This window comes from Ranitomeya variabilis, chromosome 4 (assembly GCF_051348905.1).
Source record: "Ranitomeya variabilis isolate aRanVar5 chromosome 4, aRanVar5.hap1, whole genome shotgun sequence".
In the NCBI taxonomy this organism is placed as follows: domain Eukaryota; kingdom Metazoa; phylum Chordata; class Amphibia; order Anura; family Dendrobatidae; genus Ranitomeya; species Ranitomeya variabilis.
The window spans coordinates 688,751,073-688,881,881 of record NC_135235.1 but is presented as its reverse complement, the minus strand read 5'-3'; the positions used below and the strand labels follow the sequence as shown (position 1 = coordinate 688,881,881).

The 130,809-nt window shown below is 46.2% G+C and overlaps 1 protein-coding gene across 1 annotated transcript; it reads right to left on the bottom strand.

Annotated features, from left to right (window-relative positions):
- Positions 1–14,109: 14,109 nt before the first annotated feature.
- LOC143767633 (uncharacterized) lies at positions 14,110–121,819 on the bottom strand. The gene is made up of 8 exons (XM_077256074.1): positions 121,754–121,819; positions 66,986–67,174; positions 66,677–66,856; positions 66,475–66,598; positions 66,294–66,391; positions 63,580–63,670; positions 43,809–47,203; positions 14,110–14,691 (listed from the first exon to the last, which is right to left on the bottom strand). The coding sequence occupies exons 2-7, from the start codon at positions 67,061–67,063 to the stop codon at positions 44,826–44,828; spliced, it is 2,949 nt and encodes a 982-aa protein (XP_077112189.1). The 5' UTR covers positions 67,064–67,174; positions 121,754–121,819; the 3' UTR covers positions 14,110–14,691; positions 43,809–44,825.
- Between the last annotated feature and the right edge of the window lie 8,990 nt (positions 121,820–130,809).

Below are 130,809 nucleotides of genomic sequence, written 5' to 3'. Positions count from 1 at the left end.
ACAGCCCCACTATATAATGACACGCACAGCCCCACTGTATAATGACAGGCACAGCCCCACTGTATAGTGACAGGCACAGCCCCACTGTATGACAGGCACAGCCCCACTGTATAATGACAGGCACAGCCCCACTGTATAATGACACGCACAGCCTCACTGTATAATGACACGCACAGCCCCACTATATAATGACACGCACAGCCCCACTGTATAATGACAGGCACAGCCCCACTGTATAATGACAGGCACAGCCCCACTGTATAATGACAGGCACAGCCCCACTGTATAATGACAGGCACAGCCCCACTGTATAATGACACGCACAGCCCCACTGTATAATGACACGCACAGCCCCACTGTATAATGACACGCACAGCCCCACTGTATAATGACAGGCACAGCCCCACTGTATAATGACACGCACAGCCCCACTGTATAATGACACGCACAGCCCCACTGTATAATGACACGCACAGCCCCACTGTATAATGACACACACAGCCTCACTGTATAATCTCACGCACACACTGTATAATCACACACACAGGGCCGGACTGGGACAAAAAAAAAACAGCCCTGCCACACAAACCCCACCAGCCCACATACTATAACACTCCCCATCCCGATCAGTGAATTTTGCTATACTTTGTCCTGCCCTTCAACACTCCTCTTAAAGGCGTTATTTGAAGAGCCACATGTGAATGGCGCCGCAGTGCGCATGATCGAACACAGGTCCATTTACATGGTGCTCTTTACACCGCAGGCAGGCATCAGGGACACCCTGGGGATGAGGAGAGCCCAGAGGATGGCAGAGGACTGAGGAGCACAGCGTCCAGTGACTGCTCTGCAGAGGACTCACAGCAGAGGTGCCATCTCCCTCACAGGGGACCAGCGCTCCTCCTGCCGCCCAGCAGTATCTGCTCCGGAGCCAGGCGCCTCCTCCTCTCCTTCATTAGTGCCCCCGGCGCCTGCGTTGTAAGTTGGAAGGGCAGCGCAAGCCCGAAAAAAAACTTACAGCGCAGGCGCTGGAGACGCTAATGAAGGAAGAGGAGGTGGCGCCTGGCACACAGAGTACTGAGGGAGGCGTTTGTGTCAGGGGGGAAAATACATGCCCCCCTGACAAACTACAGGTATGACAGGCAAATTCTAAAAACGATTACTTCAGCGTTGGAAGGGACCAGAACTAAAAGAGCCACCTTCACAGAATGCAGCATTAGAGCTGCACAAGGCTTTTTTAGTTAAAAACGCCGGGGGGGGGGGGGGGGGGGGGGTGACAGGTTCCCTTTAATACAGGTGCTCATTAGGGTGGAATAACACTAGCATATGGCATTGGATGTGATCTGCCAATGATACTTGGCTCTTGCTCTGCTGTGAGCATGATCCGAGTGTCCGTGCTCCAATGCTCTCGCAGCACAAGTGTGGAGGAGACGGAGAAAATAATTTCTCCATCTTCTCAATGGTCTGACTCGCCGTGTATCAGACTGCAACATCTGCTGAGAAAAAAAAAAATGACTGCACACGGACAGCAAGTGAGAAGAGAATCGTACCACTTTTGTGGAAGAAAATGGAACCGATTTTTTTTTTATACTCTTTATTAGTCCATGTGGCAACATTTCACTTCCATATCAGAGAAATGTGCAGTTATGGATCCGAAACGTTGCCACATGGGCCAATAAGGAGTACGCTACTTTTCTCACAATTAATCAGAGTGATAGATAGACAGATACACACACATACATAATAAGAATAGATACTGAGAATTACACCATTTATGCAGGACAGTAGAAGTATACACAGCTCCACAATATACCGTATATACTTGAGTATATGTCGACCCAAGTATATGCCGAGGCACCTAATTTTGCCAGAAAAAAAACTGGGAGAGCTTATTGAGTCGAGTATAAGCCAGGTATGCATTGTCCCCACATCCCCGTCCTTGTATGCATGGCTCCCCTGTCCCTGTATGCATGGCTCCTTATCCCCGTCCTTGTATGCATAGCTCCTCATCCCTGTCCTTGTATGCATGGTCCCCCCATCCCTGTCCTTGTATGCATTGCTCCTTATCCCAGTCCTTGTATGCATGGCTCCTCATCCCCATCCTTGTCTGCATGGCTCCCCCGTCCCCGTCCGCATGGCTCCTCATCCCCGTCTTTGTATGCATGGCTCCTTATCCCCATCCTTGTCTGCATGAGCTCCTTATCCCAGTCCTTGTATGCATGGCTCCTTATCCCCGTCCTTGTATGCATGGCTCCTTATCCCCATCCTTGTCTGCATGGGCTCCTTAGCTCCTTATCCCCATCCTTGTATGCATAACTCCTTATCCCCGTCCTTGTATGCATGGGCCTCTTACTCCCATTTTTGTATGCATGGCTCCTTATCCTCGTCCTTGTATGCATGGCTCCTTATCCCCGTCCTTTTATGCATGGCTCCTTCCTTGTTCATGTATGCATGGTTCCGATAAAAAAAAAAAAAAAACACATCCTACTTACCTTCCCTGCATGCCCTCGCAGCATCTCGTTTTGGTGCCAGCAGCTCCTGTGGCTGGGTGATCACGTGTCCCCCACTCATTAAGATAATGAATATTTACCCACGCCTATGGGAGTGGAGAGGGGTGAATACTCATTACCTTAATGAGAGGCAGACACATGATCGCTCGGCCTGAAGAGCTGCTGGCGCCAGAACAAGATGCAGGGAGGGAGCGCAGGGAAGGTAAGTAGGATGTGTGCTGGAAGCCGGCGGCTGTGGCTGTGAACCCTATAAGAGAAATGAATATTCACGGCACTGGAATATTTTGTGACTCGCTGCTCCCCCTCCGTTTTTTTGGGACAATGACTCGTGTATAAGCCGAGGGGGGTGTTTTCAGGACAAAAAAAATATGCTGAAAAACTCGGCTTATACATGAGTTTATACGATATACTACAATCTATTATATACACAGAGGCATATTATATACCGTGTTAAGGAATATAGAGCGGTGTATATATTATATTAGATGGTGGCCCGATTCTAACGCATCGGGTATTCTAGAATATGCATGTCCACGTAGTATATTGCCCAGCCACGTAGTATATTGCCCAGTGACATAGTATATTGCCCAGCCACGTAGTATATTGCCCAGCCACGTAGTATATTGCCCAGCCACGTAGTATATTGCCCAGCCACGTAGTATACAGCACAGAGCCACGTAGTATATTGCACAGCGATGTAGTTTACAGCACAGAGCCACGTAGTATATTGCACAGCGATGTAGTATACAGCACAGAGCCACGCAGTATATTGCCCAGCCACGTAGTATATTGGCCAGTCACGTAGTATATTGCCCAGCTACGTAGTATATTGCCCAGCTACGTAGTATATTGCCCAGCCACGTAGTATACAGCACAGAGCCACGTAGTATATTGCACAGCGATGTAGTATACAGCACAGAGCCACATAGTATATTGCACAGCGATGTAGTATACAGCACAGAGCCACGTAGTATATTGCCCAGCCACGTAGTATATTGCCCAGTTATGTAGTATACAGCACAGAGCCACATAGTATATTGCCCAGCCACGTAGTATATTGCCCAGCCACGTAGTATATTGCCCAGCCACGTAGCATATTGCCCAGCCACGTAGCATATTGCCCAGCCACGTAGCATATTGCCCAGTGACGTAGTATATTGCCCAGTGACGTAGTATATTGCCCAGTGATGTAGTATTCAGCACAGAGCCACGTAGTATATTGCACAGCGACGTAGTATACACCACAGAGCCATGTAGTATATTGCCCAGCTATGTAGTATATTGCCCAGCCATGTATGTCACAGGTTAAAAAATAAACATATACTCACCTTTACGAGGGGTCCCTTGTAGTTCTGTCGCCTGTGTGCCATGCAGGAGGCAGCTTCCGGTCCCAGGGTGTGATGACGTCGCAGTCACTTGACCGTGACATCACGGCAGGTCCTTCTCGCAGACCATCCTTGCCAACGGAACCTGCCGCTTGCATGGACCGGTCACCGGAGCGTCGCGAGGAGTGGGAAAGGCGGCGGAAGGTGAGTATATAATGATTTTTTATTTTTTCAAAATTATTTTTAACATTAGATCTTTCTACTATTGACGCTGCATAGGCAGCATCAATAGTAAAAACTTGGTCACACAGGGTTAATAGAGGCGGTAGCGGAGTGAGTTACCCGCGGCATAACGTGGTCCGTTACCGCTGGCATTAACCCTGTGTGCGGTGACTGCGGGGAATAAGGAGCGGGCGCCGGGCATTGACTGCAGGGGAGTAGGGAGGGACTAATCGGACTGTGCCCGTCGCTGATTGGTCGCGGCAGCCATGACAGACAGCTGGCGAGACCAATCAGCGACTTGGATTCCATGACAGACAGAGGCCGCAACCAATGAATATCCGTGACAGACAGACGGAAGTGACCCTTAGACAATTATATAGTAGATAGTGTAGAGATGTGGCAGCAGTGTATATATAGTGTGTGTACATCAGTCACAGTATCACATACAATATATAGGTGATACTACAACTATACACATCAGTCGCAGTGTCAACTATATATTGTATATATATACATAGCGCCATACTATACAAACATCTCTACACTCTCTCTCTATGTAATATATATATATATTCAAAAAATATATACACACACACACATCTCTACAATATACGGTAATTAGGACAGAATTATACTATGTTATGATGCATACATCACGTAGGAGACACAGAGGCTGATGTACATAGGAGACACCGCGACTGCTGAATATATATCACATTGAAGCTACTGTATATACAATATATAGTTGACACTGCGACTGATGTGTATAGTTGTAGTATCACCTATATATTGTATGTGATAGTGTGACTGGTGTACACAAATTATATAGATGAAACTGATAAAATAAAATAATATATATATATATATATATATATATATTAGACACAGATAGATAGTGCTGCTATACACAGCAGTATCACCTATACAACGTATATGCAGTAGTCTATACATTATACAGGTGATACTGCAAATGTTGGATACACGATATATAGGCGATACTGCTACTGCTGTATATAATGATAGTATCACCTATATATCATGTATACAGCAGTCTATATACATTATATAGGCAATACTGCTACTGATGTGTATATATGTTATATATAGGTGATACTGTTGTGTATATATGTACGTGTGTGTGTGTGTGTATACACACACACCAGTATCGCCTATATAACAACATATATACACAGCAGTATCACCTATATACACATCAGTAGCGGTATTGCCTATATAATGTGTATAGACTACTAAATATACATTATATAGGTGATACTGATGTATATAATCACTATACTACCTATATAATGTATGTATAGCAGTCTACATCTTATATAGGTAACACTGCTACTTATGTGTATATACTTTATATAGGTGGTACTGCTGTGTATACATGTACATATATGTGTATACATACATGTGTGTGTACAGTATACTGTATATACAGTATGTACACACACACACTGCAGTGTCACCTATATAAGGTATATACGCATCAGTAGCAGTGTCACCTATATAAGATATAGGCTGCTATACATACATTTTAGTGGTATAGTGATTATATACAGCAGTATCACCTACATAACGTATATATAGCAGTCTATACACATTATATAGGTGCAACTGCTGTATATAAATTAAAAAATCATCTTGGGACTCACCCAGGTCCCTGAGATTGGAGGGGGGAGGTCGGGAGGATGAAGGGCTGAGGTGTGTCGGGTCCTCTCCAGCGTCGGTGGTGAAGAGGATCCCAGGCATTGGTGAGCAGTCTTCTCTGACGCTGGTACAGGCCGGCCAGCGTCAGACACACTCAGGTGGAGGCGTCCTATGCGCGCCGGCCTTTTCAAATGTGAGCGCGTGGTCTCCTGCTTGCCCGCGCTGACACGGGCAGCAGACGATCACGCGCAGGAACTAGGACCGCGGCCGTGCTCGCGCACTAGCGTGAGCCGCCGCGGCACTTATCAGCGCGGGCAACGCGCGCACACAGGACCTGGCTTAGTTTTAAAGGGCCGGCTGGAGGGATGCGGCGCGCTATGTATTAAAATCGCTGCCGGTCCTCCAGCGGCCCTGTGCAGCTGCTCAGGCACCGGCCCGGGGGGCATATGCACTCCTGCCACCTGGCCCAGTCCGCCCCTGACGACATGTACTGAGCAGAGTTGTGTGTGTACAACGTGTATGTAGAGGACCTGTGTATGTGTATGGAGCCGAGCTTTGTTCATTTATTAACCCCTTCCCGACCCATGACGCCACGTAGGCGTCATGAAAACCCGTGCCAATCTGACCCATGACGCCTATGTGGCGTCATGGAATGATCGCGTCGCTGCAGAGCGGGTGAAAGGGTTAACTCCGATTTCACCCGTTCACCCCCCCCCCCCCCCCCCGTGGCTACGATCGCTCTGATTGGCTGTTGAAAGTGAAACTGCCAATCAGAGCGATTTGTAATATTTCACCTAAAAAACTGGTGAAATATTACAATCCAGCCATGGCCGATGCTGCAATATCATCGGCCATGGCTGGAAATACTGAAGTGACCCACCCCCACCCCACCGATCGCCCCCCCAAGCCACCGATCTGTCCCGTAGTCCCCTCCGTCCTGTGCTCCGCTCCCCCGTCCTCCTGTCCGCTCCCCCCATGCTCCTATGTCACCCCCCCGTGCTCCGACGCCCCCCCGTGCCCCGATCTCCCCCCCCTTATACTTACCGAAGCTCCCGGTGCCCGTCTGCCTCCTCCATGGGCGCCGCCATCTTCCAAAATGGCGGGCGCATGCTCAGTGCGCCCGCCGAATCTGCCGGCCGGCAGATTCATTACAAAGTACATTTTGATCGCTGTGGTAGGTTCTATCACAGCGATCAAAATAAAAAAAATAATAAATAAACCCCCTCCTTTATCACCCCCATAGGTAGGGACAATAATAAAATAAAGAAAATATTTTTTTTTCTTTTTCCACTAGGGTTAGGGTTAGAACTAGGGTTAGAACTAGGGGTAGGGTTAGGGGTAGGGTTAGGGTTACTTGTAGGGTTAGGGTTATGGCATGTGCACACAGTGCGGATTTGGCTGCGGATCCGCAGCGGATTGGCCGCGGATCCGCAGCGGATTGGCCGCGGATCCGCAGCGGATTGGCCGCTGCAAATTCGTAGCAGTTTTTCATCAGGTTTACAGTACCATGTACACCTATGGAAAACCAAATCCGCTGTGCCCATGGTGCGGAAAATTCCGTGCAGAAACGCTGCGTTGTATTTTCCGCAGCATGTCAATTCTTTGTGCGGATTCCGCAGCGTTTTACACCTGTTCCTCAATAGGAATCCGCAGGTGAAATCCGCACAAAAAAACACTGTAAATCTGCTGTAAATCCGCAGGTAAAACGCAGTGCCTTTTACCTGCAGATTTTTCAAAAATCGTGCGGAAAAATCTCACACGAATCCGCAACGTGGGCACATAGCCTTAGGGTTAGGGTTGGAATTAGAGTTAGGGTTGGAATTAGGGCTAGGGTTGGAAATAGGGTTAAGATTAGGCTTGTGGTTAGGGTTACGGATAGGGTTAGGGGTGCGTTGGGGTTACAGTTGTGGTTAGGGTTGGGATTAGGGTTAGGGTTGGGATTATGGTTAGGATTAGGGTTGGAATTAGGGTTACGGGTGTGTTGCGGTTAGGGTTGTGGTTAGGGGTGTGTTGGGGTTAGGGTTGTGATTAGGGTTATGGCTACAGTTGGGATTAGGATTAGGGGTGTGTTGGGGTTAGTGTTGAAGTTAGAATTGAGGGGTTTCCACTGTTTAGGCACATCAGGGGTCTCCAAACGCAACATGGCGCCACCATTGATTCCAGCCAATCTTGCGTTCAAAAAGTCAAATGGTGCTCCCTCCCTTCCAAGCCCCGACGTGCGCCCAAACAGTGGTTTACCCCCACATTTGGGGTACCAGCGTACTCAGGACAAACTGGGCAACAACTGTTGGGGTCCAATTTCTCCTGTTACCCTTGCAAAAATAAAAAATTACTTGCTAAAACATAATTTGAGGAAAGAACAATTATTTTTTATTTTTACGGCTCTGCGTTATAAACTTCTGTGAAGCACTTGGGGGTTGAAAGTGCTCACCACACATCTAGATAAGTTCCTTCGGGGGTCTAGTTTCCAAAATGGGGTCACTTGTGGGGTGTTTCTACTGTTTAGGCACATCAGGGGCTCTGCAAATGCAACGTGATGCCCGCAGACCATTCCATCAAAGTCTGCATATCAAATGTCACTACTTCCCTTCCGAGCCCTGACGTGTGCCCAAACAGTGGTTTACCCCCACATATGGGGTATCAGCGTACTCACAACAAACTGGGCAACAAATATTGGGGCCCAATTTCTCCTGTTACCCTTGTGAAAATAAAAAATTGCTTGCTAAAACATCTTTTTTGAGGAAAGAAAAATGATTTTTTATTTTCACGGCTCTGCGTTGTAAACTTCTGTGAAGCACTTGGGGGTTGAACGTGGTCACCACACATCTAGATAAGTTCCTTGGGGGGTCTAGTTTCCAAAATGGGGTCACTTGTGGGGGGTTTCTACTGTTTAGGCATATCAGGGGCTCTGCAAACGTAACATGATGCCCGCAGACCATTCCATCAAAGTCTGCATTCCAAAACGTCACTACTTCCCTTCCGAGCCCCGGCATGTGCCCAAACAATGGTTTACCCCCATATATGGGGTATCAGCGTACTCAGGAGAAACTGGACAACAACTTTTGGGTCCAATTTCTCCTGTTACTCTTGCAAAAATAAAAAATTCTGGGCTAAAAAAATATTTTTGAGGAAAGGAAACACATTTATTATTTTCACGGCTCTGCGTTATAAACTTCTGTGAAGCACTTGGGGGTTCAAAGTGCTCACCACACATCTAGATAAGTTCCCTTGGGGGTCTAGTTTCCAAAATGGAGTCACTTGTGGGGAGTTCCTACTGTTTAGGCACATCAGGGGCTCTGCAAAAGCAACCTGACGCCCGCAGAGCATTCCATCAAAGTCTGCATTTCAAAACGTCACTACTTCCCTTCCGAACCCCGACGTGTGCCAAAACAGTGGTTTACCCCCACATATGGGGTATCGGCGTACTCAGGAGAAACTGGACAACAACTTTTGGGGTCCAATTTCTCCGGTTACCCTTGGGAAAATAAAAAATTGTGGGATAAAAAATCATTTTTGAGAAAAGAAAAATTATTTTTTATTTTCATGGCTCTGCGTTATAAACTTCTGTGAAGCACTTGGGGGTTCAAAGTGCTAACCACACATCTAGGTTAGTTCCTTGGGAGGTCTAGTTTCCAAAATGGGGTCACTTGTGCGGGAGCTCCAATGTTTAGGCACACAGGGGCTCTCCAAACGCGACATGGTGTCCGCTAATGATTGGAGCTAATTTCCATTCAAAAAGCCAAATGGCGTGCCTTCCCTTCCGAGCCCTGCCGTGCGCCCAAACAGTGGTTTACCCCCACATATGGGGTATCATCGTACTCAGGACAAACTGGACAACAACATTTGGGGTCCAATTTCTCCTATTACCCTTGGGAAAATAAAAAATTCTGGGCTAAAAATCATTTTTGAGGAAAGAAAAATTATTTTTTATTTTCACGGCTCTGCGTTATAAACTTCTGTGAAGCACCTGGGGGTTATAAGTGCTCACTATGCATCTAGATAAGTTCCTTGGGGGGTCTAGTTTCCAAAATGGGGTCACTTGTGGGGGAGCTCCAATGTTTAGGCACACAGGGGCTCTCCAAACGCGACATGGTGTCCGCTAACGATTGGAGCTAATTTTCCATTCAAAAAGTCAAATGGCACGCCTCCCCTTCCGAGCCTTGCCGTGCACCCAAACAGTGGTTTACCCCCACATATGAGGTATCGGCGTACTCAGGAGAAATTGCCCAACAAATTTTAGGATCCATTTTATCCTGTTGCTCATGTGAAAATGAAAGAATTGAGGCTAAAAGAAATTTTGTGTGAAAAAAAAGTACTTTTTCATTTTTGCGGATCAATTTGTGAAGCACCTGGGGGTTTAAAGTGCTCACTATGCCTCTAGATAAGTTCCTTGGGGGGTCTGGTTTCCAAAATGGGGTCACTTGTGGAGGAGCTCCAATGTTTAGGCACACAGGGGCATTCCAAAAGCGACATGGTGTCCGCTAACGATGGAGATAATTTTTCATTCAAAAAGTCAAATGGCGCTCCTTCCCTTCCGAGCCTTACCATGTGCCCAAACAGTGGTTTACCCCCACATGTGAGGTATCGGTGTACTCAGGAGAAATTGCCCAACAAAATTTAGGATCCATTTTATCCTGTTGCCCATGTGAAAATGAAAAAATTGAGGCTAAAATAATTTTTTGGGGAAAAAAAAGTACTTTTTCATTTTTACGGATCAATTTGTGAAGCACCTGGGGGTTTAAAGTGCTCACTATGCCTCTAGATAAGTTCCTTGGGGGGTCTAGTTTCCAAAATGGGGTCACTTGTGGGGGAGCTCCAATGTTTAGGCACACGGGGGCTCTCCAAACGCGACATGGTGTCCGCTAAAGATTGGAGCCAATTTTTCATTCAAAAAGTCAAATGGCGCTCCTTCCCTTCCGAGCCCTGCCGTGCGCCCAAACAGTGGTTTACCCCCACATATGAGGTATCAGCGTACTCAGGACAAATTGGACAACAACGTCACTGGTCAAATTTTAACCCTTATAACTTCCTAGCAAAAAAAAAATTTGTTTCCAAAATTGTGCTGATGTAAAGTAGACATGTGGGAAACGTTATTTATTAACTATTTTGTGTCACATAACTCTCTGGTTTAACAGAATAAAAATTCAAAATGTGAAAATTGCGAAATTTTCAAATTTTTCGCCAAATTTCCGTTTTTTTCACAAATAAACTCAAAAATTATCGACCTAAATTTACCACTAACATGAAGCCCAATATGTCACGAAAAAAACAATCTCAGAATCGCTAGGATCCGTTGAAGCGTTCCTGAGTTATTACCTCATAAAGGGACACTGGTCAGAATTGCAAAAAACGGCAAGGTCATTAAGGCCAAAATAGGCTGGGTCATGAAGGGGTTAAGTACATTTTTTTATAAAACAATGACTGGATCCATCTCAATATTACATGTATTGTTCTCCAATATTTCCTCTCTATTATTCCTATCTGTGTATTATCGTCTTGTGTCTTTTTCCTTCTTCCTAATATTATTCTGTGTTCCGCAGCTGAAGGAGAAAATGGTGAAAGTAATGACTATCATGAAGGAGAATCTTCTCCAGGCACAGGCAAGGTTCTATGACCAAACAGCGATACTGAGGCAGTTCCAGCCCGGGAACCCCATGCTAGAGCTTTCACAAGTAAAGCGCCATGGAATAAATGGCGCTAAAAAAATGTATAATAATAATAAAATAATAATAGTGCTTATTAAGTTCCAAGCTCCGTAGAATGTTATTCCACAAGGACAGGGTCCTCTCCCCTCTGTACCAGTCTGTCATTGTAAATTTGTTTACTGTAAATTATATATTTAACCCTTTTCTGATGTACAGCACCATGGAATTAATGGTGCTATATAAAAAATAATAATAATAATTCACAGGTGGTAGAGAATGACATAACAGAACCGCATGTCAGGGTGAACCTCAAGCCCTATAGAATTCCGGAAGCACGTCAGGAGTTGATTTCAAATGAGGTGAAGAGGAAAATAGATCTCAGGGTGATAGAGTCGAAAAGTGGATGATCCGAGTCCAGTCGTCCTCGTGCCAAAGCCTCATGGTTCTGCAATGACTACCGCAAGCTGAATGAAGTCTAAAGATTTGATGCATACCCGATGCCTTATGTGGACCAGCTCATTGAGAGACTTGGTCCTGCAAGGTACATTACAACCCTAGACCTGACAAAGGGCTATTGGCAAATCCCCATGTCCCATAGTGTCAAGGAGAATATGGCCTTCTTGATGCCTGATGGGTGTTCTCAATACACCAGAATGCCCTTCGGTCTGCAGGGGGCCCCGGTAACCTTCCAGAGGGCGATGGATCAGATCCTGACTCCGCATAAAAAGTATGCCGCCGCGTACATCGATGGCATTGATGTCTTTAGCCCTGACTGGGCTAGTCATCTGCTAAAAGTACAGACGGTTCTGAATGCTTTAAGAAATGCGGGGTTCAGCATAATTCCGAAAAATATGCCAAATACCTAGACTATGTTGTAGGGAGCTGTGAAATTAAGCTACAAATAAACAAGATCAAGGTGATTTAAGAGTGGCTGCAACCACTTCCCAAGAAGCAAGTGAGGGTGTTTCTTGGAATTGTGGGGTACTATCGGCTATTCATTCTGAGTTTCGCTATAATAGCCGCGCCATTGATAGATCTTTCTATAATAGCTGCGCCATTGATAGATCTTCTTAAAGGCACCTGTTAGAAAAAATAACACTTTCTTACTTTTTTAAGTAAGAGCACTGTGAGGTTAGAAATAAAAACAATATTGAATTGTGTGGATAAAACAAATCTTGTTTAAAGTTCATTCAAAAAATTGATTAGAAAAATGAAGAAAAGTAAGTACATAGCATACAAAAATAAGTATTAGATTATAGAAGAGAAAACAAGCATTCATTGGTTCTTACATATGGTCTTGAGGTTGATGTGGTCTGGGTTGGAGACTCTCAAGGTATGAGAGATCTGTCTGAACAGGAGTTAGGTCGGCTTATGTACTATTTTGACCCATAGACTTACATTGGTTTCTATTTTTCCTGTCTCATAACATATGGTGATCTACCGCTATGTTCTTAGTCTCTACCATATTAGAACAACACTAGTAACTCATGAAATATGCTTATTAGTTATTTGTACATTACCTCATTTTGAAATACTTAAGCCTATGACCTTTGGGAACCATTCACTGTCTCCAAATAGCTACATATTGACAGTTCTGACAAAAGCCCTATAGTTCTGACAGAGAACAGATGTGTCTATGAAAATCCTCAGAATAACTCAGTCACTCACTAACCAGAGTATCTGCTCATATGTTAAGTAATTTATAGTTTTTATTATTGAAATATTAATATTTTGCAGTCCACCCTGATTATGATTTGAGAAATATTATAATCAATCATAAACTCATTCTCTCGGGGGGCGTGGCTTCGGTCTCAGAGCATGTAAGACACATTTTCCAGGAGCTCGTGGGGTTTTACCTCAAATCAAACTATTAACTCAACCTATTTAAGCCATCCGCTTGAGCTAATCCTATAGACTAACTCTACCTTTACCCAGGCCTCTCTGGGAACCTTTATTTTACAATTTTGCCCACTTTTGAGGAGATTTGGGCTTACTGAGAGACTGAGGCCAACTGAGGCCTGCCAAGGCCTGAGGCCTACTCACTGTGCTTGAAGTCTTCTTACCTCCAGCCTACCTCCTCAGCTTAAACTAGGACGGTCATAAAGGAGAAGCCTGGAGTAGCTGATAGCAAGACCCACAGCCATCCCGGATTCTTCTGCTCTCCACTCGCAGGCTGTTAAGAAAAGCGCACCAAAGCATCAACGGATGGGCGACTTCTGCGTGCACCAGGTGAGAGCAACAGAGTCTGAGGCACATTGCATCCCTGGAACTCGTGGCTTACTATCACCTGCAGTCACTTGGCTCTGGATTTCCCACCGGCATTGAGAAGAGGGTGTCCGTGACCGGCTGCTTCTCCAGGACCTGCAGCTGACGGATACGTTGGTGAAGATCGGTGCGCCCGTCCCCGGGTCCTGCAGTGCAGGCTGGGAACAGTGGCCTGTCGCCAGGAGTCGGCACCTCAAGAAAGCAACGCAGCGCCTGGGGAATACTTGCCGCACCCTCTGGTCTCCGGGTATCCACAATCCTGCTACCGGGCTCTACATCACACGCAGGGGCTGTGGCAGGACTTCGGGGAGCTGTGCGGCGCAGATACTTCCTGCCTTCGGGCGTCCCGGAGCCTCGGGGGGATCTTTCGAAGCCGCGGCTTCGCTCCACTGCCGGACCTGGTTTCGCCAACTGCACGCAGAGGAGACCCTTCCCACTTTCCCACCGCATCGCCAGCTCCCAGGACTTCATCCTCTCTCTGGGGCCTGCGTTGGAGTGACACGCAGGGGATGACAGCAGCTCCAGAGACGGTAAGAGCAGCATCTCCAGTCCTTCCCTCACACCTTCCTGGAGCTGTAGAAGATCATCATATATATTCCCCTCTGTGCCCCTAGCTCCTAATATAGGAGTAGAATCAACACTAATCTGTGAGATATAGAGGGAGGAGAGCTACTATATATTTACAGCAACACCTGAGGTATGCTGTGACCTTTGCTCCTCCTAGTAATCTACTCTCTACCACTAAGCAGAACTAAAACAGAGGAGAAGCTGCTTATTGAGCCAACTAGCAGGCTTTGAAAACAGTCATAAGTGGACATACGCTGGCTGACAACTGCTGAACTCTTTGGGCAACAGCTTAAAATTACATCTGAGTAGGGGGGCGTGGCCTGACTGCTCTGGGGAGGGGACGTGGCCGACAGGAGCTCCTGCAGCAACATAGAAAATAATAGATTATAAAAGTCCATAATCAAACATTTCAGCCGCATAGCAGACTGTGCTGGAGACAAGCGGTGGAGTCTGGGCGGGAGGAGGACGAACCACGCTCCTCAGGCTTCTTCAAAAACCATATACCTGGAACACAATATAAGCCACATAATTCTTGGAGATAAGGACAATAGAGAAATCTAGTGGCCAATTTGAGAATTACACATCGAAATAATATTCTCTAACCAACTGAAACATTAGCTACACACTATCTAGCGCTACTGGAAACCTCCTAAATTACAAAATTACCCTAAAAATCCCATCTGCAAAGACTCTTCTTAACAACTTATATGTCTTCTCACAGCACTTATAAAAATATCTATATGCTGAACTGAGCCCCCCCCCCCTCAGAATATTAACAAGGAGGGCACGGGCAGCCTTGGTGAAATATCAAAATGGCACACTAGGGCTTGCACCAAGGGCACTAACATGCACTCATAAGTTTCGTCAACCTCCGCGACCAGAGATGTAAGATATACCAAGTCTTGAAATGATGCACCCTAAAAAATCTACAGTGCCTGAAATCAACACCAGGTCAATAACTCAGTTGCTATCTCAACGTGCAAAGTCTACAAGTCGTAACATGTCAGTCTCACAATCACCCTCGGCAAATTCTAACAGTCCTCCCCAGAAGTCTCAGCAGAATGATGCTGCAACATTAGCCAACCTGATTCCTATGACAATGGAGGAACTTTTAATTAAGCCCCGAGGGTGGTTTGCACGTTAATGACCAGGCCAATTTTTACAATTCTGACCACTGTCCCTTTATGAGGTTATAACTCTGGAATGCTTCAACAGATCTTGGCGATTCTGACATTGTTTTCTCGTGAGATATTGTACTTCATGTTAGTGGTAAAATTTATTCGATATAACTTGCGTTTATTTGAGAAAAAAATGGAAATTTGGCGAAAATTTAGAAAATTTCACAATTTTCCAAATTTGAATTTTTATGCCCTTAAATCACAGAGATATGTGGAGCGCCCCCACACCGCCGCAGGGCCGAGGGGTACCCGGAGCCGGGCCTCTAGGTCTCAGTCCTGGGGTTGTCACGGTGGCTAGACCCGGTCTGTGGCCCTGTCTGTCAGTGGGGGACGTCCGGTGCAAATAAGTGATGTTATAACGGTGGTGTAGCGGTGCAGTGGTGGGGTGCAGGTCGCGGTAAATAACGAGGACACCAGGTTGCAGTCTCTTTACCTCTTTACTGGAGATCTCTCGGTCCTCAGCCCAGAATCCGGTTCACCAGGCTGCGCAAGTCCAGCCGGTCCAATGGCACCTCCAGAGTTCTCCTCACAGGTGGAAATCAGTGCCTTCCTTCTTAGCGCTATGTGTTGTAGTCCTTCCCTGCTGTGCTCACGGAAAGTACCCCACAACGGTTGTGTCTGTTTCTTAAGTTCCCTCACAACTCGATTAATTGATGTTCTTCTCGTATTCCGTCCCTCCCTGTTATTCAGGTTGGAACGGCACCCGTTTGTCAGGTAGGCCTGGAGTTCTTCCGGGACCCTAGAGACGCCCCTCTCCCGCAATTGCCCCCCAAGACTTCATAGGTGATATGTGGTAGACAGCCCGCCTTAAACTGACTGCCCTGCCGCTGTTTGGAGTATGGCTTGAAGCTGTATGCTATTCCACTCCCTCGGCGTTCCGGCCACCGGTAATGCGCCTCAGTAGGATGTTGCTCCGGTCCTACAGCATGACCCCTACTGGTATTCTCCTTTTGCTTGATCTCGTTTCTCACTCAGCACAATCTATCTCGCTTCTAGTCCTTTCTTAGGGCACCGCCGCTATGCTGAGCAGGCACGGTCCCGTTACGTTCTTTCCAATGCCAAGCCTCTGCCAGGATCCCACCCCTGACAGAGGCCCTACTGTCTCTTCCTCCACAACACCCTCTGCCACAAGGTGTTGCTTCGTTCAATCCAGTCAGCTTTCTCTTCTAACTTCCTGCCTGACCCCCAGTTTACCCACTATGGTGGGGAGTGGCCTAATGAATAGCACCCTTAGCTCCCCCCGGAGGCCCTGCTGTGAAACATATTGGTGTCTGTGATACCTGTTCAGAGGAACTCCTTCAGTGCCATCGAACGCACCATGGCTCCCCGTAGTGGCGGATCCACAGTACTGCAACGACCAGGACTCTGGGGCGCTGCACTCCCCCCTGGTTAAACACAGTACTCCGGGACTGGGAAGAAAACAACAATACAGGTTAGCAAAAAGACATACAATTTTGTTGAGTGCAAAACAATAAGTATACTTGAACAGGCTTCCCTTTATGGGAGGTGAGGACACTAACGTTACAAACATAATTAAACATCATAGCAACAGGCTACCATCAACTCTCATTACCCAACCGGGTATTCTACTAAGTGCAATTTAATGAACAATAATTTAACATTGCCTTCAAGGAACATACACTCCTAGCTCGCTAAAGGCCTTCCCATAATCACATTACAGGGCAAGTTAACTGTTTCATTCTCCTACTTTGAACCTGCAGGACCGCCTGTCCCTATGGCACCAGACCTACTGCCTCTCCTTTCTTTTACAGGACCGCCCCGTTCAGCCAGGGCCTACTGCCTTTCGCTACTATACATGGTATAGACATAACATTCCTTTCAATTAGAGAACATGGAGCCGGCTCTACTTGGCTCCTATTAGGACTCACTTCTTAACCCCTACGGGTTCACTCTCTGTCCTTAGTAACGAACTAACTTTCTATGGGGACTCAGGGTTTACCTTCTATCCTCACCTTCATTATTACTTTCTTACTTTCAACTAAGCAGAACTCTAAATCTACCCCTACGGGCTTTCTGCATCTTTCTTTTCAAAGAACATTATCTAGGTTTCACATTTTAAACAAATTAAACACACATAACTTTCCTATATGCAAAACAGTTACATTTCTTCCAGAGCATCATCATCAGTATTCCTTCACATTTAACTAGTTAAAACACATACAACTTTTTTTTTTTTTTTTTTGTTCAAACATTATCATTGCATTACTGTTCTAAAACAGTATCTCTCATAAGTACGCTGTTGGACATCCCCTTTAAAAGAGGATCAAGTCTGAGGTAGTTCGTCTTCTCAGCCTACCAGTCCATGCTCAGCAAAGGTTCCAGAACGGTATCTTCACAAAGAGTCTTTAAATAAAACCAGTAGGAAGCGCCTTTAATAAGGTGCAAACTATTTACAAGAAAGTTTGGATCATGCACTGTTCATGATTTCTCAGTTTGTAAAACTTGTGCAAAACTGTAGAAAAACAAACAATAAGGATCCCGGGTCAACTAAGGGATCCATAGAGAGTTAACCCTGGACGGGTTTAGCAGCAAACAATCAGGAACAGTAACTATTTACATTTTTGAAGCATTCAATTTCAGAATCCCCCACGAGGCGCCACCTGGCGGGTGAACCCCTGCTGTACGGGCAGTTCGGATTCCAGGTTCACTCCCGCGGCCAGGTACACCCCATGGGTGCGGGTCTGTTGCACAACCAGATCGTGTGCGGTGATGAGGGTCTGCGTTCCCACTTCTTTCTGCGCTGGTACATCAGGAACATCGGTTACTTGAAAAGGCACTTCCTTGGCCACTACGGTGGTTGCGGGGGTCATGCGGCAGATCGCAGGTTCTGTGATCAGACAGGTGGGGGCGACCAGGGTGGTTACAGATCGGTCACACGGTGGCACTTTGGCTACAGGGGCTGGTTTCTCTTTCTTGTAGACGTTCAGAGCAAACCACCCCTTTTCCCCAAAATGCCGGGTGTAAGTAACGCTGTCCCCCGGGTAGAGGTCCCGATCGGGGTGGCCCTCTCTAAGGTGCGACTCGACATCCCGTCGGTTGACAAAGATCTCCGCGTATAGCCCCGGTTCCTTAATAAAGCCCCAGCCTCCTCGGAGTTTAAAGGTAGTGACGATGCCCTGCCGGCGCGGGGCCTGGTGAGTGGTGGGGTCCTTACGGGCCCGATCCTTGACCGCCAAATCCTTTTGATGGTGGGCCTCCCGCCCAGCCTGATGTATTTTCTCCTCCTCTCGCCACCGGTGTTCTAGCTGGATTCGGTATTCCTCCCAGCTTAGGGCCTGTACCATCTCCCCCTTCTGGGTCTCCACCCCGGGGAACCCCATAAGATTGGATCCGGGGTTCACCCAGCGGCACACCGTGCGCTCCGCGTGGACCTCACACAGCAAGGGAGTAGGGGTGATTGGGGCTCGCATACGGTGTTCCATGCCCGTGGCTTCCTCCCATGGTAGCAGGCGCTGGAGTCTATGGGTTCCCGGGAGAGGTGGTGCCGCTATGGGACCCACTAACACACCCTCGGCTGGCGGGGCAGGATCGGCGGACTCACCAACTGGTACAAGTTCACTTTCCGCAGCAGGTCCCGCTGGTTCTTCCGATGAGGACTCCGATGTCCGGGAACCCTCTACCGGCTCCACCGGGTGCGGAGCCTGGACTCTCACATTCAGTTGGAGGAGCTGGTTATATAAGTCCTCCATCTCGGCTCTCAGGAATCTGGTGTTATCCACGGAGGACGGGCTGCTGGGCTCATCCGGGTAGTCGGGGGAGACTTCCACTTCAACCCCACTGTCGGGTTCGGAGCTGCTGGCCATAGCGTCCTCCACGCGGGTCACTTCCTGGTCTTTTTCCCGCTCTCTCCTTCGGGAGCGGTTTCGTTTTCTCTGCCTCCGCCCCCCATTAAGGATTAGGAGGCGGATCTCTGCTGCTGACGGACACGTCCTCACCGTGCAGAAATATTTAGACTGGGCGGCCATTACTGTTCGCGCTCTCCAGCTTGCCTACGCCCACTTCACGCCCCTCTTCTCTTCCTGCGCTCTCCTCAGCGCTACAATGGCGGCGGATTTTGGCGGCAAATGGCACAACACACAGTCCTCTCAATAAAGTACAGTCCAAGCACAATAAATCACAGTCTCTAGGCACACATGACCTGATTCTTCAGGCTTAAGTAGATCCTGTTCGTGACGCCAAGATTTGGAGCGCCCCCACACCGCCGCAGGGCCGAGGGGTACCCGGAGCCGGGCCTCTAGGTCTCAGTCCTGGGGTTGTCACGGTGGCTAGACCCGGTCCGTGGCCCTGTCTGTCAGTGGGGGACGTCCGGTGCAAATAAGTGATGTTATAACGGTGGTGTAGCGGTGCAGTGGTGGGGTGCAGGTCGCGGTAAATAACGAGGACACCAGGTTGCAGTCTCTTTACCTCTTTACTGGAGATCTCTCGGTCCTCAGCCCAGAATCCGGTTCACCAGGCTGCGCAAGTCCGGCCGGTCCAATGGCACCTCCAGAGTTCTCCTCACAGGTGGAAATCAGTGCCTTCCTTCTTAGCGCTATGTGTTGTAGTCCTTCCCTGCTGTGCTCACGGAAAGTACCCCACAACGGTTGTGTCTGTTTCTTAAGTTCCCTCACAACTCGATTAATTGATGTTCTTCTCGTATTCCGTCCCTCCCTGTTATTCAGGTTGGAACGGCACCCGTTTGTCAGGTAGGCCTGGAGTTCTTCCGGGACCCTAGAGACGCCCCTCTCCCGCAATTGCCCCCCAAGACTTCATAGGTGATATGTGGTAGACAGCCCGCCTTAAACTGACTGCCCTGCCGCTGTTTGGAGTATGGCTTGAAGCTGTATGCTATTCCACTCCCTCGGCGTTCCGGCCACCGGTAATGCGCCTCAGTAGGATGTTGCTCCGGTCCTACAGCATGACCCCTACTGGTATTCTCCTTTTGCTTGATCTCGTTTCTCACTCAGCACAATCTATCTCGCTTCTAGTCCTTTCTTAGGGCACCGCCGCTATGCTGAGCAGGCACGGTCCCGTTACGTTCTTTCCAATGCCAAGCCTCTGCCAGGATCCCACCCCTGACAGAGGCCCTACTGTCTCTTCCTCCACAACACCCTCTGCCACAAGGTGTTGCTTCGTTCAATCCAGTCAGCTTTCTCTTCTAACTTCCTGCCTGACCCCCAGTTTACCCACTATGGTGGGGAGTGGCCTAATGAATAGAACCCTTAGCTCCCCCCGGAGGCCCTGCTGTGAAACATATTGGTGTCTGTGATACCTGTTCAGAGGAACTCCTTCAGTGCCATCGAACGCACCATGGCTCCCCGTAGTGGCGGATCCACAGTACTGCAACGTCCAGGACTCTGGGGCGCTGCATATGTCATGCAAAATACTTAATAAGTAACATTTCCCATATGTCTACTTTACATCAGCACAATTTTGGAACCAAAATTTTTTTTTGTTAGGGAGTTATAAGGGTTAAAAGTTGACCAGCGATTTCTCATTTTTACAACACCATTTTTTTTTAGGGACCACATCTCATTTGAAGTCATTTTGAGAGGTCTATATGATAGAAAATACCCAAGTGTGACACCATTCTAAAAACTGCACCCCTCAAGGTGCTCAAAACCACATTCAAGAAGTTTATTAACCCTTCAGGTGTTTCACAGGAATTTTTGGAATGTTTAAATAAAAATGAACATTTCACTTTTTTTCACACAAAATTTATTTCAGCTCCAATTTGTTTTATTTTACCAAGGGTAACAGGAGAAAATGGACCCCCAAAGTTGTTGTACAATTTGTCCTGAGTACGCTGATACCCCATATGTGGGGGTAAACCACTGTTTGGGCGCATGGAAGAGCTCGGAAGGAAGGAGCGCCATTTGACTTTTCAATGCAAAATTGACTGGAATTAAGATGGGACGCCATGTTGCGTTTGGAGAGCCCCTGATGTGCCTCAACATTGAAACCCCCACAAGTGACACCATTTTGGAAAGTAGACCCCTTAAGGAACTTATCTAGATGTGTGGTGAGCACTTTGACCCAACAAGTGCTTCACAGAAGTTTATAGTGCAGAGCCGTAAAAATAAAAAATCATATTTTTTTCACAAAAATGATCTTTTCGCCCCCAATTTTTTGTTTTCCTAGGGGTAAGAGAAGAAATTAGACCACAAAAGTTTTTGTGAAATTTGTCCTGAGTATGACGATACCCCATATGTGGGGGTAAACCACTGTTTGGGCGCATAGCAGTGCACGGAAGTGAAGGAGCGCCATTTTACTTTTCAATGCAAAATTGACTGGAATTAAGATGGGACGCCATGTTGCGTTTGGAGAGCCCCTGATGTGCCTAAACATTAAAACCCCCCACAAGTGACACCATTTTGGAAAGTAGACCCCCTAAGGAACTGATCTAGATGTGTTTTGAGAGCTTTGAACCCCCAAGTGTTTCACTACAATTTAGAACGCAGAACCGTGAAAATAATTTTTTTTTTTGTTTTCACAAAAATGATTTTTTAGCCCCCAGTTTTGTATTTTCACAAGGGTAACAGGATAAATTGGACCCCAAAAGTTGTTGTCCAATTTGTCCTGAGTACGCTGATACCCCATGTTGGGGTAAACTCCTGTTTAGGCGCACGGGAGAGCTCGGAAGGCAAGGAGCACTGTTTTATTTTTTCAACGCAGAATTGGCTGGAATTGAGATCGGACGCCATGTCACGTTTGGAGAGCCCCTGATGTGCCTGAACAGTGGAAACTCCCCAATTCTACCTGAAACCCTAATCCAACAACACCCCTAACCCTAATCCCAACGGTAACCCTAACCACACCCCTAACCCTGACACACCCCTAATTCTAATCCCAACCGTAAATGTAATCCAAACCCTAACTTTAGGCCCAACCCTAACCCTAACTTTAGCCCCAACCCTAACCCTAACTTTAGCTCCAACCTAGCCCCAACTCTAACCCTAGCCCCAACCCTAACCCTAGTCCTAACCCTAGCCCTAACCCTAGCGGGAAAATAGAAATAAATACATTTTTTTAATTTTATTATTTTTCCCTAACTAAGGGGGTGATGAAGGGGGGTTTGATTTACTTTTATAGCGTTTTTTATATCGGATTTTTATTATTGGCAGCTGTCACACACTTAAAGACGCTTTTTTATAGCAAAAAAGTTTTTGCGTCTCCACATTTTGAGACCTATAATTTTTCAATATTTTGGTCCACAGAGTCATGTGAGGTCTTGTTTTTTGCGGGACGAGTTGACGTTTTTACTGGTAACATTTTCGGACACGTGACAGTTTTTGATCACTTTTTATTCCAATTTTTGTGAGGCAGAATTACCAAAAACCAGCTATTCATGAATTTCTTTTGGGGGAGGCGTTTATACCGTTCCGCGTTTTGTAAAATTGATAAAGCAGTTTTATTCGTTGGGTCAGTACGATTACAGTGATATCTCATTTATATCATTTTTTTATGTTTTGGCGCTTTTATACGATAAAAGCTATTTTATAGAAAAAATAATTATTTTGGCATCGCTTTATTCTGAGGACTATAACTTTTTTATTTTTTTGCTTATGATGCTGTATGGTGGCTCGTTTTTTGCAGGACAAGATGACGTTTTCAGCGGTATCGCGTGTTATTCCACTTTTTGTTCGGCGGTATGATAATAAAGCGTTGTTTCTTGCCTCGTTTTTTTCTTTTTCTTACGGAGTTCACTGAAGGGGTTAACTAGTGGGACAGTTTTATAGGTTGGGTCGTTACGGACGTGGCGATACTAAATATGTGTACTTTTATTGTTTTGGTTTTTTTAATTTAGATAAAGAAATGTATTTATGGGAATAATATTTTTTTTTCTTTATTTAGGATTTTTTTTTTTTTTTACACATGTGGAATTTTTTTTTTTTACTTTGTCCCGGGGGGACATCACAGATTGCTGATCTGACAGTTTGCACAGCACTCTGTCAGATCAGCGATCTGACTTACAGCGCTGCAGCGCTCCAGAGCACCTGCTCTGGACCCGGAAGTAGTCCCTGCAGGACCCGGATGCAGCCCCGCGGCCATTTTGGATCTGGGGCCTGCAGGGATAGGAGGTAAGAGACCCTCGCAGCAACGCGATCACATCGCGTTGCTCTGAGGGTCTCAGGGAAGCACGCAGGGAGCCCCCTCCCTGCGCGATGCTTCCCTATACCGCCGGAACACTGCGATCATGTTTGATCTCAGTGTGCTGGGGGTTAATGTGCCGGGGGCGGTCCGTGACTGCTCCTGGCACATAGTGCAGGATGTCAGCTGCGATAGTCAGCTGACACCCGGCCGCAATCGGCCACGCTCCCCCCGTGAGGGCAGCCGATCGCGCTGGACGTACTATCCCGTCGGTGGTCATACGGGCCCACCCCACCTAGAGGGGATAGTACGTCCGATGTCAGAAAGGGGTTAAGGTTAGGGGTGTGATTATGGTTATGGTTAGTGTAACGGGGTCTACTGTGCTGTAGTACCTCTTTAGGTACCACCCCGTGTTTCAGGAGGTCCACTCTGCCTTGGCTGGATTCTGAATGAAGGACACTGGCTGGAATTCCTTGGTTACATGGGTGCATATAAAATCTCACTGCTTCTCCACATATTCCCAGTCTAACAACACTTAATTCACAGCACACAGAATATATAACACAGATACAGAGGGCAGGCCAATAGAAAAACAGCAGGCCAGACATACATTACAATAGCCGCAGGTGGCCGGAGCCTGCTGATATTTACTGTGGGAATTACAAAGGTGGGGGAGGTCAGAAGAATATCTTGTCCAGGGGCGCAGCCTGTGGACTGATGCATTTCACATGGAACCTATTATACATACATATACTGCATAACATATTCTTGGTGCTGGGGGGTTCTGTAACACGGCTCCCCTTTTCAGCGACGCGATCGGCATACACAGTCTGATCCTTAACGAATCGGTTTGGGGATGACCGAAGTTTATGGTGTTGGTACTAGTTCCGTTTGTTGACTAAGTCCATCGGCGTTACCATTTTATTTGCTGGGTCTGTAGTGGATGGTGAAGTCCAGAGGTTGTAGGGCTAAACTCCACCACAGTAATCTGGCGTTGTCTCCGGAGACCTGATTAAGCCAGACTAGGGGATCATGGTCCGTTAGGAGGGAAAACTGTCATCCATACAAATATGGTTGTAACTTTTTGAGTGCCCATACTATTTCCAGGCACTCCTCGATGGCCGCATAGCTCACTTCACGGGGCAGTAGTTTCCGACTCGGGTAAGCTACCGGGTGTTCTTGGCTGTCCGGCCTGACTTGGCTTAGTACTGCCCCCAATCCAAACATAGAAGCGTCCGTGTGAACAAGGAATTATTTAGTTGGATCGGGTGCAGCCAATACAAGGGTATTGGTGAGGGCGTCCTTTATCTGGCGGAAGGCTTCCTCACACTCTGGGGTCCAGGTTACCTGGCGGGGTTGGTTCTTACGGGTCAGATCAGTGAGGGGCTTGGCTATGCTGCTGTAATTGGGAACGAATTTCCTGTAATACCCCGCTGTCCCTAGAAACACCATGACCTGGGTTTTAGTGCGTGGGGTGGGCCATTTGGCTATGGCCTCGATCTTGGCTGGTTCTGGTCTCTGTTTCCCACTTCCCACCCAATGCCCTAAATACTGAACCTCTGCTTTGCCCACGTGACACTTGTTTGGGTTCAGGGTGATTCCGGCCTTGTGGATCCTGTCTAATACTGTCTCTAGGTGATTTAGATGCTCTTCCCATGTCGAGCTGTAGATGGCGATGTCATCCAGGTAGGCACACGCATAGTCCTGGAGACCATCCAGAAGCCGGTCAGCCAGCCTCTGGAAGGTCGCCGGGGCAGTCTTCATCCCGAATGGCATAACTCGAAACTGGAATAAGCTGAATGGGGTGACAAATGCAGATTTGGGAATAGCGTCAGGACTAGGGGGAATCTGCCAGTAGCCTTTGCATAGATCGATGGTGGTCAAATACTTTGCCCCTGCCAGCCGGTCTAACAACTCATCCACATGCGGCATGGGATACGCATCAGTCACTGTTTTCTCATTGAGCTTACGATAGTCTACACAAAACCGTGTAGTCCCATCCTTCTTGGGCACTAACACTACGGGGGATGCCCAGGGACTATCTGACTCTTCAATGACCCCTAAACGCAACATCTCTTGTATCTCTTGTCTCATCCCTTCTCGTACAGACTCAGGGACGCGGAAGGGGGTTGTCGCAGGGGGGTCTGATCCTGGGTCTCAACCTTGTGTTGTGCCAGGAGAGTGTACCCTGGTCTCCCTGAAAACATCCCCTGTCGCTGCCTCAACAATGCCTCCGCCTGCTGTCTCTCCCGGGGACTTAGGTCTTCACCCAAGTGTACCTGTTCCCATGTTTTAGACTGAGTCCTTTCCCCTAAAACATCAGGCAAGGGAAGCCCGGCTAAACCCTCTGCTTCAGGTGCACAGATGGCCACTACCTTTGAGATCCATGCTGTTCGACTTTACGTCCCCTTCTCCATGCGAGTGGTGGTGGTGTATCGTCCTCCCGGCCCCTCTCATCAGTTCCTGGATCATTTTGCCACCTGGCTTCCACACTTTCTCTCCTCTGACACCCCCACCCTTATCATGGGTGATTTCAACATCCCCATTGCTTCTCCTCTCTCCCCATCTGCTTCTCACCTTTTATCTCTAACCTCCTCTTTCGGCCTCTCGCAGCATACTAACTCTCCAATGCATGAAGAAGGAAACTCCCTTGACTTGGTCTTCTCCCGGCTTTGCTCAGTGGATGATTTCACAAACTCCCCTCTCCCGCTCTCTGACCACAACCTTCTTTCATTCTCTATCAAGAACTGCCATCCCACTCAGGTCACCCCCACTTTCCACACTTATAGAAACATACAGGCCATTAGCACCCAGAAACTTATGAAGAGTTTGCAGTCCTCATTGGCCCCAATCTTCTCCATCTCATGTCCTGAATCTGCTCTGAAGCATTACAATGAAACCCTGCAAAGTGCCCTGGATGAAGCTGCACCTCCTATACATAGAACAACTCAGCACAGACTGCGACAACCGTGGCACACGCTGCAAACACGTTTCCTGCAGCAGTGCTTCAGGTGCGCCGAACGTCTGTGGAGAAAATCTGATCTACCCGAAGATTTCATCCATTATAAGTTCATGCTAAAAACATACAACTCTGCCCTTCATCTCTCCAAACAAACCTATTTCAACACCCTCATCACCTCACTGTCAAATAACCCTAAACGTCTCTTTGACACTTTCCAGTCCCTACTCAACCCCAGAGAGCAGGCCCCAACCACAGATCTCCGCGCTGACGATCTGGCCAATTATTTCAAAGAAAAAATTGACCACATTCGACAGGAAATCATCTCCCAATCTCTTCATACCATGCACTGTCCTCCCTCCCCCACTGCATCTAGTTCACTCTCTGACTTTGAACCAGTTACAGAAGAAGAAGTAAGCAGGCTCCTTGCATCTTCTCACCCGACCACTTGCACCAGTGACCCCATTCCATCACATCTCCTCCAGTCCCTTTCCCCGGCTGTCACCTCTCACCTAACAAAAATATTCAACCTTTCCCTCACTTCCAGTATTTTTCCCTCCTCATTTAAGCATGCCATCATACATCCATTACTTAAAAAACCATCCCTCGACCAAAATTGTGCCGCTAATTATAGACCTGTCTCTAATCTTCCCTTCATCTCTAAACTCCTCGAACGCCTGGTCCACTCCCGTCTTACCCGCTATCTCTCAGATAACGCTCTTCTTGACCCTCTTCAATCTGGCTTCCGCTCTTTACACTCTACTGAAAGTGCCCTCACTAAAGTCTCTAATGACCTACTAACAGCTAAATTTAATGGTCACTACTCCATTCTAATTCTCTTGGATCTCTCTGCAGCATTCGACACTGTGGATCATCAGCTCCTCCTCACTATGCTCCGCTCCATCGGCCTCAAGGACACCGTTCTCTCCTGGTTCTCCTCCTATCTCTCTGAACGCTCCTTCACTGTATGTTTTGCTGGTTCCTCCTCCTCTCACCTTCCCCATACTGTTGGGGTTCCTCAAGGATCAGTCCTAGGCCCCCTCCTCTTCTCTTTGTGCACTGCCCCTATTGGACAAACAATCAGTAGATTTGGTTTCCAGTACCATCTCTATGCTGACGACACCCAATTATACACTTCTCCTGTTATCACGCCGACCTTTTTAGAAAACACCAGTGATTGTCTTACCGCTGTCTCTAACATCATGTCCTCCCTCTATCTGAAACTGAACCTGTCAAAAACTGATCTCCTCATGTTCTCTCCCTCTACTAACCTACCTTTGCCTGACATTGCCATCTCCGTGTGCGGTTCCACCATTACTCCAAAGCAACATGCCCGCTGCCTTGGGGTCATCCTTGATTCCGAGCTTTCATTCACCCCCCACATCCGATCACTGGCTCGCTCTTCTTATCTGCATCTCAAAAACATTTCTAGAATTCGCCCTTTTCTTACTTTCGACTCTGCAAAAACTCTTACTGTCTCACTTATTCATTCTCGTCTGGACTATTGTAACTCTCTACTAATCGGCCTCCCTCTTGCCAAACTCTCCCCGCTCCAATCTGTCCTGAATGCTGCAGCCAAGATCATATTCCTCACCAACCGTTACACCGATGCCTCTACCTTGTGCCAGTCATTACACTGGCTACCCATCCACTCCAGAATCCAGTACAAAACTACTACCCTCATCCACAAAGCACTCCATGGCTCAGCACCACCCTACATCTCCTCTCTGGTCTCAGTCTACCACCCTACCCGTGCCCTCCGCTCCAATAATGACCTCAGGCTAGCATCCTCAATAATCAGAACCTCCCACTCCCGTCTCCAAGACTTTACACGTGCTGCGCCGATTCTTTGGAATGCACTACCTAGGTTAATACGATTAATCCCCAATCCCCACAGTTTTAAGCGTGCCCTAAAAACTCATTTGTTCAGACTGGCCTCCCGCATCAATGCATTAACCTAACTCCCTGTGTGGCCTATTAAAAAAAAATAAATAAATAAAAAAAAAACCATAATCAGGTTCCTCGCATCATGTTCTCATACACATGCTACATACTTAGGCAGTTAACTGGTTCATGCAGCTTTACATGAACACCCGAGCCTTATACTATGGCTGGTCCAAATAACTAAAGCAATTGTTATCATCCACCTCTCGTGTCTCTCCTTTTCCTCATAGTTTGTAAGCTTGCGAGCAGGGCCCTCATTCCTCCTGGTATCTGTTTTGAACTGTGATCTCTGTTATGCTGTAATGTCTATTATCTGTACAAGTCCCCTCTATAAGATATAAAGCGTTGCGGAATATGTTGGCGCTATATAAATAAAAAATTATTATTATTATTATTACTACCTCTTCAGGGTGCTCCCGGTAGGGCTTCAGCATATTCACGTGGAACATGTGGATAACCCTGGGGTCGTCACAATCGGCGACATTATAGGTGGTGTCGGCTATTTTCCCCACTACCTGGTAGGGCCCCTGCCATGCAGCTTGGAACTTGTTCTGCCTAGTGGGCTCTAACACCAGGACCTTCTGTCCTATTTCCAAGGTGCGCTCTCTGGCCCTCCGATCGTACCATATGCGCTGGCGCCGCTGAGCCTCCTGCATGTTCCCACGTTCAGCCTGGGTCAGCTCCTGTAGGCGGTCCCGGAATTCCAGCACATAGGGTACAATAGGTACCCCTTCTATGGTGCCCTCCCCTTCCCAGTGTTCTAGCACTAAGTCTAGGGGTCCCCTTACCCGTCTCCCATATACCAGTTAGAACGGGGAGAACCCCGTGGATTCTTGGGGCACCTCCCGATAGGCAAACAGGAGGTGAGGCAAGAATTTCTCCCAGTCCCTGTAGGTCCTTTAGGACTTTTACCCAATGAGTTGTTTTAACGTCCCGTTAAAGCGTTCACACAACCCTTTGGTTTGCGGGTGGTACGGGGCGCTTCTAATGGACTTTATGCCGCACAGCTTCCACAGTTGGTTGGTCACCTCTGCTGTAAACTGGGTACCCTGGTCCGAGATAATCTCCCAGGGAAATCCAACCCGTGAGAAAACCTGGAGCAGGGCAGCCGCCACCGTCTCTGCCAGTATGTTAGGTAACGCAACCGCCTCTGGATACCGTGTGGCATAATCTACCACTGTCAATATATACCTTTTCCCTGACGGACTGGGTTTGGCTAACGGCCCTATAAGATCGACCGCTACTCGGCTAAATGGTTCCTCCACAATGGGGAGGGGGAGTAATTTGGCCTTGCATCGATCTCCCCTCTTGCCAATGTGCTGGCAACTGTCACAGGTCTGGCAGTACTGACGAACATCATAGGTTACCCCCGTCCAAAAGAAGTTTTGTGTCAGACGATGCCTGGTGCGACTGACGCCGAAGTGCCCGGCCAAGGGTATGTCATGAGAGATTCGCAGTAACTCCTGCCTGTACTTCTTGGGAACTACCAGCTGTCGTTTTATAGTGGGGCTCGTCCCTGTGTGGTGCTGCTCTGTGATCCGGTAGAGGAGTCCCTGCTTCCATATAAACTGTTCCCCTTCCAGTACCCCTCTCCCTTCTTGTGCCTTCCCACGATATCCCTCCAATGAAGGATCCTCAAGTAACTCCCTCTTAAATTCATCTGGTGTGGCCCAAGAAATGTGCCTGGCTATGAGAATACGTGTAGGGCTGGGATGTCTTACCTGGCCCTCCGAGTGTGATTTCGCCTCCGAAGCTCGATCTTGTCTCCGGGTGGTCACAGGATATGTCGCAGCCAGAGGCGCAACCGAGAAGGCAGACAACATGGGCCCCAAGTCATTTCCCAGCAAGACACCTGCGGGCACATCTTCCATCAAGCCGACCTCAACAAGGCCATCCCCGACTCCCCAGTTCAGGTGAATCCGGGCAGTGGGCAGTCGATGCATGGCTCCCCCTGCTACACGGACTGCCACTGTCCGGTCCATCTTCTCTTGGTCCTGGACAAGATGAGGCTTCACAAGGGTCAAAGTTGCCCCGGAATCTCTTAGTCCCTGCATACGTTTCCCATTAACCCACACGACCTGTCGATGCTGTTGTCAATTATCTGCCCGGGCTGCCTGCACAGGGTCCACTTCATGCAGCACTTCCTCCATCTCTTCCACCCCTTGGTTAGTCGTAGCCCCCAATGTCGGGTCAACTTCGCCTTGGTAGCAGTGCACAGCGGCCCGGTTGAAGGTAGCTGTTCCCGCCTTTGGCCACTGGATATGCTGAGTCCGGTTGGGACATTGTCTTTGCAGGTGGCCCAGCTGACGGCAGGTGTGGCATCGCGCCCCAGGGGAACTGTGGTAGGCCGGGTTTCTAGCTGGTCCCCCTACAATCTTTGGTGGTTTGGGGCCCTCCAGGTCCATGGGCGGACCCCTAGTGACCATCTTTGATCCGGACAACTGAGGCCTCCTGGCATCATGATGTTCATCGGCCAGGCGAGCGGCTTCCTCAAGAGTCGTTGGCCGCCTGTCCCGAAGCCATTTCTGTGTCTCGGGGGTTAGTCCATTAAAGAATCGTTCTAACAAGACGAGCTGGAGGACGTCCTCCTTAGTGGTTGCTTGGCTCCCTTGTACCCACTGTAGCAGTGACCGCCGTAATTTACAGGCCCATTCAGCGTGGGTATCGATTACTCATTTTATAAGTCCGCGGAACTTTTGGCGGTATGCCTCTGGTGTCGGAGCATACCGGGCCAAGATCACTTCTTTGATCGCTCATAGTCCATACAGTCCTCATCAGGTACCGTGCGATAGGCGTCCGCTGCCCGGCCTGTCAGCTTGCTGGCCAGAATCTGAACCTGTTCCTCCGGCTTCACTTGATGAAGGGCACACTGCTGCTCAAAGTCCTGCAGAAAGCCATCAACGTCTTCCTCTGCCTCCCCCAACTGTCGGAAGGCATTATACTGGATCTTTTTGTGGCTTACTGTTGAAGGTACCTGGGCGGAGGCCAGAGCTCCCCCTGCTCGCTGACTCTCCTCTCTCCGCTCTGCCATCTCCATCTAGGCCAGCTCCACTTTGGTCCGCTCTGCCATCTCCATCTTGGCTGTACCCTGGTCTGCTCTGCCATCTTTTCCTTCAGATCAGTACGCACATCAGCCATCACCTCTCGTATAATCTCTACTGCAGGGTTTGGGCCATAGAACGCCAGTCTGTTCTTTACCTTCCTCTGGAATTCAGTCTCCTCCATGTTCACATTGGGGGGCGCTGCACTGTCGTGTTCCATGATGGCTGCTATCAAATCCGCTTTTGTTTTGTTGCTGGCGATTAACCCTCGGGCTTCCACCAGATCTTTTACTGTAGTCCTATTTAACTTCTGGTAGTTGTTTTCCATTCATTCCTTTCCTCCTGTAGAAGGGGTCTCGCATCCCGCTGTCTGCCACCAGTGTAACGGGGTCTACTGTGCTGTAGTACCTCTTTAGGTACCACCCCGTGTTTCAGGAGGTCCACTCTGCCTTGGCTGGATTCTGAATGAAGGACACTGGCTGGAATTCCTTGGTTACATGGGTGCATATAAAATCTCACTGCTTCTCCACGTATTCCCAGTCTAACAACACTTAATTCACAGCACACAGAATATATAACACAGATACAGAGGGCAGGCCAATAGAAAAACAGCAGGCCATACATACATTACAATAGCCGCTAGGTGGCCGGAGCCTGCTGATATTTACTGTGGGAATTACAAAGGTGGGGGAGGTCAGAAGGAGAATATCTTGTCCAGGGGCGCAGCCTGTGGACTGATGCATTTCACATGGAACCTATTATACATACATATACTGCATAACATATTCTTGGTGCTGGGGGGTTCTGTAACAGTTAGTGTTGGGATTAGTGTTAGGGGTGTGTTGGGGTTAGGGTTCAGATTAGGATTAGGGGTGTGTTGGAGTTAGGGTTTGAGGTAGAATTGGGGGGTTTCCGTTGTTTAGGTACATCAGGGGGTCTCCAAACACAACATGCCTCCACCATTGATTACAGCCAATTTTGCATTGAAAAAGTCAAATGATGCTCCCTCCCTTCTGAGCTCTGCCGTGCACCCAAACAGTGGTTTACCCCCACGTATGGGGCTTCAGTGTACTCAGGACAAATTGGAGAACAACTTTTGAGGTCCAGTTTCTCCTGTTACCCTTGGAAAAATAAAATTGGGGGCTAAAATATCATTTTTGTGGAAAAAATATGATTTTTTATTTTCATGGCTCTACGTTATAAACTTCTGTCAAGCACTTGGGAGTTCAAAGTGCACACCACACAGCTAGATAATTTCCTTAAGGGGTATAGTTTCCATAATAATGTAATGTGTGGGGGATTTTCACTGTTTAGGCACATCAGGGGCTCTCTAAACAACATGGCGTCCGATCTCAATTTTAGCCAATTCTGAAAAAGTCAAACGGCACTCTTTCTCTTCTAAGCTCTGCCATGCGCCCAAACAGTGGTTTACTCCCACATATGGGGTATTGGCGTATTCAGGAGAAATTGCACAACCAACAAATTTTGTGGTTCATTTGCTCTTTTTACACTTGTGAAAATAATAAAAATTGGTTCTGAAATAAAATGTTTGTAAAAAAAGTTAAATGTTAATTTTTTCCTTCCACATTGCTTCAGTTCCTGTGAAGCACGTAAAGGGTTAATAAACTTCTTGAATATGGTTTTGAGCACCTTGAGGGGTGTAGGTTTTCGAATGGTGTCAATTTTGAGTATTTTCTGTCATGTTCACCCCTCAAAGTGACTTTAAATGTGAAATGGTCCCTAAAAAAATGGCTTTGTAAATTTTGTTGTAAAAATGAAAAATCACTGGTCAACTGTTAACCCTTATAACTTCCTAACAAAAAAAAATTTGTTTCCAAAATTGTGCTGATGTAAAGTAGACATGTGTGAAATGTTATTTATTAACTATTTTGTGTGACAAACTGCAAACATTTTAAAAAAAATTAAAAAATGTTCGCCATATTTCCATTTTTTTCATAAATAAACACAAGTAATATCGAAGAAATTTTACCACTGTCATGAAGTACAATATGTCACAAAAAAAAAATCTCAGAATCAGTGGGATCCGTTAAAGCGTTCCAGAGTTATAACCTCATAAAGTGACAGAGGTCAGAATTGTAAAAATTGGTCTGGTCATAAAGCTGCAAATTGGCTCTGTCACTAAGGGGTTAAGACCCTGGAACAGGTCAACCCTGTGGTCTATCGTCTTGGCCATCCTCCATGCCTTGGTATCACTGATACTTTTCATGTGTCCCTCTTAAGCTGCCATCACACTAGCAGTATTTGGTCAGTATTTTACATCAGTATTTGTAAGCCAAAACCAGAAGTGGAACAATTAGAGGAAAAGTATACTAGAAACATATGCACCACTTCTGCATTTATCACCCACTCCTGGTTTTGGCTTACAAATACTGATGTAAAATACTGACCAAATACTGCTAGTGTGAAGGCAGCACTAAAACCGGTTCACATGTCCCGGTTTTCTGATTAATCTGCCGGGACATCGGGCTCGTTCATGGACAATTATGAGGTGAACGCTATTGTTGGGTGCAAGGCGGTATGTGGCAAAAAATACTATCTGGTGGACTGGAAGGGTCATGGCCCAGAGGACAATACCTGGGAACCTATTGAGCACATTCTGGCTCCTCAGCTCATTGCAGCCTTTGAGCATATCGAGGCCCAAGGAGGGGGGCCCTATGAGGTGGGTAATGTTAGGCGTCGAGTTCCTGCAGCTGCACAGGGGGAATCTCGAACCATGTCTTCTGCGATCTCCCATTCTTCCTCAGCTGCAGAGGAGCCTGCTCAGCAGAGATGTCGGTCCCAGCGTCTTGCTCAGGCTGATGCTGTGCATCTGGTTACTGCTCCCAGGTCCATCTATTGTAACCAGCATCAGTCAGCGGCGAGCAGACGCTCCTGGGACTAAGTCCTGCTTTTTGCCTACTGGGCATGCCCGGGAGATGACCACTCATTGGGTGGTCGGAGGTAACAAGTCCAGGTTCTCAAGCAGCTCTGATTGGGCCACTAGGAAGGTCCCGAAAGGCTGCGACTATAAAAGGTTTGCATGGCCGCTCGGCCATATGCTATAAAACCTCAAATCATGGTGTGTATGGATGCATGTATGTTCTGGCGAAAGCTCCTAATTGATCCCCTTCCCTAGCGTTGTTGTCTGAGTGTGGGTGATTGGAGCTGAAATAGCGCCAGTTAAGTGCATACCAGCACCGAGCATGATTCACTATTTTATCTGCGTTCACCAGTGTGATGCCGTGCGCAGCTAGTTAACTTTCCTACCTAGTTAGGGTGGTTAGTGGCGTTTGCCAGTGCAACGCTGCACGCACTCAGTAAGCTAAATCATTAGACAGGGTTCAGCAGGCATCGCAGTTGTGGCGCCATGCGCTTGGTGGGTCTAGATGGACTATTACCCCACGTCTTAGGGGCTGAGTCTTGTGACCGTACACCAGCGCTCACTCTGCCTAGCTCTGTGAGTTTCAACAGGCTACGGCATTCACATTCCACGGTATTGCGGCTCTGTGAAGCAACAGAGTCCGCCTCTGAACACACCGGGTGACGTTAACCAGCGTGTGTTCGTTTATTATACCGCCATATAGTGTCCGCCATTACCGGGCAGCAGGTAACATCTCTGCATGGTGGACCCCGGGCTGCGAACACACCTTATTTCTAACTTTGTTATTTGGTGCGTTCCGCCAGCCCTAACAAATTCCAATTAATGGGGTATAGGAGTAGACTGTGATTGTCAGAAAGATAGAGGAGATGGGAGCAGACCAATGTCCTTTAATTTTTCCCTAACTAAGGGGGTGATGAAGGGGGGTTTGATTTACTTTTATAGCGTTTTTTATAGCGGATTTTTATGATTGGCAGCTGTCACACACTAAAAGACGCTTTTTATAGCAAAAAGGTTTTTGCGTCTCCACATTTTGAGACCTATAATTTTTCCATATTTTAGTCCACAGAGTCATGTGAGGTCTTGTTTTTTGCGGGACGAGTTGACGTTTTTATTGGTAACATTTTCGGACACGTGACAGTTTTTGATCGCTTTTTATTCCGATTTTTGTGAGGCAGAATGACCAAAAACCAGCTATTCATTAATTTCTTTTGGGGGAGGCGTTTATACCGTTCCACGTTTGGTAAAATTGATAAAGCAGTTTTATTCTTTGGGTCAGTACGATTACAGCGCTAATGATAATGATAATAATAATAATAATGATAATGAGATATTTATATCTTTTTTATGTTTTGGCGCTTTTATACGATAAAAGCTATTTTATAGAAAAAATAATTATTTTGGCATCGCTTTATTCTAAGGACTATAACTTTTTTATTTTTTTGCTTATGATGCTGTATGGCGGCTCGTTTTTTGCAGGACAAGATGACGTTTTCAGCGGTACCATAGTTATTTATATCCGTCTTTTTGATCGCGTGTTATTCCACTTTTTGTTCGGCGGTATGATAATAAAGCGTTGTTTTTTGCCTCTTTTTTTTTTTTCTTACGGTGTTCACTGAAGGGGTTAACTAGTGGGACAGTTTTATAGGTTGGGTCGTTACGGACGCGGCGATACTAAATGTGTGTACTTTTATTGTTTTTTTTTTTTTTTTATTAGATAAAGAAATGTATTTATGGGAATAATATTTTTTTTTTCTTTATTTAGGAATTTTTTTTTTTATTATTATTTTTTTTACACATGTGGAATTTTTTTTAAACTTTTTTACTTTTTCCAGGGGGGGACATCACAGATCGCTGATATGACAGTTTGCACAGCATTCTGTCAGATCAGCGATCTGACTTACAGCGCTGCAGCGCTCCAGAGCGCCTGCTCTGGACCCGGAAGTAGTCCCTGCAGGACCCGGATGCAGCCCCGTGGCCATTTTGGATCTGGGGCCTGGAGGGATAGGAGGTAAGAGACCCTCGCAGCAACGCGATTACATCGCGTTGCTCCGAGGGTCTCAGGGAAGCACGCAGGGAGCCCCCTCCCTGCGTGATGCTTCCCTATACCGTCGGAACCCTGCGATCATGTTTGATCGCAGTGTGCTGGGGGTTAACGTGCCGGGGGCGGTCCGTGACCGCTCCTGGCACATAGTGTCGGATGTCAGCTGCGATAGTCAGAAAGGGGTTAAGGTTAGGGGTGTGTTGGGGTTAGGGTTGTGATTATGGTTAGTGCTGGGATTAGTGTTAGGGGTGTGTTGGGGTTAGGGTTCAGATTAGGATTAGGGGTGTGTTGGAGTTAGGGTTTGAGGTAGAATTCAGGGGTTTCCGTTGTTGATTACAGCCAATTTTGCATTGAAAAAGTCAAATGATGCTCCCTCCCTTCTGAGCTCTGCCGTGCGCCCAAACAGTGGTTTACCTCCACGTATGGGGCTTCAGTGTACTCAGGACAAATTGGAGAACAACTTTTGAGGTCCAGTTTCCCCTGTTACCCTTGGGAAAATAAAATTGGGGGCCAAAATATAATTTTTGTGGAAAAAATGATTTTTTATTTTTACGGCTCTACGTTATAAACTTCTGTCAAGCACTTGGGAGTTCAAAGTGCACACCACACAGCTAGATAATTTCCTTAAGGGGTATAGTTTCCAAAATGGTGTAACGTGTGGGGGATTTCCACTGTTTAGGCACATCAGGGGCTCTCTAAACACAACATGGCGTCCGATCTCAATTTTAGCCAATTCTGAAAAAGTCAAACGGCACTCTTTCTCTTCTAAGCTCTGCCATGCGCCCAAACAGTGGTTTACCCCCACATATAGGGTATCGGCGTATTCAGGAGAAATTGCACAACAAATTTTGTGGTTCATTTGCTCTTTTTACACTTGTGAAAATAATTAAAATTGGTTCTGAAATAAAATGTTTGTAAAAAAAGATAAATGTTAATTTTTTCCTTCCACATTGCTTCAGTTCCTGTGAAGCATGTAAAGGGTTAATAAACTTCTTGAATGTGGTTTTGAGCACCTTGAGGGGTGTAGTTTTTCGAATGGTGTCAATTTTGAGTATTTTCTGTCATGTTCACCCCTCAAAGTGACTTTAAATGTGAGATGGTCCCTAAATAAAATGGCTTTGTAAATTTTGTTGAGAAATCACTGGTCAACTGTTAACCCTTAACTTCCTAACAAAAAAAAATTTGTTTCCAAAATTGTGCTGATGTAAAGTAGACATGTGTGAAATGTTATTTATTAACTATTTTGTGTGACAAACTGCAAAAATTTAAAAAAATTTAAAAAATGTTCACCATATTTCCATTTTTTTCATAAATAAACACAAGTAATATCGAAGAAATTTTACCACTGTCATGAAGTACAATATGTCACAAAAAAAATCTCAGAATCAGTGGGATCCGTTAAAGCGTTCCAGAGTTATAACCTCATAAAGTGACAGAGGTCAGAATTGTAAAAATTGGTCTGGTCATAAAGCTGCAAATTGGCTCTGTCACTAAGGGGTTAAGACCCTGGAACAGGTCAACCCTGTGGTCTATCGTCTTGGCCATCCTCCATGCCTTGGTATCACTGATACTTTTCATGTGTCCCTCTTAAGCTGCCATCACACTAGCAGTATTTGGTCAGTATTTTACATCAGTATTTGTAAGCCAAAACCAGAAGTGGAACAATTAGAGGAAAAGTATAATAGAAACATATGCACCACTTCTGCATTTATCACCCACTCCTGGTTTTGGCTTACAAATACTGATGTAAAATACTGACCAAATACTGCTAGTGTGACGGCAGCACTAAAACCGGTTCACATATCCCGGTTTTCTGATTAATCTGCCGGGACATCGGGCTCGTTCATGGACAATTATGAGGTGAACGCTATTGTTGGGTGCAAGGTGGTATGTGGCAAAAAATACTATCTGGTGGACTGAAAGGGTCATGGCCCAGAGGACAATACCTGGGAACCTATTGAGCACATTCTGGCTCCTCAGCTCATTGCAGCCTTTGAGCATATCGAGGCCCAAGGAGGGGGGCCCTACGAGGTGGGTAATGTTAGACGTAGAGTTCCTGCAGCTGCACAGGGGGAATCTCGAACCATGTCTTCTGCGATCTCCCATTCTTCCTCAGCTGCAGAGGAGCCTGCTCAGCAGAGATGTCGGTCCCAGCGTCTTGCTCAGGCTGATTCTGTGCATCTGGTTACTGCTCCCAGGTCCATCTATTGTAACTAGCATCAGTCAGCGGCGAGCAGACGCTCCTGGGACTAAGTCCTGCTTTTTGCCTACTGGGCATGCCCGGGAGATGACCCCTCATTGGGTGGTCGGAGGTCACAAGTCCAGGTTCTCAAGCAGCTCTGATTGGGCCACTAGGAAGGTCCCGAAAGGCTGCGACTATAAAAGGTTTGCATGGCCGCTCGGCCATATGCTATATAACCTCAAATCATGGTGTGTATGGATGCATGTATGTTCTGGTGAAAGCTCCTAATTGATCCCCTTCCCTAGCGTTGTTGTCTGAGTGTGGGTGATTGGAGCTGAAATAGCGCCAGTTAAGTGCATACCAGCACCGAGCATGATTCACTATTTTATCTGCGTTCACCAGTGTGACGCCGTGCGCAGCTACCGTATTTTCCGGCGTACAAGACGACTTTTTAACCCCTGAAAATCTTCTTAAAAGTCGGGGGTCGTCTTGTACGCCGGGAATCGCCTTGTACGCCGGGTGTATATGGTGGGTGGGGGGGGGGAGTGATCCTGATGACGACGAGGGGGCGTCTCACAGAAAAGTGAGTATCCCCCATTACCTTATCATAGCGCTGCAGCGTGGGGTCTCTGTGCTGGGAGCGGCGGCGGCTGCTGTGCTGTGGCGGCTCCTCTTCTGCAGTGTGGGGCCTCTGGTGCTGTGGGGCGGTGGCGGCGGCGGCGTATCTTCATGCAGTCGGGGCTCCTCCGGCATCTCAGCCTGGAAGCCCCGCCGGCAACTCCATCGGTACAATGCGCTGGCCTCCGGGAAAATGGCCGCTGCTTAGATTCAGATCTCGTTGAGATCTGAATCTGAGCATGCGCAGCCCCCAGCGGCCGGGCCACCGCATCGCACCTATTGAGCTGCCTCCGGGAAAATGGCCACTGCTCAGATTCAGATCTCGTCTCCCGAGATCTCGGGACGAGATCTGAATCTGAGCAGCGGCCATTTTCCCGGAGGCCACCTGACCGCATTGTACCCATGGAGTTGCCGGCGGGGCTTCCAGTCTTTGAGATGCCGGAGGAGCCCCGACTGTATGAAGATACGCCGCCGCCACCGCCCCACAGCACCAGAGGCCCCACACTGCAGAAGAGGAGCCGCCACAGCACAGCACAGCACAGCACAGCAGCCGCCGCTCCCAGCACAGAGACCCCACGCTGCAGCGCTATGATAAGGTAATGGGGGATACTCACTTTCCTGTGAGACGCCCCCTCGTCCTCATCAGGATCACTCCCCCCCCCCCAAAAGGCACATATTCACCGGCCCTATAAGACGACATAGGGTGTATAAGAAGACCCCCGACTTTTAAGAAGATTTTATTTTTTAACTGGTAAAGTTGGGGGGTCGTCTTATACGCCCAGTCGTCTTATACGCCGGAAAATACGGTAGTTAACTTTCCTACCTAGTTAGGGTGGTTAGTGGCGTTCGCCAGTGCGACGCTGCACGCACTCAGTAAGCTAAATCATTAGACAGGGTTCAGCAGGCATCGCAGTTGTGGCGCCATGCGCTTGGTGGGTCTAGATGGACTCTTACCCCACGTCTTAGGGGCTGAGTCCTGTGACCGTACACCAGCGCTCACTCTGCCTAGCTCTGTGAGTTTCAACAGGCTACGGCATTCACATTCCACGGTATTGCGGCTCTGTGAAGCAACAGAGTCCGCCTCTGAACACACCGGGTGACGTTAACCAGCGTGTGTTCGTTTATTATACCGCCATATAGTGTCCGCCATTACCGGGCAGCAGGTAACATCTCTGCATGGTGGACCCCGGGCTGTGAACATACCTTATTTCTAACTTTATGTTATTTGGTGCGTTCCGCCAGCCCTAACAACAAATTCCAATGAATGGGGTATAGGAGTAGACTGTGATTGTCAGAAAGATGGAGGAGATGGGAGCAGACCAATGTCCTTTTTAAAAGCTCTTGGAATTCTGTCCCTGGATTCAGTCTCCTTCACTGTCATCTCTCTAATCTGTTTGATTAATGGTGCATACGGCGACTGCGTTTGTCTCTTGACAGTGTGAGTGGGTGCAGAAGAATGTAATGGAGGTGCGGAAGGTTTATTGGATGATTTTCGCATGAGTCCATTTTCCCTTCCAAGCTTACCTGTTCCTTGCGTACCTGTCACTGATTCTGCTCTCAAGAATTTTCTGCACTGCCATTTTAAGTGTCCAGGTACAGTGCCTTGCAAAAGTATTTGGCTCCCTGGAACTTTTCAACCTTTTCCCTCATATCATGCTTCAAAACATAAAGATACCAAATGTACATTTTTGGTGAAGAATCAACAACAAGTGGAACACAATTGTGAAGTTGAACAAAATATATTGGTTATTTTAAATTTTTGTGGAAATTCAAAACCTGAAAAGTGAGGCGTGCAATAATATTCGTCCCCTTTACTTTATGTGCAGCAAACTCACTCCAGAAGTTCATTGTGGATCTCTGAATGATCCAATGTTGTCCTAAATGCCTAATGATGATAAATATAATTCACCTGTGTGTAATCAAGTCTCTGTATAAATGCACCTGCTCTGTGATAGTCTCAGGCTTCTGTTTGAAGTACAGAGAGCATCACGAAGACCAAGGAACACAACAGGCAGGTCCGTGATACTGTTGTGGAGAAGTTTTAAGCTGGATTCGGATTTCCAAAACTTTAAACATCCCAAGGAGCACTGTGCAAGCGATCATATTGAAATGGAAGGAGTATCCTACCACTGCAAATCTACCAAGACCCGGCCGTCCCTCTAAACTTTCATCTCAAACAAGGAGAAGACTGATCAGAGATGCAGCCAAGAGGCTCATGATCACTCTGGATGAACTGCAGAGATCTACAGCTGAGGTGGGACAGTCTGTCCATAGGACAACAATCAGTTGTACACTGCACAAATTTGGCCTTTATGGAAGAGTGGCAAGAAGAAAGACATTTCTCAAAGATATCCATAAAAAGTTGTCATTTAAAGTTTGCAACAAGCCACCTGGGAGACACACCAAACATGTGGAAGAAGGTGCTCTGGTCAGATGAAAGCAAAATCAAACTTTTGGCAACAATGCCAATTGATATGTTTGGCGTAAAGGCAACACAGCTCATCACTCTGAACACACCATCCCCACTGTGAAACATGGTGGTGGCAGCATCATGGTTTGAAATAACGAAAAAAACCTAGCACTCAACTTGATGCTTATGTGAGATATTTATTGTAGTACCCAACACTTTTGTTGGGTACTACAATAAATATCTCACATAAGCATCAAGTTGAGTGCTAGGTTTTTTTCGTTATTGCAATAAGGTGTGGGAGCCTACCTTAGCACCATCCTACCAGTAGTGCACACGCTTCTTTCTTTGCAGCATCATGGTTTGGGCCTGCTTTTCTTCAGCAGGGACAGGGAAGATGGTTAAAATTTATGGGAAGATGGATGGAGCCAAATACAGGACCATTCTTGAAGAAAACCTGTTGGAGTCTGCAAAAGACCTGAGACTGTTATGGAGATTTGTCTTCCAACAAGACAATGATCCCAAACATAAAGCAAAATCTACAATGGAATGGTTCACAAATAAACGTATCCAAGTGTTAGAATGGCCAAGTCAAAGTACAGACCTCAATCCAATCGAGAATCTGTGGATAGAGCTGAAAACTGCTGTTCACAAACGATCTCCATCAAACCTCGCTGAGCTCGAACTGTTTGCCAAGGAAGAATGGGCAAGAATTTCAGTCTCTCAATCTACAAAACTGACAGAGTCATACCCCAAGCGACTTGCAGCTGTAATCGCAGCAAAAGGTGGCACAACAAAGTATTAATTTAAAGGGGCCGAATAATATTGCACGCCTTACTTTTCCGTTTTTGAAATTGCACAAAAATTTAAAATAACCAATAAATTTCGTTCAACTTCAAAATTGTGTTCCACTTGTTGTTGATTCTTCACCAAAAATTTACATTTGGTATCTTTATGTTTGAAGCATGATATGTGGGAAAAGGTTGAAAAGTTCCAGGGAGCCGAATACTTTCTTTCGCAAGGCACTTTATACCACAAAAATAACAATGGATATTGCTCCTTTGTGTAGTATTTTTACCTCTATGATCAATGTAATCTCTGTTCTTGGATGTTACTACGAGTTTAGGTTTCAGCTGACTGTCTTCTTTTTCATGAACTCCAGCTATTTTAGCCTTGACCTGATTTTGTTTCATGGATCTCCTTACTCTGTCAATAAAAACTGTTGCTTCTAGCAATGATGGCTGAGCACTCGCCAATTGCTCTGAGGCAGGATCTAAATATTTGAACTTTTTTAAATAAATCTGATCATGGATGTTGGCTCCTGATGAGGCCTAAGATCCATCACCATCCTATAGGCCTTTTCAAATTTAACAAAAAATGCAAATGGCTCATCATTATTATTAGTTTGTAAATTTTTCAGAACATCAATTGTAGGCGTGGCTTCGCTTGTAATAAACAATATTGTCTAAGTTTGTCTTCTTTTGTACTATGTGTCAATTCATGATCCTTATTTAATCTGGGTGTGGTCTCTAATCTTTTTCCCATATGTGAGGGTAACCATAGTTTGAATATCTTGTTTTTTTGTCCATCATTAAGATTGAATTTATCGGTGTTTGATTAAAAAATGTCCACATTATATAAGGCATCCATCTTGCCTTTGAAGTTTGGAATGTCTTTTACAATTTTCATTAACGGATTGTGTGTTTTCAGATTAATTTGTGCTGCTCTGTCATGTAATTTCATCTGCCTGTAAATCTTCTACTGAAACATCTGGATTTTGTGTGTCTGGCACAAATGATGTGGCGGCATTGTCTTCATGTTTGTTTGATCTTGTAAGAATAGAAGCCTTTTTTATATCTTGGTGCAATTTGGACAATAATTCTGTTCGAGTATCAATTTGATCTTCCAATTGTTCATTATGTTCTGACAATATCAAACAATTTGGGCAATCAAAGTAATCCCCGTCAGACTCTTGTGTGTCACCTTGTGTGTCAGTATGACCAATATCTTGTGTGATAGTACATGCTTTATGTGTTTGTGTTTCAGTTTTATCAAAGACTAAATTATTGTACACTCGCACCATGTGCATGACATTTTGAAGCTATCTCTGTAACTTTTTTACTGAGTAAAACCATGATTCACCCCTTATCAATTTTAAGATTCTCTGCTTCACATTGTTTATACAAACTAGACCATAATTGTGAATCTGTATGGCTATGAACAAACAAACTCTATATTACTTTTCTTAGAATAATCATGGAAAAAATCAATTTTCTCACCTATGGAATAGCTTTTTCTCTCCTGGATTGATCCAACCGTCAGTGGATGGTCCTCTGTGTCTTTACTGATTCCTCAGACCTCCGTCTGGATGGGACACATGTAGCTCTTTATGGTTGGAGACACGAATCCTCACTGTCTGTAGGCTCGGTCTGATCCTTGTGATGTGAAATAGTGAAATTTTCTGCGCCTTGACAACAGGTGTTTAGCAGAGCTCTCCTCCCCGTGTGCAAGGGAAAGGAATCCACACAAAATAGCACAAAAATCAGATTTGGCTGGCTTGCCAAAATGTTAGAAAAAAATAACACTTTCTTACCTTTTTTAAGTAAGAGAACGGTGAAAATAGAAAGGAAAGGAATATTGAATTGTGTGGATAAAACAAATCTTGTTTAATGTTTATTCAAAAAGTGATTACAAAAATGAAGAAAAGTAAGTTCATAGCACCCAAAAATAAGTATTCGATTATAAAAGAGAAAACAAGCATTCAGTGGTTCTTACATATGGTCTTGAAGTTGACGTGGTCCGGGTTGGAGATTCTTAAAGTATGAGAGATCTCCTGAACAAGAGTTAGGTCGGCTTATATACTATTGTGACCCATAGACTTACATTGGTTTCTATTTTTCCTGTTTCATAACCACATATGATGATCGGCCGCTATGTTCATAGCCTTTACCATATTAGAAGATTACTAGTAACTTGCGAAATATGCATATTAGTTTTTTGTACATTACCTCATTTTGAAATGCTTAAGCATATAGCCTGTGACCTTTAAGAACCATTTACTATCTCCAAATAGCCACATATTAACAGTTCTGACACAAGCCCTATAGTTCTGACAAACCGAGAACAGATGTATCGGCCAAAATCCTCAGAATAACTCAGTCACTCACTATACAGAGTATCTATTTGCTAGTTAAAACCTGCATATGTTAAGTAATCTATATTTTTTTATTATTGAAATACTAATATTTTAAAGTGGTTTACCCTCTTTCTGGAGTGTGTCAATGACTAGATATCTGTCAAGTCAGCAGTCTTCCTCGTGATTGTGACTTCTCCCCTGTGTGGGTTTTCTGGTGGCTAAGAAGGTAGGCTTTGTGGTTAAAACATTTCCCGCATTCTGAACAGGAAAAAGGCTTCAACCCTGTGTGGGTTTTCTGGTGGATATCAAGATTCCCTTTCTGGTTAAAACATTTCCCACATTCTGAACATGAAAAAGGCTTCTCCCCTGTGTGGGTTTTCTGGTGGCTAACAAGATTCGATTTCTGGTTAAAACATTTCCCACATTCTGAACAGGAAAAAGGCTTCTCCCCTGTGTGGGTTTTCTGGTGCCTATCAAGATGCACTTTCTGGTTAAAACATTTCCCACATTCTGAACATGAAAAAGGCTTCTCCCCTGTGTGGGTTTTCTGGTGGCTAACAAGACTCGATCTCTGGTTAAAACATTTCCCACATTCTGAACAGGAAAAAGGCTTCTCCCCTGTGTGGGTTTTCTGGTGGCTAACAAGACTCGATCTCTGGTTAAAACATTTCCCACATTCTGAACAGGAAAAAGGCTTCTCCCCTGTGTGGGTTTTCTGGTGGCTAACAAGATGCACTTTCTGGTTAAAACATTTCCCACATTCTGAACATGAAAAAGGCTTCTCCCCTGTGTGGGTTTTCTGGTGGCTAACAAGACTCGATCTCTGGTTAAAACATTTCCCACATTCTGAACAGGAAAAAGGCTTCTCCCCTGTGTGGGTTTTCTGGTGGCTAACAAGATGCACTTTCTGGTTAAAACATTTCCCACATTCTGAACATGAAAAAGGCTTCTCCCCTGTGTGGGTTTTCTGGTGGCTAACAAGACTCGATCTCTGGTTAAAACATTTCCCACATTCTGAACAGGAAAAAGGCTTCTCCCCTGTGTGGGTTTTCTGGTGGCTAACAAGATAGGCTTTGTGGTTAAAACATTTCCTGCATTCTGAACAGGAAAAAGGCTTCTCCCCTGTGTGGGTTTTCTGGTGCCCATCAAGATGCACTTTCTGGTTAAAACATTTCCCACATTCTGAACATGAAAAAGGCTTCTCCCCTGTGTGGGTTTTCTGGTGGCTAACAAGACTCGATCTCTGGTTAAAACATTTCCCACATTCTGAACAGGAAAAAGGCTTCTCCCCTGTGTGGATTTTCTGGTGGCTAACAAGATAGGATTTGTGGTTAAAACATTTCCCGCATTCTGAACAGGAAAAAGGCTTCTCCCCTGTGTGGGTTTTCTGGTGGCCATCAAGATTCACTTTCTTGGTAAAACATTTCCCGCATTCTGAACATGAAAAAGGCTTCTCCCCTGTGTGGGTTTTCTGGTGGCTAACAAGATTCGATCTCTGGTTAAAACATTTCCCACATTCTGAACAGGAAAAAGGCTTCTCCCCTGTGTGGATTTTCTGGTGGCTAACAAGATAGGATTTGTGGTTAAAACATTTCCCGCATTCTGAACAAGAAAAAGGCTTCTCCCCTGTGTGGGTTTTCTGGTGGCTATCAAGATTCACTTTCTGGTTAAAACATTTCCCACATTCTGAACATGAAAAACGCTTCTCCCCTGTGTGGGTTTTCTGGTGGCTAACAAGATTCGATCTCTGGTTAAAACATTTCCCACATTCTGAACAGGAAAAAGGCTTCTCCCCTGTGTGGGTTTTCTGGTGGCCATCAAGATTCACTTTCTTGGTAAAACATTTCCCGCATTCTGAACAGGAAAAAGGCTTGTCCCCTGTGTGGGTTTTCTGGTGGCTAACAAGATTCGATCTCTGGTTAAAACATTTCCCACATTCTGAACAGGAAAAAGGCTTTTCCCCTGTGTGAGATCTATGATGTGTGATAAGACCTGATTTATTTAGAAAACATTTTCCACATTCTGAACAGGAAAAAGGCTTCTCTCCTGTGTGAGTTCTTTGGTGGTTAACAAGATGCGCTTTCCGAATAAAACATTTCCCACATTCTGAACATGAAAATGGCTTCTTCCCTGTGTGAATTCTCTGGTGACTGACAAAATCTGATTTCTGGTTAAAACATCTCCCACACTTGGAACAAGAAAATCCATTCTCTGGTTTGTGAAGATTTTGTTGTTTTAGAAAGGACTTTTCTAGGGGAAAAAAATTTCTATATTCGGAAAATGAAAATGTGTTCATTGCTTTAGGAGTAGTTCGTTTTTTAATGCTTATTTTGTGACTTTGATTTTCCTTAGTAGTTGGTAATGAATCAGAATATATGACCTGTTCCAAAGGATCAGAAGACAGATCTTTGCTGCGAAGGGATGATGGTATATTTGGTGTAATGGCATTCCTTTCAATTGTATCCTGTGGGATCTCAAGATCATCTGATTTAAACACTGAAGATGTCAGCTGTCCTGCTGATCTCCTGGTGCGGTCATCTGCCAAGAATAAAACCAATTATTATTTTAGAATAAAATATCCTTGAATTCTATATTTTTGAACATTTCTACTTAAACTGTCTGTAAAAATGGCAAGTTATGCAAAATTATTGAATTATTCACCAAGACAATGACAGTTTAGAGTTTACTAGACTGTGCTCAAACCACATTAAGCATCCATGCTTTTGGCATTACTATAGGAGAAGAAACCACTTATTTTACGGCATGTGTATCTCCTGGTGCACAATCTGGGCACTATGTGTTGGGTACTAGCTTGGGATATTTGCAATTTTCAATTTCCAACATCCACTGCGCGTGCTCATATCTGGAAACTGCCAGTGGAGTCAAAATAGTCACTATTCCTATAGATTAATTTATTGAGGTTTATAATTAACAAAATGGAGTCAGTTTAAAGGGATCACATCTGATCTGATTTTCTGCAATTTTGTCATAGTAGTAGCAGCAGCAGCTGATGCATTTGATTTGAGGCCAAGACAGCAAAGGAACATATTGTATATAAAGCAGCTCTGTTTCTCAATGGACCATCCCTGACGAAGGAGACCATGATCTCCGAAACGCGTAGGAATTGGTCCTAACAGCACTTCATACCCCTGCTGGTCACGAGACAACTGACATCACACAAGGTCCTGTCGGCTGAACGCTACATCGTAGACCTTGATCACGAGCTCCCCAAGCTCGTGCACCGCCAGGAAGGAGGCTGAGGGAGCATTTGTCACCGGCCGGGACAGCGCTCCTGAAGATATTTGCTTCCTGAGCTGCTACTACTACTACCATCATTTTTACAAAGGGGGACTCCAGAAAAAAAGCCCATGCTGTGGACTCCAACATCGCCTTTAAAGAGGCAAATACAGCATTGCCTGCCATCTGCAGTTTAGCGTGCAATTGCATAAAACTAGAAATAGATGTGCATGAACAGTTGGATCAAGAAATTTATGTGAACTAATCGGACTTCAGATTTTAGGTACTATTCATATGAATGACTTTGTATGAAATTTGATTATTTAATCTTTTAATATACATTTAATAAATATGTTCTTTTATTATTGGTACAAATGGTATGTATAGGCACGAACTGTATGAGTATCTGTATGTTTAATTTTTGACAACGTTGTGGTGTTGCCCTGTTTGCAGCTAATACGCATAATACCTTTCAAGCTGCACTTGCGCCCACCTATACATTTAAATCTTGTATCTAGTATATATAACCTGGATAAACTAGACTATTGCACTGGCGCTTGCCACCGTAGGGTAGGGAAAACGGGTGCAGAAGCTGCTGGTGATTGGAACAGGTTCTGTGTATATACCTGTTAAACAGTCGCCTGATATACTAGTAATTTGTGTATAATCACCGCGCTAAACTGAACTGTAGTCAAAATAAAGCAGGAATGGATGGCTCTTAAACTCGATTGAAATAAAGTTTACTTGTATTCACTTGTTGTGACACTCACTAGTGTGACATCACAAAATAGCAAGGACGGGAGCTCGGTTAGGACAATAACCAACGCGTTTCGAGAGGTGTCTCCTCTCTTCATCAGGGCTGACAAGGACGGGAGCTCGGTTAGGACAATAACCAGCCTCTTATGATCCTTAGGGGTTGAGGATCACAAATTACTCCAGCTAAGTAACAAACCTAGGACAAGCTCTAGAGAGGTGGCAAACTGGACTGACCGCAAATCTGAACCTATCCAAACACACTAGAAGTAGCCGGTGAACGTGCCTAAAAATCCTAGATGTCTCGAGCCAGCCTGAGGAACTAACTACCCCTAGAGAGAAAGAAAGACCTCTCTTGCCTCCAGAGAAATAATCCCCAAAGATATAGAAGCCCCCAACAGATAATAACGGTGAGGTAAGAGGAAGGCACATACACAGGGGTGAAAGCAGATTCAGCAAATGAGGCCCACTAATACTAGATAGCAGAAAATAGAAAAGAGAATCTATGCGGTCAGTAAAAAACCCTTACAAAATATCCACTCAGATTTCAAGAACCCCCACACCAACTAACGGTGTGGGGGGAGAAACTCAGTCCCCTAGAGCAACCAGCAAGCGAGGAAATCACATTTTAGCGAGCTGGACAAAAAACATAATGAACACTGATAATCAAAAAATTATCAAACAAAAACTTAGCTTGTCTTGGAGAGACTGGGAGCAAGGTAGACACAAGGAATCTGAAGAGCATCTGAATACATTGATAGCAGGCAAGGAACTGAGTCTCCAGGTGAGCTAAATAGGAAACCAACCAAGGATAACGAACCAGCTGATGCAGCCAACCTGCAGAAAGACAACACTACACAGTACCACTTGTGACCACTAGAGGGAGCCCAAAAATAGAATTCACAACAGTACCCCCCCTTGAGGAGGGGACCCCCAGGGCGATCAGGATGAGCCGCGTGGAAGGTACGAACCAAATCGGCCGCATGAACATCAGAGGCGACAACCCAGGAATTATCCTCCTGACCATAGCCCTTCCACTTAACCAAATACTGAAGCCTCCGTCTAGAGATACGAGAATCCAAAATCTTCTCCACCACGTACTCCAATTCGCCCTAGACCAGCACCGGAGCAGGAGGCTCAACAGAAGGAACCACAGGCACCACATACCTCCACAACAAAGACCTATGGAACACATTATGAATGGCAAACGATGCTGGGAGATCCAAACGAAAAGACACCGGGTTAAGGATTTCCAAGATCTTATAAGGACCGATGAAGCGAGGCTTGAATTTAGGAGAGGAGACCTTCATAGGAACATACCGAGAAGACAGCCACACCAAATCCCCAACACGAAGTCGGGGACCCACAACGCGGCGGCGGTTGGCAAAGCGCTGAGCCTTCTCCTGTGACAACCTCAAATTGTCCACCACATGGTTCCAAATCTGCTGCAACCTATCCACCACAGAATCCACCCCAGGACAGTCAGAAGGCTCAACCTGACCCGAGGAAAAACGAGGATGGAAACCAGAATTGCAGAAAAAAGGCGAAACCAAAGTAGCAGAACTAGCCCGATTATTAAGGGCAAACTCGGCCAATGGCAAAAAAGTCACCCAATCATCCTGATCAGCAGAAACAAAACATCCCGCGACAAGGAAGGCCACCAGAAGGACCTAGCCACCAAATCTCTGGTACCAAAAATCCCAGGATGACCCGCCAACACCGAAGAATGAACCTCGGAAATAACTTTGCTGGTCCATCTATCCGGGACAAACAGTCTCTCTGGTGGACAACGGTCAGGTCTATCCGCCTGAAATTTCTGCAGCAGTTGTCGCAAATCTGGGGAAATGGCAGACAAAATCACTCCCTCTCTGAGAATACCAGCCGGCTCAGAAACTCCCGGAGAGTCAGGCACAAAACTCCTAGAAAGTGCATCAGCTTTCACGTTCTTCGAACCAGGCAGGTATGAGACCACGAAGTTGAAACGGGAGAAAAACAACGACCAACGAGCCTGTCTAGGATTCAGGCGCTTGGCAGATTCAAGGTAAATCAGATTTTTGTGATCAGTCAAGACCACCACACGATGTTTAGCTCCTTCGAGCCAATGTCGCCACTCCTCAAATGCCCACTTCATAGCCAACAACTCCCGATTACCAACATCATAATTCCGCTCGGCAGGCGAAAACTTTCTTGAAAAGAAAGCACATGGCTTCATCACAGAGCCATCAGAGCTTCTCTGCGACAAAACAGCCCCTGCTCCAATCTCAGAAGCATCAACCTCGACCTGGAAGGGGAGAGAGACATCTGGCTGACATAAGACTGGAGCTGAAGAAAACCGGTGCTTCAGCTCCCGAAAGGCTCCACGGCCGCAGGAGACCAATTAGTCACATCAGAACCCTTCTTGGTCAAATCCGTCAAAGGTTTAACCACGCTAGAAAAATTAGCGATGAAACGACGGTAAAAATTAGCGAAACCCAAGAACTTCTGAAGACTCTTAACAGACGTGGGCTGAGTCCAGTCATGAATAGCCTGGACCTTGACTGGGTCCATCTCCACAGTAGAAGGAGAAAAAATAAAACCCAAAAAGGAGACCTTCTGTACTCCGAAGAGGCATTTTGAGCCCTTCACAAATACAGCATTAGCACGCAGGACATGAAACACCATCCTGACCTGCTTCACATGGGACTCCCAATCATCAGAAAAGACCAAAATGTCATCCAGATAAACAATCATAAATTTATCCAGATATTCTCGGAAGATGTCATGCATGAAGGACTGAAACACAGAAGGAGCATTAGAGAGTCCAAAAGGCATCACCAAGTACTCAAAATGGCCTTCGGGCGTATTAAATGCTGTTTTCCATTCATCTCCCTGCTTAATGCGCAGAAGGTTATACGCACCACGGAGATCTATCTTGGTGAACCAACTGGCACCCTTAATCCGAGCAAACAAATCAGACAATAGTGGCAAAGGATACTAAAATTTGACTGTGATTTTATTCAGAAGACGATAATCTATACAAGGTCTCAAAGAACCGTCCTTCTTGGCCACAAAAAAAAATCCTGCACCAAGAGGGGAAGAGGATGGGCGAATATGTCCCTTCTCCAAAGACTCCTTTATATAACTCCGCATCGCGGCATGCTCTGGTATAGACAAATTAAAAAGTCGTCCCTTAGGAAATTTACTACCAGGAATTAAATTTATAGCACAGTCACAATCCCTATGAGGGGGCAGGGCACTGGACCTGGGCTCATCAAATACATCCTGGTAGTCAGACAAAAACTCAGGGACCTCAGAAGGAGTGGAAGAAGCAATAGACACCAACGGAGTATCGCCATGAATTCCCTGACAACCCCAACTTGACACAGACATAGCTTTCCTATCTAAAACTGGATTATGAGCCTGCAGCCATGGCAGACCCAAAACGACAACATCATGCAAATTATGAAGAACAAGAAAGCGAATCACCTCCTGATGTACGGGAGTCATGCACATGGTCATTTGCGTCCAATACTGAGGCTTATTCTCAGCCAATGGCGTAGCATCAATTCCCCTCAGAGGAATAGGAAATTCCAAAGGCTCCAGGACAAAACCACAGCGCCTGGCAAACGACAAATCCATCAGATTCAGGGCCGCACCCGAATCCACAAAAGCCATAACCGGGTAGGACAACAAAGAACAAATCAAAGTAACAGACAAAATAAATTTAGGCTGTATAGTACCAATGGTGACAGGTTTAGCGATTTTTTTTTAGCGTTTAGAGCATGCTGAGATAACATGAGTAAAATCACCACAGTAAAAGCACAACCCATTTTGACGTCTATGACTTTGACGCTCAATTCTGGTCAGAGTTCGGTCACATTGCATAGACTCAGGTCTCTGTTCGGAAAATACCGCCAAAGGATGAGCAGATTTGAGCTCCCGCAAACGCCGATCAACCTGAATGGCTAAAGCCATAGAATCACTCAGACTTGCAGGGGTGGGAAACCCCAACATAACATTCTTAACGGCCTCAGAAAGACCTTCTCTGAAATTTGCAGCCAGGGCACACTCATTCCATCGAGTAAGCACCGACCATTTCCGAAATTTTTGACAATACATCTCTGCTTCATCCTGACCCTGAGAGATAGCCAGCAACGCTTTTTCTGCCTGATTCTCAAGATTAGGCTCCTCATAAAGCAGTCCAAGAGCCAGAAAAAAGGCATCTACATTAAGCAATGCAGGATCTCTTGGCGCCAGAGAGAAAGCCCAATCTTGAGGGTCGCCACGCAACAAGGAGATAACAATTTTAACTTGCTGAGCGGAATCACCAGAGGAACGAGGTCTCAGAGATAGAAATAACTTACAATTATTCTTAAAATTTAGAAACCTAGATCTATCTCCAGAAAACAACTCAGGAATGGGTATCTTTGGTTCTGACATATGGCTATGAATAACAAAATCCTGAATACTTTGCACCCGTGCAGTAAGATGATCCACACTAGAAGTCAGAGTCTGAACATTCATGTCTGCAGCTGAGCTCAAAACCACCCAGAGTTCAAGGGGATGAAAGAAGCTAAACAGACTGCAGCAAAGGAAAAGCGGGAAAAAAAAAAAAAATGTACTCAGGTCATCATTTTATCCCACTTCTGCGATGCATTAAACACTTTTAGGCCTGCTATACTGTTATGATCCTTAGTGGTTGAGGATCACAAATTACTCCAGCTAAGTAACAAACCTAGGACAAGCTCTAGGGAGGTGGCAAACTGGACTGACCGCAAATCTGAACCTAGAGAAGAAAGATCTCTCTTGCCTCCAGAGAAATAATCCCCAAAGATATAGAAGCCCCCAACAGATAATAACGGTGAGGTAAGAGGAAGGCACATACACAGGGGTGAAAGCAGATTCAGCAAATGAGGCCCACTAATACTAGATAGCAGAAAATAGAAAAGAGAATCTATGCGGTCAGTAAAAAACCCTTACAAAATATCCACTCTGAGATTTCAAGAACCCCCACACCAACTAACGGTGTGGGGGGAGAAACTCAGTCCCCTAGAGCAACCAGCAAGCGAGGAAATCACATTTTAGCGAGCTGGACAAAAAACATAATGAACACTGATAATCAAAAAATGATCAAACAAAAACTTAGCTTGTCTTGGAGAGACTGGGAGCAAGGTAGACACAAGGAATCTGAAGAGCACTGAATACATTGATAGCAGGCAAGGAACTGAGTCTCCAGGTGAGCTAAATAGGAAACCAACCAAGGATAACGAACCAGCTGATGCAGCCAACCTGCAGAAAGACAACACTACACAGTACCGCTTGTGACCACTAGAGGGAGCCCAAAAATAGAATTCACAACACCAGCCCTGACGAAGAGAGGAGACACCTCTCGAAACGAGTTGGTTATTGTCCTAACCAAGCTCCCGTCCTTGCTATTTTGTGACGTCACATTAAGCTCCGCCCACCTAGCACGCCGTATCCTAGCGTTGCTCGCGGCCGGAGCACGCAGGCTGCTGGCATCCATCTGTGCACAACAGAGTGTCAGGACTCTGAACATTTTTTATTACCTTTTGTGCATTATTGCCCTTTTCCAAGATCTTTGGTCTCATGTGCACTGTGTCTTCCTGCTATAAAACTCCCCTCAGCCTTCAGTCTGTGCTAGAGTATTCTGCCTTGCATCCTGCTCCTGACTCTGATGACTCCCTGGCTATATACCTGCTCCTGTGAACCTGTGTGATGATCCTGCTACTCTGCTCTGAGTTCCTGCTGCATATACCAGTTTCCAGTAATCCTCCTTCATCTGCTGCTCGTGTTTACTTCCATCTGCATTTGCTGGACATGTAAGCTGTTGCTGCTCTGCAAAAACCTGAGACTATTACCCATGTCTCACTGGTTGAGCTAAGATATTATTTGAACTGCCTTATAAGCATATCTATCTGTGTTTCGACTAAAACAAGGACTTATTCGTGTCAAGTATCCTCAAGAATAATTGTGCTTCATAGACTTTTTGCGTGATTGCATTTTCCTCTGCAGTTTCCTATAGACTGCTAAGCTGCGTTTAATATTTACTCCAAGTGTTGTGGACTTGAGTTTCTCTCTGCACCTGTTTGAATCACTGTGTGATAAATTTGACTTTACCACTTATAAAACTGTGTCCTGTAGTTGTCTTGTTCCACGCAAAGAGTCTCCTGAGTTATCCCCTATAATTATTACACAGAGGCTCTTCACAACACCGCTTAATGTGGTAACATTCCTCCTAAACGGCAGTGGTCCTAAGCGCCGAACCCTGGCACAGCAACATCAGACTGCCGACTTATCACCCCACGGGTCCTACAGTGCACGCTATACCACCAACAATATTACAAGTAAGTGCACTCCTACATTAATAACCTTAAGTGCACCTTATGATCTCACATATACGGTATACTTAATATATCAATTAATAATTAAAGTGAACCATAAACACATTTAATCAGTATAATCTCAGCAGTTTCACCAATCAGCTGAAACCTTTGATTGATCTACACACTCTGTGCCACCAATATAAACAACAAGTGAGTACAATCAAACTTTATTTCAATCGAGTTTAAGAGCCATCCATTCCTGCTTTATTTATATATAACCTGTAACATTATACTTTTCCAGAAAGGCATCCAGTCCCCTCTTAAATTTTAGTAATGAATCACTCATTACAACATCATACGGCAGAGAGTTCCATAGTCTCACTGCTCTTACAGTAAAGAATCCGCGTCTGTTATTATGCTTAAACCTTCTTCCCTCCAGACGTACAGGATGCCCCCTTGTCCCCGTCTCAGGTCTATGATTAAAAAGATCATCAGAAAGGTCTTTGTACTGTCCCCTCATATATTTATGCATTAACATAAGATCACCCCTTAGCCTTCATTTTTCCAAACTAAATAGCCCCAATTGTAATAACCTGTCTCGGTATTGCAGACCCCCAGTCCTCTAATAAACTTGGTCGCTCTTCTCTGCACCCGCTCCAGTTCAGCTATGTCTTTCTTATACACCGAAGAGCAGAAATATACACAGTATTCTAAGTGTGGTCGAACTAGTGACTTGTATAGAGGTAAAATTATGTTCTCCTCATGAGCATCTATGCCTCTTTTAATACATACCATTATTTTATTTGCCTTTGTAGCAGCTGCCTGACACTGGCCACTAAATGTGAGTTTGTCATCCACCCATACACCCAGGTCTTTTTCATTGACGGTTTTGCCCAGTGTTTTACAATTAAGCACATATTTATATATCTTATTTCTTCTGCCCAAGTGCATGACCTTACATTTATCCCCATTAAAGCTCATTTGCCATTTATCAGCCCAAGCTTCTAGTTTACATAATTCCTCCTGTAGTATAAAATTGTCCTCCCCTGTATTGATTACCCTGCAGAGTTTAGTGTCATCTGCAAATATTGAAATTCAACTCTGTATGCCCCCTACAAGGTCATTAATAAATATGTTAAAAAGAAGAGGGCCCAATACTGACCCCTGTGGTACCCCACTACTAACCGCGATCCAGTCCGAGTGTGCTCCATTAATAACCACCCTTTGTTTCCTATCCCTGAGCCAGCTCTCAACCCACTTACACATATTTTCCCCTATCCCCATTATTCTCATTTTATGTATCAACCTTTTGTGTGGCACCGTATCAAAAGCTTTTGAAAAGTCCATATACACTACATCCACTGTGTTCCCTTAGTCCAGTCCGGAACTTACCTCTTCATAGAAGCTGATCAGATTAGTCTGACATGAACGGTCCCTAGTAAACCCGTGCTGATACTGGGTCATGTGGTTATTCCTCTTCAGATACTCCAGTATAGCATCCCTTAGAAAACCCTCCAGGATTTTACCCACAGTAGAGGTTAAGCTTACTGGCCTATAATTACCAAGTTCAGTTTCTGCCCCTTTTTTGAATATTGGCACCACATTTGCTATACGCCAGTCCTGTGGTACAGACCCTGTTATTATGGAGTCTTTATAAAGATTAAAAATAATGGTCTATCAATGACTGTACTTAGTTCCTGCAGTACTCGGGGGTGTATCCCATCCGGGCCCGGGGATTTGACAACTTTAGTGATTTTTAGACGCCGCCGTAATTCCTGCTGGGTTAAGCAGGTGACATTTAATGGGGAATTTTTGTTATCACTGATCATATTGTCTGCCATATCCACACTTAAACCGGAGGATTTTCCATGTACATATAATTTTCTTTATACGTATTTTATTGTGCATCCAATATGCATTTTACATCTATTTGTATTGTTTTGTATACGAAGAAAGGTTTCTATACAAGAAACTGCACCATAGGTGCAGTTTAATTAATGAATTAAGCAATTGGATCAGTGACGCCGTTCTGGAGGATATAAAATATCCACAATGTATCATTTGTATATGCCTGAGGAAGGAGCTGGTTCACATCGGAAATGAGTATAATATTAAAATGAAAAGTTTGGGATTTTTTTTAAACATTCATTTGTTTTGATACCCAACTTTATGGCTCAGCACTTGGCAGCGCTTTTCAAATCCCTGATTTTTTCCTTCTTCCCATATCAGAAATTTTGGAAGCCAACAACATCATTACCTTCCGTTTTCTCTAAAAGGCTCACCATAATATTTTTCTAACTTGTCAGCACATTCTACATACGCTGTCATTTGGCTTTGTAATTTACAGATCTGGGCAGGTTACGATAGTTGGATCCTACAGGTTGTAAGTTCTATAGAAAAGGGCATTCAATGCCCAAAGTCACTTGATACAGGAAAGATATATATCTTGGTAGCGTGTTAGCCAGTAGATAGAAAAATGTTTAGAATTGAGAGTCCTCAGTGGTTGATGCCTTTTAATGGCTAACTGAAAAGATGGTAACAAATTGCAAGCTTTCGAGACTACTCCGGTCTCTTCATCAGGCATAGACTAATACAAATTCTGAAGAATCACATATTTATGCACAACATAGCACAGAAAAAAAAAAAACACCATGGATAAGACAGGTGGCATGAAGCAGAATTACCATGAGTGATAAACAGTTATGTCCATAAATATTGGGCCAGTACTTAGATAAGGAATGTTTTATTGTCCTCTGATTGGGGTCTCTGTTGTGATGACCCCTCATAGTCTGAGGGGCAAGTTCCTTAGTTGATGTAAAAAGACATAAATCCGTGCGACACATTCATTCTACCACTAAGACAGTCAAAGGTCGTCATCAGTTTATATTCCCAGACTCTTCTGTCTCTTTGAGTTTTGAAGTTACCTTTCAACACAAGTAATTTCATGTCCATAATGCTATGATTTGGGAGACAAAAATGTATTGCCACAAGTAGATCCATTCTTTTTTCTCTTATTGTATGGCGGTGAGAATTCATTCTTGTTCTAAGCTTTTGCCTTGTCTCCCCCACATACAGACCCCCAGTTGGACATTTAGTACAAATGATTAGGTACACCACATTAGAAGTGACGCAGCTGTAAGTACTTGGGATCTTGTAGTCCTGATTTGAATTGGGGATCTTTATCTTGTCCATGGTCATTATAAATGGACAGGTTTTACATTTTTTCTGATTGCAAGGAAAGGTACCTGCAGCTGTTGGAGAGGACAGGGAGCTCTTGACAATGATGCTTCTTAGATTTGGGGGCTGTCTAAAACACAGTAATGGGGGGTCTGGAAAAATGGATTGTAATCGGGCATCTTTTTGTAGTAAAGGTTGTAATTTCCGTGCCTCAGAAAGACCTTTTTGAATCAGGGCTACCATCCAAGAACAATTGAAAACCAGATTACATGAGCCACCAGAATATCAAGGAATCACCTGCTACATTACAAAGCTAAAGAAGAAAATAACCGGGTACCTCTAGTAGTTACCTACAATCCAAATCTGGAGGTGCTAAGGGGAGCTGCACGGAAATTACAACCTTTACTACAAAAAGATGCCCGATTACAATCCATTTTTCCAGACCCCCCATTAGGCCTGTCCCACACGTCCAGATAATTCCGGTACCGGAGTTATCCGTGTCCGTGTGTCCGTGAGCTCACGTAGGCCATCCGTGTGGCACACGTGCAGCACACGTGAGGCAGCCGTGTGCCGACTGGGTACCACACGGAGCGTGCAGGAGACAGCGCTAGAGACAAGCACTGTCCCCCCAACGTGGTGCTGAAGCCGCCATTCATATCTTCTCTCCAGCAGCGTTCGCTGGAGAGAAGATATGAAAAATCCTTTTTTTTTTTTCGTGTTTAAAATAAAGATCGCTGTCCCCACCCCCTGTGCGCCCGCCCGCTGTTAATAAAATACTCACCCGGCTCCCTGGAAGTGTCCTCTCCGTGCCGCACCTTCTCCTGTATGAGCGGTCACGTGGTGCCGCCCATTACAGTCATGAATATGCGGCTCCACCCCTATGGGAGGTGGAGCTGCATATTCATGACTGTAATAGGCGGCACCATGTGACCGCTCATACAGGAGAAGCTGGCGCTGAGAGGAAGCAGCGAGGGAGTCAGGTGAGTATTTTATTAACAGCGGGTGGGCGCACAGGGGGTGGGAGGGGGTGGGGACAGGGATCTTTATTTTAAACACGAAAAAAAAAAAAAAAGGATTTTTCATATCTTCTCTCCAGCGAACGCTGCTGGAGAGAAGATATGAATGGCGGCTTCAGCACCACGTTGGGGTGACAGCGCTTACTGTAGCGCTGTCTCCTGCACGGCACACGGACTGCACACGGACAGCATCCGTGTGCGGTACATGTTTTACACGGACCCATTGACTTTAATGGGTCCGTGTAATCCGTGCGCTCCCACGAACACTGACATGTCTCCGTGTTTTGCACACAGACACACGGTCCGCGAAAACACGCTGACATGTGCAGAGACACATTGATTTTAATGTGTCTACGTGAGTCAGTGTCTCCGGTACGTGAGAAAACTGACACCTCACGTACCGGAATCACTAACGTGTGAAACCGGCCTTATTGTGTTTTAGACAGCCCCCAAATCTAAGAAGCATCATTGTCAAGAGCTCCCTGTCCTCTCCAACAGCTGCAGGTACCTTTCCTTGCAATCAGAAAAAATGTAAAACCTGTCCATTTATAATGACCACGGACAAGATAAAGATCCCCAATTCACATCAGGACTACAAGATCCCAGGTACTTTCAGCTGCATCACATCTAATGTGGTGTACCTAATTATTTGTACTAAATGTCCAACTGGGGGTCTGTATGTGGGGGAGACAGGGCAAAAGCTTAGAACAAGAATGAATTCTCACCGCCATACAATAAGAGAAAAAAGAATGGATCTACCTGTGGCAATACATTTTTGTCTCCCAAATCATAACATTATGGACATGAAATCACTTGTGTTGAAAGGTAACTTCAAAACTCAAAGAGACAGAAGAGTCTGGGAATATAAACTGATGACGACCTTTGACTGTCTTAGTGGTGGAATGAATTTGTCGCACGGATTTATGTCTTTTTACATCAACTAAGGAACTTGCCCCTCAGACTATAAGGGGTCATCACAACAGAGACCCCAATAAAACAATCCTTATCTAAGAACTGGCTCAACATTTATGGACATAACTGTTAATCACTCATGGTAATTCTGCTTCATGCCACCTGTCTTATCCATGGTTTTTCCCTTTTTTTTCTGTGCTATGTTGTGCATAAATATGTGATTCTTCAGAATTTGTTTTAGTCTTTGCCTGATGAAGAGACCTGTGTAGTCTCGAAAGCTTGCAATTTGTTACCATCTTTTCAGTTGGCCATTAAAAGGTATCAACCACTGAGGACTCTCAATTCTAAACATTTTTCTATCTACTGGCTAACACGGTACCAAGATATACATCTTTCCTGTATCAAAATGGAGGATACCAGAATGTACAGCATCTTTATGGAACTAAAACCACTTCTGAAGAAACGAGCACAAATGGACAGCGACATTTTTTTCCTATCTAAATGCAAAAAGGAGAATCTAATTCCCAAAGGACTCTGGATTACAAACCCAATTCTTCATACCTACAATACCCATTATGCACAGAACCTGTGTCACAGGACTTCTGAGAGATTAAGGAATCATCTTTTGCATGTCTGCTACAGCATAAAGAGTAAAGTCCAAGGGCAATTTGAAACTCTGAGGAAGACACTTACAGAAGACACAGAGCAAAAATTACAACAATACTACAACAAACTGCGGGCCCTTCTGATTCATAACAAGGAAAAGAAACTGCACAGATTGCGCCTCAATTCAGGACTACTCTATGCAAACAGATACAAAACAAAGCCTAAACCTGACAACTTGGACAACCACTCCATTCCAGACACAAATAACTGTGTCATTAATCTCTCAGATTATAAACCCAACAAAGTGGAGCTGGCTGTGCTTTCCAGAGGACTCTCATTTTGTCCTACTAAGACCCTGGATAAAACTGAACTCTGCAGTGATATGGAACACAGAAGATTCAGAACCCACCTGGATTGAAGGAAAAGGGATCCTAACAACAAAGAAGAGGTCAGACTGGACACCTCCACCTGGACGCAACCCTCATTTGGATAAATATATAGACTCCTTCAGACATGTGATAAAATCCACCATCATAGATGCTAACAGGAGACAAGCATTCAACATCAGTGCCCAGGAGAGAAAGGCCATACAGTCTCTGAAAACCAACAAAGAAATCATCATCAAACCTGCTGACAAGGGAGGTGCAATAGTGATGATGAACACATCAGACTATATGAAGGAAGCAAACAGACAACTTATGGACACACGCTACTACAAAAAATTGGAGTTGGATCCTACACAGGACTACTACAAAGTTGGTATCTTGTCTGCATGACAAATCTATAAGAGCCAATGACCTGATACCAGAAAGTCCAAGAACAGGGACATTCTACATGCTTCCCAAAATCCACAAATCTGGAAATCCAGGAAGACCAATTATTTCATGTGTGGGCACCCTTACTGAGCAGGTATGTGGATGGGTAGAGGGTATTCTTAAACCCCTGGTAAGGGATACACCCAGCTTCATTCAGGACACAACTGACCTATTGAATAAACTATCAGCAATAGGTCCTCTACCAGAAGGAACCATCCTGGCCACCATGGATGTGGAATCTTTGTACTCCAATATCCCACACCAGGATGGATTAAATGCCTGCAAATTCTTCCTGGAAAACACAGGGACTGATGCAAATTCTGTGGTGAAACTTATAAAATTCATCCTCACCCACAATTACTTTGAATTTGACAAGAAGATCTATCTACAGGACACTGGCACAGCAATGGGAAGTAAAATGGCCCCACAGTATGCAAATCTTTTCATGGCCAAGCTTGAAAGCGACTTTTTGTCCTCATGTCCCATCAGGCCTCTGGCGTACTACCGCTACATTGATGACATTTTAATCATCTGGACGGAGTCTGAGCCACAGCTAAAGATGTTCCATGAACAGTTTAATCAATTTCACCCCACCATCAGCTTGAAACTCAACTACTCCTGTACTGAAATTAACTTTTTGGACACCATCATTAAGCTGCAGAACAATAAAATAGAGACATCCCTGTATCAGAAGCCAATCGACCGTCCAACATACCTTAAATGGGACAGTTTTCATCCAAAACAAATAAAAAACTCCATTGTCCACAGCCAAGCCATCAGATACAATCGTATATTTTCCAACCCAATGGATAGGGATGAACACCTTGGTTGCCTCAGAAAGACCTTTTTGAATCAGGGCTACCATCCAAGAACAATTGAAAACCAGATTACAAGAGCCACTAGAATATCAAGGAATCACCTGCTACATTACAAAGCTAAAGAAGAAAATAACCGGGTACCTCTAGTAGTTACCTACAATCCAAATCTGGAGGTGCTAAGGGGAGCTGCACGGAAATTACAACCTTTACTACAAAAAGATGCCCGCTTACAATCCATTATTCCAGACCCCCCATTACTGTGTTTTAGACAGCTCCCAAATCTAAGAAGCATCATTGTCAAGAACTCCCTGTCCTCTCCAACAGCTGCAGGTACCTTTCCCTGCAATCAGAAAAAATGTAAAACCTGTCCATTTATAATGACCACGGACAAGATAAAGATCCCCAATTCACATCAGGACTACAAGATCCCAAGTACTTACAGCTGCGTCACTTCTAATGTGGTGTACCTAATTATTTGTACTAAATGTCCAACTGGGGGTCTGTATGTGGGGGAGACAGGGCAAAAGCTTAGAACAAGAATGAATTCTCACCGCCACACAATAAGAGAAAAAATAATGGATCTACTTGTGGCAATACATTTTTGTCTCCCAAATCATAGCATTATGGACATGAAATTACTTGTGTTAAAAGGTAACTTCAAAACTCAGAGACACAGAAGAGTCTGGGAATATAAACTGATGACGACCTTTGACTGTCTTAGTGGTGGAATGAATGTGTCGCACGAATTTATGTCTTTTTACATCAACTAAGGAACTTGCCCCTCAGACTATGAGGGGTCATCACAACAGAGACCCCAATCAGAGGACAATAAAACATTCCTTATCTAAGAACTGGCTCAACATTTATGGACATAACTGTTAATCACTCATGGTTATTCTGCTTCATGCCACCTGTCTTATCCATGGTGGGGTTTTTTTTTCTGTGCTATGTTGTGCATAAATATGTGTTTCTTCAGAATTTGTATTAGTCTATGCCTGATGAAGAGACCTGTGTAGTCTCGAAAGCTTGCAATTTGTTACCATCTTTTCAGTTAGCCATTAAAAGGTATCAACCACTGAGGACTCTCAATTCTAAACATTTTTCAAAGTCACTTGGACAGTTTTGGGTGGAGGAGAATGTTGTGGTCTAGAGGCAAAATGGTGATCACGATTGTGATATGTCCAGACTACACCACCGATAAAGCAGCCACAGCCGGTGACTAATCTGTGTTCTCTGCATTTAGTGGTTACTACTCACCTGGGTAGTCATATGTAGGAATCTCCTCTTCACACCGCTCATCACCCCTCACACATGTCTCTGTAGTATTAATACTTGTCAGATCTTCTCCCTGAAACAAATATTGTAAAGGTAACAGACAGATGGAAAAGTCACATCTATGATCAGCTCTAATCCTGCCATCTCCACCATTCTCATTACACAAGTATAAAACATATAATACTGGTGGATAAAACAACACTGAGCACAAGGTGATACAGGGGAGATATGTGTCACTGCGCTTAGCAGTGGAACCAGAGCATTTGTTCTCCATACTACGTGTTGTGAGGGTTAAGTTGCATAAACAGGGCTGGTTTTATGTGGACCTTCACAGAGCGGGTGGGAGAAGGTCCACTTTATCTCCCCTGGCAGACCTGCCAGGACCTGCATGAGGTCATGATCAATCACATGATGGGGAAATTACAGGCTTGGGTAGAAATAGCCGAGCTCTACAGGCAGTCTGGGTTCAGCTAGCCTAGAGAGAGGACTCCAGAGGCTTTGTGGCTCGTCGAGTACAGACTGAACCTGTGCTGCTCCAGTGCGGGGTGCCACCCGCAACATACAGACTGTGCTGCAGCATTTTGTTTTCTTTTGTTGTTTTGTTCCTGTTTTAGCCAAAAAGGCTGAGTTTGTTTTCCCCACAACTTGGTTTATGCTGCCTTACATTAAAGAGATGGTGTTCCCATTTTTCCTAACTCTGTGTGCTGCCACGTGAGTGAACTACCACAACATCATGAAGCCTCTTTCATACGTCCGTGTGTCCGGTACGTGAGGTGATAGTTTTCATATGTACCGGAGACACTTACACACGTAGACCCATTCAAATGAATAAATAAAATGAAAATCTAAATAAATGAATGAAAAATCCGGTGTGGGTTCCCCCCTACTTTCTTGAACCAACCAGGCAAAACTCACAGCTGGGGGCTGCAACCCCGACCGGTTAGCTTCAGCAAGGTTGGTTATCAAGAATATAGGGGTACCCATGCTATTTTTTTAATTATTTAAATAAATAATTTAATAAAATGGCATGGGGTCCCCCCCCATTTTTGACAACCAGCCTTGCTAAAGCTCACAGCTGGGAGATGGCTTTCTAAGGCTGGTAAGGGGCCATGGATATTGACCCCCAGCCTAAAAACAGCAGCCTGCAGCTGCCCAGAAATGGCGCATCTAATATATGCGCCAATTTTGGCGCTTTGCCCAACTCTTCCCACTTGCCCTGTAGCTGTGCCAAGAGGAGTTAATATTTGTGGGGTTGATTTCATCTTTGTATTGTCAGGTGACATCAAGCCCATGGCTTAGTAATGGAGAGGCGTCTATAAGATATCTCTCCATTACTAATCCTATAGTTACATGGTAAATAAAGACACAGCCAGAATAAAGTCCTTTAATTGAAAAAAATGACACAGACTCCTTTAATATTCTCAATTAAACCATACTTACAACCGTGACTAATTCCACAGAAGCCCTCGATCTCCTGTAATAAAAATAAAATAACAAAACAACAATATACCATACCTGTCTGTCATTCTGTCCTAGCCCTAATCCATGTTTGGGGGATAAATAGTTTTCAACCTGGACAGTGCCAAGATGCGAACGTCCAGGCTGAGAACCACTGGTGAATGAGCTTATGAGAGCGCAGCATCATTTACCAGCGGTTACATAATCGAGGCCGGCTGAACTGCGGTGACCTCAGGACCGTGGGAAAATGCCAGTGATGATGTCACCGCTAGACACTGAGGCTGTGCTCGCAGCAGCTCATTCACCAGTGGTTTTTAGCCTGGACGGTTGCATCTTGGCACCATCCAGATTGAAAACTATTTAGCCCCCAGACATGGATGACAGCTTGGGACAGAACAATGGACAGGTATGGCATATTGTTGTTTTTTTGTTTTACTTTTATTACAGATCTAGGGCTTCGGTGGAATTAGACAATGCAGTAAGTATCCAACAGAAAGGTGTGTCCAGTGAGTGGTAAAGGTAAAAAATAACTTTTAATAAGAATATAGTAAAAATACATCCATATATATGGTATCCAGTACTCAGTACACACTGGCTATAGAACCTAATGACGATCTACTAGTTTCGACCTGGTGGTCTTAGTCATGATCTCGAGATCATGACTAAGACCACCAGGTCGAAACGCGTAGATCGTCATTAGGTTCTATAGCCAGTGTGTACGGAGTGCAAGAAATCATATATATGGATGAGAGTTGCAGCCCCCAGCTGTGAGTTTTGCCTGGTTGGTTCAAAAATATAGGGGGAAATCCACACCCGGTTTTTCATTCATTTTATCGCAAGTGGCGGCTGAGGAATACCCCGATCATCTGCTCCTGCTGTCATTGTTATTAGCGGCAGCAAGAGTTGGATGATGGGAATAAGAGTCCCAAAAGCCCCACCTGCTGTCATCGTTCAGACTTTAATATAAATCATCATTCTCTTCGATCGCTGGCAGAGCAGGGGAGAACAATGAGAGCCGTCTTCAGCACCAGCCACCGGGGAACAGCGCTTACAGTAGCGCTTCTTCCCCGGCGGCCGTCTGTGTGGTACTGAGGCGGCACATGCCTGTCACACGTGTGCCGCAAGTATTACACACACGGACACCGATATCTCCGGTATCATTTTTTTCCGATGCCTGAAATAAACGGACTTATGAAACCGGCCTAAGGGAGATCTCATGACACCTTCTCTCCATCTACCTGATGATCCTGAGGAACATTGGGATATTCTTCTTCACAGTCCTGTGGAAGAAGAGGACAGGGACATCTCTCCGGTGTTGTCCTCTTACTGGATAGATCTGGAGGAAACACATACAGGGACTGAATTCATTCTTTACATACAGATAATTATAGACTGTGTGTATTTAGTCCTGTCTATTACCTGGTGATGTGACGGGCTGGGGAACCTCAGTCATGATGTCCTTGTACTGATCTTTTTGTCCTTCTAAATACTCCCACTCCTCCATGGAGAAATAGATGGCGACATCCTGACACCTTATAGGAACCTGACACATACAATGATACCGTCATTCCCCCCGATCCCTTCTTACTGAATAATTTCCCAGCATTCCCAGTAGTGTCACCTCTCCAGTTAGCAGCTCAATCATCTTGTAGGTGAGTTCTAGGATCTTCTGGTCATTGATGTCCTCATGTATCAGGGGGTGAGGTGGAGGCCCCATGATTGGGCTCAGGGATCTTCCCCATCCCGCAGACACAGGGTCCTGACGGCGCTCACCAGAGGTCTTTTTCACTACTGTATAATCCTGGTTATGGAGAGACAAATTAATAAATCTCACTGCAGACATTTCCAGAGTCCTCACCTCTCCAGTTCTGTCCATCTGTTATTCCCATAGATAAGAATGATGTAATGTGACGTCACCAGAATCTCTCACCTCTCCAGTAAGCCGGAAGAGGATCTCTAGGGTGAGGTGTAATATCCTCTCCGCCATCTTGTCTCTGTCCATATTCATCCTTAATGGGTAAATCAGGAAAATTCTCTTCTATAGAAGATCTTCACTGAGAGGATCCGATATTGTAGAGACTTGAATGAGAAGATGAGCCGATGTAACATCATAAAAATCCTGTGTAATAATACAATTACTGGAGTTAATAAGGGAAAAATATGAGGAAATTTAATATTTTACATTATTTCGTTTTCTTCTCTACATCTACTAATAAAACCTATATATTTAGGCCACAGACAACAAGCAGTTTCTCCCTCGGAGTCGGCAGCTGAATACGTTTCTCATAGACTCATCTTCCATAATGCTCATTCTCATCTCATTTACAGACACTGGAATCGGCATTAGCAATACTGCAGGAGATATTCATTACACAGGACAGGATAAATAACTACTTCATGATGAGGACGACATCTTCATCTTCTACTACGGCTCTAGAAACATATTTGACCAGAGTCCATCACTGACTCCATCCCCACCGGCCGTCTATATGAAGGTTTCCCGTCTTCCCCGCACTGTAATCTTCTATCACGTTAGATCTCAGGTCTGATTCACACACAGAAGTTGGAGACTTTTATAAGAAATTTTTTGTTTGCACAAACACCGAGGACAGAAATTATCTGATACCAAAGTCTCCATGTACAGTGTTTTATGGGGTTTATTTCTGGCCTTAGGCTTTCCTATGTTACAAAAAAACTCCAGAAAAAAAGCAGATATTAAAATGTTTCAAAAGAAAATTGGCTCCAAGAATTCTTGTTAAAAGAAAAAAAAAAAAACTAAAGAAGCAGAAGACACATTTTATTACTTTTTAACATGTTAAACATTTGGTTTTTTTTTAAATGAACCCTTTTGGGCCCCAGAACATAGATGGACGGACACAGGAGCGGAGGCAACAAAAACCCTGGCAGTTTAACCACTTGCTGCTGTAAAAAGCCAACATGTCATCTAGGAAGGTGTGCAGAGTCCGGCTGAATGCCCTCCGCCCCCAAGTACTCGATAGTATGGGGCGGCCTAGTTACTATGATACTTACATGCCTAATAATGGTGTCTGGGCTGCAATGTATGAAGGTCTATTAGGTCGGGCCAGAGGCAGAGTCCAATAAGTTACCTTTTAACGCCCCCATACACATTAGAGTAGTTACATGAAAGCACTGACTTCGGGGGTTCGGGCGACTATATAATGTATTTAGGGGCCTCCCGCCAGATGATGTCAGGGCAGAGAAGGATCTGGCATCCTGAATTTCAGAGGATAATCCGTTTGTTCTTCCTGTAGATAATCCCCTGCTAGAGGAGTCTGGAGGCGACTCTCTCATACAGACCAGCTGGAATATTTGTGTGTATGGGGGAGTCGGGAGAGATGGCCGTCTGTCAAATGACCGTTCAGCCAACACTTATCTCATGTGTATGGAGCTGTTAGTATTAGGGTATGTGCACACGTCAGGATTTCTTGCAGAAATTTTCCTGACAAAAACCGGACATTTCTGCCAGAAATCCGCATGCGTTTTTTTCGCGGTTTTTTTCATGCGTTTTTGACGCGTTTTTGGTGCGTTTTTTCCCAAATGCATAGAATAGCGGGAAAATCTGCAAAATTAATGAACATGATGCTTTTTTTTACCGCGATGCGTTTTTTCGAGGAAAAAAAACGCATCAATGTGCACAAAACATGCAGAATGCATTCTAAATCATAGAATGCATAATGTATGCGTTTTTAATGAGTTTTTATAGCGTTTTTAAAACGCGAAAAAAAACGTGAACCTGAACGTGTGCACATAGCCTTACACTGACAGGCAGTGATGATACACAGCACTACAGTAGTACAGGGCATCACCAGAGCCATCAGAGTATGTTGTATGATCGCACTAATCAGAGCTGTTTTAAAAAAGGGTTATGAAGCTATGATGGCTCGCACACGACAAATTTGGAAGTGACGGTGCTAGTGAAAGGAGCACAAAGTTCCGAATATACTAGATATGAAGATCACTGCACACGTACAAGTTGAAGGTATGCTTAGGGTGGAAATTTTATTTATAGTGGTTTTTTGGAGAAAGCGACTGGTAAGCGTTTGACGTTTCGGCTAGTATATAGCCTTGGTCACAACGTCGCTAAAATATGAAGAGTCTCTCTTGATTTGAGAAATGGTGATGTAGAGCAAGGAAATTTATTATCCCTGACAATTTGGTTGATTGTCATATATCATAGGATATTCTTTGCCAATGGTTGGTAGGGATGAGGATGGCAAATCTGTGCCAGGGGCCCTGGTGGTATGTATGAAGGCTTGTTTGTCCAATGATGTGGCGTCCAGACCCAGGTCTGGACGCCACATCATTGGACAAACAAGCCTTCATACATACCACCAGGGCCCCTGGCACAGATTTGCCATCCTCATCCCTACCAACCATTGGCAAAGAATATCCTATGATATATGACAATCAACCAAATTGTCAGGGATAATAAATTTCCTTGCTCTACATCACCATTTCTCAAATCAAGAGAGACTCTTCATATTTTAGCGACGTTGTGACCAAGGCTATATACTAGCCGAAACGTCAAACGCTTACCAGTCGCTTTCTCCAAAAAACCACTATAAATAAAATTTCCACCCTAAGCATACCTTCAACTTGTACGTGTGCAGTGATCTTCATATCTATTAAAAAAGGGTTAAACGTGAAAAACATCATAGATTCAGCAACAAGAAATATCTGTCACTATACAGAAAACAGAGTCACTGCAAAATGTAAGTTAAGTCGCGTCCGTGGAGTAGATAGAAATTACAGGCCTGACAGCAAAAGCTGGAACTGGACTCCCCAAAGGAGATTTTATATATATATATATATATATATATATATATATATATATATATATATATATATATATATATATATATATACACACACACACAGTAGGTATATATATATATATATATATATATATATATATATATATATATACATACATACATACATATACACATATACACACACACACACATACATACATACATACATACACACACACTGCGTGCAGAATTATTGGTCAAGTTGTTTTTTGGATCACATGCTACCCGTTGTCCTACTCCAAGCTGTTCAGGCTTGAGAGCCAACAACAAATTAAGTAAAATGGGTCAGAAGAAAGATTTGACGGGCTCTGAAAAGTCCAAAATTGTGAGATGTCTTGCAGAGGGATGCAGCAGTCTTGAAATTGCCAAACTTTTGAAGCGTGATCACCGAACGATCAAGCGTTTCATGGTAAATAGCCAGCAGGGTCGCAAGAAGTGTGTTGGGGAAAAAAGGCCCAAAATAACTGCCCATGAATTGAGGAAAATCAAGCGTGAAGCTGCCAAGATGGCATTTGCCACCAGTTTTGCCATATTTCAGAGCTGCAACGTTCCTGGAGTAAGAAAAAGCATAAGGTGGGCGATACTCAGGGACATGGCCAAGGTAAGGAAGGCTGGAAAACGACCACCTTTCAACAAGAAACATAAAATAAAACGTCAAGACTGGGCCAAGAAATATCTTAAGACTGACTTTTCAAAGGTTTTATGGACTGATGAAATGAGAGGGACTCTTGATGGGCCAGAGGCTGGATCAGTAAAGGGCAGAGAGCTCCACTCCGACTCACATGCCAGCAAGGTGGAGGTGGGGTGCAGGTATGGGCTGATATCATCAAAGATGAACTTGTGGGACCTTTACGGGTTGAGGATGGAGTGAAGCTCTACTCCCAGACCTACTGCCAGTTTCTGGAAGACAACTTCTTCAAGCAGTGGTACAAGAAGAAGTCGGTATCATTCAATAAAAGCATGATTTTCATGCAGGACAATGCTCCATCAGATGCCTCCAACAACTCCACAGCGTGGCTGGCCAGTAAAAGTCTCAAAGAAGAAAAAATAATGACATGGCCCCCTTGTTCACCTGATCTAAACCCCATAGAGAACCTGTGGTCCCTCATAAAATGTGAGATCTACAGGGAGGGAAAACAGTACACCTCTCGGAACAGTGTATGGGAGGCTGTGGTGGCTGCTGCACGCAATGTTGATCGTAAACAGATCAAACAACTGACAGAATCTATGGATGGAGGCTGCTGAGTGTCATCATAAAGAAAGGTGGCTATATTGGTCACTCATTTTTGGGGGGTTTGTTTTTGCGTGTTAGAAATGTTTATTTCTAAACTAGCTGTTTCCAGCCAGCTAACGCTCGGCACGCTCATTGCTATCTAATTAACGCTGCTGGTGATTAAACTAAAGTAAATAATGACAACATTCAATAGCGCTTACGCAGGTGGTAATTTACCGTATATACTCGAGTATAAGCCGAGATTTTCAGCCCAAATTTTTGGGCTGAAAGTGCCCCTCTCGGCTTATACTCGAGTCATGATCAGCGGTGGGGTCGGCGGGTGAGGGGGAGAGAGCGTGTTGCATACTCACCTAGTTCCGGGGCTCCTGGCGCTCCCCCTGCCCGTCCCACGGTCTTCGGTGCCGCAGCTCTTCCCCTGTTCAGCGGTCACATGGTACCGCTCATTAAAGTTATGAATATGGACTCCACTCCCATAGGGGTGGAGCCGCTTATTCATTTCTCTAATGAGCAGTAACGGTGACCGCTGACAGAGGAAGAGGCTGCGGCACCCGGAGACCAGCTGTCCGGGATAAGGAGCCAGGAACGCCGGGAGCAGGTAAGTATCTCATAGTCACCTGTCCGCGTTCCACACGCCGGGCGCCGCTCTGTCTTCGCATCCTCTTGCTCTGACTGTTCAGGTCAGAGGGCGCGATGACGTACTAGTGTGCGCGCAGCCCTCTGCCTGAACAGTCAGTGCGGAGAGACGCCGAGACGGGACGCTGAGGAGCTGCAAGCAAGAGAGGTGAGCATGTCGTTTGTTTTTTTACTGCAGCAGCAGCAGCATTATATATTGCACAGATTTATGTGGAGCATCTATGGGGCAATAATCAACGGTGCAGAGCATTGTATATGGCACAGCTTTCTATGGGGCAATAATCAACGGTGCAGAGCATTGTATATGGCACAGCTTTCTATGGGGCAATAATCAATGGTGCAGAGCATTTTATATGGCACAGCTTTCTATGGAGCATCTATGGGGCAATAATCAACGGTGCAGAGCATTGTATATGGCACAGCTTTCTGTGGAGCATCTATGGGGCCAAAATGAACGGTGCAGAGCATTCTATATGGCACAGCTTTCTATGGAGCATCTATGGGGCCATACTGAATGGTGCAGAGCATTGTATATGGCACAGCTTTCTATGGAGCATCTATGGGGCCATACTGAATGGTGCAGAGCATTATATGTGGCACAGCTTTCTATGGAGTATCTATGGGGCCATAATGAACGGTGCAGAGCATTATATATGGGGCAGCTTTATGTGGAGCATCTATGGGGCCATACTGAATGGTGCAGAGCATTCTATATGGCACAGCTTTCTATGGAGCATCTATGGGGCCATAATGAACGGTGCAGAGCATTATATGTGGCACAGCTTTATGTGGAGCATCTATGGGGCCATAATGAACGGTGCAGAGCATTATATATGGCACAGCTTTATGTGGAGCGTCTATGGGACCATAATGAACGGTGCAGAGCATTATATGTGGCACAGCTTTCTATGGAGTATCTATGGGGCCATAATGAACGGTGCAGAGCATTCTATATGGCACAGCTTTATGTGGAGCATCTATGGGGCCATAATGAACGGTGCAGAGCATTATATGTGGCACAGCTTTATATGGAGCATCTATGGGGCCATAATGAACGGTATGGAGCATCTATTTTTAATTTTGAAATTCACCGGTAGTTGCTGCATTTTCCACCCTAGGCTTATACTCGAGTCAATAAGTTTTCCCAGTTTTTTGTGGCAAAATTAGGGGGGTCGGCTTATACTCGGGTCGGCTTATACTCGAGTATATACAGTAACTTAAAATGAACTTAATAATAATAATCATTAAAAATCTGAATAATACTAAAAATACATTTTATTCACAGTGTAAAATCAAAAACAAACTGGATTCAGTAAGATGTGTGTTTTTTTATTCATTCCATCATCTAAACAAATTTCATAACGAAACATAAATTAAGTAAAAATTTCTCTGTAAACACAATTAAATGTATAGTCATTTTTCGTCATTTTCAAAGATCTTTCCTTGACTTCTACCAGGTACAATTTAATGTGTGGGGACGCGATTGTGTCATAATGTGGTGGGGGGGGCGGGATTATGTGTGGCAATGTGGTGGGAGGGCGGGATTATGTGTGGTAATGTGGTGGGGGGGCGGGATTATGGGTGGTAATGTGGTGGGGTGGGATTGTGTGTGGTAATGTGGTGGGGGGGGCGGGATTATGTGTGGCAATGTGGTGGGAGGGCGGGATTATGTGTGGTAATGTGGTGGAGGGGCGGGATTATGGGTGGTAATGTGGTGGGGTGGGATTGTGTGTGGTAATGTGGTGGGGGGCGGGATTATGTGTGGTAATGTGGATGGAGGCGGGATTATGTGTGGTAATGTGGTGGGGACGGGATTATGGTTGGTGATGTTTTATGGGTGGTGATGGGGTGGGGGGGCAGGATTACGGGTGGTGATGGGGTGGGGGGGCAGGATTACGGGTGGTGATGGGGTGGGGGGGCGGTATTACGGGTGGTGATGGGGTGGGGGGCGGGATTACAGGTGGTGATGGGGTGGGGGGCGGGATTACGGGTGGTGATGGGGGGGTGGCGATTTTATGGGTGGTGATGGGGTGGGGGGGTGGGATTATGGGTGGTGATGGGGTGGGATTACGGGTGGTGATGGGGTGGGGGGGCGGTATTACGGGTGGTGATGGGGTGGGGGGCGGGATTACGGGTGGTGATGGGGTGGGGGGCGGGATTACGGGTGGTGATGGGGGGGTGGCGATTTTATGGGTGGTGATGGGGTGGGGGGGCGGAATTATGGGTGGTGATGGGGTGGGATTATGGGTGATGATGTGGTGGGGGGGCAGGATTATGTGTGGTAATGTGGTGGGGGGCAGGATTATGCGTGGTGATGTGGTGGGGGGCGGGATTATGCATGGTGATGTGCTGGGGCGGGATTATGCGTGGTGATGTGCTGAGGCAGAGCTACTGTGCAGGGGGCGGGATTAGCGAGTGTGATGTGGGGGGCGGGATTACGTGTGGTAATGTGGTGGGGGGGCGGGATTACGTGTGGTAATGTGGTGCGGGGAGGGATTATGTGTGGTAATGGGGTGGGGGGCGGGATTATGGGTGGTAAAGGGGAGCGGGATTAAGGGTGGTGATGGGGTGGGGGGGCGGTATTATGGGTGGTGATGGGGTGGGGGGCGGGATTATGGGTGGTGATGTTTTATGGGTGGTGATGGGGTGGGGGGTGGGATTATGGGTGGTGATGGGGTGGGGGCGGGATTATGGGTGGTGATGGGGTGGGGGGCGGTATTATGGGTGGTGATGTTTTATGGGTGGTGATGGGGTGGGGGGCGGTATTATGGGTGGTGATGTTTTATGGGTGGTGATGGGGTGGGGGGGCGGGATTATGGGTGATGATGGGGTGGGGGGCGAGATTATGGGTGGTGATGGGGGGCGGGATTATGGGTGATGTTTTATGGGTGGTGATGGGGTGGGGGGTGGGATTATGGGTGGTGATGAGGTGGGGGGCGGAATTATGGGTGGTCATGTGGTGGGGGGGTGGGATTATGGGTGGTGATGGGGTGGGGGGCGGGATTATGGGTGGTGATGGGGTGGGGGGGTGGGATTATGGGTGGTGATGGGGTGGCGGGATTATGGGTGGTGATGGGGTGGGGGGGCGGGCTTATGGGTGGTGATGGGGTGGGGGGGCGGGATTATGGGTGGTGATGGGGTGGGGGGGCGGGATTATGGGTGGTGATGGGGTGGGGGGGCGGGATTATGGGTGGTGATGGGGTGGGGGGCGGGATTATGGTTGGTGATGTGGTGGGGGGCTTGATTATGGGTGATGGGGTGAGGGGATTATGGGTGGTGATGGGGTGGGGGGGCGGGATTTTGGGTGGTGATGTTTTATGGGTGGTGATGGGGTGGGGGGGCGGGATTATGGGTGGTGATGTGGTGGGGGCGGGATTATGGGTGGTGATGGGGTGGGATTATAGGTGGTGATGAGTTGGGGGGCGGGATTATGGGTGGAGATGGGGTGGGGGGGCGGGCTTTATGGGTGGTGATGGGATGGAAGGCGGGATTATGGGTGCTGATGTGGTGGGGGGCTTGATTATGGGTGATGGGGTGGGGGGATTATGGGTGGTGATGGGGTGGGGGGGCGGGATTATGGGTGGTGAATTATTATGGGTGGTGATGGGGTGGGGGGGCGGGATTATGAGTGGTGATAGATGGTGTGGGGGGGCGGGATTATGGGTGGTGATGGGGTGGGGGGGCGTTATGGGTGGTGATGTTTTATGGGTGGTGATGGGGGGGCGGGATTATGGGTGGTGATGGGTGGTGATGGGGTGGGGGGCGGGATTATGGGTGGTGATGGGGGGGCGGGATTATGGGTGGTGATGGGGGGGCGATATTATGGGTGGTGATGGGGTGGGGGGGCAGGATTATTGGTGGTGATGTGGGGGGGCGATATTATGGGTGGTGATGGGGTGGGGCGATATTATGGGTGGTGATGGGGTGGGGGGGCAGGATTATGGGTGGTGATGGGGTGGGGCGAGATTATGGGTGGTAATGGGGTGGGGGGGCGGGATATATGGGTGGTAATGGGGTGGGGGGGCGGGATATATGGGTGGTAATGGGGTGGGGGGGCGGGATATATGAGTGGTAATGGGGTGGGGGGGCGGGATTATGGGTGGTAAAGGGGTGGGGGCGGGATTATGGGTGGTGATGGGGTGGGGGGCAGGATTATGGGTGGTGATGGGGTGGGGGGGCGGGATTATTGGTGGTGATGGGGTGGGGGGGCAGGATTATGGGTGGTGATGGGGTGGGGGGCGGTATTATGGGTAATGATGGGGTGGTGGTGAGGGATTACGGGTGGTGATGGGGTGGGGGTTCGGGATTACGTGTGGTAATGTGGTGGGGGGCGGGATTATGTGTGGTAATGGGGTGGGGGGCGGGATTATGGGTGGTGATGTTATATGGGTGGTGATGGGGTGGGATTATGGGTGGTGATGAGGTGGGGTGGTGGGATTATGGGTGGTGATGGGGGCGGCATTATGGGTGGTGATATTTTATGGGTGGTGATGGGGTGGGGGGGCGGCTTTTATGGGTGGTGATGGGGTGGGGGGGGCGGGATTATGGGTGGTGATGTGGTGGGGGGTGGGATTATGGGTGGTGATGGGGTGGGGGGTGGGATTATGGGTGGTGGGTGGGATTATTGGCGGTGATTGGGTGGGGGGCGTGATTATGGGCCGTGAAGGGGTGGGGGCGGGATTATGGGCGGTGAAGGGGTGGGGGGGCAGGATTATGGGCGGTGATGGGGTTAGGGGGCGGGATTATGGGCGGTGATATTATGGGCGGTGATATTATTATGGGCGGTGATGGGGTGGGTGGCGGGATTACGGGTGGTGATGGGCTGGGGGGCAGGATTATGGGTGGTGATGGGGGCAGGATTATGGGCGGTGATGGGGTTAGGGGGCGGGATTATGGGCGGTGATATTATTATGGGCGGTGATATTATTATGGGCGGTGATATTATTATGGGCGGTGATGGGGTGGGTGGCGGGATTACGGGTGGTGATGGGCTGGGGGGCAGGATTATGGGTGGTGATGGGGTGGGGGGGCGGGATTATTGGTGGTGATGGGGTGGGGGGCAGGATTATGGGTGGTGATGGGGTGGGGGTTCGGGATTACGTGGGGTAATGTGGTGGGGGGAGGGATTATGTGTGGTAATGGGGTGGGGGGCGGGATTATGTGTGGTAATGGGGTGGGGGGCGGGTTTATGTGTGGTAATGGGGTGGGGGGCGGGATTATGGGTGGTGATGTTATATGGGTGGTGATGGGGTGGGGGGGTGGGATTATGGGTGGTGATGGGGTGGGGGGGTAGGATTATGGGTGGTGATGGGGTGGGGGGGTGGGATTATGGGTGGTGATGAGGTGGGGTGGCGGGATTATGGGTGGTGATGGGGGCGGCATTATGGGTGGTGATGTTTTATGGGTGGTGATGGGGTGGGGGGCGGGATTATGGTGGTGATGGGGTGGGGGGGCGGGATTATGGGTGGTGATGTGGTGGGGGTGGGATTATGGGTGGTGATGGGGTGGGGGGCGTGATTATGGGCAGTGATTATTATGGGCCGTGAAGGGGTGGGGGCGGGATTATGGGCGGTGAAGGGGTGGGGGGCAGGATTATGGGCGGTGATGGGGTGAGGGGGCGGGATTATGGGCGGTGATATTATTATGGGCGGTGATGGGGTGGGTGGCGGGATTACGGGCGGTGATGGGGTGGGGGGGCGCTATTATGGGCGGTGATTGAGTGGGGGGCGTGATTGTGTGGGGTGATGGGTTGGGGGGCAATATACTACGTGGCTGGGCAATATACTACGTGGACATGCATATTCTAGAATACCCGATGCGTTAGAATCGGGCCACCATCTAGTATATATATATATATATATATATATATATATATATATATATATATATATATATATATATATATATATATTATATAAAGCTGAATGTGTGTGTGTGTATGTCCGGGATTGGCACCTGCACCGTCGGTGGCTACAGCCACAAAATTTTGCACAGTCACAAGTCTGGACCCTGAGAGCGTCATAGGCTATGTTGTGAGGCGAAATTTTAACCCCACGCGTTCCAATTCACCAAACAATTTTGCCCTTATCTACATAATGGGGAAAAAGTGATAAGGAAAAGTGTTGGAGGCAAATTGACAGCTGCCAGATGTGAACAAGGGGGACTTAAAGAGTGAGAGCGATGGCGCCAAAGAGTATATACCGTACAGTTGCTAAGGTGGGGCCCCGACATGGGATACTCACCACACACGGGGATATGAACACACACACAAAATGCGCCACACTACCACGTGCTTGAACACATATATCACCCTCAGCACACATTTCACCACACATACACCAACCTCGCCACATAAAAGTCGAAACACAAAAGTCGCCGCTCAAAACTCGCCACGCGCAAAACTCTCCACATGCAAAACTCACCTCATGCAAAACTAGGCTCACGCAAAACTCATCTCATGGAAAACTCGCCAGACGCAAAACTTGCACACGCGGAAAAATTGCCACATGCACAAAAGTTGCAACACATGCAAAAGTTGCCTCACACAAAACTTGCACATACTCAAAACGCACCACACATAAAACTCGCCACGCGCAAAACTCGCCATGCGCAAAACTTGCTGCACACAACTTGCTACACTAACCTGTCACATGCAACTCGACACACAAAAAGTTGCTACACGCATGTCGCCACACAAAACTCATCTCACAAAAGTCGCTACATGCATGTCGCCACACGCAACTCAACACACACAACTTGACACATGAAACTCGCCCTAAAACACACACAAGTCTGGTATTATCCTTCAAAAGAAAAATCTGATTAATAAGCAGACAAACTACAAGAGCAACAAATGTACCATATAGGAAATACGGCAGCTGCCAGTCACATGACCTGTCTATTATGTGTATGTGTGAGCTAATATATACTGCCAGGGGGAGGGCTTCCTGTTGGCTGGGGATTTATCAGGCTGCCAATTTAGCTTACAAATGCTGAGGTAAAAATACTGAGCAAATAATGTGTGAACGAGGTCTAATGCAGGAGGAGATGACACACCGATATATACTATATACAGGAGGAGATGACACACAGGTATATGCTATATACTGGGGAGATGACACACACATATATACTATATACAGGGGAGATGACACACTGGTATATACTATATACAGGGGAGATGACATACAGGTACATACTATATACAGGGGAGATGACACAGGTATATACTATATACAGGAGGAGATGACACAGGTATATACTATATACAGGAGGAGATGACTTACAGGTACATACTATATACAGGAGGAGATGACATACAGGTACATACTATATACAGGGGTGATGACACAGATATATAATATATACAGGAGGAGATGATACACAGATACATACTATATACAGGAGATGACACAGGTATATACCATATACAGCGGAGATGGCACACGTATATACTATATACAGGAGGAGATGACACACAGGTATATACTATATACAGGAGCAGATGACACACAGGTATATACTATATACAGGAGGAGATGACAAACGTATATACTATATACAGGAGGAGATGACATACAGGTATATACTATATAAAAGAGGAGATGACACATAGGTATAAAGAGGAGATGACATACAGCAGGTATATACTATATACAGCGGAGATGACATACAGGTATATACTATATACAGGAGGAGATGACATACAGGTATATAGCATATACTATATACAGGAGGAGATGACACATAGGTATATACAATATACAGGAGGAGATGACATACAGCAGGTATATACTATTTACAGGGGAGATGACATACAGGTATATACTATATACAGATGACATACAGGTGTATACTATATATAAGGGAGATGACAAACATGTATATACTGAGGGGAAAATGAGAGGTGTGAGGTGAAAATGAGGGGTGTGAGGTGAAAATGAAAAGGTGTGAGTGCAAAATGAGAGGAGTGAAGGAAAATAGTGGAGTGATCGGAAAATGACAGATGTGAGGTCGAAATGACAAGTGTTAGGGGGGAATGAGAGGAGTGAGGGGGAAAATAAGAGGGGGAAAATGAGAGGTGTAAGGGAGAAAATGAGAGATGTGAGGGGGAAAATGAGAGGCGTGATGGGAAAATAAGAGAAGTGAGGTGCTATAACTAACCACAGATATTTACTATGCCCAGGCAACGCCGGGCTCTTCAGCTAGTATATATATACTAGATGGTTGCCCGATTCTAACGCATCGGGTATTCTAGAATATGTATGTCCACGTAGTAGTAGTATGCCCAGCCACGTAGTATATTGCCCAGCCACGTTGTATATTGCCCAGCCACGTAGTATATTGCCCAGCTATGTAGTATATTGCCCAGTGATGTAGTATACAGCACAGAGCCACATAGTATATTGCCCAGTGACGTAGTATGTTGCCCAGTGACGTAGTATACAGCACAGAGCCCTGAAGTATATTGCCCAGCTATGTAGTATACTGCCCATGTATGCCATACTATGTAGTATATTGGCCAGCCACGTATGACACAGGTGAAAAAAAAAACCCAAAACATATACTCACCTTCCGTTGTAGCTGTGTCGCCTGTGTGCGGTGCAGGTGGCAGCTTCCGGTCCCAGGGTGTGATGACGTCGCGGTTACGTGACCGTGTAGCGGTCACATGACCGTGACGTCACGGCAGGTCCTTTCCGCGCAGGACTTGTGATGACTTCGCGGTCACATGAACGTGACGTCACGGCAGGTCCTTCTGCCAGACCATCCGTGCGAACGGAACGTTCCGGTTGCATCGCGAGGAGCGGGAAAGGCGGCGTAGGTGAGTATATAATCATTTTTTATTTTTTTATTATTTTTAACATTAGATGTTTTTACTATTGGCGCTGCATAGGCCGCATCAATAGTAAAAAACTTGGTCACACAGGGTTAATAGCAGCGGTAACGGAGTGCGTTACCCGCGACATAACGAGGTCCGTTACCGCTGGCATTAACCCTGTGTGAGCGGTGAGCGGAGGGGTGTATGCGGGCGCCGGGCAGTGAGTGCGAGGAGTAAGGTGCGGCCATTTTCTTCCGGACTGTGCGCATCGCTGATTGGTCGCGGCAGCCATGACAGGCAGCTGGAGAGACCAATCAGCGAACGAATAACCGTTACAGACAGAAGGACAGACGGAAGTACCCCTTAGACAATTATATAGTAGATATACATATATATATATATACACACATACATACCGGTGTATATATTGTAGCATGCCTAAAGGGTGTGTAGTCGACGGGAGGTATGTGCCACATAAGTGCCTTGTTGCTGTAATGTAGCCTGGAGCATTTCTTTGTTGTATATAACCATGTATATATGTGTGTTCCAGGACCTGTGGTGATGTCAGACCACATGGCTAATCATGTAATGGGTTACTGGGTGTGGTTAGCTCTATATAAGACAGGCAAATGCTTAACACAGTGGATATGTGTGGAGGTGAAACCCTCCTGAGTGTGTTAAGGCTAGAGGACTGAGCCTGGTGGACTGGACACTTTGTTTTGCTTTTCCTGAACTTAAGGCTATTTGTTTGCTGTTATTTTTCCATGTGGTTTATGACGTAATAAACCCTGTGAACTTTAAAGGAACATGCCTCCTGAGTGTCAGCCGTCGCACCTGAGTGAGTGAAATCCCTACAATTGGTGGAGAATGCGGGCAGCGTTCCCAGTGGAGACGTAAGTCTATTATTGGATGTCCTGGGTCAAGTCGGCTGTAAGCCAGCAAGCATTGCCGGGGAAAATGGAGGACCTGCTGAAACACTTGGTCCAGTTGCAGTCACAGCAGGAGCAACGGCAGCAAGAGACCAACAGGCTGTTGATGCAGCAGATACAACAGAGCCAGCAGCAGATACAACAGAGCCAGTAGGAGCAACGGCAGAGCCAGCAGGAGCAACGGCAGCAGATGCAACAGAACCAGCAGGAGCAACGGCAGCAGATGCAGCTTCTAGCAACCGCCATTCAGGGCAAGATGAGTGCCCCAACCCCAGGTTTGGCTGATGACACCCACGTCCGGAAGACGGTAAGACGCGTATTGCAGAAAATGACCCCCGGGGATGATGTTGAGGCCTTCCTGACAGTGTTTGAGAGGGTCGCTGAGGGAAAAACTCCCACCAGAGCAGTGGGCAGAGGTACTGGCGCCATACCTGACGGGAGAACCTCAGAAGGCATACTATGATTTGACCTTGCAGGATGCCAAAGAGTATCACAAATTGAAAGTCGAGATTCTCGCACGTTTGGGGGTGACACTGACTGTCAGGACACAGCGAGTTCACAGCTGGGCCTATCACCGGGACAAACCGCCTCACTCTCAAATGTTTGATCTGTTGCACCTGGTCCAGAAATGGCTGCAGCCAGAGTCATGTACCCCTGCACAGATGGTGGAACGAGTGATGATGGATCGGTTTGTGCATTCCCTCCCGAGGTCCATACAGACTTGGGTTGCCCAGGGTGATCCCCAGAATGCCGACGAACTGATCGGACTGGTCGAGAGATACCAAGGGTTGGAAGGCTCCTCCGGGAGACAACCCATGCCGTACTGGGGGTCCCAGAAGGGAGCGGAGTCCCAAAAAGGGGTGGCGCGTCCAAGGTCACAAAGGGCGGGGGAAGGGGTGTCCAAGGTCCCTACGGGTGATATTTGTTGGAGGTGCCACAGGCCAGGACATATAGCTGCCCGTTGTTCCCAAACCACTGAGCAGATGGACTGCAGCATGGGACGCCGTTGTTCATACTATGCGTATCCAGCCTGCAGTGTGAACTCTCCGCCCAACGAGGGACCTCAAGCGTGTCCCGTAAGGGTGAACGGTCGAGCAGTCACGGCACTGTTAGACTCGGGGAGCCTAGTGACCCTGGTGAGGGCCACTTTTCCTCTCCACCTCCTCCCGGGAAAGAAGGTCGGAGTACGGTGCATACATGGTGATGCAAAGGACTACCCTTTGGCCAGGGTGGACATTGAAACGGCATGTGGCACTGAGTCCCACATAGTCGGCGTCGTGCAGGACTTGTTGCACCCTATAATTATTGGCCGGGATTTCTGTTTGTTTTGGGATTTGTGGGGAAAAGGTTCTGAGCTCCCTAGCAAGAGTAGGGAACCAATGAACCCTGGAAGGGTGTCGCCACACCCAGAGACAGACAGGTTTCCTTTTTGTGTTCTGGTTGGGGATGAGGAAGAAGCGTCCCCTGCATCTGACATTATAGAGTTAGAGGTAACCGGTGAAAATTTTGGGACTGCCCAACATAGGGACCCCACTCTGAGGGAAGCCTTTAATAATGTCACAGTTATTGACGGGGTGGTACAGGAGCCGGGGGCAGACAAAAGATTTCCCCATTTTCTGATGAGTGGGGAGTTGTTGTACCGGGTCACGAAAATAAGGGAGGAGTTGGTAGAGCAGTTGGTAGTGCCGGGTCCATATAGACGGAAGGTGTTGGACATGGCCCATTCACACATCTTGGGTGGACACCTAGGAGTGGAAAAAACGCAGGAACGGGTTGTGCAGAGGTTCTATTGGCCTGGGTGTCACTGGGAAATAGTGAACTATTGCAGGTCCTGCCCTACATGTCAGCTAACTGCTCCCACTTCTCATTTCCGGAACCCCCTTGTGCCACTGCCCATTATTGAGGTGCCGTTCGAGAGAATTGCCATGGACTTCGTTGGTCCCTTAGTTAAATCAGCCCGGGGCCATCAGTATATATTAGTCATTCTGGACTATGCCACACGCTATCCTGAGGCAATTCACCTGAGAAATTCTTCCTCGAAGAGTATAGCCCGCGAGTTGGTCCATGTCTTTTCCCGGACAGGTCTGCCGAAGGAGATCCTGACTGACCAGGGGACACCTTTCATGAGCAAGGTGATGAGGGAATTATGCAAAGCCCTGAAAATCTCCCAGTTGAGGACCTCGGTGTACCATCCCCAGTCAGATGGCCTTGTTGAGAGATTTAACAAGACACTGAAGAGCATGCTGAGAAAAGCTATAGAGAAAGATGGTAGAGACTGGGATTGTCTCTTACCCTACCTGATGTTTTCCATTCATGAAGTTCCACAGGCCTCCACAGGATTCTCACCGTTTGAGCTTCTATATGGCCGACATCCGCGAGGACTCCTGGATATAGCCAAGGAAACCTGGGAAGCCGAAGTCACGCCCCACAGAAGCGTCATTGAGCATGTGGCCCTGATGCAGCAGAGGATTGCAAAGGTGATGCCTATTGTGAAAGAACACCTCCTCCAGGCACAAGAAGCTCAGGCCAGAGTCTACAACTGGTCTGCAAGAGTGAGGCAGTTCAATCCGGGAGACCGAGTTCTTGTGTTAGTTCCGACGGTGGAGAGCAAGTTCTTGGCCAAATGGCAAGGGCCATATGAGGTTGTCGAGAAACTTGGTGAAGTAAATTATAAAATTCACCAACCAGGAAGACGGAAACCATTCCAAGTATACCATGTCAACCTCATCAAGCCGTGGCAAGATAGAGAGCCGACAGTAACTCCGTCGTTGTTAAGCAACCCAGAAGGTGAGGTTGGAGCGGTTACTATAGCGGAGACGCTATCGAAGTCCCAGAAACAGCAGTGCCGGGAGTTACTCCAGAAAAACAGGGACCTGTTTTTCAGAGTTGCCAGGACACACGAAGGTCATAGAGCACGAGGTCCTAACAGAGCCACACATGCTGGTGAACGTGAAGCCCTATCGTATTCCTGAGGCTCGTTGAGAAGTTATCTCCAAGGAAGTGGAGCGTATGTTGAAGCTTGGAGTCATTAAGGAATCCAAGAGCGGTTGGTCGAGCCCAATTGTCCTGGTCCACAAACCTGATGGAGAGTGGAGGTTTTGCAACGACTATCGGAAGTTGAATGAGGTCTCCAAGTTTGACGCTTATCCCATGCCCCGCGTTGATGAGCTTATCGAAAGGCTTGGGCATGCGAGATATATATCCACCTTGGATTTGACAAAGGGGTATTGGCAGACCCCATGGCACAGGAAGCCAAGGAGAAGATGGCGTTTTCGACACCTGATGGATGCTTCCAGTATGTCCGGATGCCGTTTGGCCTACAGGGAGCTCCGGCGACCTTCCAGAGGGCTATGGATAGAGTCCTTGCACCCCATAAGGCCTACGCTGCTGCATACCTAGATGATATAGTCATCTTTAGCCCGGACTGGGAGAGTCATCTGGAGAAAGTCCAAGCGGTGTTTGATGCTCTAAGAGAGGCGGGGTTTACAATAAACAAGAAGAAGTGTGCCTTGGGTAAGGAAGAAGCTAAATACCTAGGCTATATAGTGGGTCGTGGAGAAATAAAGCCCCAAATCAGGAAAGTGGAGGCAATCCAAACTTGGCCGAAACCACTCTCCAAAAAGCAAGTTAAAGCCTTTCTGGGAATCGTGGGATATTACAGGAGGTTCATCCCGAACTTCGCCACAGTGGCTGCGCCTCTGACTGATCTGCTAAAGGGGACAAAATCAGTGATGGTTAAATGGTCCGAAGAGACAGAGTCAGCCTTCCAAGAGTTGAAAGGGGCTCTATGTAAGCAGCCCGTTCTGATGGCCCCAGACTTTAATAAAGAATTTATTCTTCAGACAGATGCCTCAGATGTTGGGGTAGGAGCAATCCTTTCCCAAGAGCTACATGGGGAGGAGCATCCTGTCCTCTATCTGAGTAGAAAGCTGTCCTCATCTGAGAAGAACTACTCAGTCGTAGAAAAAGTGTTTGGCCATAAAGTGGGCGGTGGATGGACACGTTACGGTACTATCTGCTGTGTCGTAAATTCAGATTGATATCGGACCATGCCCCACTAAGGGTACCGTCACACAGTGCAATTTTCATCGCTACGACGGCACGATCCGTGACGTCGCAGCGTCGTATGATTATCGCTCCAGCGTCGTAGACTGCGGTCACACTTTGCAATCACGGCGCTGGAGCGATGCCGAAGTCCCCGGTTAACCAGGGGAAACATCGGGTTACTAAGCGCAGGGCCGCGCTTAGTAACCCGATGTTTACCCTGGTTACCAGCGTAAACGTACAAAAAACAAACAGTACATACTTACATTCCGGTGTCTGTCCCCCGGCGTTCTGCTTCTCTGCACTGTGTAAGCACAGCGGCCGGAAAGCAGAGCGGTGACGTCACCGCTGTGCTCGCTTTCCGGCCGGCAGGTGCTCACAGTGCAGAGAAGCTGAGACGCCGGGGGACAGACACCGGAATGTAAGTATGTACTGTTTGGGTTTTTTTACGTTTACGCTGGTAACCAGGGTAAACATCGGGTTACTAAGCGCGGCCCTGCGCTTAGTTACCCGATGTTTACCCTGGTTACAAGCGAACACATCGCTGGATCGGTGTCACACACAACGATCCAGCGATGTCAGCGGGTGATCAAGCGACGAAAGAAAGTTCCAAACGATCTGCTACGACGTACGATTCTCAGCGTGATGTCTGATCGCAGTAGCGTGTCAGACACAACGATATCGTAACGATATCGCTAGAACGTCAAGAATCCTGCCGTCGTAGCGATGAAAATGGCACTGTGTGACGGTACCCTACGATGGATGAGGGAAACAAAGGGTAGAAATGCTAGGGTCACCCGTTGGTTCTTAGCCCTGCAGGACTTCAGTTTCCATGTGGAACATAGGGCCGGAAAGCTGCACGGTAATGCGGATGCTGTTATGACCCCAGTGGACAGGGTCTCAGAGGAACGTGTAAGTCTGCGAGATTCAAAAATCCAGCTCATAGGGCTGTGGTAACTGGGTTGACCAAATAGCTACTCCTAACGCCAACACTAGAAGTAGCCGGGGATCATGCCTACGGTGATCGCTATATTACTCGCGCCAGCCGGAGAATCTAACTACCCCTAGGAGAAGAAAACAAAGACCTCTCTTGCCTCCAGAGAAGGGGACCCCAAAGCAAGATACAAGCCCCCCACAAATAATAACGGTGAGGTAAGAGGAAATGACAAACACAGAAATGAACCAGGTTCAGCAAAGAGAGGCCAGCTTACTAATAGCAGAATATAGCAAGATAACTTATCTGGTCAACAAAAACCCTATAAAAATCCACGCTGGAGATTCAAGAACCCCCGAACCGTCTAACGGTCCGGGGGGAGAACACCAGCCCCCTAGAGCTTCCAGCAAAGGTCAGGATACAGATTGGAACAAGCTGGACAAAAATACCAAACTAAACAAAAGCAAAAAGCAAGGAAGCAGACTTAGCTTGAAATACAGGAACCAGGATCATAGGACAAGAGCACAACAGATTAGCTCTGAATTCCACGATGCCAGGCATAGAACTGAAGGTCCAGGGAGCTTATATAGCAACGCCCCTGAACTAACGGCCCAGGTGAGGATATAGGAAAAAACAGAAGCTCCAGAGTCAAATCACTAATGACCACTAGAGGGAGCAAAAAGCAAAATCACAACAGGATGCCCTATCAAGAATCCCTTGTTTAGTGGGGAAAAGTGCCAAGCCCCACGGCTTTAGGCAGAGGGGGGAGGTATGTAGCATGCCTAAAGGGTGTGTAGTCGACGGGAGGTATGTGCCACATAAGTGCCTTGTTGCTGTAATGTAGCCTGGAGTATTTCTTTGTTGTATATAACCATGTATATATGTGTGTTCCAGGACCTGTGGTGATGTCAGACCACATGGCTAATCATGTGATGGGTTACTGGGTGTGGTTAGCTCTATATAAGACAGGCAAATGCTTAACACAGTGGATATGTGTGGAGGTGAAACCCTCCTGAGTGTGTTAAGGCTAGAGGACTGAGCCTGGTGGACTTGACATTTTGTTTTGCTTTTCCTGAACTTAAGGCTATTTGTTTGCTGTTATTTTTCCATGTGGTTTATGACGTAATAAACCCTGTGAACTTTAAAGGAACGTGCCTCCTGAGTGTCAGCCGTCGCACCTGAGTGAGTGAAATCCCTACAATATAAATATATATATGTGTATATATATACACTCACTGGCCACTTTATTAGGTACACCTGTCCAACTTCTTGTTAACACTTAATTTCTAATCAGCCAATCACATGGAGGCAACTCAGTGCATTTAGGCATGTAGACATGGTCAAGACAATCTCCTGCAGTTCAAACCGAGCATCAGTATGGGGAAGAAAGGTGATTTGAGTGCCTTTGAACGTGGCATGGTTGTTGGTGCCAGAAGGGCTGGTCTGAGTATTTCAGAAACTGCTGATCTACTGGGATTTTCACGCACAACCATCTCTAGGGTTTACAGAGAATGGTCCGAAAAAGAAAAAAAATCCAGTGAGCGGCAGTTCTGTGGGCGGAAATGCCTTGTTGATGCCAGAGGTCAGAGGAGAATGGGCAGACTGGTTCGGCAACAGTGACTCAAATCGCCACCCGTTACAACCAAGGTAGGCCTAAGAGCATCTCTGAACGCACAGTGCGTCGAACTTTGAGGCAGATGGGCTACAGCAGCAGAAGACCACACCGGGTACCACTCCTTTCAGCTAAGAACAGGAAACTGAGGCTACAATTTGTACAAGCTCATCGAAATTGGACAGTAGAAGATTGGAAAAACGTTGCTTGGTCTGATGAGTCTCGATTTCTGCTGCGACATTCGGATGGTAGGGTCAGAATTTGGCGTAAACAACATGAAAGCATGGATCCATCCTGCCTTGTATGGAGCATCTTTGGGATGTGCAGCCGACAAATCTGCGGCAACTGTGTGATGCCATCATGTCAATATGGACCAAAATCTCTGAGGAATGCTTCCAGCACCTTGTTGAATCTATGCCACGAAGAATTGAGGCAGTTCGGAAGGCAAAAGGGGTCCAACCCGTTACTAGCATGGTGTACCTAATAAAGTGGCCGGTGAGTGTGTATATATATATATATATATATATATATATATATATATATATATATATATATATATATATATATATATATATATATATATATATATATATACATACATACAGTGCCTACAAGTAGTATTCAACCCCCTGCAGATTTAGCAGGTTTAATAAGATGCAAATAAGTTAGAGCCTTCAAACTTCAAACAAGAGCAGGATTTATTAACAGATGCATAAATCTTACAAACCAAAAAGTTTTGTTGCTCAGTTAAATTTTTATAAATTTTAAACATAAAGGTGTGGGACAATTATTATTCAACCCCTAGGTTTAATATTTTGTGGAATAACCTTTGCTTGCAATTACAGCTAATAATCGTCTTTTATAAGACCTGATCAGGCCGGCAGAGGTCTCTGGAGTTATCTTGGCCCACTCCTCCATGCAGATCTTCTCCAAGTTATCTAGGTTCTTTGGGTGTCTCATGTGGACTTTAATCTTGAGCTCCTTCCACAAGTTTTCAATTGGGTTAAGGTCAGTAAACTGACTAGGCCACTGCAACACCTTGATTTTTTGCCTCTTGACCCAGGCCTTGGTTTTCTTGGCTGTGTGCTTTGGGTCGTTGTCTTTTTGGAAGATGAAATGACGACCCATCTTAAGATCCTTGATGGAGGAGCAGAGGTTCTTGGCCAAAATCTCCAGGTAGGCTGTGCTATCCATCTTCCCATGGATGCGGACCAGATGGCCAGGCCCCTTGGCTGAGAAACAGCCCCACAGCATGATGCTGCCACCACCATGATTGACTGTAGGGATGGTATTCTTGGGGTCGTATGCAGTGCCATCCAGTCTCCAAACGTCACATGTGTGGTTGGCACCAAAGATCTCGATCTTGGTCTCATCAGACTAGAGAACCTTGAACCAGTCAGTCTCAGAGTCCTCCAAGTGATCATGAGCAAACTGTGGACAAGCCTTGACATGACGCTTTGAAAGTAAAGGTACCTTACGGGCTCGTCTGGAACGGAGACCATTGCGGTGGAGTACGTTACTTATGGTATTGACTGAAACCAATGTCCCCACTGCCATGAGATCTTCCCGGACCTCCTTCCTTGTTGTCCTTGGGTTAGCCTTGACTCTTCGGACAAGCCTGGCCTCGGCACGGGAGGAAACTTTCAAAGGCTGTCCAGGCCGTGGAAGGCTAACAGTAGTTCCATAAGCCTTCCACTTCCGGATGATGCTCCCAACAGTGGAGACAGGTAGGCCCAACTCCTTGGAAAGGGTTTTGTACCCCTTGCCAGCCTTGTGACCCTCCACGATCTTGTCTCTGATGGTCTTGGAATGCTCCTTTGTCTTTCCCATGTTGACCATGTATGAGTGCTGTTCACAAGTTTGGGGAGGGTCTTAAATAGTCAGAAAAGGCTGGAAAAAGAGATAATTAATCCAAACATGTGAAGCTCATTGTTCTTTGTGCCTGAACTACTTCTTAATACTTTAGGGGAACCAAACTGAATTCTGGTGGGTTGAGGGGTTGAATAATAAATGACCCTCTGAAACAACTTTTCACAATTTAAAAAAAAAATAAACAAAGAAATAATACTCTTTTTTGCTGCAGTGCATTTCACACTTCCAGGCTGATCTACAGTCCAAATGTCACAATGCCAAGTTAATTCCAAATGTGTAAACCTGCTAAATCTGCAGGGGGTTGAACACTACTTGTAGGCACTGTACATACATACATACATACATACATACATACATACACACACACACACACACACGGTTGTTTCTCACAAAAGTTAATTTGTTTCAGTTCTTCAATACAAAAAGTGAAACTCATATTATATAGAGCACACCAAACAACAGATCCAGAATCAAGCGGCACCAGGTAGTGTGGATAATCTTCACAGGCTGTGACTATAGAGGACAGATTTTTCCAAAGTCTTCTAACACAAAGCTCTATTCTTGCATGTACGGGAGGTGCTCTTCATATAACAAGAAAATAGAAATCCGCATAATGCAAAGTTTAAACAGATGCGGCACTCACCCGAATGTTGCAGAAATCAGTGTCTTTTATTCGCTTTATGCGGCATTAGACATTTGCGGAGAGGCAGCAGGAGACAGAGGGGTGTGGGGAGAAGAAAGTGGACGACGGCCGTTTCACGCGGATGCGCTTCTACGGGTCCAGGTGCCATCCGCGTGAAATGCCGCATAAAGCGAATAAAAGACACTGATTTCTGCAACATTCGGGTGAGTGCCGCATCTGTTTAAACTTTGCATCATATTATATAGAGTCATTACAAACAGAATGATCTATTTCAAGTGTTTATTTCTCTTTATGTTGATGATTATGGCTTACAGCCAATGAAAACCCAAAAGTCATCATCTCAGTAAATTAGAATAATTAGCAAAAAACACCTGCAAAGGCTTCCTAAGCATTTAAACTTGACAGATTACTGATGACTTGACAGATGTCCAGAAGGCAGTCATTGACACAGTCCACTAGGCGGGTAAGCCACAAAAGGTTATTGCTAAAGAACTGGCTGTTCACAGAGTGCTGTATCCAAGCATATTAACCCCTTCCCGACCTGTGACACAGCGTATGCGTCATGAAAGTCGGTGCCTTCCCGACCTGTGACGCATATGCTGTGTCACAGAATGATCGCGTCCCTGCAGATCGGGTGAAGGGGTTAACTCCTATTTTACCCGATCTGCAGGGAGAGGGGGAGTGGTACTTCAGCCCAGGGGGGGTGGCTTCACCCCCCCGTGGCTACGATCGCTCTGATTGGCTGTTGAAAGTGAAACTGCCAATCAGAGCGATTTGTAATATTTCACCTATGAAAATGGTGAAATATTACAATCCAGCCATGGCCGATGCTGCAATAGCATCTGCCATGGCTGGAGACCCCGATCTGCCCCCACCCCAGCCCACCGATCGCCCCCCCAGTCGTCCTTTTTGCCCCGATCTCCGTTCCGCTCCCCTCCTCCCTCCTGTCGGCTCCCCCGGTCCTCCTGTCCGCTCCCCAGGTCCTCCGATCCCCCCCCCGTGTTCCGGTCCCACCCCCCCATACTTACCTAGCTCCGATGTCCCTCCCGGTGTCCGGCCGTCTGCTTCATGGGCGCCGCCATCTTGGAAAATGGCGGGCGCATGCGCAGTACGCCCGCCGAATCTGCAAGCCGGCAGATTCGTTCCTGCACATTTTGGTCGCTGTGATAAGTTCTATCACAGCGATCAAAATAAAAAAAATAGTGAATAAATCACCCTCTTTATCACCCCCATAGGTAGGGATAATAATAAAATACAGAAAATATAATTATTTTTGTTTTTCCATTAGGGTTAGGGTTAGGGGCAGGGTTAGGGGTAGGGTTAGGGGTAGGGTTGCACTTAGGGTTGCACTTAGGGCTAGGGTTGCACTTAGGGTTGCACTTAGGGTTGCACTTAGGGCTAGGGTTGCACTTAGGGTTGCACTTAGGGTTGCACTTAGGGTTGCACTTAGGGTTGCACTTAGGGTTGCACTTAGGGCTAGGGTTGCACTTAGGGTTGCACTTAGGGTTGCACTTAGGGCTAGGGTTGCACTTAGGGTTGCACTTAGGGTTGCACTTAGGGTTGCACTTAGGGCTAGGGTTGCACTTAGGGTTGCACTTAGGGTTGCACTTAGGGTTGCACTTAGGGCTAGGGTTGCACTTAGGGTTACACTTAGGGTTGCACTTAGGGTTGCACTTAGGGTTGCACTTAGGGCTAGGGTTGCACTTAGGGTTGCACTTAGGGCTAGGGTTGCACTTAGGGTTGCACTTAGGGTTGCACTTAGGGTTGCACTTAGGGCTAGGGTTGCACTTAGGGTTGCACTTAGGGTTGCACTTAGGGTTGCACTCAGGGTTGCACTTAGGGCTAGGGTTGCACTTAGGATTACACTTAGGGTTGCACTTAGGGTTGCACTTAGGGTTGCACTTAGGGCTAGGGTTGCACTTAGGGTTGCACTTAGGGCTAGGGTTGCACTTAGGGTTGCACTTAGGGCTAGGGTTGCACTTAGGGTTGCACTTAGGGTTGCACTTAGGGCTAGGGTTGCACTTAGGGCTAGAATTAGGGTTAGAATTAGGGTTAGAATTAGGCTATGTGCACACGGTGCGGATTTGGCTGCGGATCCGCAGCGGATTGGTCGCTGCGGATTCGTATCAGTTTTCCATCACGTTTACAGTACCACGTAAACCTATGGAAAACCAAATCCGCTGTGCCCATGGTGCAGAAAATACAGCGCGGAAACGCTGCGTTGTATTTTCTGCAGCATGTCAATTCTTTGTGCAATTCCGCAGCGTTTTACACCTGCTCCATAATAGGAATCCGCAAGTGAAATCCACACAAAAAACACTGGAAATCCGCGGTAAATCCGCAGGTAAAGCGCAGTGCGTTTTACCTGCAGATTTTTCAAAAACTGCGGAAAAATCCACACAAATCCGCAACGTGAGCACATAGCCTTAGGGTTGGAATTAGGGGTAAGACTAGGGTTAGGGGTGTGTTGGGGTTAGGGTTGTGGTTAGGGTTGGGATTAGAGTTAGGGGTGTGTTGGGGTTAGTGTTGGAGTTAGAATTGAGGGGTTTCCACTTTTTAGGCACATCAGGGGGTCTCCAAACGCGACACGGCGCCACCATTGATTCCAGCCAATCTTGCGTTGAATAAGTAAAATGGTGCTCTCTCCCTTCCGAGCCCCGACGTGTGCCCAAACAGTGCTTTACCCCCACATATGGGGTACCAGCGTACTCAGGAGAAACTGATCAACAACTTTTGGGGTCCAATTTCTCCTGTAACCCTGGGGAAAATAAAAAATTGCGGGCTAAAAAATTATTTTTGAGGAAAGAAAAATGATTTTTTATTTTCACGGCTCTGCGTTATAAACTTCTGTGAAGCACTTGGGGGTTCAAAGTGCTCACCACACATCTAGATAAGTTCCCTTGGGGGTTTAGTTTCCAAAATGGGGTCACTTGTGGGGAGTTTCTACTGTTTAGGCACATCAGGGGCTCTGCAAACGCAACGTGACGCCCGCAGAGCATTCCATCAAAGTCTGCATTTCAAAACGTCACTACTTCCCTTCCGAACCCCGACGTGTGCCCAAGCAGTGGTTTACCCCCACATATGGGGTATCAGCGTACTCAGGAGAAACTGGACAACAACTATTGGGGTCAAATTTCCCCTGTTACCCTTGGGAAAATAAAAAATTCAGGGCTAAAAAAAATTTTTTGAGAAAAGAAAAAATATTTTTTATTTTCATGGCTCTGCGTTATAAACTTCTGTGAAGCACTTGGGGGTTCAAAGTGCTCACCACACATCTAGATTAGTTCCTTGGGAGGTCTAGTTTCCAAAATGGGGTCACTTATGGGGAAGCTCCAATGTTTAGGCACACAGGGGCTCTCCAAACGCGACATGGTGTCCGCTAATGATTGGAGCTAATTTTCCATTCAAAAAGCCAAATGGCGTGCCTTCCCTTCCAAGCCCTGCCATGCACCCAAACAGTGGTTTACCCCCACATATGGGGTATCATCGTACTCAGGACAAACTGGACAACAACATTTGGGGTCCAATTTCTCCTGTTACCCTTGGGAAAATAAAAAATTCTGGGCTAAAAATCATTTTTGAGGAAAGAAAAATTATTTTTTATTTTCACGGCTCTGCGTTATAAACTTCTGTGAAGCACTTGTTGGTTTAAAGTGCTCACTATGCATCTAGATAAGTTCCTTGGGGGGTCTAGTTTCCAAAATGGGGTCACTTGTGGGGGAGCTCCAATGTTTAGGCACACAGGGGCTCTCCAAACGCGACATGGTGTCCGCTAAAGATTGGAGCTACTTTTCCATTCAAAAAGTCAAATGGCGCGCCTTCCCTTCCGAGCCTTGCCATGCGCCCAAACAGTGGTTTACCCCCACATATGAGGTATCGGTGTACTCAGGAGAAATTGTCCAACAAATTTTAGGATCCATTTTATCCTGTTGCCCATGTGAAAATTAAAAAATTGAGGCTAAAATAATTTTTTTGTGAAAAAAAAGTACTTTTTCATTTTTACGGATCAATTTGTGAAGCACCTGAGGGTTTAAAGTGCTCACTATGCATCTAGATAAGTTCCTTGGGGGGTCTCCTTTCCAAAATGGGGTCACTTGTGGGGAAGCTCCAATGTTTAGTCACACAGGGGCTCTCCAAACGCGACATGGTGTCCGCTAACGATGGAGATAATTTTTCATTCAAAAAGTCAAATGGCGCTCCTTCCCTTCCGAGACTTACCATGTGCCCAAACAGTGGTTTACCCCCACATGTGAGGTATCAGTGTACTCAGGAGAAATTGACCAACAAATTTTAGGATCCATTTTATCCTGTTGCCCATGTGAAAATTAAAAAATTGAGGCTAAAATATTTTTTTTGTGAAAAAAAAGTACTTTTTCATTTTTACGGATCAATTTGTGAAGCACCTGGGGGTTTAAAGTGCTCACTATGCATCTAGATAAGTTCCTTGGGGGGTCTAGTTTCCAAAATGGGGTCACTTGTGGTGGAGCTCCAATGTTTAGGCACACGGGGGCTCTCCAAACGCGACATGGTGTCCGCTAAAGATTGGAGCCAATTTTTCATTCAAAAAGTCAAATGGCGCTCCTTCCCTTCCGAGTTCTGCCGTGCGCCCAAACAGTGGTTTACCCCCACATATGAGGTATCAGCGTACTCAGGACAAATTGGACAACAACGTTCGCGGTCCAGTTTCTCCTTTTACTCTTGGGAAAATAAAAAAATTGTTGCTAAAAGATCATTTTTGTGACTAAAAAGTTAAATGTTCATTTTTTCCTTCCATGTTGCTTCTGCTGCTGTGAAACACCTGAAGGGTTAATAAACTTCTTGAATGTGGTTTTGAGCACCTTGAGGGGTGCAGTTTTTAGAATGGTGTCACTTTTGGGTATTTTCAGCCATATAGAACCCTCAAATTGACTTCAAATGTGAGGTGGTCCCTAAAAAAAATGGTTTTGTAAATTTTGTTGTAAAAATGAGAAATCACTGGTCAAATTTTAACCCTTATAACTTCCTAGCAAAAAAAAATGTTGTTTCCAAAATTGTGCTGATGTAAAGTAAACATGTGGTAAATGTTATTTATTAACTATTTTGTGTCACATAACTCTCTGGTTTAACAGAATAAAAATTCAAAATGTGAAAATTGCAAAATTTTCAAAATTTTCGCCAGATTTCCATTTTTTCACAAATAAACGCAGAAATTATCGACCTAAATTTACCACTAACATGAAGCCCAATATGTCACGAAAAAACAATCTCAGAATCGCTAGGATCCGTTGAAGCGTTCCCGAGTTATTACCTCATAAAGGGACACTGGTCAGAATTGCAAAAAACGGCAAGGTCATTAAGGCCAAAATAGGCTGGGTCATGAAGGGGTTAATGGAAAGATGAGTGGAAGGAAAATGTGCACAAGCAACCGGAATAACCTCAGCCTTGAAAGGATTGTTAAGTAAAGGCCATTCAAAAATTTGGGGGAGATTCACAAGGAGTGGACTGCTGCTGGAGTCATTGCTTCAAGAGCCACCACACACAGACATATCAAGACATGGGCTACAAGTGTCGCATTCCTTGTGTCAAGACACTCATGACCAATAGAAGTGTCTTACCTGGGCCAAGGAGAAAAATAACTGGACAGTTGCTCAGTGGTCCAAGATGTTGTTTTCAGATTAAAGTAAATTTTGCATTTCTTTTGGAAATCAAGGTCCCAGAGTCTGGAGGAAGAGTGGAGAGGCACAAAATCTAAGCTGCTGCAGGTCTAGTGTGAAGTTTCCACAATCCGTGATAGTTTGGGGAGCCATGTCATCTACTGTTGTAGGTCTACTGTGTGTTATCAAGACCAAAGTCAGTGCAGCCATTTAACAGGAAATTTTAGAGCAATTCATGATTCCCTCTGCCAAAGAAATTTTGGAGATGGAAATTTCATTCTCCAGCAGGACTTGGCACCTGTCCACACTGCCAAAAGTACCAATACCTGTACCCCTTGGGTGGGGTATGTAGGTGACTGGACCCACTCATCTCTCCAAGTCACCTAGAAGCTTTCCCAATGTATAGAAAACCCTCAGCAGTAGATCTTCTGAGAAAACAAGCTCAGGCTTCCATCACAGGGCCATCCACCTCTGCGATACATACCGCCGATTAACCACATGACCAGTCACAATACCACATACCTTCCTCCTCTGCCTAAAGCTGTGGAGCTTGGCACTTTCTATTACATGACCAGAGACCCTTCTCGGTCATCTATGACAGTCAAACCACCTGTCAAAGTCGGGCCCTGTCACTGAGTCCTTTTGGAACCATCCGTCATTCGACTCCATCACCTCGTCTGATAGTTGCCCCTTTGACGGACCACCCCCATCCCCGATGGTAAGTACGGTGTTGCGATTTCCTGACACCCACACCTTCTGTCTGGACTGACAGTCACCATGTCTGCTACAGAGTCTCCTGCCTAGGCCATTAAGCACTGAGCTAACAGAGGAGTCACTACTTCAAACTCATCCATCAGGCCACCTTCGGTTGTCCCTCTGTTCGCAATTTCTCCTATTGTCTTTGTTACCCAGAGAGCAGTCATTCCATTTTTCTTTAGGTTGGATACTTCCACCCTTTAAAGAACCCCTTTGTCTATCCATACCTCGGGTTGAAAGTGGCCGCCATCTTCTTCGCCTTTCCTGAAGCTGTTTATTAATTTGCAGTCTTTCAAGTCTCAGCTGCTCTACCTCTCTTATGTACACCATGCGATATGCTGGGAGATATGCAACACATACAGACTTATGTGTGCAGGATGAGTTTACACTTTTCTGACAGTGGCGATGTTGTTACTGTTATGTGCTTAGTTGAGTGTAATGCATATACTTGTTGTACTTTGGTTTCACTTTCTCTCTAGTAAAAGGTATTTCAGACTTCCTGTTATGCTGTATTAAGAAGCTGATGCATGTACCTCATGTTCTGTGAAGATAAAAGTTGAATTGACACCATATAATCTACTCTCACAAGTTTCTTCTGCGACCAAACTGTGCAACACTATATTCCAGGAGCACTCGGATATTAAGGATCTCCATTCATCTGACAACGAAGAATGGAACCATCCAATCTTCAACAGCAGCCTGGGCTTCCTCATCAGCTGGAATCCTCACTCTCGCCACACCGGACTTATCTATGATTTCCTGCATCACTCTTCCAAGTCTCCCAATAACTTTTCTCACCAGATATCTGGGCACTTGAACAACGTCTCCACCAATACCATCCGACTCTGAACTTTCTTGACACGCTCCAGGCGTCAAGCGGCTTCCTCATTACTCAACTGCATCCTCCGTTTCGTGCAAAGACAGAGTAGGTGCATGTCACTCAGGATAGCCACCCGCTTCACTGTGACTTCCCTAGTTGACAGTATAATCAACTGTTTAGTCTCAGGAGCCCACTTTACACTACAAACTTCCACCGCCTTCCTAAAATCTTCATGCACCGCCTTACTGGCACAAGCTTCTTGCACGTCCTGTTACCTCTACTATGCACTTGAAGAGCGAAGTCTCATCCACTTCATGGACAGACGGCTCCTGCTTTGCCTTGGACAATCCCATCAAGTCCCCTGCCACAACAGGGAGATTGTCTTGTTCAGCTTTTAGCACAGGCTCCCCTGAGCTTCACACTCTTCCAGAACGCTCGCCAAGATGGGCATTTGCAGCTCTGCCTCTTTATCACTCTGGCACTGCCATTGTAAGTCTGCAACCACCATCTCCTTCTCCTGTAGAAGTCCTCTTAATGCTTCTCTGAGCACCTCCATATTTTCCAATATGGCGTTGCTCACGGATTGGCACGTTGTCAGGTGACCTTTGAGCTCAGAGACTTCCTTCTCCAGCTAATCAACTCTGTACTCAGCCGCTTGTCTCAGGACCTTTACTCGCTCGACATGGTCTCTAACTGTCTCTTTAATCATCTCTATTTAGTGATCCTGTTATCTTTTGGCTAGCATGTGTCGCACCATAACTTTAATTATATTTTCAGATGGGGCAGCTTGCTCATCCATTCTCTGTTGCTTCAGCGTTCTACCTGTTCCTTCATCAGCAGGTTCAGCTTTCTCTTGAGTCCTCACTCCATTATCTTCGACCGCCTCTAGGGTCTCTGCTGGCCTCTCTGAAGATTCAATGTCCTTGTTCCCCGACTCCATCTTCCCAGCCTCGTGTTCCCTGGAGTTCTCACCACTTACTGTCCTGGTGTCACACACCTCAATACAGTTTCCTTCTCCTTCCGTAGTTTTGGTGCAGTTGTCCTCTTCCACCATCTCAGAGGTAAATGAACCACCAGTCTCCTCTCCGTGACCTTTGTGGGTTTTCCCTCCACCTGCACTCTCTGGGATTTCTCCTCCTACCGCAATCTTTGCTGATGGACCTCCAGGGTCACAATGTGTCAGTTTTATTTTCCACTCATCAGCGACGACCTCTGTGTTGGGGTTTGTCAGCGGTATTTTGACCTCCTTATCTAGGACTTTAAGTTTGTTTGCCCCTGACCCTGTCTCTTCTTCACCCCTCTTCTCAGAGGGTGTAGTCTGCCCTGCCTTTCTGCGGCCACCGTGTGCCCAACGACGAGAGGAAGACTTGCCATTTTTACTCGGGTCCTCCTTACTGCACTCTCTTTCCCTTGAGTTAGAGTCAGTCTGAATTGGAGTCACCACCACACACCCTGTCCTCCTGGAGCAACAAGTCCCCACTTAACCAGGTGTCAGACCCCTTTCCTGGAGCTACCCCGTTTTTTATGGTCAAACTGTTGGTCACCTCTGCTGAGTCCCAGAGTTGTTCAGACCCACACTTTCTTCCGGTCACCCCTAACTCTGGACTATTGACCTTAGGGGGCACTACCAACTCCTCTTTATGCATCATATTAACAGGAACCCCTTTAGCCACCTGCTGTGGTGAGGCTCCCTTAAGGTCATTCCAGCTCCCCTCTAGCAAACAGACACTCCCCTTTCCTCCCACAAGTCCCAAAACAATTCAAAGTCTTGACCGATTACAATAGGGTACGGTAAGTCCAGGACTACAGGGACGTCATGGCTGGTAAGAATCATGGGTGTCTCAATGATTACCCTGGTCACGGATAATCCCTAGGGACCCCGCGGATGCAGTGGACTTCCATCTTCTTTCCGGGAATCAGATAGACAGGGAGTGTGGCGCTCACCAGGGTCACCAGGCTCCCTGAGTCTAGAAGTCTAGCCACGCACTTCCACAGAACAGCTGTGCGACATTATCTTGTCAGATAATGTCGCACATAACGCTAGTACATAACCCAGACGTTCACACACTCCTCCTGTCAACAGTCCCTCGGCGCATTCGCTGCTTCCCCTTTTTGGGCCACCACCCCTATTTGGGTCACCGCCCCCTTTAAGGACTCCACCCCCTTTTGTGCCACTGCCCCTTTTGGGATTCCACACCTTTCAGGACAACTATCCCTGTTTGGGTTACCGCCCCCTTTTTGGACTCCACCCCCTTTCAGGCAACCATCCCTCTTTGGGGTGCATGCCGTGGACTCAACATATCCTCTCAGGTCCCTCACCGCCTGTGCACGGCAGTCTATTCGCCCTTACAGTACCTCACAGTGAGACTCCGCACCGCTTCTGCCAGGCTCTGCACAGCTCCGCAAGACTCTGCACGGCTCTGTACCACTCTGCACCTTTTTGTATAATTCTGCACTGCTCCAGATGGCTTCACGGACCTCAAGACGGCTCATCGATCCACACCGGGCACTCAGCACAGCTCCTGCAGCGGTCGCTCCTGGTCCTGGCACGCTCCTCCGAGCCAAAGCAAACTTCGTAACCCTGCCGAGTTACCATGAGAAGTTTGTAATCTTCATGGCCCCGCCAAGCCACAGCAAACGCCTGCTGTAGTCCTTCCAGGTACTATGGACCGATGCCCGCAGTGTAGCACCAAATGTAGGGATTGTACTCACTTAGGTGCGACAGGAGAAAGACAGGAGTCACGTTCCTTTCAAAGTCCACTTATTTTCTTCATAAACCCAGAAGCGCCAAGAAAAAGGAAAAAAACAGCCCTTATAGAAGGTAAAACTAAGCATCAGTGTCCATAGCACAGTCCTCTAGCTCCTCTGAGAGCTATGTGGGAGTTCCTGCTCTCCCAAGACACCAGCAGTCTAACTCACATGGCCAGGTCACATGACCCTGACTTCACACAGGTCGTGGCAGGATTTTGCTCCATCAGACCTGTGAGAACACAGGCTGGGGTAATGTTCAGCGCTCAGGCTGGGTCTGGAGCCACATACACTGCACAAGCACACAGGCACCATCTTGGGTTTTCAGACACACCCCCTTGCTTGGGTGGGGCATGTAGGTGACTGGACACACACATCTCTCCAAGTGACCTTGAAGCCTTCCCAATGTATAGAAACCTCTCAGCAGTAGATCTGCTGGGAAAACAACAAGGCTTCCATCCCAGGGCCATCCACCTCTGTGATACATACCGCCCATTAACCACATGACCAGTCGCCAAACCACAATAATATATATATATATATATATTTATTTGGAAGAGTGATATCTCCTGACTTAACAGACCGCATGCTGCCATTGTACTTGGCAGGCAGGCATGGACCAGATGGTATAGAGATGAATGAGGGAGAGCAAAGTCCAAAAATAAACTTTCCTTTACTTAACAAGAACTTGACGAGAAGTATATACATCAGATAGGAGGCACAGGACTTCATGAATGCTTCCTCTGCATTATGCAGAGTCAGGAGCTTTCTGGTTACATGTGGCGGTACATAGCTTTTGTTATGAGCTAAATAGTTCAGCAAACCTGAGCTAAGAACCTCTCTCTACTCTTTGTTTCCGCTATTCTCTCTGCCTGCAATCCAGATTCTCACTGCCACTATATCTTTGCTTTCCTTCAGAACGTACTATCTGATGTCTGCCTCCTGGCACACAACACCATATCAATTCAGACCAAAGATCTGTATTTCTCACTTATTTATCCCTATGTGACCAATCACAAGGTGTGCCCATGTAGCTCAGAATGAGGTCTCCCACACAGTATGATAGCCCCCACAGACTCCACACAGTATGATGGCTCCACAGCACCTCACACAGTATTATGGCCACCACAGACCCCACACAGTAAGACGGCCCACACAGCACCTCACAGTATTATGGCCACCACAACCTTCTACACAAAATAAGGACCCCACTCAGTATGGAAGCATTTACAGTCCGCCACAGCCCCTTACTCAGTATAATGGCCCCTACCAGCCATACACTCAATATGAGAGCCCAAACATTTCTTTTCTTAATATTATACCTCACAATTCCTGATAATAATCTTTATTTTTATATAGCGCTAACATATTCCGCAGCGCTTTACATTTTTTGCACACATTATCATCACTGTCCCCCAAAAGGGCTCACAATCTAAATTCCCTATCAGTATGTCTTTGGACATAGAAGAAGAAGCACATTGCTAAGGAGAGTAAAACTAATCCCAAACTGTTCTTCAACTATATCAATAGTAAAAGAATAAAAACTGAAAATGTAGGCCCCATAAAAAATAGTGAGGAAAGAATGGTTGTAGATGACGAGGAAAAGGCTAACATATTCAACACCTTCTTCTCCACAGTATTCACGGTGGAAAATGAAATGCTCGGTGAAATCCCAAGAAACAATGAAAACCCTATATTAAGGGTCACCAATCTAACCCAAGAAGAGGTGCGAAACCGGCTAAATAAGATTAAAATAGATAAATCGGGTCCGGATGGCATACACCCACGAGTACTAAGAGAACTAAGTAATGTAGTAGATAAACCATTATTTCTTATTTTAAGGGACTCTATAGCGACGGGGTCTGTTCCGCAAGACTGGCGCATAGCAAATGTGGTGCCAATATTCAAAAAGGGCTCTAAAAGTGAACCTGGAAATTATAGGCCAGTAAGTCTAACCTCTACTGTTGGTAAAATATTTGAAGGGTTTCTGAAGGATGTTATTCTGGATTATCTTAATGAGAATAACTGTTTAACTCCATATCAGCATGGGTTTATGAGAAATCGCTCCTGTCAAACCAATCTAATCAGTTTTTATGAAGAGGTAAGCTATAGGCTGGACCACGGTGAGTCATTGGACGTGGTATATCTCGATTTTTCTAAACCCAATTGAGCATCTCTGGAGAGACCTGAAAATGGCTGTCCACCAACGTTCACCATCCATGTTAGGCTACGTTCACGTTTGCGTTGTACGGCGCAGCGTCAGCGACGCAACGCACAACGCATGCAAAACGCATGCACAACACAGCGTTTTGTGACGCATGCGTTCATTTTTTGCATGATTTTTGTCGCAGAAAAAACTGCATCATGCAGCGTCCTCTGTGCCTTGATAGTTGCGCCAAAATGACGCATGCGTCACAAAACGCAAGACAACGCATGTCCATGCGCCCCCCCATGTTAAATATAGGGGCGCATGACGCATGCGTCGCCGCGGCTGCGCCCGACGCTGCGCCGCACAACGCAAATGTGAACGTAGCCTAAGCTCGCAATGGCAGGGTCCTTGCCCCTCTGTATCAGTCTGTAATTGTTAGTTTGCTTACTGTAAGTGATATCTGTAATTTGTATGTAACCCCTTCTCATGTACAGCACTATGGAATCAATGGTGCTATATAAATACACTCCCTGACAGAAGTTATGTGGCTTATCCATGTTATGTAAATAAAAGCTTATAACCTGACGTTAAATTCATCCATTGGTTGTATAAATTATTCCTTTGCAAGCTGAAACCCTCCGAAATGTGGTTTAGGTTAAGAAAATAAATTGGTATCAATGCAGAAATATTGATCAGTTAATGGACACAGAATGGTCAGATTTTGGCAAGACAAAAGTTTTGTCGCCTGGTCATATAATGCACCCAATCCTAGTTTACATCCTCACCTGTGCTCAGTAAATGATCGGTTAATTAGTGTGTGTATAAAAAGAAACTCAGCACCCCAGACTTTCACTTGAACTGCAACTTGAGCTCTGACAACATGCCAAAAATCCACCCTGCAACCAAAGCCTGGATTATCAAGAGGCTGAAGACCAGATCCAGTGCAGAGGTGGCTGGCACCTTTAGTGTGTCTCAGCGTCAAGTACAAATAATTAAAAAAAGATTTGAAGAGACTGGAGATGTGTTTGACAAGCCCAGGTCTGGCAGACCCCGCAAGACAACTGATCAGGAGGAACATTTGTTGGTTAGAAAATCCAAAGAAAACCCTCTTCCACTGCAGCAGAGCTCCAACAGGCCTGGTCACCTCAAGTTCCTGTGTCAACTAGAACAGTTTGTAGGATTCTGTCTCGAAATGGCCTCCATGGTGGAATCAGTGCCCAGAAGCCAGCACTAAACAAAAGGCAAATAAAAAACCGTGTGGCATTTGAAAAGTTCCACAGTCTGCTAAACAGATGGATGCTGGAAAAGTGGCAGAAGGTGGATTTCTCTGATGAGTCTGCAGTATAATTACACCATAGCCGCCGCAAATACTGCAGGAGACCTTCTGGAGCCCGTATAGATCTACAATACACCCAGAAAACAGTTAAATTTGGTGGTGGAAAGATCATGGTCTGGGGTTACATTCAGTATGGGGGTGTGCAAAACATTTGCAAGATAGAAGGCAATATCAAAAGCCTAAAATATCAATAAGTATTAGCTACATCTTATAGTCCAAATCATAAAAGGGGTCAAATTCTGCAGCAGGATGGCGCTCCATCTCATACATCCATCTCTAAAACAAAGTTCCTCCAGGCAAAAAAGATCAAGGTGCTCAAGGACTGGCCAGCCCAGTCACCAGACATGAACATCATTGAGCATGTTTGGGGTAGGATGAAAGAGGAAGCTTGGAAGACAAAACCAAAGAATCTAGATGAACTCTGGGAGGCATGTAAGACTGCATTCTTTGCTATTCCTGATGACTTCATTAATAAATTGTATGAATCATTGTTGAACCGCATGGATACAGTCCTTCAAGCTCATGGAAGTCACACAAAATATTAAATATGACTCTAATAGCACCACAACGTCATTCACCAATGCTATGCAACATATATTTGTATTTTAAGTTAGTTATTTGTTTGAATATAACATTACTTTCTGTGGGCGACAAAACTTTTGTCTTGCCAAAATCTAACCATTCTGTGTCCATTAACTGATCAATATTTCTGCATTGATGCCAATTTATTTTCTTAACCTAAACCAATGGGTGAATTTAACGTCAGGTTATAAGTTTTTATTTACATAACATGGATAAGCGACATAACTTCTGTCAGGGAGTGTAAATAATAATAATAACCTGACGGAACTGGAGAGGATCTGCAAGGAAAAGTGGCAGAGGATCCCCCAATCCAGGTGTGAAAAACTTGTTGCATCATTCCCAAGAATACTGAGCAAAGGGTCTGAACACATGACCATGTGATATTTCAGTTTTTCTTTTTTATTACATTTGCAAAAATTTCTACTGTATTTTTTAGATTATAAAATGCTCCAGATTATAAGACACACCACAAATTTTGAGGAGAAAAATAGGGAACTTTTTTAAATTAAATGGTGGTGCTTCTTATAATTTATGCATCTTATTGCTTACCAGGAGTGGTGGCTGCGTTGAAGCAGAGTTCCAGGGATGCTGCTGGAGGAGGCAGGAGTGGGGTAATGCTGCAGGCCGCAGGCTGGAATGAGGGGGTGTTCCGATGTCTGGTGCTGCTGCTGCGCTCTGTCCTATGCTGCTACTGCGCTGTGTCCGGTGCTGCTGCTGCGCTGTGTCCGGCAGTGCTGTGGGAGGCTCTGTCAACATTTTGTGTAAGGCCAGAGCCCTCGCAGTTCTGTGGTTTCCTGTGCAGTGGACTCCGGGAGAATGGCCCCCGGGGGGCGGCGCATGCGGTACCAAGATCTTGGGAGATGAGATATCAGCGCTGATCTCATGTTTAAATTTTATATGCAACCGCCCTTTTAAATAATCATAAAATATCTTGATTTTATCTTATGCCGTTGCCTCTGTATCCCTCCAATATCATTGTTTGGGAATTTTGCATGAACAAATAGATGGTACACCAGGTCAGGTGACCTTGATGACGCAGTTTACAGTTATTATAAAGATCATAGCCCCAAGGCGAGAACAGATTTGGTGCCAAGCAAAAAAAAAAACGGGGTGCCAGAGAAGAATCTGAGGTACCAGGCCATGGTAAAGTGCCCGAGGTAGCTGGTTGTGGCGGCAGAACCCAGGCGGCACCAGACGAGTCCCAGAGTCTAGACTATGCCAGCCAAGGCCCGAGAACCAGACACGCACCAGTTAAGACCGAGTCCAGACTATGCCTGCCAAGGCCTAAGAACTTGACGTGCGCCGGTCAAGACACAGAGTCCAAACTAAGCCAGGCAAGAGCAGAGTCACCACTCTTATTTCTTCTGGTACAAAAGACATCTGTGATGCCCCAGGGTCATGTTTGTCAGAGTGGCATTGCTTTCCTCACTGGGAGCGTGATGTCACGCTTGGAAGCGATGAAGGATTCCTTTTGACAGGTACTCAGCACATACCACACCATTCTGACTCCAGGCCAGAAGGGGGAGCTCTACACCTGACTTCAGGAGGGAGCTGCTCTCTCTGGTCAGGAGGAGTCAGTTGCTAGGCAGTTGCCATGCAGTTAGGAAGAGTCGACAGTTGGTGCCAGACAGCAGACTGGAGCAGTCTGAGGCAGAAGGATAAGCGAGGTGCCGTGTAGCCTGAAGTGCTGCAGCTCCTAGATAGCGAGATACAGATGGAAGAACAGCTTGTAGCGAATGTGCCGGAGAGTGAAGCACAGGAGAGTGACAACAAGGAGAATAGCAGCGACTGTGCTACCTCCCTGACAGAGTGCAGATACTGGTAACTGGAAGACCGAGGTTGTTTCATACTCTAGGAGGCACAGCAGAAACCGGTAGGACAGCTAGACTACATGTAATTTGTCTGCCCTAACACCCAGGAGACACAGTGACACATAGAGCCCGGGTCTTGATAGAGACCCTGTAGAAAAGCTCGAGTCACCTGTCATACGGGTTTGAGTCCTACCTAAAGGGGGACAGAAAGAACTGAGAGGACCTTGCCAGAAGCCTTAGGCAGTAAGGGAATACAATACCACCGCGCTAAAAGGAAGGCTTTTAACGCCACCTGGTGAAAGGGGACTCTGAACTCGCTTCCAAGCTGGCCGGACCCTGCCTGTACCTGTGATCTGGTGCCCTAGACTGGGCTGCCTGCTACCATCAGTAAACCAGGTAGAGACTGCAAACCTGTGTCCTCCGTTCTTTATCGCACCACTCACCATCTTCATCTACTACACCGGAAACCCTGGGGACCCAGCTTCACCTGCTGCCATAACATCACCCCAGTGGACCCCTTAATGCAGCATCAGTCATCCCTGACTGAATATCACGGTGGCGTCACAAACTTTTATCTCACAAATCCCTTTAAAGACCATCCCTTTAACATGGGTGCCCAGGGCCACGGACCGGGTTGCCGCTGTGACACGTCCCTTTAAGTGCCGGACCCGGCACCGAGTACCCCACTGCTCTGAAGGGCGAATCACATCCGCCATTGGTCAAGTACCGAAGATCTGTGAGGAGAGTCTGCTCAGTAGTATAAGCCTGCAGTGAAGAGCAGGAGGTGCAAGTGAGCCGGGCCATTGTCTCCAGCACTGACGTCAATATAGGTGTTGGTCCAGTGCAGCACAGCAGACAAGGGGAAAGTCATTTGAAGTGAAGGTGGCCCAGCGAGCCCTGATAGACTTTGTTAGGAGGACTTATGGTCTAACGCAGAGAGGAGGAGATCCCACTATGGCCTGTGTTCGCAGAAGAGACAGTGTTGTCGACCATACGTATCAGGAAAATCACCCTTGTCAGTACCTAAAGTAACACACGGTTAGAGGCTGCTATTACAGTGAGAGTGAGCCGGAGAATTCATTTTGTATCTGATATTGTATATTTCACCTCATAATCACCCTGTTTTGCATTATTCACTGTTGCCATAGTGATCACAATTCCCATTATCAGGGAAATAAATAATTATATTGGTTACTTCCGGTTTGTCTGTGTGTTGTATCCGGTCACCTGCTTACAGGGGCATAATGGAGTCATTATGCTGTGTGGGCAGCGCTGCCACTAGGAATTTCAGGGCCCCATACTGTCAAAATTTCGGGGCCCCCTTGAAACTCCGCCCAGGCTCCACCCCCAGTTCGGCCTCCACCCTAGCTCCGCCTCCACCCATCGAACCTTCCACAGTCCCTCTGCCCTCTCTTGGAAAAACTCCACTTCTGCACCATGTCCTCACCAATCACATATTAAAGGGAACCTGTCACCCCCAAAATTGAGGGTGAGCTAAGCCCACCGGCATCAGGGGCTTATCTACTGCATTCTGTAATGCTGTAGATAAGCCCCCGATGTGTCCTAAAAGATGAGAAAAAGAGGTTAGATTATACTCACCTGGGCGGGCGGTCCGATCCGGGGGGCGTCGCGGTCCGATCCAGGGTGTCAGGACTCTGAACATTTTTTACCTTTTGTGCATCACTGCCCTTTTCCAACATGGCATCTTTGGTCTCGTGTGCACTTGTCTTCCTGCTATAAAACTCCACCCCAGCCTTCAGTCTGTGATAGATTATTCTGCCTTGCATCCAGCTCCTGACCTCTGATTACTCCCTGGCTATATACCTGCTCCTGTGAACCTGTGTGGTGATCCTGCTACTCTGCTCTGAGTTCCTGCTGCATACACAAGTCTCCAGTAATCCTCCTTCATCTGCTGCTTGTGTTTACTTCCATCTGCATTTGCTGGACATGTAAGCTGCTGCTGCTGCTGCTGCAATAACCTGAGACTATTAACTAGGCCTCCCTGGTTGAGCTAAGATATGATTTGAACTGCCTTATAAGGATATCTATCTGTGTCTGGACTAAGTCAAGGATTTATTCGTGTCAAGTATCCTCAAGTATAACTGTACTTCATAGACTTTAAGCTTGATTGCTTGTTTCTCTGAAGTTTCCTATAGACTGCTAAGCTGCGTTAATCATTTGCACCAAGTGTTGTGGAATTGAGTTTCTCTCTGCACCTGTTTGAATTACCGTGTGACAATATAGACTTTACCACTTATAAAACTGTGTCCTGTAGTTGTCTTGTTCCACGCAAATAGTCTCCTGAGTTATCCCCTTAAATTATTACACAGGGCCTCCCATCTTCAAAGGATGACGTCCTCTTCTGGTCTTCACGCTGCGGCTCCGGCGCAGGGGTACTTTGTCTGCCCTGTTGAGGGCAGAGCAAAGTACTGCAGTGCGCAGGCTCCGGGAAAGGTCAGAGAGGCCCGGCGCCTGCGCACTGCAGTACTTTGCTCTGCCCTCAACAGGGCAGACAAAGTACGCCGGAGCCGCAGCACGAAGACCAGAAGAGGACGTCATCTGATGAAGATGGGAGGCACGAGACCGCGACACCCATTGGACCGGGACCGCCCCTGGGTGAGTATAATCTAACCTCTTTTTCTTAACTTTTAGGATATATCGGGGGTTATCTACAGCAGGGGTCCCCAACTCCAGTCCTCAAGGCCCACCAACAGGTCATGTTTTCAGGATTTCCTTAGTCTTGCCCAGGTGATAATTGCATCACCTGTGCAATACAAAGGAAATCCTGAAAACATGATCTGTTGGTGGGCCTTGAGGACTGGAGTTGGGGAACACTGATCTACAGCATTCCAGAATGCTGTAGATAAGCCCCTGATGCTGGTGGGCTTAGCTCACCCTCGATTTTGGGGGTGACAGGTTCCCTTTAACACCATATCACATACATAGCCATCAGCTTTTGTTTTAACCAAAAGATGTTTTAAGCCTGCCACCACGACAAGGTAGACTCTTGCTCTAACTAGAGGAATCTGACTAAAGGAACCGTTGGTGACTATCAGTCTGCACTTGGACCGCGGTGCATGGACCGGCCGCGGGTCTCCTGACCTGAACACGGCAGCCTCACAGCATGTACGAGGATGCTGGTCAGGTGATCGGTGCCCAGTCCATGCACTGCTGTGCGAGCGCAGACCAATTTCCCCCTTTCAAAAATTACACTGCCATAATAATAAAGATGCTTTCCAATCATATATACTCACTTGCATCAATAATTCTCCACCCCACTTCCCAACCCCAACTTTTAAGTTACTGGATGATCCTAAGCAGCTGCCTGATGTTGTAATTGGGCATTAGGTTTTGCAGCAGCTCAGGCTTATCCAGTAACATATATATATTGCTGTTGGGGAGTGGGAGGGGGAAGGAATGATTGTATCATACAATCACATTCTGAAATGGTGGACAAACGAATACATGGACTTGTTATTTACTCTCACAGCCTATGTTGCCACCGAACCCACCACCCAGTCAAGAAGAATCTAATGGTCGCCTCAGCCTGCCCACCAAATAAATGGAAACAGTGTATATTATTGCATTATTTGGGTTCCTGCAGAACTGGGCCGACTTCTCAGTTGGCTACAGGCTCTACGCTAGGGACGGGCTGCACCTCAATGGGGAAGGTGCAGCGTGCTGGGGGAGAAAATGGCTAGAAGGTTGGAGGAGTGTTTAAACTAGGGACTGGGGGGAGGGTATTCAATTTATAGGAGGGGAAGATAGTGCAGATAGAGACCTGGGCACAAATAAGGAAGTTCGGGGTGGCGGTGGCATGGGGGGTGGGGTTAGAACAGTTAATAATTTAAGAAAGAATAGAGGTACAGAGAGGAACATCAAGTGCATGTATACTAATGCCAGAAGCCTGGCCAACAAAATGGACGAATTACAACTAATGTTGTTGGAGCATAATTATGACATGGTGGGGATATCTGAAACATGGCTGGATGAGAGCCATGACTGGGCTGTTAACTTGCAGGGTTATAGTCTGTTCAGAAATGACTGTACAGATAAGCAAGGGGGAGGTGTGTGTCTATATGTAAAATCGTCCTTAAAACCCATCCGGCGTGATTAGCCGGATTACTTACGGTAATGCTCTTTTAATGAGTCCATGACAGCACCCACTGGAGAGATAGGGATCCGCCCCAAGGAACAGGAAACCTACAGAGACATAAAAGGGGGCGGTCCCCCTCTCCTCCTCAGTTTAATTTCAGAGTACCCGGAGGACCGCCAGTGTTAGTCAATCATCACAATGTATCATCAGAATATAAACTTCATAGAAGTAATTACATTGGCTTTTATTAGGGAGGGATGTGACTGGGTGCTGTCATGGACTCATTAAAAGAGCATTACCGTAAGTAATCCGGCTATTTACCCTTCGCCATGACAGCACCCACTGGAGAGATTTCCAGAGACCAACACCTAGGGGGGGACCACCGTGCTGAGGATAGTCCTGCCAAAGTGTAGGTCAGAGTCGGAAGACAGGTCGAGCCTGTAGTGATTATAGAAAGTGGAAGGAGCCAACCAAGTTGCAGCCTTACATATATCTTCGATTGGCACGTTCCCTTTTTCGGCCCAGGAAGAAGCCATGGCTCTGGTGGAATGTGCTTTGATGCCCTCCGGAGGTTCTTCATTTCTCATGGAATAGGCCAACCGGATAGCGTCTCTTATCCACCTGGATAATGTTGCTCTTGTGACTCCATATCCTTTCTTTTTGCCCTGGAAGGATATGAACAGAGCCCTACTCTGCCTCCAACTACTAGTTTTCTCAATATATTGCAAAACTACTCTCCTGACGTCTAGAGTATGGAATTTTTGTTCTTCAGGAGTAGAGGGGTCTTTAAAGAAGGTAGGAAGATGTATCTCCTGTGACCTGTGGAACTTCCCTGCTACCTTAGGAAGGTATAGGGGGTCCGGTTTTAAGATTAGTCTGTCATGAAATGTGAGAAGGTAAGGTTGATCTATCGATAAGGCCTGAATGTCGCTGACTCTTCTAGCCGATGTTAAGGCTACTAAGAAGGCTGTTTTTAACGACAAGTGTTTTAAAGATGCTGTGTCTATAGGCTCAAACGGAGATTCTGTTAGAGAGTCTAAGACTAGATTTAGATCCCAAGGAGCTACCCTAGGTATGTGGACAGGAGTAACTCGTTCACAGGCCGTGATGAAGCGGGATACCCATTTATTACCAGCAATATTATGGCCATAGAGGGCACCCAGAGCAGACACCTGGACCTTTAATGTGTTAACTGACAGACCTAACTCTTTCCCTTTCTGTAGAAATTCTAATATAGATTTTATTGGGACTTCAGAGGGGTTTGAACTAGTATGGAACTGTAGAAATTTCTTCCATACTTTGGTGTAAATTTTTGTCGTAGATGGTTTCCTGCTAAGCAGGAGTGTATCAATTAGGCCTTTTGAAAACCCCCTGGAATTTAATATCTGCCTTTCAAATTCCAGGCCGTCAGGTGGAGGCTGTCCACCTGAGGGTGGAAGAAAGGTCCCTGAGAGAGAAGGTTTGGGATTGAGGGAAGGACCCAAGGATCCGTCACCGACATTGACCGCAGGCACGAGAACCATGGTCTCTTGGGCCAGAATGGCGCTATCAGTATTATCCTGGCCTGCTCTTCCCTGATTTTCCGTATTACTTGTGGAAGCAGAATTATCGGAGGGAAAGCATACGCCAACTTGAATTGCCATGGTGTTTGAAGAGCATCTAGAATGTCCGGGTGATCTGCACGGGACCGAGATGCGAATTTGTGGACTTGTTTGTTTTGTTTTGTAGCGAACAGGTCTATTTGGGGTTTGCCCCATAACAATGTTATCTTGTGGAAAATGTGAGGATTGAGACACCATTCTCCTTGATGAAGAGTGTGTCGACTTAGAAAGTCCGCTTGTTGATTGTCCTCTCCTTTGATGTGGACTGCCGAGAGGGACAACAGATGCTTTTCGGCCAGGATTAAGGTACTGTTTGCGGAAGACATTAGAGCGTCTGATCTTGTGCCGCCTTGTTTGTTTAAATACGCCACTGTCGTAGTGTTGTCTGAACAGATTCTGACGTGGCTTCCTCGTAGCTGTGGGAGAAATTGACGCAGTGCATAGTTTACCGCATTAAATTCTTTCAGGTTTGATGAATATAAATCCTCATTCTTATCCCAGGTTCCCTGGCAGAATCTATCTCCCATGTGTGCGCCCCACCCGTGGGGACTAGCGTCCGTAGTTATCGTGTGGGATGGTGATATTACCCAAGGGACACCCCCCGCTAGGTTGTCTTTATTTAGCCACCATTCTAAGGAGGATAAGACTTTCTCGGATAAAGTTATTTTTGATTCAAGGTGCCCCAGAAATTTTCTCTGTTCCCGAAGTATCTGATGTTGTAATGTTCGGGTATGAAGTTGTGCCCACTGAACGGCTGGAGTACAGGAGGAGAGGGATCCTAGCAAGGACATTCCTGCTCTCAGGGACATTTGAGGTTTGTGAATGGCCGCCATAACTTTACCCTGTATAAGAGATATTTTTTCTTGGGGAAGTAGACATTTTTGCTTTATGGAATCTAGATTAAATCCCAAAAATGTTTGAAGAGAAAGTGGGATGAGTCTGGATTTTTTATAGTTGACGATCCAGCCCAGGCTTTCTAAGGACGAGACAGTGTCAGCTAATCGTTCCGCACACTGAAGGGATGAATTTCCTACAACTAAAAAATCATCTAAGTAGGGAATGATTAATGTGTCTCTCTGGCGAAGGTAGGCCATTACTTCTAACATTACCTTCGTGAAGATCCTGGGTGCCGTGGAGAGACCGAAGGGCATGGCTGTATACTGGAAATGATGAATCTCCCCCTCAAGAGTTACTGCCACTCTTAAGTATTTTTGATACCTACTATGGATAGGGAGATGGTAGTAGGCATCTTTTAAATCAATGCCGCCCATTCTACAATTTGGAAAAAGGAGCTTAATGGCCGATCTAATAGACTCCATTTTAAACGTATAATTTTTAATAAACGTATTGAGTTTTTTAAGATTTATAATTGTTCGAAATGAACCATCGGGTTTAGGGATTAAAAATAATGGAGAGTAGAACCCTTTACCCTCTTGTCCCTTTGGCACCCTAACTAAAACATTTTTAACTATAAGACTTCTAATTTCCAGTTCAAGGGCCTTCTGTTGCACAGGTGAGGAAAGGGCTGTTAAAATAAAGGAATCATGGGGAATTTGGAGGAATTCTATTTTCATTCCTTCCTTAATAATATTTAGCACCCAGGAACTTGACGTGATTTTTCGCCATTGGGGAAAGAAAAATTTTAACCTGCCCCCTACTGGGGTGTCTGGTGTTTCAGAATTTGTTGTCTCTACGGAAGGGGGGGCCTTTGAACATAGTGCCACCCTGTTTTCCCTCTCTTGTGGCCCATCGTGACGATCTTTCATTTTGTGTTCTTTTCCCGAACGGCCTCTTCCTAAAGGTCTTCCTATAGAAAGGAATTGAGGGGTCAGGGAAGGCTTTTTTCCTCTCTTTTGCTTTTTTGAGGATCTCGTCTAATGCTTTCCCAAACAAAAACTCACCCTCACACGGAATAGCGCAGATCTTAGCCTTTGACTGCGTATCCCCCTTCCAGCTCTTCATCCATAACGCACGTCTGGCATTATTAATTAGACCGGCTGATCTTGCTGCAAGGCGAAGAGAGTCAGCTGAAGCATCGGCCATGAATGCTGCTGCACCTCTAATTAGTGGTATCGCATCCCGCAATTTTTGTCTGGAGACCCCCTGTTCGATCTGTTGATCCAGCTGATCAATCCAAACAAGCATGGATCTAGCTGTGCACGTGCTGGCAATTGATGGCTTAAATATGCCCGTGGAAGCCTCCCATGATCGTTTTAGTGACGATTCTGCCTTCCGATCTAGAGGATCAGAAAGTAGGCCCGCATCCTCGACTGGTAGAGCTGACTGTTTTGAGGTGGAGGCGACTGCGGCGTCCACCTTAGGGATTTTAGTCCATGAAATTAACTCCTCATCATTAAAGGGGTATTTCCTTTTGGAGGCTGACGGGAGAAAACCTCTCTGGTCCTGTTTCTCCCACTCCCTCTTTATCAGTGCCTTAACCGCAGGAATAACTGGGAATGCTCTTCTCTTCCTCTCCGCCAACCCTGCAAACATGATGTCTTGTGCAGTTTGGTCGTCTTTTGTATCCTCACAACCTATAGTATTCCTGATGGACTTTACTAGGTTGTCCACCCCATCAAGGGGAAAACAAGCTCGACCCTCAATGTCGGAATGTGTTGAGGAAGAGGATGATGCCTGCGAGGAGTCTGAGTGGATAACGCCTTCCTCCTCGGACTCAGAGCTGGATATAGCCTTTTCTTTCCCGGATTTTTTAGGGGGGGTACTGGCTTGTGAGATGGCCTGTAATTCCTCTCTAATTATGGCCCGTATATCTGTGACCGACATAGATGGACTCTGCATTGTTTCCGCCATACACTGATTGCAGAGTTTTTTGGGGTGGGAATCTGGGAGAGGCTCGTCACATAGCGCACATTGCTTGTGCTTAGATTTCTGTCTCTTTTTGGCCTGGGAGAAGAAGACATTTGTGGAAAAGGGTGTCAGCTTTATAGGCAGAGGGGAAATCACACTCACCCAGTGAAGCTGTACGGTACCGAAATAGGAGGCTGCGACTTTCTGGATCTTGAATCCTTGGTCTCACTCCTGTGGCTGGCATCTGAGGACCTTCTGCTGGCTGGCTCACCTGCTGGGTCCACAGTCTTGCCTGGGGACGACATGTTGCATCGCCTGTGCGTTTGCAACTTCCCCCTTTTTATAGGCCAGGATCCGGTCAGTAAACTTTTTTTTTTTTTTTTTTCTTCACAGCGGTGCACTGCGCATGCGCGAAACTGCGCTTTCCCCCACCGCTGTGTGAGTGACCCGGAAGTGCTCCTCTACCTCCGGGTCATTCTGGGGATTCTTACACCGCTCCACGCATGTGCGGCCGCCATTATCCCGGCCTGCGCTATGGAGCGGTGTACCGGCTGCCGCTGCAGCTGTGCCGCAGATCCCGGACCCTTTACCTGGTGGTCCGCGTCTGGAGCCTCTTCAAGGCCGCACCTCTGCAGCGTTGCTCCTGTGGAATCGGCGTCGTCTCTTCCGGACTCAGCCATCCCACATGCCGGCCAGACGAGGGGGGAGCCGTCTAACGGAATCTCCCCCGACGCTGCATCTGGACTGCATCCCCTGCCGTTCCCGCAGAAACCGCACAGGCGGATGCTCCTAGCCCAGGTAAGATCTTCTGTAGTCTTCAGAGATCCTGTCCCCTGGGAACAGGAAACCTAAACTGAGGAGGAGAGGGGGACCGCCCCCTTTTATGTCTCTGTAGGTTTCCTGTTCCTTGGGGCGGATCCCTATCTCTCCAGTGGGTGCTGTCATGGCGAAGGGTAAAAATATAGGTGAATTTAATGAAAATGTAGAGTCCCTGTGGGTGGAGATAAGGGGAGGGGGAAAAAATAATAAATTACTGATAGGGGTTTGTTATAAATCTCCAAACATAATGGAAGCTATGGAGAATATCCTCGTAAAGCAAAAAGATGAAGCTGCGACTCAAGGAGAAGTCATTATTATGGGGGACTTCAACTACCCTGAAATAGATGAGAGACAATTACCTTTCACAATTGGTTCAGGACCCAACAAGAAGGGGGGCACTGCTAGACCTAATATTAACCAACAGGCCAGACCGCATATCAAATATAAGGTTATTCTATACAGTACCAGACATTTAATGCGGACCCATGTAGGTATAATAACTCATGAATTTAGCATATAGTGTGAGCACATATATAGGAGTGGAAGGGATGTGCTTATAAATGGTGATGTGCACATGCACATTTGATCATACTTGTATATGAGCACTATAGTGAGCCCCTATCACTTTTAGTCCGATATACTCCACCCTGTGTCTTGTTTGACACTTTAGTTTGATTCACTTTAAGTTTTTGTATTAAAAAGACCTATGTATTGATTGTAAAAATAAATTCATGGTATTAAATAAAATATTTATGAAATCTAAGTTATGGTTTTTGGTATATCAGTTACTCATTTTCCTCCTGATAAATGAATATCAAATATAAGGGTTGGGGGTCACTTGGGGAATTGTGATCACAAAATAATAAGTTTTCATGTATCCTTTAATAAGATGGGTAGTAGGGGGGTTACAAGGACACTAAACTTCAGGAGGGCAGATTTCCAACGGATGAGAGATGATCTTGGTGCAATTAACTGGGACAATATCCTGAGACATAAAAATACACAAAGAAAATGGGAGACGTTTATTAGCATCCTGGATAGGACCTGTGCAAAGTATATACCGTGTATTTTCTAGGGGAAAATATGTGCAAGTGGGTTGAGAGTTGGCTCAGGGATAGGAAACAAAGGGTGGTTATTAATGGAGCACACTCGGACTGGGTCACGGTTAGTAGTGGGGTACCACAGGGGTCAGTATTGGGCCCTCTTCTTTTTAACATATTTATTAATGACCTTGTAGGGGGCATTCAGAGTAGAATTTCAATATTTGCAGATGACACTAAACTCTGCAGGGTAATCAATACAGGGGAGGACAATTTTATGTTACAGGATGATTTATGTAAACTAGAAGCTTGGGCTGATAAATGGCAAATGAGCTTTAATGGAGATAAATGTAAGGTCATGCACTTAGGTAGAAATAATAAGATGTATAACTATGTGCTTAATTCTAAAACTCTGGGCAAAACCGTCAGTGAAAAAGACCTGGGTGTATGGGTGGATGACAAACTCATATTCAGTGGCCAGTGTCAGGCAGCTGCTACAAAGGAAAATAAAATAATGGGATGCATTAAAAGAGGCATAGATGCTCATGAGGAGAACATAATTTTACCTCTATACAAGTCACTAGTTCGACCACACTTAGAATACTGTGCACAGTTCTGGTCTCAGACGTATAAGAAAGACATAGCTGAACTAGAGCGGGTGCAGAGAAGAGCGACCAAGGTTATTAGAGGACTGGGGGGTCTGCAATACCAAGATAGGTTATTACACTTGGGGCTATTTAGTTCGGAAAAACGAAGACTAAGCGGTGATCTTATTTTAATGTATAAATATATGAGGGGACAGTACAAAGACCTTTCTGATGATCTTTTTAATCATAGACCTGAGACAGGGACATGGGGGCATCCTCTACGTCTGGAGGAAAGGTTTAAGCATAATAACAGACGTGGATTCTTTACTGTAAGAGCAGTGAGACTATGGAACTCTCTACCGTATGATGTTGTAATGAGTGATTCATTAATTAAATTTAAGAGGGGACTGGATGCCTTTCTGGAAAAGTATAATGTTACAGGGTATATACACTAAATTCCTTGATAGGGCGTTGATCCAGGGAACTAGTCTGATTGCCATATGTGGAGTGGGAAGGAATTTTTTTCCCCAAGGTGGAGCTTACTCTTTGCCACATGGTTTTTTTTTGCCTTCCTCTGGATCAACATGTTAGGTTAGGCTATGGGTTCAACTAGATGGACTTAAAGTCTTCCTTCAACCTTAATAACTATGTAACTATATATATCTTTATATTTTTTTTTATATAGCGCTAACATATTCCGCAGCGCTTTACATTTTGCACACATTATCATCACTGTCCCCGATGGGGCTCACAATCTAAATTCCCTATCAGTATGTCTTTGGAATGTGGGAGGAAACCGGAGTGCCCGGAGGAAACCCATGCAAACACGGAGAGAACATACAAACTCTTTGCAGATGTTGTCCTTGGTGGGGTTTGAACCCTGGACTCCAGCGCTGCAAGGCTGCAGTGCTAACCACTGCGCCACCGTGTCGCCCATGTATAATCACTGATTATGCAAAACTAAAAAATATCTTTATTGGTATTTATTAAAAATCTATTAATTCTAGAACATAAATATACCTCAAAACTTAACTCAAAGTGATCATATAAAAAAATAAAAAGTAGTCAACGGTAAAGGGGTGATCACCCCATTTATTTACTACCCAGGTTAATACGATTAATCCCCAATCCCCACAGTTTTAAGCGTATCCTAAAACCGCATTTGTTCAGACTGGCCTACCGCCTCAACGCATTATTATTTATTTATATAGCACCATTGATTCCAAGGTGCTGTATATGAGAAGGCGTTACATACAAATTACAGATATCACTTACAGTAAGCAAACTAACAATGACAGACTGATACATAGGGGCGAGGACCTTAACCTAATTAACCTAACTATCCCTGTGTGGCCTATTCAAAAACCTTAAACCATAATCAGGTTCCTCGCATCATGTTCTCATACACTTTATGCAGTTAATAGCCCTCTATGTATGTACTGTTACATATTTAGACTGTTAACCGGTTCATGCAGCTTTACATGAACACCCGAGCCTTACACTATGGCTGGTCCGAACAACAAAAGCAATTGTTACCATCCACCTCTCGTGTCTCCCCTTTTTTCTCTTAGTTTGTAAGCTTGCGAGCAGGGCCCTCATTCCTCTTGGTATCTGTTTTGAACTGTGATTTCTGTTATGCTGTAATGTCTATTGTCTGTACATGTCCCCTCTATAATGTAAAGCGCTGCGGAATATGTTGGAGCTATATAAATAAAATATTATTATTGTTTATTTTACTCACTTTTATAGCACCATTAATTCTACAACTCTTTACACTTGTCAACTATTCTTGTTTGCTACCTGTTCGTAGAGGTTGGCACCCTCTTTAAATGCAATCGTCGACTAGCCCTGGTTGTCCTCGCCATCTTCTCAGCCTCCCCGCAGTAGATTCCTCCTGCGGAATGCAGACTCACCCTAGCAGCCTCCACCAATGGGACGCAGATTCCTCGCAACAGATTCACCCTGCAGGACGCAGACTCACCCTAGCAATCTCCACCTGCTGGAAGCACACTCCCCCTTAGCACCCATCCCCTACTAGCCTCCCCACACCCTGTTGGACGCGGCCCCCAGTCCCAACTAGCCTCCCCTGGGCCCTGTTGGATGTGGCCCCGGTCCATGACTGGGGGCCACGTCCAACAGGGCTCAGGGTGAGACTAGCGGGGGCTGCAGGGTCCAGAGGGAGGCTAGTGGGGACTGGGGGCTGCAGGGTCCAGGGGGAGGCTAGTGGGGACTGGGGGAGGATAGTGGGAGCTGTAGGGTCCAGGGGGGAGGCTAGTGGGGGCTGCAGGGCCCAGGGGAAGGCTAGTGGGGGCTGCAGGGTCAGGGGACTGGGGAAGGCTAGTGGGAGCTGTAGGGTCCAGAGGGGAGGCTAGTGGGGGCTGCAGGGCCCAGGGGAAGGCTAGTGGGGGCTGCAGGGCCCAGGGGGAGGCTAGTGGGGGCTGCAGGGCTCAGGGGGAGGCTAGTGGGGGCTGGGGGTCGCAAGGCTCAGGGGGAGGCTAGTGGGGACTGGGGGCTTCAGGGTCCAGGGGGAGGCTAGTGTGGAGGCTAGCGGGGGCTTCAGTGTCCAAGGGGAGGCTAGTGGGGGCTGCAGGGTCCAGGGGGGAGGCTAGGGGGGAGGCTAGTGGGGGCTGGCAGTCCCCACTATCCTCCCCTGAACCCTGTTGGACGCAGCCCCCAGTCACCACTCGCCTTCCCTCATCAGCCACACGCTGCCAGGCGCAGCCACCTGAAGCCTCTTCTGCTTACCAGATTCAGAGAGACAGGCCACAGTCTCCTCACGTTACTCTGCCTGACTGCCCGCTGCTGCCTCCTCAGCCTACTTTGTCTGCCCACCGACACCTGGCACATCGCATGCTGCTCTGCTCGGAATGAGGAAGTGCGATCACGAGCAGCGTGACGTCAGGACAATGAAGCACCCGGCCGCCGCAACTTAAAGGTACAGTGGCCATTTTTGTCCGCCAGATGCATTAACAACACTGTAGGTGTATCTTTAACCCCTTAGTGACGGAGCCAAATTTTTGAAATCTGACCAGTGTCACTTTATGTGGTAATAACTCTGGAACGCTTCAACATAGCCCCATGATTTTGAGATTGTTTTTTTCGTGACACATTATACTTTATGATAATGGCAAATTTAGGTTATGTTTTGTGTTTATTTGTAAAAAAAATATCAGAAATGTGAAAAAAATGTAAAAAAATTAGCAATTTTCAAACTTTGAATGCTTATCCCTTTAATCCTGATAGTCATACCACAACAAAACATTAATAAATAACATTTCCCACACGTCTGCTTTACATCATCACCATTTGCAAAATGTTATTTTATTTTGTTAGCATTTTAGGAGGTTTAAAAATGTAGCAGCAATTTAAATTTTTTTTCAAGGAAATTTACAAAATGTATTTTTTTAGGGACCTATCCATTTTTGAAGTGACTTTAGGGGTGTCATATATTGGGAAACCCCCACAAGTGATAACATTTTAAAAACAGCACCCCCTGACATATTGAAAACTGCAGTCAGGTAGTTTGTTAACCCTTCAGGTGATTTTCAGGAATTAATGCAAAGTGGCATAAGAAAAATGAAAATGTGTATTTTTACCACCTAAATGTCTCTAACTTCTGAACAGATTACTACAGCCGTCAGACTCTAAAGCCGGTATTTGGTCATGAATTGCCATGGAAAACATCAGGACCACACAATCATGATCTGAGACCACCAATTGGGATAAAGAGGAAGCCCCCACACTCTGTTAACCATTTATAATGATGTAGTCACTAATGACAGCAGCATCTAAGGGGTTAAATAGATTTGAATGGTGCAAACTCTGATCATGGCTGATGCAGCAATTTGTCAGCTATAGTGTACAGCTGAAAGCTGCTGGATTGTCACCTGTATGGGGATATAAGTCTCTTATATCTCAGGTCAGTTAAAAGGCGTATTGGCGGTCACTAAGGGGTTAAATCACCACAGTGTTGTTATGCATCGGGAGTTTGGCAGAATAGAACAAAAAGTCCAGGGGCCCGATGAACAGAAACAAAGAGAGGGGGGCCCGAGCGGAGGAGCTGCCAGAATGTTCGGGCCCCCCTTTTTGCCTCTGACCACCGGGCCCCATACTGTAGTAAGGGCAGTAATGCCCTGATGTCGGCCCTTGTGTGGGGGCCAAGAAAGGGGCCTGTACTATGAGAACAATCTGTTCCCTCACTTCCTGTCCTCCATAGTTGGGTCGTATGTATCGATTACAGGAAACAGAACAAAAATGCAATGATTCTTATAAAGTGCCAACAAAAACACCAGAAGAGTCCCAGTGCTGAAGGGGTTAATGTCCCCGGCGCTCAGTAATGGGGAATCTCCAGCACCTACCTCCACCTGCAGAGCCGCACTCCACATATATGGCTGCTCTGTGCGCACAGGACCTGTGATGAGGTCACAGGAGGGGAGGAGTCAGGGGTCACATGATCAGGGGCCTCAGGGAATGATATCCGCAGTGAAGACCCTACATGGAAACTTCTCCTCAGTCAGTGACTTTCCCGCCATTATTCCCCCTCACTACTGGCACAATTACCCCGCGCCGCCTTTTCTACACAGTGTTATGCATACCTCCCAACCGTCCCGATTTCAGCGGGACAGTCCCGCTTTGGCACCGGGGTCCCGCTGTCCCGCTTCGGGCATTTAAAATCCCGAATTTGCGGCCGCCGGTGAAGCCCCGCCCACTTCCGGGACGTAGAGACGATTAGGACTAGTCCCGCACTCCGGGCGGGGTCAGTGACGTAAGCGGCCGGCATGATCACACTCTGCAGCCTTTGTTTAGTAAATCTGGGCCAGGAGATCGGGGAAGGAGGGACCAGCTGCGTGCGCGGCGCCGACTCCAGCCTGGTGTCTCCCCCACCACGCACCGCAACGCGCATGCGCGGGAATCTGTGGTACCCGATGCTGAGGCGCAGAGTCTGGTCCTTGTGTCACTCGGAGGCGGCAGCGGCGTGTGAGGGGGAGGGAGGCGGTCATCATTACCGGCACACACCGGCATGCATTGTGTATGGCGGATAAGGGGCGGCAGGGAGAAGCCTGCAAACCAGATAGTGCAGTGTGTCCATGCACCTCTCCATCCACAGGTAGCACTGTAACACCTCTAACAGTGCCAGCCAGCACCCTCCTAGTGCCAACCTGGCTGTGGGTGTGTGTGTGTGATGGCTGGGTGTGTGTGTGATGGCTGGGTGTGTGTGTGATGGCTGGGTGTGTGTGTGATGGCTGGGTGTGTGTGTGTGATGGCTGCGTGTGTGTGATGGCTGGGTGGGTGTGTGTGTGTGATGGCTGCGTGTGTGTGTGATGGCTGCGTGTGTGTGTGTGTGATGGCTGCGTGTGTGTGTGTGTGTGATGACTGCGTGTGTGTGTGTGATGACTGCGTGTGTGTGTGATGGCTGTGTGTGTGTGTGTGAAGGCTGCGTATGTGATGCATTTGTGTCAAAGCTGCATGTGTTTGTGAGCTGCGTTTGTGATGCTGCGTGTGTATGTGTGATACTGTGTGTGTGATGCTGCATGTGTGTGAGCTGCGTGCGTGTGTGAGCTGTGTGTGTGCTGCGTGTGTGTGGGCCGTGTGTGTGAGCTGTGTGCGTGTGCATGTGTGTGAGCGTGTGTGTGTGAGCTGCGTGCCTGTATGTCATTATACAGTATGGAGAACTGTGGCCATTATACAGTATGGAGCATCATGTGCGGTCATTATACAGTATGCAGCATCATGTGCGGTCATTATACAGTATGAAGCATCATGTGCACCCAGCATACAGTATGGAGCATCATGTGTGGTCATCATACAGTATGGAGCATCATGTGCGGTCATTATACAGTATGGAGCGTCATGTGCGGCCATTATACGGTATGGAGCATCATGTGGGGCCATTATACGGTATGCATGCCGTCATTATACAGTATGGAGCGTCATGTGTGTTCATTATACAGTATGGAGCGTCATGTGTGGCAATTATACAGTATGGGGCATCATGTGCGGTCATTATACAGTATGGAGCGTCATGTGTGGCAATTATACAGTATGGGGCATCATGTGCGGTCATTATACAGTATGGAGCATCATGTGCGGTCATTATACAGTATGGAGCATCATGTGCGGCCATTATACAGTATGGAGCATCATGTGCAGTCATTATACAATATGGAGCATCATGTGCAGCCAGTATACAGTATGCAGCATCATGTGCGGTCAATATACAATACGGAGCATCATGTGCGGTCATTATACAGTATGGAGCATCATGTGCGGCCATTATACAGTATGGAGCATCATGTGCGGTCATTATACAGTATGGAGCATCATGTGCGGCCATTATACAGTATGGGGCATCATGTGTGGTCATTATACGGTCTGGAGCATCATGTGCAGTCATTATACAGTATGGAGCATCATGTGCGGCCATTATACGGTATGGGGCATCATGTGCGGTCATTATACAGTATGGAGCATCATGTGCGGTCATTATACAGTATGGAGCATCATGTGCGGCCATTATACAGTATGGAGCATCATGTGCGGTCATTATACAGTATGGAGCATCATGTGCGGCCATTATACAGTATGGAGCATCATGTGCGGTCATTATACAGTATGGAGCGTTATGTGTGGCCATTATACAGTATGGGGCATCATGTGCAGTCATTATACAATATGGAGCATCATGTGCAGCCAGTATACAGTATGCAGCATCATGTGCGGTCAATATACAATACGGAGCATCATGTGCGGTCATTATACAGTATGGAGCATCATGTGTGGCCATTATACAGTATGGAGCGTCATGTGTGGCCATTATACAGTATGGGGCATCATGTGTGGTCATTATACGGTCTGGAGCATCATGTGCAGTCATTATACAGTATGGAGCATCATGTGCGGCCATTATACGGTATGGGGCATCATGTGCGGTCATTATACAGTATGGAGCATCATGTGCGGTCATTATACAGTATGGAGCATCATGTGCGGTCATACAGTATGGAGCATCATGTGCGGACATTATACAGTATGGAGCATCATGTGTGGCCATTATACAGTATGGAGCGTCATGTGTGGCCATTATACAGTATGGAGCATCATGTGTGGCCATTATACAGTATGGAGCGTCATGTGCGGTCATTATACAGTATGGAGCACTGTGTGGCCATATTTTTTTGTTTATAACTATTGTATATGAAACAGTGTGATCAGCAGTGCTAAATGGGTGTAGTTGGGACGTGGATATGGGTGTGACTAATTATGAATGGGTGTGGTCAGAGGCGTGGCCTAAAATTTGCCGCGGCGCGCTTCGCGCGCCGCTAACTTTGTCCCTCTTTCCCATCTTCAAAAGTTGGGAGGTATGGTGTTATGTGTGGAATGTAACGTGGGATTTCTCTGGAGACAAATAGACCCCACACATGAGGGAATTATCACCAGTTACCGGATGTCTAGTATATGGCGGCATATGATTGTGCTATCGACTCCACACCAGGAGCAAAAATGACAAAATCTCGTTTATTTAACCCCTTCCTGGGAGGGCTGCTTCACAGACTATATTCAGAAGAGTCCGGCTAAGGCCAGCGTCATACACACAACGTATAAAAAAAATCGCACAAATGTTTCATGAATAGTGATCCGTGTGCAATGCAAGGATGCGATTAGCAAGGTGACATTAACCCCTTATTACCCCATATGCCAATGCCACAGGGCAGTGGGAAGAGAGAGGTTAAGTGCCAGAATAGGCGCATCTTTCTGGGCTGACTGGGGGGCAGATGTTTTTAGCCGGGGGGGGGGGCAATAACCATGGTCCCTCTCTAGCAGGGCCGGACTGGCCATAGGGCACTTCTGGCAAATGCCAGAAGGGCCGGTGCCAGTGGTGGGCCGCTCAATCCGCCGCCCCCGCCGTCGCATTCAACTATACCGGCGTATAGACGCCGGTACAGTTGAATGCAATGATGGAGGAGAGAGCGTCTACAGACGCTCCTCTCCCATCATTCCCCGCTCTGCCTCTGACACTGCGGGTGCGCGATGATGTCATATCATCGCGCACCTGCTGTGTCCCGGGCAGACTGCAGCTGCTGAGACAGGAGCAGGAACCAGGAAGCAACGCTGGGCAGGAGGAGAGGTGAGGAGAGTTTTTTTTTTTTCTGGACTGTGGGGCCATTCTCGGAGGAGGTGAGGGGAGGAAGAGAAGAGATGTGGGCTGTATATAGTTCTCTGTGGGCTGTGCTCTGTGCTGTATACTGCTGTGGGCTGTATATAGTTCTCTGTGGGCTGTGCTCTGTGCTGTATACTGCTGTGGGCTGTATATAGTTCTCTGTGGGCTGTGCTCTGTGCTGTATACTACTGTGGGCTGTATATAGTTCTCTGTGGGCTGTGCTCTGTGCTGTATACTGCTGTGGGCTGTATATAGTTCTCTGGGCTGTGCTCTGTGCTGTATACTACTGTGGGCTGTATATAGTTCTCTGTGGGCTGTGCTCTGTGCTGTATACTGCTGTGGGCTGTATATAGCTCTCTGTGGGCTGTGCTCTGTGCTGTATACTACTGTGTGCTCTGTGCTATATATAGTTCTCTGTGGGCTTTGCTCTGTGCTGTATACTGCTGTGGGCTGTATATAGTTCTCTGTGGGCTGTGCTCTGTGCTGTATACTGCTGTGGGCTGTATATAGCTCTCTGTGGGCTGTGCTCTGTGCTGTATACTGTGTGCTCTGTGCTATATATAGTTCTCTGTGGGCTGTGCTCTGTGCTGTATACTGCTGTGGGCTGTATATAGTTCTCTGTGGGCTGTGCTCTGTGCTGTATACTACTGTGTGCTGTATATAGTTATCTGTGGGCTGTGCTGTATATAGTACTCTGTGGGCTGTGCTGTATATAGTACTCTGTGGGCTGTGCTGTATATAGTACTCTGTGGGCTGTGCTGTATATAGTACTCTGTGGGCTGTGCTGTGTATAGTACTCTGTGGGCTGTGCTGTATATAGTACTCTGTGGGCTGTGCTGTATATAGTACTCTCTGGGCTGTGCTGTATATAGTACTCTCTGGGCTGTGCTGTATATAGTACTCTCTGGGCTGTGCTTTATATAGTGCTCTGGGCTGTGCTGTATATAGTACTCTGGGCTGTGCTTTATATAGTTCTCTGTGGGCTGTGCTGTATATAGTTCTCTGTGGGCTGTGCTGTATATAGTTCTCTGTGGGCTGTGCTGTATATATTACTTTGTGGGCTGTGCTGTATATATTACTTTGTGGGCTGTGCTGTATATATTACTCTGTGGGCTGTGCTGTATACTACTGTGTGGACTGTGCTGTATACTTCTACGTGGGCTGTGCTGTATACTACTGTGTGGTCTGTGCTGTATACTACTGTGTGGTCTGTGCTGAATACTGCTGTGTGGGCTGTGTTATCTACTACGCGAGCTGTGCTATAGTATGCAGGCTGTGCTGTATACTATGCGGTTTGTGCTATATAATATGCGGGCTTTGCTATATACTATGGGGAGTATATTATATTCTATGGGGGAGGCCATGTTATGTACTATGTGGCTGTGTTATATACTATTGTGGGGGTATATTATATTCTATGGGGGAGGCTGCGTTATATACTATGGGGGGCTGCATTATATTCTATGGGGGGGCTACATTATATATTATGGGGAGGTGGGCTGTATTATATTCTATGGGGGTTACATACTCTGGGGTGGCTGCATTATACTCTGTGGGGTGGCTGCATTATACTCTGGGGTGGCTGCATTATACTCTGGGGTGGCTGCATTATACTCTGGGGTGGCTGCATTATACTCTGGGGTGGCTGCATTATACTATATGTGGGCTGCATTATACTGTATCGAGGACTATGGGGAATACGTTATACTATATGAAGAACTATGGGGTGCATTATACTATGGGAAGTGAATTGTACTACATGGATGACTGTGGCGGTGCATTATACTATATGGAGCACTATGAGGATTGTATTATGCTATATGGAGGACTATGAGGATTGTATTATGCTATATGGAGGACTATGAGGAGTGTATTATACTATGTGGAGGACTGAGCAGTGTATTTTAATATATGGAGGACTATAGGGAGTGTATTATACTATATGGAGGACTATGGAGCACATTATAATATATGGAGGACTATGGGGTGTATTTTACTAAACAAGTAAAATGCTGCATATTCGGATTGTTTTTGCTGGAACAAAAAGCCTTGTTGTCAGCAGCACATTGCCAGTGTAAACTGTAGATGTGCTGCTGAAAACATGATACTGTATGGTGATCTGTTAGTGATCTATTAGTGATCGTTCTGTCTCATCATTATTCCTCAGCTGGTGGAAAGAGGCCGGGAAACAAGCGTTGAACAACTTCAGTATTGTCGATCAAACTCGTTTAGCGGCCTGAACTCAGCGCACGTAAATACAACAGAAAGGCTTCTGTGTGATGTGCAATATGTTAGCATTTGGGGACCCATTTTAAACTTTGCCTAGGGCCCCACTTTGCCTAAAACCGGCCCTGCCTACAAGTGTACAAAGATATTATACAGTCACCATGTGACAAGTGGGCCTGTGTAACTTCAAATGCCAGGGCTGAATTTTAGTCCCAGTCCGGCCCTGCTCTCTAGGCTATTAATATCTGTCCTCAGTCACTGGCTTTCTCTCTCTGGCAGAGAAAATTGCACAGTAGCCCACGCCAGTTTTTTCCGTGAATGAACCTTTTAATTTAAGGCTGGAGTCACACTAGCGAGTTTTACGGACGTAAGAGAGCAGAAAATACGTCCGTAAAACTCGCCAAACAAACGGCACAATTCTCAATGGGTCTGGTCCTATCAGCCGTATATTACAGATCCGTATCATACGGCTTTCTACGGCCGTACAAAATCGCAGCATGCTGCGTTTGTCAGCGTATTGCGCAAAAAATACGCCAAGGAAAGTCTATGGGGGCGAGAAAAATACGGATTCCACACGGACCAGCAGTGTGACTTGCGAGAAATACGCAGCGGTGTTAGTGAAAAGCCGGTAATTCAATTGCCGGCTTTTCATTTCTCCTTCCCAATCCTGACAGGATATGAGACATGGTTTACATATAGTAAACCATCTCATATCCCCCTCTTTTTTTGCATATTCCACACTACTAATGTTAGTAGTGTGTATGTGCAAAATTTGGTTGCTGTAGCTGGTAAAATAAAGGGTTAAATGGCGGAAAAAATTGGCGTGGGCTCCCGCGCAATTTTCTCCGCCAGAATGGTAAAGCCAGTGACTGAGGGCAGATATTAATAGCCAGGAGAGGGTCCATGGTTATTGGCCCCCCCTGGCTACAAACATCTGCCCCCAGCCACCCCAGAAAAGGCACATCTGGAAGATGCGCCTATTCTGGCACTTGGCCACTCTCTTCCCACTCCCGTGTAGCGGTGGGATATGGGGTAATGAAGGGTTAATGCCACCTTGCTATTGTAAGGTGACATTAAGCCAGGTTAATACTGGAGAGGCGTCAATTATGACACCTATCCATTATTAATCCAATTGTATGAAAGGGTTAAAAAACACACACATTATTAAAAATTATTTTAATGAAATAAACACAGCGGTTGTTTTAGTATTTTATTGCTCTCTCAATCCATCAGAAGACCCTCGCTTGGCAAAATAATAAACCCACAATATACATACCATCCGAGGATCTGTCAGGTCCCATGATGTAAATCCTTCTGAAGGGGTTAAATCAATTTACAGGCAGGAGCTGCGCTAAAGCACTCGCTCGTGCCTGTAATCCCCGGGTGCTGAAAGGAAAGCTGGGTGATCTGTACTTACATTGAGTCGCGGTGAGGCGCCCTCTGCTGGATGTCCTCATGAACTGGAGCCTTGGAAAAGTTCCCACGCTCGAGTTCATATGAGTTCATCCACCAGAGGGCGCATCACCGCAACTCAATGTAAGTACAGATCACCCAGCTTTCCTTTCAGCACCCGGGGATTACAGGCACGAGCGAGTGCTTTAGCGCAGCTCCTGGCTGTAAATTGATTTAACCCCTTCAGAAGGATTTACATCGTGGGACCTGACAGATCCTCGGATGGTATGTATATTGTGGGTTTATTATTTTGCCAAGCGAGGGTCTTCAGGTGGATTGAGAGAGCAATAAAATACTAAAACAACCTGTGTGTTTATTTCATTAAAATAATTTTTAATAATGTGTGTGTGTGTTTTTTAACCCTTTCATACAATTGGATTAATAATGGATAGGTGTCATAATTGACGCCTCTCCATTATTAATCTGGCTTAATGTCACCTTACAATAGCAAGGTGGCATTAACCCTTCATTACCCCATATCCCACCGCTACACGGGAGTGGGAAGAGAGTGGCCAAGTGCCAGAATAGGCGCATCTTCCAGATGTGCCTTTTCTGGGGTGGCTGGGGGCAGATGTTTGTAGCCGGGGGGGCCAATAACCATGGACCCTCTCTAGGCTATTAATATCTGCCCTCAGTCACTGGCTTTACCATTCTGGCGGAGAAAATTGCACGGGAGCCCACGCCAATTTTTTCCGCCATTTAACCCTTTATTTTAGCAGCTACAGCAACCAAATTTTGCACATACACACTACTAACATTAGTAGTGTGGAATATGCAAAAAAAGGGGGATATGAGATGGTTTACTGCATGTAATCATGTCTCATATCCTGTCGGGTTTGGGAAGGAGAAATGAGAAGCCGGCAATTGAATTAACGGCTTTTCACATATATCGCGCTGAATTAAATATAAATACAGAATATATATATATGTGTCTCAATGACATATACATATATATATACTGTATATATGTTTTAACGGACATTTGAGCACATAAATCCATTAGATGTCGGTTTTGCAAGCCTGCGAGAAAATATCGCAGTACGGATGCCATACGGATTACATACGGAGGATGCCATGCGCAAAATACGCTGACACACCCTGCCTACGGAGGACATACGGATCACTATTTTGGGAACACTTCTCCGTATTACGGCCGTATTACGGCCATAAAAAACGTTCCGTATTGTCTTACGCTGAGTGTGACTCCAGCCTAACACCTAGAGCTCCCAAATTTTACACACAAACACTACTAACATTATTAGTGAGGAATATATAGAAATCTTACAGTTATGAAATGGTTTACTGTATGTAAACCATGTCTTATATACTGTTGGGTTCGGTAAGGATTTAGCAAACGCCGACAAGTGAATTACCGTCTTTTTTGCTATCTAGCTCTGTATGAAATATAAATATATATATATGTGTCTATGATGTATATATATATATATACTATGTGTAGACATTTACTTTAGCTATTCTATTCTAACCTGTCAGTGTGATTTTACTGTACACCGCACTGAATTGCGGGCTTTTCTACAGGACACCGGTGCATATTTCTCACTAGTCATACTGATGGTC

What these genes read in the sequence shown, in the direction of transcription:
- LOC143767633 (XM_077256074.1), bottom strand. Translation starts at nt 67,063, where the DNA reads ATGAATATGGACAGAGACAAGATGGCGGAGAGGATATTACACCTCACC. An exon ending in TTGAGCTGCTAACTGGAGAG is followed by an intron (nt 66,599 to 66,676) that starts GTGACACTACTG and finishes TGTATGTGTCAG; the next exon opens with GTTCCTATAAGGTGTCAGGA. An exon ending in TCCTACATATGACTACCCAG is followed by an intron (nt 47,204 to 63,579) that starts GTGAGTAGTAAC and finishes TATTCTTGGCAG; the next exon opens with ATGACCGCACCAGGAGATCA.